The 121,580-nt window shown below is 41.0% G+C and overlaps 9 protein-coding genes and 1 long non-coding RNA gene across 10 annotated transcripts; 6 read left to right on the top strand and 4 right to left on the bottom strand.

Annotated features, from left to right (window-relative positions):
• Positions 1-9,957: 9,957 nt before the first annotated feature.
• Positions 9,958-10,902, bottom strand: LOC115077233 (olfactory receptor 10A7-like). Its single transcript, XM_029579519.1, has one exon. It carries the CDS (start codon positions 10,900-10,902, stop codon positions 9,958-9,960), a length of 945 nt encoding a protein of 314 aa, XP_029435379.1.
• A 12,370-nt stretch (positions 10,903-23,272) lies between these two features.
• Positions 23,273-24,217, bottom strand: LOC115077232 (olfactory receptor 10A7-like). The gene has a single exon (XM_029579518.1). It carries the CDS (start codon positions 24,215-24,217, stop codon positions 23,273-23,275), a length of 945 nt encoding a protein of 314 aa, XP_029435378.1.
• Positions 24,218-34,534: 10,317 nt separating this feature from the next.
• LOC115078376 (olfactory receptor 10A7-like) lies at positions 34,535-35,479 on the bottom strand. The gene has a single exon (XM_029581284.1). It carries the CDS (start codon positions 35,477-35,479, stop codon positions 34,535-34,537), a length of 945 nt encoding a protein of 314 aa, XP_029437144.1.
• A 15,097-nt stretch (positions 35,480-50,576) lies between these two features.
• LOC115077231 (olfactory receptor 6N1-like) lies at positions 50,577-58,981 on the top strand. Its single transcript, XM_029579516.1, has 3 exons — positions 50,577-51,498; positions 53,493-53,528; positions 58,776-58,981. Exons 1-3 carry the CDS (start codon positions 50,577-50,579, stop codon positions 58,979-58,981), a joined length of 1,164 nt encoding a protein of 387 aa, XP_029435376.1.
• Positions 58,982-62,320: 3,339 nt separating this feature from the next.
• On the top strand, positions 62,321-63,280 carry LOC115077230 (olfactory receptor 6B1-like). Its single transcript, XM_029579515.1, has one exon. The coding sequence runs from the start codon at positions 62,321-62,323 to the stop codon at positions 63,278-63,280; it is 960 nt and encodes a 319-aa protein (XP_029435375.1).
• A 9,175-nt stretch (positions 63,281-72,455) lies between these two features.
• On the top strand, positions 72,456-88,918 carry LOC115078777. Its single transcript, XR_003853154.1, has 4 exons — positions 72,456-72,509; positions 76,601-76,670; positions 78,584-78,643; positions 88,745-88,918. It is a non-coding gene; the product is annotated as an uncharacterized LOC115078777 (long non-coding RNA).
• LOC115078776 (olfactory receptor 6B1-like) lies at positions 79,019-80,502 on the top strand. The gene has a single exon (XM_029581790.1). The coding sequence runs from the start codon at positions 79,027-79,029 to the stop codon at positions 79,984-79,986; it is 960 nt and encodes a 319-aa protein (XP_029437650.1). The 5' UTR covers positions 79,019-79,026; the 3' UTR covers positions 79,987-80,502.
• A 4,148-nt stretch (positions 88,919-93,066) lies between the features above and the next one.
• Positions 93,067-94,029, top strand: LOC115077229 (olfactory receptor 6B1-like). Its single transcript, XM_029579514.1, has one exon. The coding sequence runs from the start codon at positions 93,070-93,072 to the stop codon at positions 94,027-94,029; it is 960 nt and encodes a 319-aa protein (XP_029435374.1). The 5' UTR covers positions 93,067-93,069.
• Positions 94,030-105,500: 11,471 nt separating this feature from the next.
• LOC115077227 (olfactory receptor 10A7-like) lies at positions 105,501-106,442 on the bottom strand. Its single transcript, XM_029579513.1, has one exon. The coding sequence runs from the start codon at positions 106,440-106,442 to the stop codon at positions 105,501-105,503; it is 942 nt and encodes a 313-aa protein (XP_029435373.1).
• A 13,369-nt stretch (positions 106,443-119,811) lies between these two features.
• Positions 119,812-120,762, top strand: LOC115077226 (olfactory receptor 10A4-like). Its single transcript, XM_029579512.1, has one exon. It carries the CDS (start codon positions 119,812-119,814, stop codon positions 120,760-120,762), a length of 951 nt encoding a protein of 316 aa, XP_029435372.1.
• The last annotated feature ends 818 nt before the right edge of the window (positions 120,763-121,580 follow it).

Below are 121,580 nucleotides of genomic sequence, written 5' to 3'. Positions count from 1 at the left end.
CAGGAAAATAATGTAGTTTGCTCTCTGCTAAGGCTTTAAAGGTAAAATCAGTCTCAAACCAGATGTTCACTTTTTCCTAAGCATGCTGGGAAAAAATCCTCCATGCCCACTGGCTCAAAGCAACGGAAAGAATTTGCACTGCCAATGTCATTCCTCCACCTTTCTCCCAAGCAATGTCATTCATCAGTAGCTTTTAAAAAATGGAAAGTTAAAGGAGATAGAACCATTGGAGAATATATTTTAAAAATATATTTTGACACTTTATAATAGTTTTATTTTCAAAAAGAAATGGAGATTAAAACTGAGACTAATATAATGTGCCTATACAGATCTATGATGATGCAACCTTGAGGATTGTAATGTATTCTAGTCTGGTCACCCCCATCTCAAAAAAGATAAAGGTCAATAGCAAGTCTAGCTTATCCAGTTAACTTAATGTGATAAATACAAATATCACTACTTATCCAGCTAAGTTATCCAGTTATCTACTTAAACAGATTCATGACTTATCTGGCTAAGAGGCAATCACTGAACATAATTGGATAATCAAAGGCCACCACTTTGTTGGATGTCTTAATTAAATGGCTAAGTAACATTTGAATATAGGGCTTTCTTCTTTTTTTTAATATCAGCCTCAATATTTAGAAAATCTTTTCAGAACTTTACATATCCTTTTGTGTCTATTGCAAGTTTCAGCTGTAGAGCAATCAGTTTTTACATTCACCAGTTTAAATAAATAGCCCAAAACGTTCTCTATAGCTGGTACAATCTTATGCATTTTTCATTGTCTCACTTTGCTTTGACTTTTATTCTGTCTAAACGCATTAATACACCTTTCCATGAGTCACCGCAGTTCATGTGACAAAATAGAATAGCCAGGATATGAAGGTGGAAAAAGAGGCCAATCTCACAACCAATCACTAACAATGGGAAGAGCTAGGAAAACTGAAAGTAGTCAAGGCCATTGGGCCAGATGAGATACATACCAGGATACTATGGGAACTCAAGAGATTTCTTGATGGGTCCATTGAAGGATCTGTTCAATAGATCCCTGGAAATGAGAGTGGTGCCGTGAGATTGGAGAATAGTGGTGGTGGTCCTGCTTCATAAGTGTGGCAGCAGAGAGGAGCCTGGAAACTACAAGCCAGTTATCCTCCCCTCAGTGGTGGGAATAAGACACTGCAGATACTAAACTATCTACAATCCAGTAAGCTGCTGGACCCAAGGCAGCATGGATTCCCACAGAGGAAAGTCCAGTCAGACAAATCTGATTGATGTTTTTGATTGAGTGGCTAGAGAATTGGATCAAGGAAGTGCACTCGATGTGATCTACTTGGATTTCAGAAAAGCTATTGATACGGTCCCACATAGGAGTCATGTGAATAAAATGAGAAGCTTGGGAGTGAGCGCCAAAGTGGTGGCATGGATTACAAATGGGTCAACTAATAGGAGACAGTGTGTAATGGTAAATGGAACCTACTCTGAAAAGAGAACATTATTAAATGACGTGCCACAGGGATTGTTATTGGAACCAGTTCTGTTCAATATTTTTGTGAACGACATTACTGAAGGGATAGAAGAAAAAGTTTGTCTATTTGCAGACGATACTAAGATCTGCAACATAGTGGAGATGCCGGAAGGAGTAGACTGAATGAAAATTGATTTAAGAAAGCTTGAAGAGTAGTCAAAGATTTGGCAGCTGGGATTCAATGACAAGAAGTGCAGAGTTACACATCTGGGATGCAATAATCCAAAACAGCTGAATGTGATGGATGGTGAAAGACTAATGTGCATGCACCAAGAAAGGGATCTTGGGGTGATAGTGTCTTGTGATCTGAAGATGACGAAGCAATGTGACAAACTGATAGCTAAAACTAGAAGAAGCTGAAAGGAGAGAGGAATAACCAGTAAGAAAACGATGGTGATGATGACCTTGTACAGGTCCTTGGTGAGGCCTCACCTCAAGTACTATGTTCAGTTCTGGAGCCCACATCTCAAAAGGGATAGAGACAGGATGAAGGCAGTCCAGAGAAGGGTGACCAAAATGGTTTGGGGTCAGTATCAGAAGACTTACGAGGAGAGGCTGAAGGATATGAATATGTATACCCTAGAGGAGAGGAGGTGCTGGGGAGATAGGATACAGACCTTCAGATACCTGAAAGGTTTTAATGATGTACAAATGTCAAACCTTTTCTGTTGGAAAGAAATCAATAGAACTAGGGGTCATGAAATAAAACTCCAGGGAGGATGACTCAGAATCAATATCAAGAAATATTTCTTCAAGCAGAGGGTGATAGATGCCTGGAATTCTCTTCCAGAGGGTGAAGAAGAAAATAGTGAAAAAATTCAAAAGGGCATAGGATAAATACTGTGGATCCCTAAATGCTAGAGGATGGAAATAAAGAAAAGAGTAAATGGGGGTAACCTGCTGGTGTGGCTGTTACTACCCTTAACCAATAAGTCTCAAAACTTTTCATGCAACTCCAACATTGCTCTATGCTTCAAGCCAAAGGGAAAAGGGGGATTGGATTCAGAAAAGAACAAACAAGGGCCTTGACTTTTATGGTCTGGGTAACTGATAAGCATGGAGGTGACATGCATAGAGCAGCAGTTACTACACTTAACAGCTGGCATGGGATAACTACCATTAACCAATATGCCTTGATACATTTGATGCAACTGCAACATCGCTCTCTACTTCAGCAGAGGGAGTGTGGGGTGGCAGGAACGAGAAATTGGATTCCAAGAAAACCAATATGGGCCCTGACTTTTTTTATAGTGTGGGGTTCTGACCCTGTTTACGGACAAATCCATAAGCAAAGCACGTAAATTTTCAAAAAGGCTGGTCTCCCTTTAAAAATATTGTTAGTAGTAAATTATTTATGGGTTATCATACAGCTTGGGAATAACTATATGGAGCAGCAGTTGCTAGCCTTAAGGGAAACCTGGGGGTAACCTCTACTGGGCAGATGAGATGAACTATTTGGTCCTTTAATGCTGTTAATTTCTGTTCCAATGCTTTATTTTCTTTCTACCTTACGCATTTCTTCTCATTGATTTCCCTTTCTTTTCTACCTGTAACCTCCAAACTGGGGGCATTTGTATTTGATTCTTTGCAATGATTCCATTAATTTGAATCTCAGCCTCGTTTATTATAACTGAGATATTTCCAAGCAATTTAACACATTTTTTATGATGTTTGTTTTCTTTTGGTATCCCCAGTTATAACCTGAAGATGGGGCCCCTGTGGTATTGAAAGCTTGTGTCCTAAATTATCTTTTCTGAAAATCTACACTTTGTTGATGTTGTTCCAAATAAACACATCACATTCTGCAAAGAATCTGATCAAACAGTAAAAACCAAGGGGAAAATGTGTTTTATTACCTGTGATAGAATGGCTTCTAAACATATCCTTTATTGGCTTCTTGTTTACTCTGGCACCTTGCTGAAGAAGAAACCTACTTGGTCTCAGAATTTCATCTACTTCACCATCTTTATCCTTGATGCCATAAAATACCGTATATCATGACCAACCAAGATTCTTCCTCTCAATGACATTGGGTAGCGTAAACATTTTGCTTTTTATCAACAAATAACAGGATATTAGCAACACTGGAATCAATCTTTCCTTCTCTGGAGGGAATTCAAAATGGATGATAATCAACAATCTAATTAACTGTTCATACTTCATTGCCCCTGGAAATTAATTATGTGGAGTTTTTTGTTTTCAATAGTTTTTGTTAAGGAAATTTGCCATAATAGGTTCTGAGTAAATAAAATAAAGACGTGGATTTTCAAAGGGTTTAGGATCCTAAATTTTAGGATTAGGACTCTAAGGCCTGGATTTATCAAAATGCACTAAATATTGCATGCGATAGAGAAAGGGACATGTTTTATGGTAATAGGCATTTTATCGCAATTTGCGCTAATACCTTTGTGTAGGGGTTAGGGGCCACTTTGACATTCAAAGTGAGACGTACGAACAGAACAGTGCTCTCTTGTGAAGATTTGATGACCCTCGGCATGAAGACACTCACCCAAAAATGAGATTTGTTCAATGTTCTCTCAACCTAGCTTGATGGACTCTCTACCTGGTAACATCAAGCTAGATTGAGAGAACATTACACAAATCTCATCTTTGGGTGAGTTTCCTCACGCCGAGGGTCATCAAATCTTCACTAGAGACCACTGTTCTGTTCGTACATCTCACTTTGAATTTCAAATTGGCCCTTAACCCCAACACTAATACCTAAACCTCACCTCGAGTGACTAGGTGGGCCTCCCATAGAGAGATATAAATACCTATCTAGTGTGAGGGCATTATGGTTCTCTCTCTCTCTCTCTCTTTCTCTTCCCTCCCCCCCCCCCCCCCAAGGTCACAAAACATTAAACCCAGCCTGCCCCTAACTCCTCCTCTTTTTTGGATTTGCATTGCACCATAAGATATGGTACTATCACATGCGTTAAGGGCTTATCGCATGCGTTAATGACGCTTTTCGCATGCGATAAGGCCTTAATGCATGCGAAAATGCCTTATAGCATTTTGATAAATGAGGAGGTAAATTGGCTATTTTGAAAACAATTTAGTGCTGACATTCTAAATTTAGGCTGCGAGATTCATTAGGCATCCAAGTTCAGGGGCCTGAAATTCAGTGACTCCTAACAGGACCCTGAATCTAGGATAATGAACAGCAGGCATAAATTTAGCTTCCTATGTTTTAGGGCCTAAATTTATGTGAAATTTTAGTTGATCCCCTAATTTCGGCTGGAAATAGGTTTCTAACTTAGTCATCCAGTTTATGACCGTAAATGTAGGAGCTCGGCTTTTTTTTTTTTTTTTTTTGACTATTGGCTTCAAATTTAAAATATGCATGCCATTACATGGGGTGTTTCACATCCCTCACCTGTCGCCCCCTTTCTATGTCCTCCACCTGCCAGTGCAGTTGAAGTTGTTGATGACTCGGTGGCTTCACTGGACACTTGCAGCAGCAGTGACAGCAGCGACAGTGCCCAAAACTCAAAGTGCTGCTCTAATTCTCTGAAGACAATGGAAAGAGAGGCATCATAGACTCCCACTTCTCCTTCCACTGCCTGCTGGCAGCAGCCTTGAGAACAATAGCATAGTCTCCTGCTGCATGTCCCACTCTGGATCTGGCTGGGAGAAGCTTCCAGCGCTGGAAGCGGGTGGGAACAAGTAAGAAGTCACCTCATTCCTGGCCGGGATTTTTATGTTCCTGGTGGGGATGAGAGCTGGGGGGGTATCATATTAGTGGCTGCAGAGGGGGGTGGGGGGGGGGCTAGCAGGGTGAGGAGGGAGGGCAGCAGGGTGGCCTTACAAAATATAAACAACACGGGCAAGGAGAGGGCATTTAGAGTACAGAAATCAAAAGGAAATGTGATAGAGGGTGAGGGATTGATGTGCACGGACCAGGAGAAAGATCTCAGGATGGCAGTGTCTGATGGCTAGAAGATAGCGAAGCATTGCAGTAAGGTTTTTTTTCTAGGGTCAGAGGGTTGCTAAGCTACATATAAAAAGGCATAACCAGCAGGAAAAAGGAGAAGATAATGCTCCTGTACAGGTCATTGGTGAGGCATCACTTAGAATACAGTGTTAATTTTTAAAGCCATATCTCAGAAAGGATAAAGATATTCTAGCAAAAATACAGGGCTGTAGCTAGCCTATGGCCAATATGCCTGGACCATAGGCAACTCTCCCAAAAGGGCCTCTTATTCCTACAGCCCACAGGGGGAAAATGGCCTGATGGGAGGGATAGAATTATAGTAGAGCAGAGTAGCTCTTCTTTGGTCTATTCTAGTTTCTATGCTTCAAATTCTCCAGCTTCTGTCCTTTTCCCTAAACGACAGGAGGGGAAGGGCATGATAAGGGAGCAGAGTGACTCTTCTCTCTGTTCCAGTCCTTCCCACATCTTGCATGCTGCCTGGTAAGGGAGAGGCTGGGGCAGGAAGAAGAGGGATGAGTTCTGGGGTGAATGCCATGGTAGGCCTTGGAGATAGAGGGGAGAATGCTAGGGGTGTTAAGCTGGTGCATGCATCCTCCCCTAATCCACAGCTGAAAGGTTTCCAGGGACAGCACTTGCAGAATCGTGTCTGGATGGGGAAAGGAGCTGGTGGGAGGGTTTGCTGTTTCATACTCCTGGCGGAGTCATCGGAAGTGCTGATTTCCTTCATAAAAAGAGATTGGCTTAGAAAATTAACCAGCTATGAAAGAGAAAACTATAGTTGACAAGATATATTGGAATCGTGGCAAACAGAAAAATATAGGGCCAGATTTTAAAAGCCCTGCGCACGTAAATCCAGCTGGATTTACGCGTACAGGGGGGTTAAGCACGCCAAGCCTATTTTGCATAGGCCCGGCGACCCATACAAGGCCCGTGACGCACATATGTCCAGGGGCTTGAAAAAAGGGGCGGGGCAGGGGCTTGAAAAAAGGGGTACGGCAGGGGCGATCTGGGGCAGGGGTGGGGCATGGCAGAGGCCTCCGTAGGGCCTCTAGGCTGTCCCGCGCAATCTATGCCTGCCCGAAGGCAAGCGCAACTTCTTTAACAAAGGTGAGGGGAGGGTAGGTAGGGCTGGAGGGTGGATTAGGTAGGGGAAGGGAGGGGAAGGTGGGGGACGGAAGGAAAGTTCCCTCTGAGGCCACTCCGATTTTGAAGCGGCCTCAGAGGGAACAGGGAAAGCCATCGGGGCTCCCCTATGTCTCGGCGTGTGCAATGTGCACAAGTGTGCACCCCCTCAAGCGCACCGATCCTGGATTTTATAACATGTGCGCGGCTGCACGCGCGTTATAAAATCGGGCATAGATTGGTGCAAGCACAAATCTATGCCCGTGCGTAACTCTTAAAATCCGGCCCATAGCGAGAGACTAAATCATGAAAAGTGTTTAGAAAGTGGATGAGTGGGTTGGCCAGATGTGTGGGGAGAGGAGCCTGTTATGCAAAGAGCTTTAGCTAACAGGAGTCACACGCCCTGCAGTAAAATTGATGCTGTGGGAGAACCTTTGTAACAAACCTGCCATACCATAACAGCCCTGGGCTTTAAGAAGGGTTTTCTGGTGCATCACATTGTGCCTGCTTCTGGAGAAAGTTTGCTTTGTTGTTAATGAGGACTAGAACCTAATTAGTTTAACAAAAACAAAAATCATACAAGTCAATAGAAGCAAAAAAAGGTCTTAAATGGCTTAAAGGCACTCACTGGTTCTTCAATCCCAACTGTTAAACAAGGTAGAGATTACTAGGGAATAGGGATGTGCATTCATTTTTCATGAATTAGACAATGTCAACGATATTGTCTAATTCATCATGGTTCAGTAGCGCCAATATGAGAAGTGATTTTTGCCAAAATTTCGGCAAAATTCGTATTTCGTGTTAGTGTGCAGTAATGGAGTTACTGCGCACTGAATATCTTAGTGCCTTGCAAGACTGGAAGATTGGGCATCCAAATGGCAGATGAAATTTAATGTGGACAAGTGCAAGGTGTTACATATAGGGAAAAGTAACCCTTGTTGTAGTTACACGATGTTAGGTTACATATTAGGAGCTACAACCCAAGAAAGAGATCTAGGTGTCATAGTGGATAATACTTTGAAATCATCGGCTCAGTGTGCTGCGGCAGTCAAAACAGCAAACGGAATGTTAGGAATTATTAGAAAGGGAATGGTGAATAAAACGGAAAATGTCATAATGCCTCTGTATTGCTCCATGGTTGAGACCACACCTTGAATACTGTGAAAAATTCTGGTCGCCGCATCTCAAAAAAGATATAGTTGTGATGGAGAAGGTACAGAGAAGGGCAACCAAAATGATAAGGGGAATGGAACAGCTCCCCTATGAGGAAAGGCTGAAGAAGTTGGGGCTTTTTAGCTTGGAGAAGAAATGGCTGAGGGGGGATATGATAGAGGTGTTTAAAATCATGAGAGGTCTTGAATGAGTAGATGTGAATCGGTTATTTACACTTTCAGATAATAGAAAGACCAGGGGGCATTCCATGAAATTAGCATGAAGCACATTTAAGACTAATCGGAGAAAATTCTTTTTCACTCAGCGCACAATTAAGCTCTGGAATTTGTTGCCAGAGGACGTGGTTAGTGCAGTTAGTGTAGCTGGGTTCAAAAAAGGTTTGGATAAGTTCTTGCAGAAGAAGTCCATTAACTGCTATTAATCAAGTTTACTTAGCCAATAGCCACTGCTATTACTTTCATCAGTAGCATGGTATCTTCTTGGTGTTTGGGTACTTGCCAGGTTCTTGTGACCTGGTTTGGCCTCTGTTGGAAACAGGATGCTGGGCTTGATGGACCCTTGGTCTGATCCAGCATGGCAATTTCTTATGTTCTTATGTTCATAATACTAATTAGTGTGCACTGTTTTTCTAACTAACAAACTTCTCTGAATTGATACTTCTTAATTTTTAAGTAGCATTTTTTTTAGTGCGCAAATAGCTCATCATATGCTAAAACTTAGAATAGTGCACACTATTGCAAATACTATGCATATTTGCCATAAAGCAACTTCTGTGATTTTTGTTTCCCATTAGTAAAGCAGGTCAGTAATATTCATGTCTAGCACATCACCTTCTGTTTTGTGTGGGCAGCCAAATGAGGCAAAACAGCACATGAACATTTCAAAATAATATTTAAGAGCTATATTCCTCCACCAAGGTACGCACAGGAATGTTTCTTCATAGTCCTGCTGAAAACACAGGCGATGTAGAAGCCCGTGTGTAGTTGTATCCACTCTGAGAAGGGGACTGTTGTTTTTTTTAAATATTTTTTTACATTTTATTTCTGCCTTTTGTGATTCTTCAAAACAGATTGCATTCAGGTAATATAGGTATTAGTCTGTTCCTTGAGGACATACGATTTAAGGGTTCACTTATTAAACTGCAGTATTTTTCCCAGAGTTGAAAATACCAAGGGGTTTACTACCCTATGATACTCAGCATAGCTGCCCCTACAAATATCGCATGATGGAAGGCCAGATCTGTGGGGCTGCCATGTCTTAAAGGGATCAAGCAGCCTAGAGTGACCACCCCCCCCCCCCCCCCACACACACACACACCCCATTAATCAAGGAGGTAAAAGCTTCCACCCACCTCATTACTCCTGGATGCTTGCTCCCAAGCCCCAATTCCTACCCTTTGACAAACAATCTCCTACATAAGGCCAGTTGGTGGTCCATTGCAGGCTCCGGACTCAAGATGGGACAAAGGCAAGTTATTGGCCAGGCTGGAGCTCCAGGCCTTCACTAAATCACCAGAGCATGTTTGGCAAATCCTGGGGAATCAAACATGTGGACCAAATTGGAGGGGGGCTGCCCTCCAGAGAGGTGATTTTTTTTGACAAAAGAGAGGTTTTTCGGGGGTTGAGAGCGGGGGTCTGCCATTTGCCAGTTTGATCGGTTAATATGGGAAAGTCTCTAGCAAATGATGCCAGATGCCAATCTGATCAATTATAATGGCTACCTCTAGTGCACAATCGCTTTACTTTGCTATAATTTCCTTTTCTATTTTTAAAATAAGACTGATTTTTTGACAAACAAATTCAAGCATGTATGTTAATTCACAGCCTCGGGGGCAGTATGGAGACTCACTTATCATACCATGGTGACACCTACTGGTTGAATTTAGAGTCCATGGTAACTGGGCTCCAGAAGGATCCACAGATTATGGCCCTGCCTCTTAGAACTATTGTAATGATGGCTGGGCTGAATTGAGAGGAAATGTAAAAAAAAGGGAGAAAATTCCTATGGAATTACAAATGAAAGTTAATAGCAGCATAACCCAATAGGAACAGATTACAAAAGCCTTAAAAAAGGAGGAAACCATCAGTAACCACCAGATCAAATGAAAAATAATATTCTGAGGAAGGGACCTGTATGATCTGAGAAGCAAGCAACATGTTTAAATAATTGGTTAATTCTTTGGTTGGCCTAAGAGAAGCTATCACAACCTGAAGAGAGACATTTTCTCCCTCAATTTTCTCCTCAGGGCCCCTTTCACCTCTTTGCTCCTCAAGCTGTAGATCATCGGGTTTAACATAGGATTGACAAAGCAATAAATAAAGGCAACAATTCTCTCATTTGCAGAGCCTGTGTTTTGCTGAAAATATGCAAGCATGGTAGTCCCAAAGAATAAGGTAACAACAGTAAGGTGAGAGCCACAGGTTGAGAAGGCCTTGCTTCTCCCATCTGTGGAATGCATCCTCAGCACGGTGGAGATAATGTAAATGTAAGAGGAGAGAATGACCAGGAACGGTATGAGTAGGAAAAGTACAGAGCCAGCCAACCGGATTATGTCATTAATATAAATATCTGCACAAGATAATCTCAATACCGGTAGTCCATCACAGAAGAAATGATGGATTAGTTTAGACCTGCAGAAAGGTAAACTTATTATGTAGGATACCTGTCCAAATTCCAATAAAACACATATAATCCAGGAACCCACTGCCATCTGAAAACAATTTTTGTTGCTCATGATAACGGAGTAACGCAAGGGGTTACATATTGCGATATAGCGATCGTAGGCCATAATACCAAGAAGCACACATTCCGCACTGCCAAAAAAATAGAAGAAATACATTTGTAAGGAGCATCCAAAGAATGAGATACTTCTGTCCTCAGCCAAGAGGACCACTAGTGTTCTGGGTGCTGTAACTGTTGTAAAACAGATCTCTAAGAAGGAGAAATTTCTGAGGAAGAAGTACATGGGCGTGTGGAGGACCGGATCTACTGTAAGTATAGTAAAGACAAGCAGGTTTCCCATCACAGCGAGGATGTAGATGAGAAGCAACAGCACAAAAAGGAATCGCTGAATCTGCAGAGAGAGATCTGAGAATCCCAAAAGGATAAATCCACTTATTGCACGGGTCTGATTTTCCAATGCCATTTCTTCATGTTTTAATCTGAAGTGGACAGAGAGTACACAGTTTATTAAATGCATTTCTCAACCAGTGCAGGAATCTAGTAAATATATTGCTTCACAAGAATGCAGGAAATTTCATAGCTTTCATTTTATTAGACCAGCATAGGACAGTATAAAACCACTTTTAAATGTGGTTAGATGCTTTAACAGGAGCACACAAAACAATTGCTTACTTGGTTTACTGACTATTTGAATAATCGTTTTCAATTTTTCAAATTTAACCATCAACATACTTGTTTTCAACCATTGAATTCTGGAGTACCGCAAGGGTCCACATTGTCAGCAATGCTTTTCAATCTTTCCCTTGCTCCCATTATGAAAGTATTAACAGCTATTACGGATGGCTTTAAGATATATGCTGATGATATTCAGTTTTTCATTAAAATACAAGCATCATGGCAAGAAACTATGGATCATCTTCAACTTTGTATGACTGCCATCAGGAAATGACTACATCAAAATAAATTATCCCTTAATACTAATAAAACGGAATTTCTGTTAATTCATCGCCCTCATTCTGTTCCTTTAAACAATACACTATCTATCGACAATCTCTCTTTTTGTCTTAATAAGCCTGTAAGGAGTCTTGGAGTTTTGCTGGATGAAACTCTTTCATTCAAGCCTCAAATTAAAGCAATTGTTAAAGCTGGATTCTTTAAACTTCGTCCAATCTCTAGTCTTCGGCATTTATTGTTCTCAAATGATTTTCACTCGGTGATACGTGCGATTTTGTTCTCTCATTTAGACTACAGTAATAGTCTTTTATTAGGTATAGTCCAACTTTATCCGTTTCAGTTACTTCTTAATGCAGCTGCTCATTTTCTGTCAAATACCAAACAGTATGATCATATTTCTCCTGTTCTATCAAGTTTAAATTGGTTACCTGTTTCTGAACGAATTAATTACAAGATAACCATGACTATCTTCAAACTTCTTAGCCCAGATTTTTTTAACCTGGGCTAATGCACTACTCCGCATTTAAAAGCCTATGCGAGGTCTAAGATCCTCTCAACTTTGCTCAAAGTACCTTCTGTTCGGCTAGCACATCTTGCTTTCACCAGAGAGACATCCTTCTTGGTTGCTGCCCAAGCAGTCTGGAATCTTCTCCCTTTTGAACTTCGAACTCTTGATAATTTGAAAAAAATGTAGGCGATCTTTCAAAGAATTTTTGCTCCATCGTGCCTTTGATGTCTCTAAGATAAATCTATGTGTTTTGAATTATATACTTCTTTTCATAAAAGTCAGTGATCACTGTTTAAAAGAGCTAGTTTGATCTTTGTGATACTGAATATGAGTATTAATTTGCCGTTACTGATTAATGTTTTCAATTATTGTTTACATGAAATACTGAATATTTGCAGGTACTGATAAACGTTTTCAATCATTGTCTACATGAAACTCATGTTATGTTTTTATGTGGTAAGTTTTATAATTATTTTGTGTATGTATTCATTGTGAATCACCTTGACCTTTTTGTGAAAGGCGATCAATAAATTTTAATAAAAATGAAAAACTGTAGCTTGCTCTCTGCTAAGGGCTTAAAGGTAACCAGATGCTCACCTTTTAGTAAGTATGTTGAGATTCAAAATCGTCCAAGCCAACTGGCTCAAAGGAAAAGTAAAAAATAGCCCTGCAAAAGTCTTTCCACTGTCATCTCCTCTTTTCAAGTAGTAAGGGATATCATCAGTAGCCTTTAAAAATGGAAAGGAAAAGGAGATAGAACCATTGGAGATGTTTTTTAAAAAAAATACCACAAGTAATATTGCCCGCAAATAAATATATATATATATATGGAGAGAGAGATCCTAAATCATAAACAGACCATTATATTAAGCACCATTGGCTTTTCACCTTCTTGCTTTATATTTAATCATCAATCCAATACCAATACTCGGGCCGATTCAGTAAACCACGCGGGAGAGCCGGCGCTCCGAGGCGAGCACCCATTCTCCCAACGCGTGCCCAGGCCCCTCTCCTGGGCATGCGATTCAGTATGCAAATGAGGGCCTGCGCTAATAAGGAGGCGCTAGGGACACTAGCGCATCCCTAGCGTCTCCTTATTGGCAGAAGTGGCAGCTGTCAGCGGGTTTGACAGCCGAAGCTTAATTTTACAGGCGTCGGTTGTCGAACCCGCTGACAGCCACAGGTTCGGAAAATGGACGCCGGCAAAATTGAACGTCCGTTTTCCAACCCGCAGGCAGATGTTTTAATTTTTTTATTTTTGGGGCCTCTGACTTAATATCGCTATGATATTAAGTCGCAGGGTGTACAGAAAAGCAGGTTTTTCTGTATTGTGCGGGACTAACTAATAGGCTCATCAATATGCATTTGCATGTTGTGGGTACTATTAGTTTCAGGGGGGTTGGACGTGCGTTTTCCATGAGCTATTACCGCTTACTGCATGGTAAGTAAGGGGTAATACACATGGAAGAGTAAAAAATGAGGGTTGAAACGGGGGCTAATGGTGCGCTTCGCCTGAGCGTGTCGTACTGAATCGGCCTGACTAATCTTTTTCATTTTTGTTGTTTTGCAAATAAAAATGTCTCCACAATAATCATTGTTTACTTATCCTTGTGCAAATCCAAAATCCCAAAAAAATCCCAAGACGTGTGTTTCTAAAGTCAATTCTGCATCAGGAGTATGGATCAAGATCTTCTTTCAGACTATAAGAAAATGAAATAAAATTAAGAAGTATTTACACAATCAGCTTATAGCCAGCTCATTGAGCTATAAGTTGATTGCACAATACTTCTTAATTTTATTTTATTTTTTTATAGTCTGAAAGAAGATCTTGACCCATACCCCTGAAGTACAATTGACTTTTGAAACCCACGTGTTGGGCTTCTTTTGGGAATTTGGATTTGCACAGAAATAAGTAAACAATGATTATTGTGGAGACATTTTTATTTGCAAAACTATGAAAATGAAAAAAGATTGGTGTTAGTATTGGACCAATGATTAAATATAAAGCAAAGAAGGTGAAAAGCTGGTGGTGCTTATTATGATGGTCCATTTAAGATTTAGGATCTATACACACACACATTATGGGGCGGATTTTAAGAGCCCTGCTCGCCTAAATCCGCCCAAAACCGGGCGGATTTAGGCGAGCAGGGCCCTGCGCGCCGGGAAGCCTATTTTACATAGGCCTACCGGCGCGCGCAGAGCCCCGGGACTCGCGTAAGTCCCGGGGTTCTCCGAGGGGGGCGTGTCGGGGGCATGTCGGGGGGTGGTCCTGGTCGTCGCGGCGTTTTCGGGGCGTGTCGGCAGCGTTTTGGGGGCGGGTACGGGGGCGTGGCTACGGCCCGGGGCGGTCCGGGGGCGTGGCCGCGCCCTCCGTACCCGCCCCCAGGTCGCGTCCCGGCGCGCAGGAGGCCCGCTGGCGCGCGGGGATTTACGCCTCCCTCCGGGAGGCGTAAATCCCCCAACAAAGGTAAGGGGGGGGTGTAGACAGGGCCGGGCGGGTGGGTTAGGTAGAGGAAGGGAGGGGAAGGTGAGGGGAGGGCGTTAGAGGATTCCCTCCGAGGCCGCTCCGATTTCGGAGCGGCCTTGGAGGGAACGGGGGTAGGCTGCGCGGCTCGGCGCGCGCCGGCTATACAAAATCCATAGCCTTGCGCGCGCCGATCCAGGTTTTTAGCAGATACGCGCGGCTCCGCGCGTATCTACTAAAATCCAGCGTACTTTTGTTTGCGCCTGGAGCGCAAACAAAAGTAGGCTATTCACGCTCCTTTTAAAATCCGCCCCTATATATATATTTTATTTTTTTTTAAATTTACAGACAATATTTCTTGTGGTATGACCTACAATCCTTTGGACACTTTGACAATTGCAGATATAAAAAAACCCCCACTATTATGACATATTATAACAGTTTTGTTTTCAAAAAGAAATGGAAAGTAAAAGTAACATGGTATCTCTGTATGAGTCTAGGGTACAGCCTTAAAAATTGCATTCAATAATTCTGGTCATCCCCCATATCAAAAAAGATAAAGCAGAATAAGAAAGGAGGGATGTGCATGCATGTGAAACAAATTTATAATCTGAAACAAATGTGGTCATTTTCAATTTGATTTGTTTACAATGAACTCATTCCCTACCTTGTGTGATAAATCTGAACATCTGGGGGATTTTCTAATTTGGAAAAATGTGTGCGATATCTGATAACACTGTGTACTATTTGCCAAGAAATGTTTAAAATCATGCCCTTAGTCACGCTCCTTACTCCGTCCATGTCGTCCATCGAGGCTAAAAAGCCCCAGTCACTCATATCCTCTTAGAAATGGTACCAGTTGGCACCATGTTGTTTATGGCAGTGATTTGGTTCTTTGCCTTTGAAATGGTCCTTTGCAGTTCCAGTCTGAGCCATGATCAACTTATTCTGATTTCCGTTTCTCCGATCCTCTTCACACTGGCACTATTTGCATCACAGATCCAAAATGGATTATAATGAAATCTTTAAAAAAAAAAAAAAAACCACACGCACACACACACACAACTGGGGAAATGATGCAAATGAGTCCCATCAGAGCATCCAGATTAGAAAGGACTGAGAAATGCAGACGAAAATAAAAAGTAGAATGGGCTGCGTCTGAAATGAAATACACGTTAGGATGGGGATTTCAGGGTCGGTTGAAACTGTTAAAGGAACAGCAAATTTGGGCTCTCGGGTCCACTCATCCTTGCCCGATAAATTCACTCCTGTAGATCAGGATATCCTTCTTTTATTTTTCTTTCTACCTTCTGCATCCCATTTCATTCTAAATTTCCTGTTCTTTACTTCATACAATCTCTGAACTGGGAAAATGTGTAGTCAGTTCTTTGTAAAATTTCAATTAATTTCAATCTCAGCCTTCTTTATTATAAATGATATGTTTGCAAGCAAATTAATGCCTTTTTTTAATGGTGCTTGCTGGCTTTTCTTATCCCTGATTATAACCTGAAGAATGGACCCATGTGGGACTGAAAGCTCTTGCCCTACATCATCTCTTTTGGAAATTTACAGTATATTCATGTTGTCCCAATTAAACGCATAACACTCTGCAAAGAATCTAATCAAATAGTCAAAAATAAGGGAACAAATTATTTTGTACCTGTGACAGAATGGTTTCTCAGATATCCTTTACTGGTTTCTTGCTTGCTCTGGTGCCTTTGTAGAAAAGAAACCTACTTGATCTCATAATTTCATCTACTTCACCATCTTTATCCATGATGGCATAAAATACTGCATATCGTAACCAACCAAGATTCTTCCTCTTAATGACATTGGGTAGTGTAAACATTTTCCTTTTTATCAACAAATAACTGGATATTTGGGACACTGGAATCAATTGTTCCCTGTGTGGAGGGAATTCATAATGGATAATTACCAACAATGTAATTAACTTTTCATGCTTCATTGCCCCTGGAAATTAATTATTGGGGAGACTTTGTTTGCAACAGTTTTTATTAAGGAAATTTGCCATCACAGGTTCTGAGTAAATAAAATAAAGAGGCGGACTTTGGTTTTAGAATCCTAACTTTTGCAGTTAGATCCCTAAATTGAAAGTGTATTAGGGATGAGCACCTAAATAGAGGCTCCAAGCTACATTAGGCATCTAAGTATAGGAGCCTAAAAGTATTAAAAATTCATAATGGAAATGAAGATGTAGAACTATGTGTCTAGTGATATGAAGTTTCATGAGAATAGCCTCAGGAACAAAGTCAAGAGACAGCTTTGCATGGAAAGCTGGTGGATGCATGGGAATGCCTTCCCCAGAGGAGATGATGAAGACAAAAATCAGTGGCGCAATTCCAAAAATGCATGGGATAAACACAGAAGACCCCTAGTGGCAAGAGGCTGGAAATAAAGAACTGAGGTAACCTGTGAAATTTCTCTGCATGGGGGTAACCTACATAAACATTTCTAAGAAAAATCTTCAGGCGCAACTTTAATCAGACCACCATACTTCAAATTGGTGGAAGTGGAGGGGCTGGTAGATGATGACACCATGTGGCTAATATGCCAACTTATGATACCAGCTCACATAAGACCTCTTAGTGATTATATCGTATTTGCTGATGCTCCTTGTTTAAAATATTTATAGTTGTGCAACGTTGCTTTAGCTTCTCTATGTTAATGCATCTTTTTTTCTATACAGCGCAAGCTTAATGATTTTTAACTCAGGACCTGTCTGTTGAGAGGTAAAGTTGTCCTCAGCATGACGATAAATCGTGTGAGTTATATTGAAGAAACCCCGATGGTGGCACAGCCTTTCAAGATTTTCATTTCTGCATCAGGGGTGTTGATCGGTGTTGTATGGTTTCAGGACTCAGCGTTAACACACCAAAAGGTCGCCAATGAAAAAGCTCCTCCTAGAAATAACTTATTTATACCAGAAGGTGTTCTTATCATTTGTCCTTATAATCAATCCACATTAGATATCTTCCATTATTTTCTTTTTTTGTTGATAGCTTTGTGTCATATCTCCACCATTTGTTACATCCTGCGATATCCATCAGTTGTTGATCTGTCAGTGCTGTTCACTTATAGCATTGTGAAGTTATATACTGCCTCCAAGGATTTAAGGACAGCTTCAAAGCACAGCATAGACACCTAGAACTATACTTGCTTAAACAAATATAGGGGTCATTTATCAAAATGTGTTAGGGCATTACCGTGGGTCTTAGGGCCCTAACACCCGCAATAACACCATTACACACATGCGATAAATACCGCATCACAAAATGCGTATGTAAATCTGAACATTTTATTCAAGTGGGAGGAGCTTGGGTGGAGTAAATGCAGTTGAGGGATGATTAACGTTGCGTGCTATAACATAAAGCACGCTGTCGTGGGATTTAACACCAGAAATAACTACACCTTTTTTCTCAGCATTATACCTCCTGCGACAGCTGTGCATTACAGCTGAAATGGGATTTATCACAAATCCCATTTCGGGAGGGGAGAGGGGAGGTGGGGAGGAGTGAGAGAGAGAGAGAGCGAGAGAGAGAGAAAGCGCCTCTGTGGAGGCCAACATGAAAGTCCACTTTTTATACCACTGTAAGAGGGGGAATTATGAACTCAGGGTGAGGTGGGGGTGGGGGGTGGGCTAGGTTTTGGGGGCAGTTTCACATGCACAGTCAGAGGTACGAACAGCACAGTTATTTATTTTATTTATTTATTTAACATTTTTCTATACCGATCTTCAAGATTGAATACCATATCAGGTCTGTTTACATCGAACAGGGGGTAGATAACTATAATATAAGGAACAACTTTTTATAATCAGAGGAAGCAAAAGTTACATATAACAAGGACCGTAAAACTTGGAAGCTGATTCAGCTGGAAGAAGAAAGGCCCTAAGAGGGTATTAAATTAAATACAGTGAGTCATGGCCGAATCTGGTCTAGAGCCCGTTAAATTATTAGGGGAGATAACTAGCAAATGAAGTGATTAGTGGAGAAGCAAAGTTCCATATTCATGAGCAGATTAATCATCTAATGAGAGTCTGATAGATCAGGGAAGGCTTGGAGGAACAGCCAAGTTTTGAGTTTTTTTTTAAATGTTAGTAGGCAAGGTTCCAGTCTGAGTTCTGTGGGGAGGTTGTTCCAGATGGCTGGTCCTGCTGCAAAAAAGCTCGGTCCCTGGTCGAGATGAGGCGTGTGGCTTTAGTTGGCGGGCTTGTAGTCCTCCTTTGTAGGTTTCTCTCATTGGTCTGTTGGAAGTATGGAGTTTGAATGGGAATTCAAGGTCGAGATGAAGAAGAGTATGAATAGATTTGTGAATTAAAGTTAGAGATTTGTGTAGGACCCTGTGGTTGACTGGTAACCAGTGTAGATTTCGGAGGATGGGCGTGATATGGTCTCTCCGGTTGGTGCTTGTCAAAATTCTAGCCGCGGCATTCTGTATCATCTGTAAGGGCTTGGTGGTTGAGCTGGGTAGGCCTGTGAGGAGAGCGCTGCAGTAATCTATTTTGGCAACTATCAAGGATTGAAGGACAGTCCTAAAGTCATGGAAATATAGGAGAGGTTTTAGTCTTTTTAACACCTGTAGTCTGTGGAAGCAATCTTTGGTTGTGGTGTTGATCATATTCTTTAGGTTAAAGCGGTTGTCGATAATTACTCCAAGGTCTCTTACGTGAGTGTGGGTGAGAAGGTGGCTGTGATGGGTCTGAGACAGGAGGTTATCTTGGTGGGAGGAAATGAAGAGGAGTTCTGTCTTAGCAGTATTGAGGACCAAATTTAGACTGTTGAGGAGACTAGTGATGGCTTGTAGGCTGTTGTTCCAGAGTGAGAGGGATTTGTTAATAGATTCTGTTATGGGAATCAGAATCTGAACATTGTCAGCATAGATGTAGTGAATGAGGTTAAGACTTGTTAACAGTTGGCAAAGGGGGAGGAGGAAGATATTGAAGAGAGTGGGTGATAAGGATGATCCTTGTGGTATGCCAAGAGAGGAATTTGTAGAGGGTGATTCTTTATTATTGATTTTGACCTTAAAACTTCTGTTACTGAGGAAAGACTTGAACCAATTGTGGACTGTTCCAGAAATGCCTATGTCTGAAAGGCAATTCAGGAGGATGGAGTGGTTGACGGTGTCGAAGGCCGCTGAGATGTCTAGGAGGATTAGGAGAAAGGAGTGTCCTTTGTCTAGACCCATAATAATATGGTCTGTTAGTGATATGAGCAGGGTTTCTGTGCTGCGAGATTTGCGGAACCCATATTGGGAAGGGAAAAGTAAATTGTGATCTTCCAAATAATCTGAAAGCTGGATGTTGACCAATTTCTCTGTGAGTTTGGCTAAGAATGGCAGATTCGAGATGGGGTGGAAATTAGCTAGTACGCCAGGGTCTAAATTATGTTTCTTGAGGAGTGGTTTAAGGGATGCATTTTTTAGACTATCTGGGTATAATCTTTGTGTTAAGCAGCAGTTTATGATGTTGGTTAAGGGTCCGGAGATTATGTTTGGGATAAGTAGCAGTAGCTTAGAAGGTATGTTGTCTGATGGGTGGCTGGATGGTTTCTGCCTTTTAAGAATGGATTCGATCTCTTTGGTAGAGGTTAATTCGAATTTGTCGAATTTGACTCCCTTAAGCGTGTGGGTGTTAGTGAATGATGTGATGTGGTCGGTCATTACCATCATTATACCATCATATATATATATTATATATATATATATTATATATATATTATAACATCATACCATCAGTAGAGATTTTATGTGATGTGGAGTGATGAAAGGCATAAAAAGATGAGATTTGTACAATGTACTCTCTTCCTAGCTTGATGCACTTTCTACCTAGCTGCTATCAGCTAGGCCGTAACATACAGCTATCACAGGCATAACACTGAGAAAATAGGTGTAGTCATTTCCGGTGTTAAATCCCCTGATAGCATGTATTACGTTATCGCATGCAACATAAGCCAGCTCTCATCTCCATTTACTCTGCCCAAACTCCTTCAACTTGAATAAAATTTTCAAATTTGCATACGTATTTCGCGAAGCAGTATTTATTGATTGCTGTAAAGCATTTGGATAAAGGCCCCCTATGTGATTTTGCTATGCTGTATAAGCTGTTTGGAAGATTTTTACATTGCAGTAACAGCTATTAATTTGAATAAAACTTTACACATGGAAAACTAGGAATGAAATTATTCCTTTATTGAAGAAAAAATCATTTCAAATAGCCCTTCACATGCTAAAGCACCAAAACGTGCACAGAATTGCAAATACAATGAATTATTTGACATTTTATCACAAAAAATGTAACTTTTGTGGTTTTATTTTCTCCCATTACTAAGGCAGGTTTGTAATACCCCTATCTAACACATCATCTACACAAGTATTTTATTCTTGAAATTAACACATGCACTACAATTGCTTGCATATTATTTTGTGCAAGCAGCATGAATGTTTCAAAATAACATATAAGAGATATTTTGCACCCCAAAGGTAAGCACACCCTGTGGAATGCATTCTCATTATTCTGCTAAAAGTCCCTGCACTGTGGAACCCCTTGTGCACATTCTGGGGAGGGACAGGCACATTAATCCATTGATGGTAGACTTGGATTTGAAGAAACTCTTCTGAGAGAAAGTTCCAGATGCTGGCTCCCGAGAGGGCCTATTGGCCTTTTCATTTCTTGAATATATGATTAAGGAGGTTCTTTGGGACCACTTTAATTTCTTGACATGCATGAGGGGTGTGGACAGACAACTCTCCTGCTAGGTACCATTTGCTTCTCGGGTTAAACTTGCCTTAGCCTACTATTTTATGCGAGCAGCCAAAGAGGAGAAAATAGTGCATGAACATTTCAGAATAATATGCAAGCCCTATATTTCTGTTCTTTAGTTCTACTGTATACCGTTCTTAAGTTCACATGTATAATGTTGTTCAAATGTAAACCGGAGTGAAGGCCAACACTAATACTTCGGTATATAAAAACAAACAAATAAATAAATAAATAAAAATAAATAAACACGACCCCAGGAATGCATCCTCACAATCAGGTAAAGCACGGGCATTGTGGAAGCCCACTCATACTTATATCTACTCTGATAAGGGGATTTTCTTTTCTAATCAATTTTGTTATTTATTTCTGACTTTTCTGACACTTCAGATTGCATTCAGGTACTGTTCCCAGAGAACTTACAATTTAAGGGGGTCCTTGACTTAAGCTCTGGAAATTTTCCCTGAATGTATACCATGGGGCTTACCAAACTGTGGTATTCAGTACTGCAGCTTAATAAAAGCTGCAGTACTGATAGGAAAATGCCACAAGGGAAAATGACACAGCTGCCCCTGCAAATTTTGCATGATAGCAGCTCTGAAATGTGAGGTTGCCATGCCCTAAAGGCAATTGACCTGGAGTAGCCTCACTCCCTAAGTCTTTGGAAACCTACACCTCTAGCCACTCCTGGAGGAAGCCAAAGTTCCTAAAAAAAAATGTTTTTTAACTTTATAACCCCGGGGCACAGTACCCATTCCAACCCCCAAACTCACCCCTTTGTCAAATAATCACCCCCATGAGGCCAGGCACTCACCCCCACTTGACTTCCAATCAGTCTTCCCTGGTGGAATAGTGGGAGCTCAGCCGTGATGGTGGAAAGGCGAGTTATGGCCAGGCTGGGGCTCCAGGACCCCAACTAGCCGAGCAGGGTAAGTTTGGTAAATCCAGGGGTGTTGGGAGAGTGGGCAAGACTGGGGTGGAGCCAGCCTCCAGGGGAGATGAGTTTTTTTGGTAGAGGTCTTGGGAGGTCGATGGCAGGGCCTGTGCTCAGGAGTTCTAAAGTTTATAACTTTTTGGGGAGGAAATCTGGCTGCCCCCAGGAGGTCAGGATGTTTGTGAGTTACATGAGATGAATGGTTTAATATTGCCCAAGTAGATTTCCAATGACCTGAGCGACAAAGTATAATTTTAACTGAAGTAAAAGAGGCAGAACAGGGGCGGCAGTAACTTGGTTCAGGACATGGGTGGGGGGTCTCTTTGCAACATTTACTTCGGTAAATATACTTCGGAGGGAAGATACTTGGGGCCAAGTCACTGCTTTAAGGCACGGCTCTGGGAGCACTTTGATGCCCATTAGTGCCCTGATGCTCCCAGGGGAATTTAGATGCAACACGTGAGTCCCAGCTAACTTTCAATCAAATAACATGGCATACGATTTTTGACACAAGCCGCATTATTTTCATTTGCATGTGTGAGGCAAATAATGAGCTGATTAGCATGAATTAGCATGCTAATCACTTGATTAGCATATCCATGGTACTAGGCCAGAGTAAAGCACAGTATTTTAAATACTGCATGGTTTCACTGCGTTAGGTCATTTACCGTACAGTAACAGCTAAAGCAGCTTAGTTAATAGACCTTAAGTTTATAACTGAGAGAATGAATGGTGTAGCCCAAAGTGTGTGATTTGCCCAAAGTTATACCAAAAGTTGACTACACATAATAGTTCAGACCCAACTTCCAGTTAGAAAACATTAATGAGACCTAAGTAAGATGATCCAAGAAGAGCTGGAATTGAAGACCAAGTGCTACCACTTGAAAGAGTAAACAATTTTAAAGGCTGCTTCTAGTGCAAACTTTCTTTACTATATTTTCCATTTTTTAATTTTAAAATCAGGCTCTGATTTTTTAACAGAAAAATTCAAACGTGCTGATTCTTTCACAGCCTCTCGGGCAGTAGGGAAAAAAATCCTTAGGGAGTTGCAAATGAAGGCTTGAGGCAGCACAGCACATTAAAAAAAGATTTCAGAAGTATGAAAAAAAAAAGCAGTTGGAATTCACCAGTTCAAATGAAAAATAATAATCTGAGGAAGGGAACCTGTGTGGTCTCAAAGGCCAAAGAGAAGCTATCACAACCTGAAGAGAGACAATTTCTCCCACATTTTTCTCCTCAGGGCCCCTTTCACCTCTTTGCTCCTCAGGCTGTAGATCATCGGGTTTAACATAGGATTGACAAAGCAATAAATAAAGGCAACAATTCTCTCATTTGCAGAGTCTGTGCTTTGCTGAAAATATGCAAGCATGGTAGTCCCAAAGAATAAGGTAACCACAGCAAGGTGGGAGGAACAAGTTGAGAAGGCCCTGCTTCTCCCATCTGTGGAATGCATCCTCAGCACGGTGGTGATAATGTAAATATATGAGGAGAGAATGACCAGGAACGGTAAGAGCAGGAAAATTACAGATGCAACCAATCTGATTATGTCATTGACATAAATGTCAGCACAAGACAACCTCAATACGGGTAGACTATCACAGAAGAAGTGCTGGATTACCTTAGACCTGCAGAAAGGCAAACTTAATATGAACGTTATCTGTCCAAACTGCAACACAACACACATAATCCAGGAACCCACTGCTATATGTACACACCTTTTGTTGCTCATGACAATAGAGTAACGCAAGGGGTTACATATTGCGACAAAGCGATCATAGGCCATGATACCAAGAAGTACACATTCCTCACTGCCAAAAAAAAAGAAGAAATACATTTGTAAGGCACAAGCAAAGAAAGAGATGCTTCTGTCCTCAGCCAATAGGACCACTAGTGTTCTGGGGGCTGTAACTGTCGTAAAACAGATCTCCAGGAAGGACAAATTCCTGAGAAAGAAGTACATGGGTGTGTGGAGAGTGGAATCCAATGTGAGAATGGTAAAGACGAGCAGGTTTCCCATCACAGCAAGGGTGTAGATGAGAAGCAACAGCACAAATAGGAATCGCTGAATATGCAAAGAGAAATCCGAGAATCCCAAAAGGATAAATCCACTTATTGCCTGGGTATGATTTTCAAGAGCCATTTCTTCATTTTTTAATCTGAAGTGGACATAGAGTACACAGTTTATTAATGCATTTGTCAACCAGTAGAGGAATCTAATAAATATTAGGGTTGGTATCCCAATAAAATTTTGTTGTGTTTTGTCTCTCTTTTTTTTTTTTTCAATTTCATTATGGAAGTAAAATACAGAACCAGCCCCCAACTCTTCTCCTTTATTAAGCAATTAAAACCTGACCACCCTAGCCCACCCTCCTGAGCCCCCAAAATGTCCGTGATGGTCTAATGGGGACCTGGGAGTGACTTTCCATTCCCTGGCCGGTGGCTTCCATTAGTCAAAATGGTGCTGGCTGCAATTTGCCCCATTATGTGACAGAGGTCACCCAATGGCACCAGGTCACATGATACGGTCACATGCACCAGCACAATTTTGACTAATGGCAGCCACCTGCCTGGGAGTGGGAGGTTGGTCCCATACCCCTGCTAGGTCACCAGAGACAAGTTGTTGAGATTAGTGGGGGGGGCTCAGGGGTTGTGGTTGAATAACTTAATTAGGTGGAAGGGTAGGGAGTGAGTTTTAGATGCATTTGTTTTTATTAAATACAGTGCCCCTTTTAAAAAAAATGGAAGGAAAAAACACACAAAATTTCATGGGTTTTTTTAATTGACCCACAAAATGCAACAACATAGGAAATGTCAGTATTCCTTTTTATTGCTAATGAATTCCCAGCCCCAATCAATGTATTCCTTCAGAGGAAATCAGGAAAATTGCATTTTATTAGACCAGTATAAGAATTAGTACAAAGCCACTTTTAAATAAGGGAATGTCATAGGCTTTAACAGGTGCACACAAAACCACGTGGTTTGCTCTCTGCTAAGGCCTTAAAGGGAACCCCAGTCTCCAAACCTGATTTTCATTTTTTTTAATTTCTTCGTTTAAGATTTTATAACTGCAGTATAACAGAATAAAATTAGCATTTCTTTCAACTTTCTGACGTGCACATAAACTGAAGCCCATCTGCATTATAAAACATATTAGGAATGAAAGCAAAAGGGAGAATTAGCACTGGGAATATCATTCCACCACCATCTCGCTTTCTTCCTCATCAGTAGCTTTTAAAATATCGAAAGAAAAAGGAAAGTAGGCAATTCAGAAGTACATTATATTAAATTATTCTGTCTCTGTTGGAGTCATTTTTTGTAACTTTTGTGAGAAAGTATATAGAGGATAGGCCATATGGATTCAGAGTTTTCACCCACATACAAGCTAGTTTGAAGGCGACAGGCCAAGCTCTGAGTGAACTCCTGTTTACTGTCTTGCCCTGTGAAATGTTTACAAACAGGCAAGAGTCTGTTTATTTGGTTATTCCACTAAGTCTATGATGAGAAAACTAGCAATTAACTTATACTAAAGCCTGAGAGAGAGAATGAAGGCCACACAGCTGTATCTGACATCTAATAAGAACTCAGACGGAGGGAACGCCACTGCTTTCACAAGTGTTTGTAGTGTATAAGGAGAGACAGTGAGAAAGAGAGAGCCCTGGACATGATGGTATGGCTGATCCTTTGGAAATGTAAGCTTTTTATATCTATGTAACAATTGTTATTGCCTACCATTACTTCTTATATACAATCTGATTGTATTTGTTCTATCCTCATATTGCTCATAAGAACATAAGAAATCACCATGCTGGGTCAGTCCAAGGGTCCATCAAGCGCAGCATCCTGTTTCCAACAGAGGCCAAACCAGGCCACAAGAACCTGGCAATTACCCAAACACTAAGAAGATCCCATACTACTGATGCAATTAATAGCAGTGGCTATTCCCTAAGTAAACTTGATTAATAGTCATTAATGGACTTCTCCTCCAAGAACTTATCCAAACCTTTTTTGAACCCAACTACACTAAGTGCACTAACCACATCCTCTGGCAACAAATTCCAGTGCTTTATTGTGCATTCAGTGAAAAAGAATTTTCTCCGATTAGTCTTAAATGTGTTACTTGCTAACTTCATGGAATGCCCCCAGTCCTTCTATTATTCAAAAGTGTAAATAACCGAGTCACATCTACTCGTTCAAGATCTCTCATGATCTTAAAGACCTCTATCATATCCCCCCTCAGCCGTCTCTTCTCCAAGCTGTACAGCCCTAACCTCTTCAGCCTTTCCTCATAGGGAAGCTGTTCCATTTCCTTTATCATTTTGGTTGCCCTTCTCCGTACCTTCTCCATCGCAACTATATCTTTTTTGAGATGCGGCGACCAGAATTGTACACAGTATTCAAGGTGCGGTCTCACTATGGAGCGATATAGAGGCATTATGACATTTTCCGTTTTATTAACCATTCCCTTCCTAATAATTCCTAACATTCTGTTGCTTTTTTGACTGCTGCAGCACACTGAGCAGACGGTTTTAAAGTATTATCTACTATGATGCCTAGATCTTTTTCCTGGGTGGTAGCTCCTAATATGGAACCAGACATCGTGTAACTACAGCAAAGGTTATTTTTCCTTATATGCAACACCTTGCACTTGTCCATATTAAATTTCATCTGCCATTTGGATGCCCAATCTTCCAGTCTTGCAAGGTCCTCCTGTAATGTATCACAATCCGCTTGTGATTTAACTACTCTGAATAATTTTGTATCATCCACAAATTTGATAACCTCACTCGTCGTATTCCTTTCCAGATCATTTATATATAAATTGAAAAGCACTGGTCCAAGTACAGATCCCTGAGGCACTCCACTGTTTACCCTTTTCCATTGAGAAAATTGACCATTTAATTCTACTCTCTATTTCCTGTCTTTTAACCAGTTTGTAATCCACAAAAGGACATCGCCTCCTATCCCATGACTTTTTAGTTTTCGTAGAAGCCTCTCATGAGGGACTTTGTCAAATGCCTTCTGCAAATCCAAATACACTACATCTACCAGTTCACCTTTATCCACATGTTTATGAACCCCTTCAAAAAAATGAAGCAGATTTGTTAGGCAAGACTTCTCTTGGGTAAATCCATGTTGACTGTGTTCCATTAAACCATGTCTTTCTATATGCTCTACGATTTTGATTTTGAGAATAGTTTCCCTATTTTTCCCAGCACTGAAGTCAGGCTCACTGGTCTATAGTTGCCTGGATCACCCCTGGTGCCTTTTTTAAATATTGGGGTTACATTGGCCACCCTCCAGACTTCACTTTCTTACCTGGAACCGTGATGTACTGAATCAAAGTTTGTGTGTGCCTCTTTGTGTAGGGGATAAGCTCCTGGGTTCAAGCCCCCAGGTATAATCCCAGTAATTGTGTGTGGCTATTTGTACAGGGAATAAGCTCCTGTGTTCAAGCCCCCAGGTATAATCCCAGTAATTGCATGTGTTTATATGAGATTAGCCCCCTAGGTCAGAGCCCCTCGGCAGGATGCCAGTGTGCATGGTCTGAACCCATAACAGTCTCTTATTCCCATTTCTGTTGTAGTCTAAAATGCACATCATTGCTGCTTTAGGAGTTAGAATCTTAAATTGACCCTTTTGAAAATGTAATATGGCTGAGTTCCTAAATTTAGGGTCATAGATATTCATATGCAGAGGCATTTAGCCAGATAGCTCACAAGTTATCTGACTAAATACTGACTTTTGGATATTTTGAATACTTTTCTGACTAAACTTTACATGAATAACTCATTATCTTGCTAAAATTTAACCAGAAAATATCGGGGTGTTCTGGAGGCATTTCTGGGAATAGTTAATTAGCTAGCTAAGTTATATAGCTAATTCAAATATAGTACCTGAATGTAATCCACTTTGCTGAATAGTGGAATATATAAACTCTAAATAAATAAATAAATAAATAAATACATACATACATACATACATACATACATACATACATACATACATAAATAAAATAAGAGACTTTGGGCAGGAATCATCATTTATTCTGCCTTAACGCATGCTTTGTAGCGCTTTTCCAACAGTCACTGCAACTCCATGTGCCAAAACTAGAATCCAGCTTACAGGACAAAGAGTTTCTACTCTCGAAGCAATATTCTTTTCACATTGTTTTATTGGTGGTTTTTTATGGTGGTGTAGGGAGGGGTTATAATAAACAATCTTGCTGAAATTTGTCTTTTACTGATAAAATGAAGGATAGTTCTTTGTAGTTCCTAAAGTCACGATCAGCTCTACTCTGATTTCCATTTCTTAACTCCTCTTTGTACTGGCACTATCTGCATCACAGATCTGAAATGAATTATAATGATATCTTAATATTTGAAACAGAATACATTACACGCCAAGGGCCCGATTTTAAAAAACATTTACATGCTTAAAACTGGGTTTTGCAGATGTAAATGCACTTTACTTGCGTAAGAGGGCTTCTGAAAATTGATACAATATCTGCCATTAAATTGTCCATAGGATTTACCCGTATAAGTGCACTTTAGCCAAGTAAAACGGTTCCTGGAAATTGTTACAATAGTATGTTACATTTACGTACATAACTCCTTTGAAAATTACCTCCTGTGAGTGTTGGAGCGCTTGAACATCAAGAGAACGCCTGGGGAAGATGTGTAAGTTTGAGTCCAATGAGAAAGTTCAGATTTCCACTGTCTTCTTGCTGGCTTCGGCAGCTTCTTAATAAAGAAACCTATGGGGGGTCTCACAATTTCATGTTCCTCACCAGCTTTGTTTCTGAGCTGCTAAGACTCCTTCTGTTAATGAGACCGGGTAGCACAAACATTTTCCTTTTTATCTACATATAACTGCATATTTGCAGCACTGCTATCCATCTGTCCCCGCATGCAGGGAATTCATAGCGGATAATTACCGACAATCTAATTAATCCTTCATGCTTCATTGCCCCTGGGCATTAATTAGTGGGGCGATTCTGTTTTCAGTCATTTTTATTGAGAACAATTCACCATCACAGATTCTGAGTAAATAAAATAAAGATGCAAAATTTAGGATTCCTAACTTTTGAAATTAGGATTCTAAATTGGCCCTTTTGAAACTTTATTATGGCTGACTCCCTAAATTTAGCTGCTTAGTTTCACTAGGCACCTAAATTTAGGACCCTAAAAAGTCAGCGCTATGGGAGTGGAGTTAAGGCGGGAAAACAGAGATAGGATCTTTGCACTGATTTTCAGAACTAGGCACCTAATTTACAGCCCTATATCTAGGTAAATAGATTGTAGGATTAAATGTAGGATCCTATGATTTAGGGACATAGATTTATGTGAATTCTAGCTGTCAACTTCAGCTCCTAAGTTTGGCTGAAAATAGAAGCCTAACTTACCCCTGGATTTATCATGCCGCTATAAATATAGTGTAATGATGAGCCTTTTAATAAAAGGGGGCTGGGGCGATAGTGAGCAGGTGGCCACATCGCAGCGGTGTGTTTTGCCCGCCGCGCTTGTGACTGCACTGCACACTATTGCCCCATAGCGCCAATGAAATTTCTGTAGCTATTTCTGGTGCTAATGCAGGCGATAATATGCGATACATTATCACCCGCAGCACTACAGGACCCAAATTCTCCTAAACCCCGCCCAAAATTCCCCCCTTTCCCTAGCTTACATTTTTGATTGGTGAAGCGGCAGTTATCGCGTGTGATAATGCCCTTCTCACACAATAATGGCCCATCACAATTTGAAGAATGACCTCCCTTAGATACCAAACATAATTCCAAATGTAGGAGGTCAGTGTTATGGATCTTGCTAGGGAGCTAGCAATCTGATGTGGCTTGCTCCTCCAGAGGGGAGGAGCCAGCAATCTGACGTACTCCGTAGGTGGAGTTAACAATCTGTTAGAGATCTGCTCCTCCAGAGGGGAGGAGTAGCAATCTTAGAATGGAATCTGCTAGGAGTTGCAATCTGATAGAAAACTGTTATGGGTATCTGTATGGTTCCTGAGGAAGGAGATGTTAGCAAACAGTTAGGTGTAGACTGCAAGGTAGCAGTTAGTTGTACTCAGCTCTTGAAGTGTGAGGAATGAGCATTCTAATGTAAATTGGTGAATCCTTGGGCCGATGGCAGATGACAGTGCCCTCAGGAGGATACTCTGAGAGGAACCACTGACTAGGCTGGAGTATGGAGACAGACACAGATAGTTCGTTATTAGACAGGTAGTAGAACCACCAGAGGTGGCAGTAGTGAACTGATGTGCCCGGCAGGGCTGAAGTCCCTCAGATACTGGAACTGCGATTTCTGGGTTTGCTGAGCTGTAGAGAGAGACTATAGATAGTGAGTAAACAGGGTAGGCTAGATACATAACCAGTAGTAGATGATACACTCACATAGATCATTAAGAAGGCTCAATAACTGGAAAGAGTTAGACCCTCGAGGAGTGAGTACCTGGATCCAGGGACAGCTCTGAGAGAGCAATGATAACTCACAATTGTATATCTGTACTATAATGGCTTCTATGCAATAGAGAGTCTTCAGTATATTCAGGAACAGGAGCCTCTAGGCGAGTACTGGTTCCTATATGCAATCTGAAATAAGAACTCACAATATCTGTGTATACAGTAGCTTCTGAAATAGAACAGAGTCTTTGGAGGGTTTTAGGAACATGGGCCCTCGAGGAGCGAGTACCGGTTCCTATCCGCAATAGTAACTCACAATCTCCGTACCTGCGATAGTGCTTAGACAGAAGAGAATCTTCACTGTTCCAGGAACATGGGCTCTCGAGGAGCGAGTACCAGTACCTATCGGTATTCTGAATAGAAACTCACAATGCTCACTTCTGCGATCGCTTCCAGGCAATAGGGAGTCTTCTGAGCGTTCCGGGTCATAGGCCCTCGAGGAGCGAGTACCGGATCCCGTCTTAGCAATCTGAAATCAAGAAGAGAAAGCGGGGCCCCCGAGGGGCGCGCGTATCTGCTAAAATCCAGGATCGGCGCGCGCAAGGCTGCCGATTTTGGGCAGCCGGCGCGCGCCGAGCTGTGCAGCCTGCCTCCGCTTTCGCCCTCCCCTCACCTTCCCCTCCCTTCCTCTATCTAACCCACCCCCCCCGGCCCTATCTAAACCCCCCCCACCTTTGTCCGGGGATTTACGCCTCCCGGAGGGAGAAGTAAATCCCCGTGCGCCGAGACGCGACCCGGGGGCAGTTTCGGAGGGCGCGGCCACACCCCCGGACCGCCCCTGGCCGAAACCACGCCCCCGGGCCCACCCCCAAAACGCTGCATCCCGCCCCCAAAACACCGTGTCGATCGGCCCCACCCCGACACGCCCCCGTCAAAAAACCCCGGGACTTACGCAAGTCCCGGGGCTCTGCGCGCGCCGGCAGGCCTATGGAAAATAGGCGCACCGGCACGCAAGGCCCTGCTCGTGTAAATCCGGGCGGATTTACGCGAGCAGGGCTCTTAAAATCCACCCCTTAGTTTACTTTAGTTTATTAAATTTGAGCAATTGCCTCTCTTCAGCAAATAAAATCAAAACGGTGTACTATAAAATGTAAAAAAACCAATTAATTCCAGAATTAAAAATTATACATAAACATTAAAATTGACAAAAACTTAAAATATAATACCTGGACTATAAAACATACACATAAGCAATAGACGTTAAAATTAACAACATAAAAGACAGAAAATACAGAAAACTAAAACATGATACCAATGATGTGACTGGGTATGAGTAGTCAATGAGTATGAACTAAAATGGCAACAACTAAAGTGAAAATTGGTACGGTGACAACTAGAAACAATAAAAAAATCATAACAGAATAAATATTAAGTTCAAACCTAAACCTCACCTTGAGTAGCTAGGTGGGCCTCCTATAGAGGTATAAATACCTAACTACTATGAGGGCTTTATGGTTAGGCTCTCTCTCTCTCTCTCACTTGCTCTCTCTCTCTCTCTCTCCCCCCTACCCCCACCCAGTGGTTATAGGTAGGAATTGCAACAATTGTACTTACCGCAAAATGCGAAAAAGTTACCGCAGCCTGCGGTTATACCTATGCGAAGCGCTAAGATAGTGCACTTTGTAATAAACAGCCTATTACCATAAAACACGCCCCTTTTCATATTGCATGCAATATTTAGTGCATTTTAATAAATCCAGGCCATGGATAGCAAAATTATTATAGATCTATATATTTATTTATTTATTTAAATTGATATCTAGCCATATATTCCACTCAAAATAGATAGAAAGAAAGAAACCTAGTTATACACACATCCCCATGCTAGGTTCCATTTGCTTTTCTAATTTGAAAGAAAGTTTGAAATTGTTTACGTCCTCTATAGAGGGGGAAAGTAAAATCTGTATTCACACTCTTAGCAAACAAGGAGGTGCTAATGAGAACAATGCTTTGCAGAAAATTTGCAAAATTTCACATGATATTTATTTAAAATCGTCAGCTCAGTGTGCTGTGGCAGTCAAAAAAAGGAAACAGAATGTTGAGAATTATTAGGAAGGGAATGGTTAATAAAACAGAAAATGTCATAATGCCTCTGTATCACTCCATGGTGAGACCGCACCTTGAATACTGTGTACAATTCTGGTCACTGCATCTCAAAAAAGATATAGTTGCGATGGAGAAGGTACAGAGAAGGGCAACCAAAATGATAAAGGGGATGGAACAGCTCCCCTATGAGGAAAGGCTGAAGCAGTTAGGACTTTTCAGCTTGGAGAAGAGATGGCTGAGGGGGGATATGATAGAGGTCTTTAAGATCATGAGAGGTCTTGAACGAGTAGATGTGACTCGGTTATTTACACTTTCGAATAATAGAAGGACTAGGGGGCATTCCATGAAGTTAGCAAGTAACACATTTAAGACTAATCGGAGAAAATTCTTTTTCACTCAATGCACAATAAAGCTCTGGAATTTGTTGCCAGAGGATGTGGTTAGTGCAGTTAGTGTGGCTGGGTTCAAAAAAGGTTTGGATAACTTCTTGGAGGAGAAGTCCATTAATGGCTATTAATCAATTATACTTAGGGAATAGCCACTGCTATTAATTGCATCAGTAGCCTGGGTTCTTCTTAGTGTTTGGGTAATTGCCAGGTTCTTGTGGCCTGGTTTTTGGCCTCTGTTGGAAACAGGATGCTGGGCTTGATGGCAATTTCTTATGTTCTTATGTTCTAGCGGGACATATGCAAATAAGAGAAGTTTTGCCATTTTTCTAGTGTGACAATTCTCACCTGAAAATCTGAAAAGAATTTGGAAAGTCAGAGAAATTTAAGACATAGAATAGAGTCTGGCCCTTCAGTAGCTAAGAGCTTGATAGTCTAAGGATAATAAAATCCTAATTTAGGCGCCTACATTCGGCCAATTTTTGGTGTCTTAATTTTGGGCTGAAAATAAGTGACTAAATGAAATTATAGGCATTTAAAACATTTTAGGTTTCCTACTGACCTAACTATAGGATCCTAAGGCTTTTATCTCATTCTGTGTCTATGGGGCCCTAAAATAAGCACCCAGTACTGGAAATTGATACTGAGCAGCTAACCTCACTCCCCCGACCTGGTACCTCCCTCTCCCCACCCATTTTTAAACTGCTATGATTTAGGAGCCTTGTGAATTTAGTCATTGAGATAGGACATAAAGTCAATTTTTCAGACCTAGGCATCTTCTAACTTCTATTTAGGCACCTAGACCTTTTCAATATTGGGATGAAAGTTCTTATGTGAAAATGTATCTAAATTTAGGCCTGTAAATTTATTTTCCTAGTTGTAGACACCAACGTTAGGTGCCCAATGTTGAAAACCCTAAACCTTTGTGCAAGTTTTCACATACAGATGTGCCAGATGCATTGTTCAAAGAGAAAGCTGAATAATTTGTGCATTTTTAGTACTAATATAACAATTGTCAAAAGAGGACCAGCACCAACACTTTGCACTGCCATGTTAATGATCTGGATTCAATCTGTGGGTCAAGTCTTCTGCTTCCCATCTCACTCAGGGATTGTGATGAATGAGAGGCAGCATTCACAGCTTTTGGGAGTAAGGGAGTCTCAGTTATCATGCAACGGTGACACCTAGTGGCTGCATTAGGGTTTATGTTAACTGGTTACTGGAAACTTTCACGGTTTGTGACCCCCCATCCCTATAAACTGTCGGTGATAATGATTGGGCTGGGTTGAGGGGAAAGATGTATTTATTTATTTCTTAAAATATATATAGTTTGTCTATCTACAATGCTAAGATATAAAAGAGCGGGAAAAGCAAATGAAGGCTTGTGATACCATGACCCAATATAGTATATTCTGATTGAGTTGGAGGGTCTGAAAGAAACAGGAAGAGACCACCAGATTAAATGAAATATCATTATCTACAGAAGTGACCACTGTGATCTCAAAAACTTATATATAGCAAGATCACCAGATAATTATTATTCTAAGAGAAGATATTACAACCTGAAGAGAGACAAACTTTTCTCCCACATTCTTCTCCTCAGGGCCCCTTTCACCTCTTTGCTCCTCAGGCTGTAGATAAGGGGGTTTAACATTGGATTAATTGAACAATAAAATACAGCAAAGATTCTCTCATCTACATAGCCTTCACTTGGTTGTAAATAGACAAGCATTGTAGTACCATAGAATAAGGTAACGACAGTAAGGTGAGAGGAGCAGGTTGAGAAGGCCTTACTTCTCCCATCTTTGGAATGCATCCTCAGCACGGTGGAGATAATGTAGATGTAAGAGGAGAGAATGACCAGGAATGGTATGAGCAGGAAAAATATGGAGGCTGCCAATCTGACAATGTCATTCAAATAAGTGTCTGTACATGATAACCTTAACACAGGTGGAATGTCACAGAAGAAGTGATGGATTACCTTAGTCTTACAGAAAGGTAAACTTAATATGAAAGTGACCTGTCCAAATTGCAAGAAAATGCATATAAGCCAGGAACCTACTGCCATATGTACACACCTTTTGTTGCTCATGACAATAGAATAACGCAAGGGGTTACATATTGCAATATAGCGATCATAGGCCATGATACCAAGAAGCATACATTCCTCACAGCCAAGAAAAAAGAAGAAATACATTTGCAAGGCGCATCCAAAGAATGAGATGCTTCTATCCTCAGCCAAGAGGTTCACCAATGTTTTGGGGACCGTAACTGTCGTAAAACAGATCTCTAAGAAGGACAAATTTCTGAGGAAGAAGTACATGGGTGTATGGAGGGCGGCCTCCACTGTGAGGATGGTAAAGACGAGCAGATTTCCAACCACAGTGAGGATGTAGAAGAGTAGAAACAGCAGAAAAAGGAACCGCTGCAGCTGAGGAGACAGGTCTGAGAATCCCAGGAGAATAAATCCAGTAACAAGGGTCTGATTTTCTAGTGTCATTTCTTCACTTTATAATCTGAAATGGATATAGAAGTCACAGTTCATTAATACATTTCTCGACCATTGCAAGGATCTGGTAGCTATATTGCTACAGGAGAATGTGGGAAATTTTGTAACATGGGATATACATATTTGTTAGACCAGTATAAGAATTTGCATACACCTGCATTTACATGAGGGAATGTTCCAAGCAAATGAGGATTTAGCAGGTTCACACAACAGTGTGGCATGCTTTTTGAGATGTTTTCGTGGATGTTCACTAAGGCCTAAAATGGTCTCCTCAGACCAGGTGCTATTTTTTTAACATGCAGATTGCAAATTTTTTTTTTAATTTGCACTTTATTATAATTTTCAAAAAGTATACATAATTATACTCTCAAAGGAAAAAAGAACAGAGAAATACATAAAAACATATAAGATAACATAAAAAAAAAACCACCTCTAAACATAGATATTATATATTCTCTTAAGAAACATTGAGAGATAGAACCTGTTAAATCACAGGGGAGATTTAAAGAATAAAAATTTAAAGAAACTGGCTTAATGATTGATGGCTAGTTTATAACTATCGATTACCACCATCTATTGTGGGGTTGTGGCCACTAACCTAGCATTCAGAAAAGATTTCAGCTGTTCAATAATCGTAAATGCAAAACTTTCTCCCTTACCCTTAATTAGACATCTACAGGGATATCTAAGTAGAAAAGTGTAGCCTAAGGCCACAACCTGAGGTCTTAATTTTAGAAATTCCTGTCGCCTTAACTGGGTGGGTCTGGCAAAGTCAGGAAAAATCTTGACCAATTGGCCAAAAAACATTTCAGAAATATTTTGAAAGTATGCTTTCATAACTGTGCTAACATCCTTTTCTATAACAAACGATACAAGTAATGTACCTCTGCCTAATATTTCTAAAGCAGAACTTTCAATATATTCAGTTACATTTGCAAAAATATCCAATTGATCTCTCTCATTTTTCCTATCGATTTTTGTGAGGAAATAGGCCTTGTTTATAATAGGCAGCTTAGATTCTTGGATTTTTAATATTTCCAAAAAATATCTTTTCAAAGTACTTTGAATCTCTTCTCCTAAAGCGGAGGGAAAATTCAAGAATCTTAAGTTCAAGTGTCTGTTATGATTTTCCAGTGCTTCCAACCTCTTGGACTGGTATGCCAAATCTTTTATCATCTTAACATCCACCATTTGAACTTGTAAGATTTTTTCCTCTAAGACTTTCATCCTATTTCCATTATTTCTTAATTGATCCTCCGTTTCAGACTTCAGGTTTTGCATATCAATATCCATTTTCCTATATCTTGCATCAGATTCCTTAACAAAATGTCCAATTCCAGCCATTAACTCCCACAACATATCCATTGTTACCGTGGGTGGTTTGGGAGGGATAATCAACTCACCCCTTCCCTGTTCCCTCGGCTGTATGGAAGTCCCTCCGGTAGAGTTCTCCGACATTCTCCTTGCCTCCTCGCTCAGGTATACTGGAGATACCGATATCTCCCGATCTTCTTGACCTGGTTGTGTTGCTGTGGCCAGCAAACTCGAGGAGAACCTCGGGCTAGGCGTCTCAACTCCCTCTCGGCGTCCTCCCCCCGATGAGGGAGTGATGTCATCACAAGGCGCCTGTTGTCGGGGAACTGCCTGCGACCCAGGCACCGGTGGGGGTCGGTAATCCGGGGGACTCAAGCTGACCTCCCCAGGCAGCGCCGAAGCTCCCTCCTCGGCTTCCGCAGCAGGGACCCTGTCCCCCGTTTTCGCCATCAATGCGGACGTGTATTCGGTGATACGTTTCTGAAGGTCAGGCTGCAGCGGGACGGTAGGAAAAACCCGCATTTTGCCTTTTCTTTTAGCAGGCATCTTTCAAGGAAACAACTTTCCAGGAGCGTTTTCACTGAGCGTCCGCTCCCGCCGCCATCTTCAGATTGCAAATTTGAATCTCCTGTACCAACCAGCTTAACGTGAAAGGGGATACCAGCTCTCTTCCCTGATACAAGCGATAAGGTGGCTGTATGGACACGACAAGATATGCATGCACAAACACAGACAAGCAAGCATCAAAACAGAAGGTCAGTGGCCCCAACATCACACCTGCCAGTTAACCTCCCCACACAAACATCACAATATGGGATCAAAAGCCACTGCAAACATACTTGAACCATTGAAGTAACTAAATGTCCCATAACATGGACTGACCCCTGATCCATGCCTCAACCCTGAACATGAAGGCTCCCCCCATTAATCCTGGCTCCCATGAAGGTCACGGTCCACTTAAGGTAATAATTCCCATAGGCCAGACCCTCTTTATGATCCTACTCCTTCAGTATGTGTTCTTATCATTCCAGTCTTCACCAGCAAGAGGAACACAAGAGCCTTTCTACTGCCACTGCTGCGCAATGATACTAAGAACATAAGAACAATGCATACTGGGTCAGACCAAGGGTCCATCAAGCCCAGCATCCTGTTTCCAACAGTAGCCAATGCAGGCCATAAGAACCTGGCAAGTACCCAAAAACTATGTAAATTCTATGTTACCGTTGCTAGTAATAGCCGTGGTTATTATCTACGTCAACTTAATTAATAGCAGGTAATGGACTTCTCCTCCAAGAACTTATGCAATCCTTTTTTAAACACAGCTATACTAACTGCACTAACCACATCTTCTGGCAACAAATTCCAGAGTTTAATTGTGCGTTGAGTGAAAAAGAACTTTCTCCAATGATTTTAAATGTGCCACGTGCTAACTTCATGGAGTGCCCCCTAGTCTTTCTATTATCCGAAAGAGTAAAAACCCAATTCACATCTTCCCGTGCTAGTCCTCTCATGATTTTAAATACCTCTATCTTATCCACCCCAGCCGTCTTTTAATATTATTTTTTTTTTCATTTAAATTCTGATTGCTAGGCCTTAAAGTGGATTATATTCAAATAAACCAGGTAAAGTACCACTAGGAGGCATCATTCAGAGGGCTGCAGCAGTGCTGTAAAGAGAGTTCTTTGATCCCTTCTAGGGCCCTCTCTAATATTCCAGAAAGGACAGAGAGGATCGGTGGTCCAGACTGTGTAGCAGGATGCCTTGAAGGGGTCCTTCATGGAGGACCTCTTGATATTTGGGATCAGAGCATGGATTGCGGATCGGCTTTTGAGGTGGAGAGTGAAGTAATGGATTGAGGGTGTTATGTTGGGGCTGCCAAGCCCCCATCGTGATTGTCCGTGTAGAGGAGGGGAAGGTAACATAGAACATAGAAACATAGAAATAACGATAGAAGAAGACCAAACGGTCCATCCAGTCTGCCCAGTAAGCTTTCACACTTATTTTTTTCATACTTATCTGTTACTCTTGTCTTTTATAAGTAACGTTTTGGTTCCATTTCCCTTCCACCCCCGCCATCGATGTATATAGGTAGGAGGTGTAATATTGAAGTAACTAAAACCCTTATTACTAGTGTCAGTCATAATGGAGGCATTTGCATTTCACACCATGCACACTAACCTTTTTGTGTTTGTGTGCAAGTTAATTGAATGTGATCACTTGGAAGGCAATGTTTGTGACTGCAAGTTAAAATTTAGCATAGGCTAGAGCACACACCATGGAGGTAATTTTCAAAGGAGTTACAAATGAAAAAGTAGCTTATATTGTAGCAATTTTCAAAATCTCATTGACACACGTAAAGTACATTTATGCACATAAAACCCAGTTTTACGTACACAAATCCTTTCGAAAATCACATCACACATGCAAAAAAAAAGTTTTGCATGAATTTATTTTAGTGCAGAAGACACCAAATCCCATATTTGCACTACTGTCTCCTATTGGCTGATAATACTTATTGCATGATTCATTTTTTCTCTTAGGATTGTCCCTGTGGATATATGTAATTTTCAGAACAATCTAATCAAGTAAATAAGTATTTATCCAGGTAGATTGCTTTGGGTGAAAACTGTCCCCCTCAGCGACATTAAAGAGCAATTTTTATGTGTTTATTTATTTAGTATATTCTACTGCTACTCCATTTGTTTAATAAGATCAAAATGAATTACATTTTCAACTGGTCCTGACCCAGCTCACTACACCCATCATGCTTATACGGTCAGATTGATAACAGAAGCCTTTAAAATAGACAAGCCGCACATATAACATATAAACAAAAACTCTCCATTAAATAAGCCCATAGCTTTAAGCAAGGTAAATAGCCCGGGGGATTGGAAGAGTGAATATCATGCATACATTTGTATTTTCAAATGTACAAGTGCTGTTTATCCCCGCCCCCACCCCATCCTCTCCCCCCACCAGCACACACACACCAACTTCAGAAATAGCAGGTGCAGAAGTTGACACTTTCCACACGTGGCTCATGTGAGGAATTTTCAAAGAGTAACCACTCGGTTCGTTTCCCTTTTAAAATTAGCTACAAGGTATGTGGGCATAAAATCGCCTGCCTCTCTTCCAACAAATGTGGGCTATTCAGACGTGGCCCCTAGGTGGATATTATCTGATTCTAAAATCAAATTCAGCCTCACATTTTGCAGCTTCAGAATCACCCAGTGCAACAATTTTACTGTTTATATGATCCCCGTATTGAAATTTTGAGCATTTGGAGATATAAATGTTTTGTCTTTCCCACTCTATGGTAACTATTCCTACCTACGAAGCTCCTTCTTGGTAGGTGCAAGTATCCTCATTCCCTTATGAGGCTGGATTACTGACATAAATCTAGTTGTAAATTATGCTTTTTTTCTTCTTGATCATGAAGTCTTATTAAGTTAATGATTATTGATTGTGATACTAGACCAGGTGAGTCAAACAAGTAAATCTTCCATCTTGCACTATCACTCTGGTGCAAATTGTCTTATTACCAAGCCTGCTCTTTTCTAATGCTCGCTTCAGATTGAAAATCGTGTCCTTGCTACCTGTCCTGTGTCTTATCAGACTTTAAAACACTAACGTTTACCAACTGGTCTTTTCAGAAAACTGTCACGTCCATTTCAATCCATTGCATGTTGATTGGTGCCACTTTCTGGAAGCTCAGAAGCTATCACTATTTTGATCCCCTCATGCCACATGGGCTACCTTACAAATGCAGATAATTCATTGATCCCGTTTTTGGAAAAGAATGTTTTTTAATAGTCACCTTTTTTCTAGTCACTTGCTGAATTAGGTAAACAAATCATACGTATTCTTACCTTGACCTTCATCCTATCTTAACGTGTTTAATATTTTTCTACCAGTCACTGCAATCCATGTGCCAAAATAGAATTTAATAGAAAATTAGCAAGGCTTAATAGTACAACACTGGAAAAATATAGAGGATACACTTTACATAACCCAGAGTTACTACTCTAGAAGCAAGCATCTTTAGATATTGGGATGTTTTGTAATTTTCTTTTTTGGTAGGGGAGGGAAGAACAAACTGGTGGAGATTTATTCTTTGCCCTCAAATGAAAGCTGGCTCTTTGCAGGTCCAGTTTGAGCCATAGTCAAGTCTATTCTGAACATTCATTTTCTAACTCTTCCTCACACTTGGACATTGGCTGCTTTCCATATGGAAAAAAATCTCCCTGATGAGGCGAGCAAATCTGTGGCTATTTGCATGATTGAATCAGAGATCTGAAATGGATTATAATGAAATCTTAATTCTGGAAGCTGATTACAACTCTGAGCCTGCTTGCTTAAAAAAAGATCATGCCAGGGGAACTATGCAAATGTGAGTCCCATCAGGAAATCCTGGCCAGGATAGAGAAGTCTGAGAAATGCAGAGAAAAATATGAATTAGAATGGATGCACCTGAAGTGAAATCAGGTTGGGATGGGTTGACCCAGTCTTAAATCATAAAACATGTTAGATGGGGATTTCAGGGTCACTTGAAACTGCTCTCAAGTTCACTCATCCTTGCCAATAAATTCATTTCTACTCCTCTTTCATGAGCCTTCAGATCACTATATTATTCCTTTCTTTTCTGTCAAATGCATCTCATTCCATTCCTGATTTCCTGTTCTTTCCTTCCTGCCATATAATCTCTGAACTGGGAAGAAGTTTAATCAAATCTCTTATTAATGCATTTGAATCTCAGCCTTGATTATTATGCTTGAGATAGATGTAATTTAATGATTTATTTTTTTTTTTGCCAATACTAGAACCTATGGGGTAGATTTTAAAAAGCATTTACTCGAGCAAAACTGGTTTTTGCTCGAGTAAATACACTTTACTCAAGTAAGTGGGCTTTTCAAAATTGCTACAATATATGCCATTGAATTGTCCATAGGATTTACTCAAGTAAGTGCACTTTACTCGAGTAAATAGCTTTTGAAAATTGCTACGATAGTATGTCACATTTACATGCGTAACTCCTTTGAAAATGACCCCCTATGTGGACTTTAAAACTTCTAAACCTCATCGTTTGTGAAACTTTATGCTGATGTTTCTTCAGTTAAACACATCAAACTGCATATAATCCATTCAAAACAATGAAATTAAATATAGTGGAACGATGAATTATATTGGGGGAAATGAGTGCTATACCTGTGATTGAACAGATTCTACTCATATCCTTCATCTCCTCCTTGTGTATTCAGACACATTTTTAAAAAGAGGTACCCATATGAACTGAAATGCTCATGATTTCCATCACCTTTTTTGTTGATCCAGTAGACGATGCTGCAACCTGAGAGTCTTCTCTTTGATGAGGCCAGTCAATACAAACATTTTACTTTTTATGTGCAAAACACCGGATATTTGGCATTCTTCTTTCCTTGCATAGGCATAGAGGGAATTCATAATGGATAATTACCAACACTGAAATAGTTTCGTGCTTCATTGTCCCTAGGTATTAATTATTGGGGAGATTTTGTTTTCAACCATTTTTATTGAGGACATTTGCCATCTTAGATTCTGACTAAAATAAAAACATATATAGTCTGATATGAATTGTTTATGGGTTTTACCAATGACACATCCCTCTACTCAAATTTAGACTATAGAAGGCACATTTTTTAAAATAATTATTTGGAATCTATGTGGGGGAAAATAGTGGTTTCCCCCCACATAGATTCTACAGTGTCCGAAAATGTACTCTATATCTTGCTGAAACCAATTATTATTTGTTAATATGCTATTCTGACCTCACTTCATAGACATGGATTGCACGCTATACAAACATGACTTATATCTGTACTGTGCATCACTGATATAATCATAGTTGGGTGTCTTTTATTGTTGAATGCAATAAAAAAAAAGTATCTTTTTTCTGTAGATGTATATAAAACTATGCACACATCTCACAAAACTAATATTCTGTGCTGTTTAACACCATCCCAAACCTGACATTGACCAGTGTTTCAATATCAGCATTAGTTAGTGGAGGCTTAACACTTGAATACGATGTATTACAACAGCAATTACTTCGGACAAGCTGGCTTTATTTAAAGAGGAACAGCATTCTTCTCCACAATGTTCAGAGGCCCTAGACATCTGCCCTAAAAGCAGGGGGGTTGGGGGGTCAGAGCACAGTATGATGTAGAACTTTGGGGGATAAAGAACTAGATTAGATGAGTCAAGAATACCTTTTAAAAAATGTAAAAAGTGAGGATGAGAAGGTTAGAGGAGGAAGAGCACTGACAGAGGGTAGTCATTTGGAAGAGGTTTTCCAGTTCAATGGCCGGGATCTCTGGTTGTTGCCATGTGGCCCTAGAAATGCTCAAAGCTATCCCCTCATTATGGATCAGGTACTCCTGGTGGTTTTTTTGCTTGGGTTTTGAGCATTCTCTGAAGTCTTAAAGCCTCCTTTCTGTCTAGTCTTTCTACACTTGCAGTTATCAAAATTGATCGGCTTTTGTAACATGGCATCAGAATTATCCCAGGTGAATTTCAAAAATGGCCTTCGATAATTATGACATTGGATTGTGGTATATTAGGTTTTAGAATTAATGAGACTGGTGAAAATGAAACAGTCAGAGCATGGCTTGCTGTTGTTAAATGAATCTTCTCCATCTGATTACAAACACATGAATTATGGGTAATTGGTGTGAAATTGAAATGTCTCCTCCCTGTCCAACTTGCCTTTTTTTTTTCAACTTAGCAGTTCTTGACTGAGTACATGCAAGGACTCCAACATGGAAAATGAATGGGGCATAACAACCTGGCGTATCATGTTGCAATACCACAGACCCTGCTTATAGGTGTATTTTAAAAGGCCTACGTGCGCAGAAGCTGGGAGATACGTGCACAAATCCGGCTGGAACGCACTGTGCAGATTTTAAAAACCGTGCGAATAAACGTGTGTCTCCCCGTATACACATAAGAATTTTTTTACAAAAAAAGGGGTGGGGCGTGGGCAGAGTCTGAGCAGGGCATGGGCATTCCGGGTCTGTAACCTGATGTATGCGTGTAACTATTTATGGGGCGGATTTTAAAAGCCCTGCTCGCGTAAATCCGCCTGGATTTACGCGAGCGGGGCCTTGCGCGCCGGCGCGCCTATTTTCCATACGCCTGCTGGCGCGCGCAGAGCCCCGGGACTCGCATAAGTCCCGGGGTTTTTTGTCGGGGGCGTGTCGGGGGCGGGGCCGATCGACGCTGCGTTTTGGGGGCGGGATGCGGTGTTTCGGGGGTGGGCCCGGGGGTGTGGTTTCGGCCCGGGGCGGTCCGGGGGCATGGCCGCGCCCTCCGGAACCGCCCCCGGTTCGCGTCTCGGCGCACCAGCGGCCCGCTGGCGCGCGTGGATTTACGTATCCCTCCGGGAGGCGTAAATCCCTGGACAAAGGTGGGGGGGGGTTTAGATAGGGCCGGGGGGATGGGTTAGGTAGAGGAAGGGAGGGGAAGGTGAGGGGAGGGTGAAAGAGGGTTCCCTCCGAGGCCGCTCCGATTTTGGAGCGGCCTCGGAGGGAACGGAGGCAGGCTGCGCTGCTCGGTGCGCACCGGCTGCCCAAAATCGGCAGCCTTGCGCGCGCCGATCCTGGATTTTAGCGGCTACGCGCGTATCTACTAAAATCCAGCGTACTTTTGTTTGCGCCTGGAGCGCGAACAAAAGTACGTGAACGCGCCGTTTTTAAAAATCTACCCCTTTATGTGCACAAGCGCGTGCCAGGATCCCCTATCCTATAACTTTACTTCTGCAATGGATGGTGTAAAAGTTTTAAAATAAAAAAATAAGGACTAGTCAGTGGGGTTTGAAGGGTTGGGGCTAATAGGATAAAAGGGAGGAAGGTTAATTAGTGGGAATATTTACCTGGGCAAACTGCAAATGGACTAGGGAAACTGGTAATTGCATTGGCGCATGTATCTAATAAAATCCCTCACTTTCGCAGCAGAGCTGACATTTGCATGCAGAAACGCGCATCCATACAAAATTTCACACATATGTATGTGTGTACAGCTGATTTTATATCATGCATATATGTTATAAAATGGCCATGTCCATTTTCACAAGCCACCATACGTGCATAAATGTACACCCATGCATCTGTTTAAAAGTTACAGTGTACTTTCATCCTAGTTTGATGCACTCTCTACCTAGCTGCTATCAAGCTAGGATGAGAGTACAATATACAATTCTTATCTTTGTGTACCTTTCCTCACTCCAAATCACATCAAATCTTCACTCATGTGTACTGTGCTGTTCGTATCTCTGCTTGTGCATGTAAAACTGCCCCTAAACCCTAGACCACCACCAAAACCTCACCTCAAGTTACTAGTTGACCCTCCTACAGTGGTATAAATAGTTGATTAATATGAGAGCCTTATAAAGAGTCTCTATCGCTCTCTCTCTCCCCTCCCCCCATTCAATAAAAACCTGTCCAAGCAGTAATGCAGGGTGAGATGTGAAATGGCGTGCAATAAAATATCTGTGCAATGAGGTAACAGGAAAATTTACCTAACTGTAATCAGTTAGAAGTTTTACTTATAAGTCTGAGAATAAGCAATAAAGCATACACGTTTAGAGATTGCATTAAAGAATATATACATACAAAAATACTTTCCTCACAGTTCACAATGTGATATATTTTTTGAAATCTGGGAATGCAATGCATTGGGAAATCAGCAACAGCTCATTGGTCATTTCATTAACCACTGGTAATGTTCCAAAACTTTTCCTCCAAGCTGATTTCACACAGTTAATTTGAAGTAGGTCTTTTTAAGTTAATTCTTCTGATCTTTGCTATAGTTTCTCCTCTGGGCCACTCCCCATTTGTTCTTTGAGGCTCCAACTGATGTTATCTCATCAGCAAGCTACTAGGTGTGGCCAAGAGGCTACTGCCTGTTTTCCTCAGATATCTGCAGTTAGCCTTCTGAGTAACTGCTCTTTCAGTGCATCTGCTCTCAGGACTTGATTTTTGTTACAAGCATGAAAAAAAAAACAGCATATTCCTTCTCAGAACTTATAGGCATTATAACAAATAATTACACAAATAATATCAGTGATTTCTCTGCTTCATTCCTCTCTATCACGGCACAATATTCTTCTGTAATCTAACTTCTTAAAATAATTTCCCACACTAACCATGCCCCTTTTCATTATCGTGGGCATTAGGCCTGCAAAATTTATAGCAAAATAATGAATCTAGGCCCAAGATTGGTACAGACATTTTTTTCTAATATAAAATGCTTAGCATATTATTTTGGCCCTATTTTCATAGGAAAAGCCTTTCAAACAGAATAAAGCACTCAAAGTTGGGCAGTCTTAAAAGTAGCTCACAATAAACACGAGTCATACATATATATATATATTTATAAGAACATTAACTATTATGTACTATTTTTTATACATTTTTTCAAGCTCAGATAGCAAAAGCATAATAATTTTTCAAGTCAAATATATATCAAGCAACTGAATAAAACTGTGGTTTAATAAACTTTGGTAGTTGATTTTTCTGAGAAGGGTAGTAAACATAATTGCACAATGCTGGGGTAAGTAGGAACTAACAAAGGGTAGCATTGAGTACATTTTCCTAGATGTGAGATTTTGAAAATACAGATGTGCATAGAGAAAGTGGGACTAGTTCTGAATAAATATTAGACTACTGAATAGGACCTATAAGTTCTGAGAAGAAATATGCTGTTTTTATTGTGGAAGAATGTTTGACCCAAGTGTCTTTATGGACCATGAATGCCTTACACATGTCTTTTGTTCTGCTTTACATAATTGCTGTGTTTGCCCAGGAATATAGTAAACCATACGAGGAATATTGCAGCTATTCTCCTTTAATTTATAACGCTACAAAACCTTCCAATCAGCTCATTAGAGCCTTCGGGGATTATGCTGAGTATTTTGGTCCCAACGGGGGCTACAGTATATATATTATACACAGTAATTGCATATGCCTTTCAAGACTATGGCATCAGAGGACATTGCAAGATCGTAGCAAGTGCAACACTGAACCTTCTATTCTGTGAGTCATTCCAAAAATGTAGCATTTCCTGGACAAACTAAGATGGTATTTCATCATGGGAAGGTGACAGAGGCACAGGTCAACCTCGTAATGAAGGATGGATGGGGGAGGGGGTGCCAAAATGCTATCAGAATTCAAGACAAGCTCAGATAGGATACTTAATGGAGGAGGATGGAGGATGAAGCCAAAAGATCAAATAGGGTCCTGAACTATTGCAGCAGGCTGGGGAAATGGTTAGGGGCTGGAAGGACCTAGAGACCTTTATCTGCTATCACACTCAAGGCTTCTAGGTTTCTATCTTGAAAAGCTAAACATGGCACTCTTTAGTTACAGCTGGAAAAAATGTCAGTTGCAACCTCATTTTTCCACTGCATTTTTATTTTATTCCTGAGGTAATATCAGTATTTATAGCTTTTTGAAAGCTCCTCCTGCAAAGACCCACCAAGCATTAGGAATGAAAGCAGATCAGAGAGCACAGCTTGCAGGCATCACACCGATTACAGATAAAGCAGGAATGCAGCACAAACAGCTGCAGAATGCACTTAGGGAAAGGAGCTTTAGGGGATATAAGAAGCACCTCTTTCTTTCAAAAGAAAAATTCACAGTAAAATTATATATATATATATATATATATATATATATATATATATATATATATATATATATATACATTAGGAATAAACAAGAAAGGATGGATAGAAACAGGTACAAGTTGATACAATACAGCCAGAAATCAAATATGATAGTATTCTGAGCAGTTTTGCTGGTGCTTCTGTTTTAATTGTGTCATCGGCATGATTATTATTGCCCATTGGCACCGTAACACTGAGATAAAATCACTTCTTAATGCCAGTGTATGTTGCATAGACGGAAAGGCAAGAGAAAAAGAGAGCGAGAAGGAGAGGTATTGTGGGACAGTGAATAAAGCTTCTGCAGCTCATCAGGGGTCAATGCACAGATTTTTAGCAGTCAATAGAAAGCAATTATTAAACACTGCTTCACTATCTAGTTGCTTTGTGAGTGTGGATGAGCCAGGTACCAGAATATTTCTGCCTATGGCAGCAGTTACAGAATAAAGGTGTACATGGATAAAAAAAAATGTTTCATGTCTGTAAATCTTTTCATTTCAAATTGATATAATTTCTTTTTTTTTTTTTAATTTTTTATTTCTTAAATTTTCCACATACAATACATGAAATACAACATAAATAGGATTGCGGTACAATAATTAAGGAAAACACAGTTAATTCACCTTCCTTTTCTTAGAAAATTATAAACAGAAAAAATATACCTTAATATAGGAAATTTGGGGGCAAGTAAAAACGAAAGGAGCGAATATCTTACAATATATTACTAAGGAAATAGATAGGAGAGTTACCCAATTTTATATAGTCGATTACACTTCTGGAGTAGCATTAGGATGACCCAACAAGATATCCCGCAGTTGTTTAGGATCAAAGAAAACATAATTATTACTTTGATATCGTACACAGCCTTTACAGGGAAACTTTAATACGAATCGGGCCCCCATACTTGTGACCCTTTCTCTTAAGGCAAGAAATTCCTTCCTGCGTAGCTGTGTAGATCTAGTAAGATCAGGATATAGCCAGATGTTTGCCCCATAAAATAGGGCTTGTCTATTTCTCAGAAACATTTTTAATATGTAATTACGTTCAGACAAGAACGCAAAAGATATTAGCATTGATTTCCTTTCCTTTATTTCAGTTTCTATCGAAAGTTCTAAAACTTGGGATATATCCAACGAAGGTAAATTTTCTCTCTCTGCCTGGGGTATCGCCTCTGGGAGGTAGTAAGCTTTTGTACAAACTGGAAGAGCCGCCTCTGGAATCTTAAGTATTTCTTTCATATATATTTTAAATAGTTCAATAGGCGATATCATTCTAACCACCGGGAAATTTAAAACACGCAAATTCAGTAATCTTAAATTGTTCTCAAGTTTCTCTGTTTTCCTTTCCATGGCTATTTCAGATGTTATGAAATTTTTTTGTAAAGTCTCCATTTTCTGGATACGTTCCTCGTGGCTCTGCAGTTTCACTTCAAAACCATTAAAAGTCTCTTTATTTTCTTTAATCTGATTTTTAACTTCGAGAGTAGAGTGTGCAATAGATTTCAATGCAGAATCAATAGCTTTTAAAGCGTACCATACCTTCCCCAGCGTTATATCTTCAGGTTGTCCCAGATTAACATTAACCTCTGTGGCTTCTTGTCTCGGCTCTTCCTGCACTCCAGTAGTTGCCGTTCGATGTTTTCCTGGACTCCCGTTAAGGGTAAGATCTTGCTCTCCAGGTCTTCCTTCCAGTAAACCAGAGGTTCCTACTCCTCTCGGGGCAGTAATTTCAATATCTCCTGTCCCGGAACTCGCCTGTGCCCCCCCCCCCCCCACCCCCGAAATCTCAAGATGTAAACCGCTTCGGGTTGAGTCAGACAAGGAAAGGACACTCTGCGCTGGAGGTATCGGCCGAATCGGCTCACCAGGGCTCAGCATGACATCCAGGGTCAAGGGTGAGTGCACTCACTCCTCCTGCATTCCACCAGCGACCAGCCCATGTGGCGTCGTAGATACTCCCATCAGGAAGCCCTCAATCCGCGGCTGAGAAGGACTTAGCATCGGGGAACTGGTCAGTGCTCCCCGAACCTTTCCTTTTCTTTTAGTATGCGGCATTTTCAATGTATATTTTTCAAAGGAAAAAACGCCGTGGAAGAGCTCGCTTCCTGCACGTCCTATCTGGCGGCCATCTTGCTCCCCAACCCAAATTGATATAATTTCTATTGTTTCGCTTTTCCATGTGTAGCATTTATTTCATTTTTAGCACCCGCTGTCATTTTTACAATGTGCGTGCCCCTTGGCCATAAATTGCTTCCCAAATGGTTTTAATGCACCTATTTAAGAAATTTTACAAATAGCATGCACAGAAATTGTTTAACATAAATCAAAAGACTGTCCTGAAGTCTGCATTAAAAGACTTAAAAGCTATAAATGATATTTCATTAATTGGTTGTGTCATTTTGCATGGGAAATGAGATAAAACAATATATTGCTGATTTTTTTCGTCATTTAAAGTAGGAGAGCAGCACATGGCAATCAGGAGATGCAGCTCAGTGGTAGAGTGCATGTATGAGGTCCAGGTTCAAGCCCCGGCATCTCCATTATGATAGGGTATTTTTCAGAATCTTTTAAGCTGGTAAATGGCCCTTTGCCCTTGAAACATGGCCCTTGAAAATTGTCCTCCTCTGGATGAATATGCAATGCATGCCCTTGCTCCAAATATTAATAGTTCCCAACCTCATCCTGGATGCACATCTAACCAGTCCGGTTTTCCAGACATTCATAATGAATTCACATGAGGCATATCTACATACACTGCAGACATGTACAGATTGTGCCTATCCAGAAAGCCAGAATGGAGGAGTGTGCCTCTAGGAATGGGTTGAGAAACACTGGCTTATTCTATCAGCAGTCCTCAAGCATAAACAATCCCCCTGTCCCCAATGTCTACTCACACAGATGACAAGTTTAGCTGTTTATAGAGTCCACAGATATTCTTACGGAGTATGTATTCTCCAAGAGTGACTTTCTAGGCCATGACTGCCATTCCTAAAGAGATAATATCTCCATCTCTTTTATGAATTAATAATATTGCTTTATGTTCTGTTTTTCCCCCTCTCTCCAGAAGTGCAAGAGAGGGATGGACTTAAGAAACCAAACTAGAGTAACTGAGTTTGTCTTCGTGGGCTTCCCTGCATCCCAAAATCTGCAGCAAGCGTTATTCGTCATATTCTTACTTTTCTATCTTTTGACTGTCATTTCCAATTTTGTCATCATCACAGTGGTATGGACAGATTTCCATCTTCACACGCCCATGTACTTCTTCATTGGTGACTTCTCATTCCTGGAAATATTCTACACAACTACCACAGTGCCCAAGATGCTGGCCATATTCCTGGTGGAAAGAAAGTCCATTTATTTCACCAGCTGCATGATTCAACTCTACATCTTTTTCTCTCTGGGCGCTACAGAATGTTTCCTGCTGGTGGCCATGGCCTATGACCGATACCTGGCAATCTGCCGACCACTGCATTATCCAACACTCATGAACAACAGAGTATGTGTCCAATTAATTGCGGGGTGTTGGCTGAGTGGATTCTTGGCCTCTGTACTGAACATAACATTCATAGTGATTTTGCCCTTCTGTGGTCCCAACACAATTAACCATTTTTTCTGTGATTATGCTCCACTCTTAAAGCTCTCATGCAAAGACACCAGCATTAGTGAGAGTGTATTTTTCACCCTTTCTTGGACTGTGGCATTAACATCTTTCTTTCTCATCATGGCTTCCTATACTCATATCATATTTACCATCTTGACAATCCCTTCTTCTAGTGGCCGGAAGAAGGCATTCTCAACATGTGCCTCCCACCTCACTGTGGTCTGCATGTTTTACAGCACTGTTATCTTCATGTATGTAAGGCCACAGGCCCAACGCACCATTGACTCTGATAAAATTGTCTCTGTCTTCTACACTGTGGTGACTCCTTTGCTAAATCCCATTATTTACAGCCTAAGAAACAAAGAGGTGAAAGAGTCACTGAAGAAGGCCTTAAAGAGAATTAAAATATCTAAAACAAGTGGTAGGAGCAATAAGCTATGAACCAGGAGAGATATAGGAACTTATAAGTTAATATATTTTTCTCTCACTGGTTCTTTGCATATTAGCTTGGACAGGGTACATCATCTATCTGTGCCTCAGTTCTTTTCTGTGTAATTTATTTTCTAATGGATTTAGGACCACTTTGGCAGCACTGGAAATCAAAGTGTTCCAGCTAACCACTGAACATTTTGCCCAGCAGCCCTGCAAGCATACCCTATATTGCTCTGGCAACACGCCTTTATCTTGCTCTGGATGTGACCCCTGCTAGGAATGTGAAAGTAATTCATTCTTCATGCCTGGGCAACTCAAGGTCCCTCTCCTAAGCCTGCCAATTTGGCAACCATTACTGTAGAAATGTAATGGTGGGAGGGTTTTTTGTTATGGACACATAGAAACTGGACAGATCCCACCAACTTATTTCATAAGGATCAGCCAATAGCTTTTAGAGAGTAATGACTTTAGGTTACGACCAGCCGGAGCCAGATTTGAACCAGTGATGTCACGGTGAGAGGGTCTATAGGCCTTGATAAATTCATTTGGCCATCTAGTCCTACCAGTTTTTGTTTCGTTTCTAATCCCACTACTGCCACTACTCTTTATTTTACCTTGAGGATGCCATTCTAAATTTGACTCCATTTACCCAAATTGATAAAATTATTAGTAAAACAGTTGTTCTAAAATCAAAAACCAGATCTTGTTCTTTAGAGATTACAGCATTCTTGTTTCTGTCGTAGATTGCTTTCAGTTTATGTGGATATTTTTTATCCTATGATTATCATTTTGGGGTAGATTTTAAAAGGAGCGTGTGAGTCCATTTGCGTGCGGTTCCTGGTGCGCGCACTGGCATGTACATGTTATAAAATCCGATGGCCATGCGCACATGTGTGGTCGGCAGGTGCAGGGGGGGGGGAGAATTTTCAAAAAATATGCGAGGCAATACAATCGGGCCTCCCCCAGTTCCCTTCCAGTCCGCTCCCTACCCCCTACCTAAACTCCCTCCCTCTTCTCCTCCCCACCCCTAAACCCTTCCTTTCACTTACAGTTTTTTTTGTTTTATTACTTGCTGCTCCTTCTTTATGCAGACTGACAGCAACACCCTGATACATGTACCCCTGATGCAGAGCACCACTAGAAACATAACGTTGCGTCGGGAGATATGCAATGTTTACTGCTGCCACTGCTCTTGGACCGAGAATTCCCCAGAAAAGAGAAGTAACTGCCTTATTTGCACAATAACATTTTTTAAAAAGGACTTATATCAGGACCAATGATTAAATATGACCCGGGTGAGATATGATTAAGTAAATAATCACTTGGCACGCACAGGTGTAATGATGGTCCTTAGAAGCAAACATTGAAGCATTGTCACCATAGTAAAACGCATTGATACGCTTTCTTGAATGTTTTGCTGAATGCTAATTTTTGTATTGTGTACCACATGGTATGCATTCAGATCTTTGACTCCTTGTATTTTGTGATTTACTGTGTATCTATGACAGAGAGAGAGAGAGTGTGTGTGTGTGTGTGTGTAAAAGAATGTGTATATGAGAGAGTTTGGGGGTGAGGAAAAGCTCACCCATACCTCCACCTCCCAATAATCCAAATCAATGTCAGTCCTTGGAAAGGGTAGAAAAAGTAATTCAAGCACATCCCCCCCCCCCCCCCCCCCCCATTCCTCAACTGAATCACTCAAGCCCTTCAAATCTCCATGGAAGATCAATGTTGCACTCAGGCCAAAATGCTTGCCCTTCCCTCAGTATGACTTCCTTTTCCTATGCTGATTTGATTGAGCACTGCCCATGCCTTCCTTGAATTGTTCTAATTCCAAACAATGAAGGTGAGTGGGGGAATTAGAGACAAATCTAAGCCAAATAAGTAACCTCCAACATGGGTTTTATAATCTTCACACTTCAAAGCATGGCTGAATTTCTATGTCAACGAGCAAAAGACATCAGAATGGAGTATGCATGCAATGCAAAGCTGTTGAGAGTAAGCATACACACAGAATATGATCAGCAGTCAAAAACCTCCCATCCTTCCAAACTTTTATTCAAAAATATTTGTATATTTTCACCCAAAATTAAAAACTTGCATTTTCTTTTTCTTATTAGTACATCCATTTTAATTTAAATAAAAAATGCAATTTTTTGGAAAAAAAATTGTCCTTCTGATCATCTAACATTTTTCAAGCTGTGCTCCATAAAGAAACTTTATGGAAGTGATGGCTGCGGGTCTTGACCTGTATTAAGAGAAATAAGTCATTTTTTAAACACTCAACCACCAGATAATCAGATCAAACACCCTCCTCCCAGCCACCAATTTGCTGAAGCCATTACCTCACCACTAAGATCCACTAATTAGCTAATTCACCCTCTTATCCCCTCACTAAATAAAGCCAAAAAAAAAATTTAACAAATTATTTCGTCTTCCCACTAAAGGCCTTTCAGTCAAATCTTTTAATTCCATGGCAAGAACAGCATAACTGGGCCAAAATTCACACCTAACTCACTCTGTAAGGTGGCCTCCTCTTAAGGTTAGCCTGAAATAAATGCAGCAAGAGGGCACAGAATCCAACAGGTCCAGCAGCTGAGGAGCAGTGACTGAGGAGCATTTTGTGATAGTGTCCATCCCCTACAACAGGGGTGGCCAACTCCTTTCCTCAAGAGCCACAAACAGGCCAATCCTTCAAGGTATCCGCAATAAATATGCATGAGATAGGTTTGCATGCAAATCTATCTCATGCATATTCATCGCAGATATCCTGAAAACCTGGCCCGTTTGTGGCTCTGAAGGGCAGGAGTTGCCCACCTCTGCCCTACAGGATGGATCAAATGTTCTAAAGCTTTAAAGATAACTGAGTCAGTAGAACAGGGATTGGCACCTCCTGCCCTACCCCGGCTCCAGACTTAACTAATCCTGGTGGCTGTACGGACTATTAAAAAAACTTGATAATAAGACACGAGGAGGACCTGGGTGATGATTTTAGCATTGGCCTTGGAGAATCATAAATGAAGGCCTGAAAGAGTCTACTTGTGAAGATAGCAGAGGCCAGTAGTAGTTTTATAGATTCTGGGCATGCTTGGGGCTGATATGAAAGGCAATGATAGGAGTAGGGTTGCAAGTTCAAATAAAAGATGGTCTGAAGCTGATGTTTGGTTGAATATGAGAATTTATATGCAGTGTCTACCCCACATGAAAGAATTATAACTGGACAGACTGGATGGGCTAATTTGGTCTTTTTTTTCTGCTATCATTTACTATGTTACTGTGACCCTGTTACCATTGATGGTCCTGTTGACCTCTTGTTTATTGTTTGGTGCTCACTAAACAATTGCACTTTCTACAGTCTTTGTTTCTCTGTTCCTTTTCTTTTAATAAGAGAGAACGTCAGAAAAAAAATCTGTTATCCAGAAATGCCTTGGTCCTAACCATTCCAGGTAAATGCTGCTCTACTTTAACGGCACGGCATACATTTAGTAGAGGCTACAAGAATTATACATATTATCAGCATCACTGCAGGGGGAAGGGAATTTTTATTTTTATTTTTTTGTAAATACATTTGCAGAAGTGAGAATAAAATTGGAAGTTGCAGACATGAAAGTGGACAGGGCAGAGAGGCTTGGTGTGGGATGCATACCAGGATAACAAGAGAATTTAGAGGAAGCTCTATTAATAACCCTGTTTGTACACAAACGGCCAAATTAAAAAAAAAAAACCCACGCGCAGTCAGGCCTTGCAAAGGGGCGGTCGGGGGGGGCAGGGAGGGGCTGGAGGAGGCTGGTACAGAGGCCATTTGCCGGGGTGCCAGCGAGCACAGCTGGCTACTGCTGTTTTGAAGGAACAAAAGGTAAAATTTAAAAAATAGGAGTAGCTAAGATAGGGCTAGGGGGTGGGAAGGAGAGGGGAAGGGGAAGAGAGGTTAGGGTAGGGGGTAGGGAAGTTCCCTCACAGCCCGCTCCTTAATTGGAGCGAACTAGAAGGAAACTGGGGAAGGCCACGATGCATCGCCGTACAAAAATTGCACTATTCACCCCCCCCCCCCCTTGAGCGCGCCGCACCAGGTTTCTATAACATGCGCACACTGGCACGCACGTTATAAAATTGCGTGTCCATGTGCGTGCACCGGGTAAGCATGTGCACATGGACGTGCGCGCATATGTTTAAAAATCTACCCCAAAGAGAATAATTTTAGAAACAATTTCTATAGGTAGAAGAGAGTGCTTTACCCACAGAAAAGTCTGAACGTGGGTAAAAGGGTTTGATTAAGACCCTACATACCTGAACATTTGACCACCTTTGGGTGAGGCATTCCAGGGCTGGGATCTAGGTGGGGTTTCCGTTTTACATTCATACTATTTTTTTATTTCAAGAAATACGCACAGAAATGTTCACGGCAATGCAACCCATACCGAGCAATATGATTGGATGCTGAGAAGAGTTGGATTAAGGGGTACATAAATAGATTTGCATCCTGAAATATTTAAAAAAAAAAAAGGAGGTGACAGCAGAGAGGTGAAAATATCTCTCTATAAATCTTTGATAAGAAATAATTGGAGCCTTGCTTCCAGCCCTGGAGGGACCTGACATATTATATAATCAGTGGCAATTTATAGAAAAGCCACAAAATATATCTATATATATATTTATGTGCTTCTTTGGTAGAAAAAATCATTTTGGATGTCAAATATAAATCCAATGAACAGTGGATCATTCAATCTGGCATCTGCCTTTGAATTTGCAGACAATGTTGCATTTGATACCTGAACAAAGAAAATGGCATAAGTTTTCTCTCTGTTCTCTCTCGGCAAAAGAAATTATTTTACCCCAGTGCCTGTTTTGCAGGCGCTTCTGAAGGCAATCCTCTGGGTGCTCCTAGGAGCTCTGACCCTAGGGTGTGACCTAAGTGACCTAGTGACTGTAAAAATCCCTCTGAGTGCATCAGGGTGCGGCTATTTGTTTTTTTAGAACAACTGAGTAACACAATCTCAAGCCAGTATTAATACACTACTATTCCCTGACTCGTTTTTGCTCCGCAGACACATTTTTCTCTCCCCTCTCGCATCAGACATTTCTGAAGCTTTGTATGACCAGATGCGTGCAGAGTACGGTAAGATTATCCACTCATTCCCGAAAGTATGGAAACGCAGAATACAAACATCAGTCCAGAGGCTCAATCGTTGCACTTCATGTACCCTAGGAGATGAATTTCATCATCTAATATTTCTTAAAGATAGAATTTATCTGGTTTAAATATATCCTAATAATTTGCATTTTAGGAACAAGAAGGATTGCGACAATAATCTGGATAATGTCATTTGGTAACCAGTGTTTTTTATTATTTTGTTTTGTCTGTTTTTAAAAATCAATATTTTCTCTGTGTTGTCTTTTTTCCATTGGGTTTTCTAAAAAAAATAAATAAATAAGAATAAAAACATTTTTCCCTCATATTTTGGATTTTACAGGTCTGGCTACAAATGCACAAGTCTTTTCAAAACAAGCCTGTATATAAATGTATGGGTCTTCTGTAAAATGCGAACATGGGTGGAATAGTTTTACTAGAACTGAATCACTTTGGTTTGAAATCCTAAAGATCTATGGATTTTTTTCTAAGATCCATTGGATTTTGCACTGAACTCTATCACTTTCTTAAAACAAATTTAATGTGAACTGTTTATCCGATTAATATGTGACCCTGTTTCCTCCAGGATCACACAAACTTCATAAAATCCACAAAGCTCAGACACCTCATTATTTCTCTTTAACTGGTGCATTTCTGAAAGGTTGGTTACTCATGTAAGAAGCATGCATAGAACATAAGCAGTATTTGTTTTCCAAAAGCCTGAAGTCGGTATGTACTAACAGTCTCAAATGCTAATGTTAAAATGTGAAAAAAAAAGGGAGGAAGTTTAGAGGCAAACTTCTTACGTAGGATTTCATTATGGCTAATTGAATTGAAGTAGTGAAATCACATTTGTCTTTTTTCTTTCGGTTTCAGGTGGGAGATATGGGTTAAATGGTAGGGAGGTAGTCAGGGTGACCTGGTGGCGATACTAGTGAACTGGGGATTACAAATATTTCCATAAGCGGAGAATGTGCATAAAATACCTGCCGCTGCGCATAATTGAGGGTTATCACATGCACGTTACAATATTTCATGAGGAAAACTTGCATGATACTGTTTCAGCTACAGAGAGCATGAGGCTCCCGGCATTAATAAAAGGTGCACATGCTGAAAGGTAAGTGTGGACTTTCAGGGCAGAGATGCACTATGTTTTATAGACTGTACACCTCCCACCATAGTTTATAAAATATTGCTGTAAATTTAGATGCAGCGACTTATAGCTGCCAACTCTGTTCAGAATTATCCTAAAGAAGCTGCAGATGCTGCAAAATCTGACAGTGTTTGGTAACCTGATAAGCAATGACGTCTTTTGCAAATGAAGAACCTTCCAGAGGCTGTATTTTACTGAGAGGTCTGCAAACAAATTCATTTCTGCTAACAATTAATCAGCACAGCCCTATTCATAGGGTTAGTGGATTATAATGATAAGAGTGTCCCTTACCGGAAAGGTCTTCTTTTACATGGCTAGTCTGTGGGCATAATTAAATACAGAAAAAGTAAATAAATCTTAGGAAAACAGAGGAACAAGAAACACCAAAACACGAATAAAAAAATAATTTCATTAAATGCCTTACAAAAGCAAAGATTTTACCAAACACTCACATGCATATCTTTTGCATGTGAGTAATCCTTAATCTATCTCTGTTTTTTGGAGTGAAGACTGATATAAGAACTAAAAATCCAAGAACATAAAGAATGCCACGCTGGGTCAGACCAAGGTCCATGGAGCCCAGCATTCTGCCTTCCACAGTGGCCAATCCAGGTCACAGGTACCTGGCAGACCTTGTAAAGTAGATCTAATCCCTGTTAATCACTCCCAGAGATCTATTTATGGTTAATTACTCCCCCAATAAAATCCCCAATACTGTAAAATCTATCTCAAAGGGGAGTTTGTTGAAAGAACAATATACAGTAACTGTAAAAAAAAACACTCCATGAAATTATATTCACATTTTGTCATGAAGTGGAGGGCAGCCGCTGCCTGGTATCAGCCCTTCCCTTGAAGATGACATTTTATTACTGAAATGCGTCTGTGTATGATCATTCACTGGCAATGCCCAACGTCCCTTAGATAGATGGAACATCTTCAATGGTACCAGTCCTGTGTTTTGTAGCTGATTCCTTCAATGTAATGAAGAAATTTAGGTCTCTTAACAGCACTAGAGCTGGAGGCACTGACTTACTAGAACTTTTCAAAAGACGTAGTAACAGTCAACAGAAGAAGACCACAAATGGTCCGTCCAGTGTACTCAGCCATTCCATGCAAACCACCTTCAATTCCACTATGCAAGTCATCCCCAAGCCTTATGATGTCTATTAACCTCCGCTCCATGCAGGTTTCCCCAAGCCTTATGTTAAGCTTAGAAATATTTACAATCAAAACCAAGCAACTGTCAGACCCATAACAAAATTACTGCTAGAAACATTTTTATATGGAGGACAGGGGGAGACCTGCCTTCTTGATAATTCAAACAATGCTGCTTGAACATGCTTTGCTTTTAGACTTTGCCATAGAAACAAGCCCTGTCCTACATAATGCTTTTTCCCAAATGTCTGCATATCAGTACCCCAAACCAGAAAAGTCAGGGGGCCAGCATTGGCTGTCACCTGAGTCTAATTCCCTGGCCATCAAAGCAGACAGCAATGCTGCCATTGTGTCAAAAGCATCAATGCTAATAGTGCTGAAAATGCAAAAGTGCCTCATAAATAATTGCTCTTTGTCATATCGTAGTCTTGAGTTTGTGGTCTCAATTGGTCATCCCACCTCTATGCTAGTCACCTCAAACCTCTTGCTGCTCTGTGCAGCCTACCCCTATTTCTTCATTTCCATCTGGTACCCATTAGGATCCACCGTGCTTATCTAACGTCCTTTTGAATTCCATTATTGTTCTTGTCTTCTTTACTTCCTTTTCTGGAGGGGCATTCTAGGCATCTATCACCCTCTCTGTGAAGAAATATTTTCAGATGTTGGTTCTCAGTCAATCCCCATGGAGATTCATATTGTGATGCCTAGTTCTACAGTTTTCTTTCCAATGGAAAATATTTTATGTCTGTGCATTATTAAATCATTTCAGTTATCTGAAGTTCTATATCATATCTCCCCAGCACACCCTCTCCTTCAGAGTATACATATTTAGAACTTTCAACCTCTCCTCAAAGGTCTTCGGATAAAGAATCTGATTTATTTTGGTCATAACACATAAGAACATAAGAAGTTGCCATAAGAAGGGTCCATCAAGCCCAGCATACTTTTTCTTATCAGTGGCCAATCCAGATTACAAGAACCTGGCAAGAACCCAAACATCAAGTAGATCCCATGCAACTAATGGCAGTAATATGATATGATATGATCTGTATCATGAATGTCGGTATAAAAAAGTACTAAATAAATAAATAAAATAAATAATAATAGCAGTGCCTATTCGCTAAATCAACTTGATTAATAGTAGTTAATGGACTTCTCCAAGAAAGTATCCAAACCTTTTTTAAACCCAGCTACACTAACTGCCCTAACCACATCCTCTGGCAACAAATTCCAGAGCTTAATTGTACGTTGAGTGAAAAATAAATGTATCCTATTTGTTTTAAATGTACCACATGCTAACTTCATGGAGTGCCCCCTAGTCCTTCTATTATTGAAAGGATGGATGCGGTTGCCCTTCTATGAATCACCTCTATCCAGCCTCTTTCACTTTTAGAGATACGGTCTCCAGAACTGAACTCAGTCCTCGAGGTGAGGCCTCACCAAGGACCTATAAAAGATCATCACAACCTCCTTTTTCTTACTGGTTATTCCTCTCTCTATGCAGCCCAGCATCCTTCTATGCCCAAATTATGTCCTCCTACCCACATGCAATGTTTTTGGCTCACTCTATTGCTTATTGCATTGGAATCAAAAATGTAATCAGAATTCAAAAAAGCATGGGAGAAGCACAGAGGATCATTAACTGCTATGACCTGAAGATAAAGCAAGAGATCAAGCAGGGTTTATAGTGGTCTAGTTCTCGTGATATTTATCTACCATCATATTCCACGTTTCTTTGATGATCCCTATTAATTAATGTGCACATTTTTCTAGCAGTTTCAGGCATAGAATTTCTGTTCAATCAGCAGTTGAAATGTTTTTAGTTAAGAAAAGTTTACAAAACTTTGCAGGCATTAAATTTGAAAGCTGAACACTATTTTTGCAGGTTGGATATGGCTCACACATCTCTCTAATGAGTAAAGAAGAGTGATACATGTATAACATTTTTTGTCCTCAAATCAATTATTTTTTTCCTCTCACACAGAACAATACATTGGTATTTTGTCTTGAACAGATGGGTTTAGCATGTTGATTTTCCATAGACAATGAAAGATTTGTTAGTGCTTACTGGTCCTGGAGAAATTGGCATTCATCACAGTTTGTGATATATTTTATTCCACCAAAGTAAGAATTTTCTGAAATCTTTTTCCCAAATGTTGTTCAGATGCATGAGCTTTCAAAACCAATAAAATCCCTTCAGATTATTCCTGATTGTCATGTTGTTCTCCAATAATACCTTTGTAATTAGGAAATGTAGATTTTGTTGCTATACACAGGTATGGTGAAATGTTCTCATTCAAAATAAATAGGAAAAGCGAGGCTTTATGCCTTTGTGGAAAAATGCCCAAGAAATATGTACTTCCATAATCACCCTCAAATTTAATAGGAAGTTATGAAAATTAAAGAAGATAAAAATGCAGAAATATTTAGCAACTCTTGCCCCATCCATTCCCCCGTTCTATTGATATATTATACATTTTTTGTAAAAGCTATGAAACTAGAATGCTTTGCCACACATGTGGAAATTCACTCGTGAAATCCCCTGGTAAGAATTTTTAACCGATTTGTAAAACTGCAAGGAATATTCAAGACTATATTTGAGAATTGAAGATTAAGCTTATGCAATACTTTTCTCCGTGCATAATATAGCTCCTTATCCATCACTTATTTTTATTGCATCGTTCATGTTTTCAATACATGCGTTTTACGTGAAGAATATCTTCTTTGTGCCGTTAAAGAGTATGGATTGGAGAAATCGATCATTCTTTAATAATTGTAATCCCTTTTATTGCACCACTACAAGAATTATCAAGAAATGTTGCACGTGACTTTTAAAAACCATAAATGTTCTTTTGGGCATGTTTACGTCTAAGGTCACAACTTAAGAAGGAACTCATTTTATATCTTTGAACAGATCTTGTGCTGGTGCAATAGAAAGTATCATCACCTGCAAAGAATACAAAAAAAAATCATAAGGTAATTATTAAATGTATTGGTTCTAATTAGTAAATCTATATCTGAAGTCTAATTCCTACATTTAACTTCCTGCATCTGAAGAAGGGATCTGTATGGTTTTGAAAACTAATTTAGTAATAAATGTTTTCTTGGTCCATTAAAAAATCATAGCCCACTAGGGCACAAGGACCTTAGATTGACTTCTAAATTTGAATAGTGTCATGCGCTAAAGTGTTGTGGATTTCTATAGTATACCAGTTTTAGGATCTACCTGAGGCTGAACAATCAAAGCCCTCACTCAGTTGTGGTAAATTGGAATTTTTTTAAATGTATTTCACTGCCATTTCTACTGCTCTGATGAGCTCTGTTTAATATTACAGGTGATAAGACAGTGCCCACATGGAACGAGGGAATGAAACAGTGGTAACAGAATTCATTCTCCGAGGGTTCCCAACCTTCATAAATTTACAGGTTGTCCTCTTCCTCGTATTTTTATTAGCCTATATATTTACAATTATAGAAAATATGGTCATTATTTTGATGATCAGGATGAACCAGAAGCTCCACAAACCTATGTATTTCTTTCTCAGCAATTTGTCCTTCTTAGAGATTTGGTATATCACTGTCACTATCCCAAACTTGCTATTCAACATTCTCACAGAAAAGAAAATTATTTCTTTCTCAGGTTGCATGACCCAACTATTCTTCTTCATTTCTCTGATGTGCACTGAATGCGTTCTGCTAGCTGTCATGGCTTTTGACCGTTACGTGGCCATTTGCTATCCACTGAGATATCCTACCATCATGAGCAATCGACTTTGCATCCAGTTGGCTGCTCTCGCTTGGATAAGTGGTTTCGCAATAACAGTGATAAAGATCTCTTTCATCTCCAGGTTAACTTTCTGTGGACCCAATGTTATTAACCATTTCTTCTGTGACATCTCCCCTGTCCTGAACCTTGCATGCACAGATATGTCTCTGGCTGAACTAGTAGACTTCATCCTAGCATTGGTTATACTAATAATCCCACTCACAGCAACTGTTGTGTCTTACATTGCAATAGTGGCTGCTATACTGAAAATCCCAACCACCACGGGACGGAAGAAGGCCTTCTCCACCTGTGCCTCCCACCTCACTGTGGTCACCACATTCTACTCAGCCACTCTATATATCTACGCCCGTCCAAAAAAGATCAATGCTTTCGATATCAACAAACTCATCTCAGTGCTATACGCTGTTATAACCCCAATTCTAAACCCTATCATCTATTGTCTTAGAAACAAAGAGGTAATAGGGGTGTTGAGGAACTCACGCTATTGCCATCTTATTTTTTCTAGAAAAGTAGAAAATGCTAAATAATAGGCATTCAAATGACACTGACAGCTTATTTACAATCCAAAAAAAAGGGAGCTCAAAGGAGACACTAAAAAGTCATCAAGATTATCCGCTTTCATCAAGGCAAGTTTCATTCTACTAAAATATCCCAGACAGATGGTTATATAATCTACACTTATAAGCATTTAGAGCATGTACCATCTCCATGTGTACTTATTTATTTCAGCACTTAATTACTCTTGCAGTTACAAAGTTTATCATAATGTCTATCCTGAATCCTCCTTTGATACAATTCAATTCCTTTTTTCTTGTTATTTAGAATTTACTTGCATATATGTTTAAGTATTGTTTGGCCTTGCTATATTGTGATAAGATTTACGGTTACATCTCTTGGGTTACTTCCTCAGACCCAGAAGCATTGTGCATGAGGTGCATCTATTCCTAGCCTGAATTCTTCTGGGGATTTACAGTGAAATTAATTCATTTAATAAATACAATATATATGTTTCAATAATTCTCCCACTAAGTTTATAATTTATAGTACGTCAATAACAATGTACATTTGAATCCTATGGTGAAAACAAAACAGTGTCTAGTATGAATCAGGCCAAATCAGCAGAATTAACTATAAATAGGTATACCTAGTTCAAAAGGAAAGTAGCAGGTTAACCAATTCAAGCCAGTATAAATATGACATATTATTGATGTTGTTTGCTGCAGATACAATAAATCAGAACAATGTTGATTGGTAGAAGGCTGAGTGATGCAGTACAGTTAATGGAAGAATATTCTGTGATAAAAGGTTGAGAAATAGAAGAAGAAATAAGCCAGATAAAGATGGTACAACTTTCCATAATTAAAGGAGAAAATCTGCTTGAAAAGAAAGTGGAAAGCATAGAAAACTCTATAAGATATAATAATTTAAGGATAATAAATTTTCCTAAATGCAAAATGATTTCCCCTAAAGAGCAGTTAAAGAACTATTTCCAAGATATACTGTTAATGCCAGCTGATGAAATACAGGTGATTCTTAAGGCTTATTTCTTAATGAGAAAAAAAGAACACCTCCAAGAAAATATACCAACAGAGGGAATATCATTGAATGTTACGGATTTAATCGAAACCTCTTACAGTTCTCAAGTTGAAATGCGTGGAACCTTATTGGTAAAATTTAAGTATTCAGAGGACAGAGATAATGTATTAAAATTATTTCTAAGTAAAAGATCTTTGTTATACTTGGGTTAAAAATTGTGGGTTTGCCCTGACGTCTCTCAGGAGACGCAGATAAGACGTAATAAATTTTTAACACTGGCAAACCAGGCAAGAACGTTTGGGATTCATGTGAATATCAGGTTCCCTTGTAAATGTGTAATGAAAATTGATGGTGTTAAATTTATATATTATGAACCTGAACAGTTAGCGAAATATCTTGAGAATCGTAGGAACCAGGAGGCAGAGCCTGAAACAGCATCTTCTTAATAGTTGCAGGAAGAAAGTAGATACTCTGCAGTCTCTCTTTGTTTAAATTTAGAATTTTTTCTTCTTTTTTATGTGTACTTGCTTAAATATGGTACTCCCCCTATTTGTTTGGTAACAGGGAGTTAAAAGAATATATGTTGTGTGACATTGTTATGATTAGAATATATTGTCTTTGGACAATATATGAAAAAGATTATTTTTACTCCTGAATTGTTTTTCTCAGAATTTGAATGTATCAAATTTGAAATTTGCAAAATTAAAAATAAAAATAAAAAAAAAGGTTGAGAAATTTCATGGTTGCTATTATAGAAACCAATATAGTAACATAGGAGATGATGGCAGATGATGGCAGTTAAAGGCCACTTTACCCATTCAGTCAGCCCAATTCAAATTCTACAACTGAAAATGTAAATTCCCATGCTCAACCCAATACTAGTTTCCCCTTCCATCTTCTCTTAGCTACCACTGAGTTCCATATCTATACCAAAATCTATTGAAAGTCCCGGTCTCCACCATCTCTGCTAGTAGGTCATTTCAGATCTAGACCTCTTCAGCTTTGATTCCAACACCCAGGTGCCCTTCCATGCCTTAATGCAAACTCTGCAACAGTTCATCACAGCTACTAAAATTAATGAGGTTGTTGTTCCTAAAATTCTAGCCTCCCCATACTCATTAAGTTTTAATCATGGTTGGTCTGTCCATGCATGTTACCCCAGCCATCTTGGAAACCTGGTACGGCCATACTACTTTACTGTGTGGGGTTGTAATTGATGCTCTATGCAAGTCATCCCAGAACTTCAAATAGAAGAAAATTGAGTAGTTGAGTTTTGCTAATGTACTCACTCATTATAAAATGGTTGTTTGAAATACAAATCGGAGGATAAAAAAAATCAACAGGGTTTCATGCATATTAATTGGAATGTATGCAGATAAGTTATATCTGTTCAGAATTAACTAAAGTTTGTGGAAGTCAATGGACAGCAAGGGAAGTCAATCAACACCAAAGGACTTTGATGTGCTTAAACTTGCCAGTACCATTCTCCTTTTTCTCTATGTCTTCAATAAATTGTTTATATATTCAGCAAATGTTCTTGAATCTTGGCATTGCTTGAAGAGTATACTTACAATGGAGTGCATGCAGTTGGCTTCTTTTAAAGTGTCATATCGTGCTAGAAATTGATAGTCTACTGACCCTTGCTTTATTTAGAAGAGATGTGCTATTGTTGGAAATGAATCAGAATATTTAATTGAAAAAAAATGTATCTCCTTTCATTTGGAAAACAAACTGAAAGATAATTGAACATAATTGTGTTCATTTGCTTTTCATTTCACTTGTATAAATATCCCAGGCCCTCTTACCCTCTCCTGGCCACTCCTCAGTGTCTTTACCCATCCATCTGCTTCAAACGAGGAAGAACCTCCTGCCCCACTGCTGATATTATTCAAAATGTCACTGGCTGTACAGTTCATATAGCCCAAATGGCACCAGCACCATTTTGAAAAAGGGCAGTGGCAGCGTATAATGACCGGGGATTGGTTCCAGTACCATTTGGAACCAATGGATAGTGCAAGAAACTGAAGAGGGGAGATAGAGATGGTGAGTGGGTTTGGGGAGAGGCAGAGAGGAATCCAAACTCCAGACCCAAAACCATTTTTTAATTTCATTTTGGTTCTTTTATTTTAAATAAATGACCTATTGACCTTATTTGACATGGACTTTACCTACACTGGGACTTGCTATGTCTCTGCTGCCAAAGCAGAGCTGTCAAGTTCAACTAAGAATGCAAAGTCATCCACCACATTTTGACTTAGATCTGTTGCATCATTACGTATTCTCTAAGATTTTGTGTTGGAACAATGCTGGAAAAATCAGGGACTTAGTCAAAGTGTCTCTTCTGGCTTAAAGATGGCCATCAGCTTCGCTAATGGCTACAGCTATCCTTTATTTACTTTTTCTCAGCTTTCAATTTCCCAAAAAGTCTTTTCACAACATTCATATTTCAGAAAAAAGAAAATAAAACATTGCACACATTTATGGACACACTGAGAAAATGTTCAAAGGAAACCCGTTATGTGCCTAAGGTACTCATAACATCTAACATCTGCCCCTGCTTCTCTTTCATTGAACTACAGGATTACAGTATGGAACAGCTAGGGTTGCTAAAAGGCTTCATGTAATAAGGCAAAAGTTCTTAGTTGCCTTTGCTGAGCCCGCTCATAGCTGGTCTTGTTGTGGGCTAACTAAAAATGTGCAGAATATTGCAGTCCAAATTAAGGGGGTCATTTATCAAAATGCGATAAGGCGTTTTCGCATGTGTTAAGGGCTTATCACATGCGATAGCACCATATCATATGGTGTGATGCAAATTCCGAAAATAGGAGGAGTTAGGGGCAGAGTTAGCCTGTCTGTGAAGAGCTTTTGCACAGCCATAACACTGATTTTAACAACACCTCTTTGAATTGCGTTAGGCTGTGCCGTAAGGTTTCATCACCCTTTGTGATGTCTCCCGTAAGGCCTAATTGAAGGAAGGGAGGGAGAGAGAGAGAGAGAGAGAGACTGGCCGTAATGTCATTCCCATAGGTAGGTATATGTATCCCTATGGTAGGCCCACCTAGTAACTCGAGGTGGGGTTTAGGTAAGAGTGTAGGGGGTTAGGGGCCACTTTGACATTCTACGTGACACCTACGAACAGAACAGTGGTCTCGTGAAGATTTGATGACCTTTGGAGTGAGGAAACTCACTCCAAGATGAGATTTGGGCAATGTTCTCTCAACCTAGCTTGATGTTACCCAGGTAGAGAGTCCCCCTGAGATGACGTCATCCACTTCAGATATTTAAAGGTCTCTGAATTGCTACCCACTCGAGTTAGCAAGGAATGGCAACGGACTCGCTAGGACTTTCCAAGCTACTCTGCCTCCTCAGACTTACCAGGGGTACCTGCTCTTTGGGGGCCTCGCTCTCTTACTTTGTAGGTTGCAGTCTGGTTAATAAGGTTTACTTTTTGCCTGTTTCTTCTCGCCAGCCTGCCCGCTCTTCACCATTTAATTTGACAAAATTCTTAGAGAACTCTGGAGCTGAAATATTGCAGGAACTCTTTTGGTCTCTTCTGTCTCAGAAGCAGACCTGAATAAGGTGATGTGATTGTATTTCAGGAATATAAATTTTCCTTTCTATGATCAACCCTTGAGAATATTCCCAGATTTATCCAGAGTTACCCAGGAAAGGCGTAAAGGTTTTCTCTCTCTTAGACAAGCAGCATTATCCTTGGGTGCTGCGTTTTTTGCTTAGGAAGCCCTGTAAGTGTGTTATTAGATTTAATAACGACTGTGACTTTTTTTTTTTTTTTGTTGCCTCCGAACAAGTTCAGTCTTTCTTAGATTCCAAAAGATTAATATCTCCTTCAGCTCTTAACTTGAGTCAATGAGGAATTATTTGTTAATTAAGCAGAGAACATGCTAAGTGGCTTCTTTTATTTTTTTTATCCTTATTCTCATTATTTTCTGCTTCTTCCCATTCCTTGTTGTGACCTAGAATTGGAAATATTTCTTTTATTTACTAAGTGTAATTTTATTTTTGTTCATTTTTGGATTTCCATTGCAGAGAGTGTTTATTGCTTTGTACTGATATTGATAAATTCAATAAATAAAATAATTTAAAAAAAAAAAGGCTGGAGTCAGACTGAATTTCTGCCTCATTCCCACCTACAGTGTCATGCATGGGATTTTCCTAAAGCTTTACACATAAAAAAAAAAATCCTCCAAGAAAGTGTTTGTTTGGATTAAAGAAAGAGCTGTGATGAAGGCCTGTGGCTCTGAAGCAAAGTATAGAGCACAGGGGGCTGTGCTGAAAGGGTGTGGCTCAGAAGCTGCACTGAAGAGAAAAAACAAAAGTTTTAAATTTCAGGTAGTGAGGAAACCCTGTGGGTCTAGTTGCAGGGGCAGCCAGGAAGTAGTAAGTTTGTACCGGCTAACAGGAGAAGCCTGGCTGGAGGTAGCCAGGAAATTAAAAGTGACTTAGTTATTGCTGGTTATGCAGGCTTTTTTTTTTTTTTTGCCAAAAGGAAGGAACACTGGTGCAGCAGGGCTGTGAGTGTGGTGAATGGAAGCCGGGCAGGGCCCTCTTCTGGCAAGCAGGCCACTGTGTAGGGAAAGTGTGCAGCCACAGGAAAACCTGGAGTGGAGCAGTCAGGGTACTGCAGGAACTGGTGACGCAAAGGCAGCCAGAGGACTGGAAGAAAAAAAAAAACAGCATGTATTTCTGTGTAGTGGGTGTTCTCCAGTCCCAAGAGCCGAGTCAAAGGGAAGACCAGAGGCTCGAGGTTTGGCAGCTAGAAAGGCTAGCCAGGGTAATGAAGCAAGGGAACCCACTCCCAAGAGTCCAGGCTAAGCTAGAGAGTGAATGCCCAGACAGCTCATGGAGGAACTGGATGAGTGGCTGGCAGAGGGGTCCGGCGTGCTGACTGAGTCATGGCAGTCGTCTGAGATTGACGCTACATGAGGTCCTGAGGAAACCAAACAATACCGGGAATCCAGAGACTACTCCCATGAGAAGCACAGAGAAGGGGGCTGTGAAGAACCCTGAGAAGGGTCACAGAGAGCAACACAGTGTGCCCAGGAGGAGGCAATGTTGAGAAGTTGGCACTACAGGTGGTTCGGATGAAGACCCTCTAGGGTGCCCAAACACTACTGAGAGCCTCAAAACACCTCCTGTGAGAAGCCCAGAGAGAGGAGGGCATGGAAAGGCAAGCAAGAGATGCCATGGAGAGCCCAGAGGGTGGCGCTGCAGAGACCACAGCGAGTGAGGCTAAGGAGGAACCAGTGACCAGCATGGGCATGTGGCCAGAGTGTACAGACAAGGAAACTGCGGAGAGCTGAGAGGGAGGAGCTGCAAAGTATACAGAGGAAAAAACCACGGGGAGCCTAGTGGGAGGTGTAGTTGAGAACCAGGAGGAAGGGTCTATGGAGAATACAGAGGACCCAGCTTTGGTGGTTCCCAAGTTGGTCCATGAAGTTCCATCGGGGTGAAATTTGAACCCAGAGCTAGGAAAGAACTTAGTTAAAAGACTTGGGATGCGCACTGCAAAAATGGCACACTAGGTGGTGGTTATGACGCGGTCAAGGGTAACCCTAAGAGAAGGGGACTGGGAGGTCTTGGACACTCCTGAATGGGATCCAGGAGGGAGTAGGGCCACTTGGCCCAATTAGTCCAAGCTGAGGGGAGGGGTATGTGAGGCAGCGCTCCTAGTGTTCCCCTATTTACCCCTGCAGGACCAGGCTAGATGCCTGATCCACATTAAATGCCTTAAGGAGAGTAAGCTGTATGAGCGGGATCCTGAGGGGCAGATAGGGCTCAGAGGGTGTAACCAGAGACTGTGGGATCAGAGCTGGGATCCAGCTGGGCGTAACCAGACCAGGTCCAGGACTCCTGGAGGAAGGCAGCTCCTGTGTGTAATACTGTCCAAACACTGAGCTGAGATGAAGCAGCACAACTGGGAGTAGAGAGAGTGCACTGTCTGAAGGTCAAGCCAGTCTACTGCTGTCTATATGAATGAAGCTGTGAATAAAGAGTATGATTTAAGGAAGGCTGGAGTCAGACTGAATTTCTGCCTTCAGGCCTGTGGGAATAACCGCTCATTCCCACAGGCTACAAAAATTATACATTGGGTAATTTTAAAAGGAACATGTGTGTGTGTGCCCATAAATGCGCATGTCAGCGCGGAAGTGGAAATACACTGCAATTTTATATCTTGCACATAAGTACGCACATATCATTTAAAATCCCCCTGCCGCACCTAATCGTATGAGACGGCTCACGTAAATGTCCCGCGCATGTTTCCGCTAGGGCTTTAGCGGCTTTTAAGTGTATACGCAGGCAGATTTTAAAACATGCTCGCACGAGGGGGAAAAAAAACAGCTTTCCCAATTAGTCCACCGGTTTGTCCAGTTGATATTGAGGTCTTCAACACCCATGGAGTTCTTCATCCTGTAAGCCCCCAACTTGGTCCTGAACCTTTCACGTTGTGCTGAAAGCACTAAAACTCCAGATCTCTAGACTTGCACCTCATCGGGACCTGCATTAAAGTTACACGGACAACAGGCGGACGCACGCCATGGTCAGCTTCTTGTGTGCGTATGTCTTAGCCCCGCCCTGGAACGCCCATGCCCCGCCCCTTTTCCACCCCTTATACGTGACTAGTGCATGGGTAGGCACGCGCGTACTTCGCGGCCTCCTAAAATTCGCGTCGCGCGTATGTGGCTGTTTTCGCGCAAGCAACGCTTTTAGAATTTGCCTCATTATCATCATCACTACACGTGGGATGTATTTTGTAAATACATCTGCAGAAGTGAGAACAAAAGTGGAAGTAGAAGACATGAAAGCGGACAGGGCATGGAGGATTGGGGATAGATTTTAAAACAATGCGCGCGCATGTTATAAAATGCCAGATCGGCGCGCACGCAAGGGCGCCAAGCCCTAGGGGAGCCCCGATGGCTTTCCCCATTCCCTCCAAGGCCTCTCCGAAATTGGAGCGGCCTTGAATGGAACTTTTCTTCTGCTCCCTCCCCCTCCCCCACCACCTTCCCCTCCCTTCCCCTATCTAACCCACCCCCCAGCCCTACCTAAATCCCCCCCACCTTGTTTTATTTTTTACGCTTGCCTCCGTCAGGCGTATCTTGCACGCGCCGGCCGGCTGCTGTCGCGCCGTGCCCCGGCACAGCTGCTGTGCCGGAGGCCTCGGTCCCGCCCCCTGCCCCACCCCGAGCCGAGCCTAAGCAAAATAGGCTCGGCGCGCGCAAAGGCAGGTTTTTGGAGTTACGTGCCTAACCCTCTGAAAATCTACCCCAAACAGAATAATTTTAGAAAAAATTTCTATGGGTAGAACAGTGCTTTACGCACAGAAAAGTCTGAATGATCTGTGGGTGTAAGGGTGTGCATAAGACCCTTTATAAGTGCACGTTTACTCACATGTGAGTGAGGCATTCCAGGGGGCGGCGGCTTCTTGGCGGGGTTTCCATTTACATGCAAAATTTTATTTTTTTTTTGCAAGAAATGTGCATAGAAATATTTACAAGAATACTGCCCATACCGAACAGTATGATTACATCTGAGAAGAGTTCGGTTAAGGGATTATATAAATAGATTTGCAACCTGAAATAGAGAAAAAAAACAGAGGTGACAGCAGAGAGGTGAAAATATCTCTCTATAAATCTTTGGTAAGAAATAATTGGAGCCTTCCTTCCAGCCCTGGAGGGACCTGACATATTATATAATCAGTGGCAATTTATAGAAAAGCCACAAAATATATATATATATATTTATGTGCTTCTTTGGTAGAAAAAAAATCATTTTGGGTGTTAAATAATATAAATCCAATGAACAGTGGATCATTCAGTCTGGCGTCAGCCTTTGAATTTGCAGACAACGTGGCATTTGACACCTGAATAGAGAAAACGGCATAATTGTTCTCTCTTCCCTCTCAGTGAAAGAAATCATTTCTCCTCAGTGCCTGTTTTGCAGGCGCTCCTCTGGGTGCTTCCAGGAGCTCTGACCCTAGGGTGTGACTGAAGCGACCTAGTGACTGTATGAATCCCTCTGAGTATGCCAGGGTGCGGCTACTTGCTTTCTTCAAAACAACTGGGTAACACAAACAATCTCAAGCCAGTATTAATACACTACTATTCCCTGACTCATTTTTGCTCCGCAGACACATTTTTCTCTCTCCTCTCACATCAGACGTTTCTGAAGCTTTGTATGACCAGATACGTGCAGAGTACGGTAAGATTATCTACTCATTCCCGAAAATACGGAACCGCAGAATACAAACATCAGTCCAGAGGCTCAGTCGTTGCACTTCATGTACCCTAGGAGATTAATTTGATCATCTAATATTTCTTAAAGATAGAATTTATCTGGCTAAAGGATGCCCTAATAATTTGCATTTTTAGGAACAAGTAGGATTGAGTCAATAATCTGGATGATGTCGTTTGGTAACCAGTGTTTTATTATTTTGTTTTGTTTCTTTTTAAAAATCAATATGTTCTCTGCGTTGCCAAAAAGAGTAAAAATAAAAACATTTTTCCCCTCATATTTTGATTTTACTGTTCTGGCTATAGATGCGCAAGTGTTTTCAAAACAAGTCGTTTTTATTTTCCAAAAGCCTGAAGGTCTGTGTGTGCTTACAGTATCAAAAGTTAATGTTAAAATTAAAAAAAAAAAAAAAGGGAGTGGAAGTTTAGAGAGAGGGTTTGAAAGTTCCCATTCAAGTTAGTATTTTGTACGCTGTGCACACGCCGTATATTGCCAAACTTGCTAGGTGCGTGATCAATCCTGCTAATTGAATTGCAAACGTGAAATCACATTCGTCTTTTTTTTCTGCAGGCTTCAAGAGGGAGGTCTGGGTTAAATTGTAGGGAGGTAGTCGGGATGAACTGGCAGAGATAACAGTGAACTGGGGATCACTAGCTTTTCCACAAGTATTTCCACAAGTGGAGAATGTGCATAAAATACCTGCCGCCGCGCATAACTGAGGGTTATCATGTGCACGTTACAATTATTTCATGAGGAAAACCTGCATGTACTGTTACAGCTACAGAGAGCATGGTGGCTCCCGGCATTAATAAAAGGTGCACATGCTGAAAGATAAGTGTGTACTTTCAGGGCAGAGATGCACAATGTTTTATAAACTGTACAGCTCGCACCATAGTTTATAAAATACTGCTGTAAATTTAGATGCAGCGACTTATATGTGCCAACTCATCCACACTGTTGAGAATTATCCTAAAGAAGCTGCAGATGCTGCAAAATCTGGCAGTGTTTGGTAACCTGATAAGCAATCATGTTTTCTGCACACGAAGAACCTTCCAGAGGGTGAATTTTACCGAGTGGACTGCAAACAAATTAATGTTATCAATTTCTGCTAAAAGTTAAATCAGCAGAGCCCTATTCATAGGGTTAGTGGATTACACTGATAAGAATGTCCCTTGCTGGACAGTTCTATTTTTACATGGTTAGTCTGTAGGCATAAATACAGAAATCACTCCCAGGGAGTTATTTACGGTTAATTACTCCACTAATGAAACCCCAAATACTGTAATATCTATCCCAAAGGGGAGTTTGTTGAAAGAACAGTATACAGTAATTGAAAAATAAAACCACTCCATGAAAACAGTATTCACATTTCCTCATGATGGGGGGAGCAGCCACATGCAGGCGTCAGTCCTTCTCTTGAGGTTGACATTTTATTACTGAAATGCCTCTGCGTATGATCATTCATTTGATATGCCAGAACGTCTCTTAGATAGATGGAACATCTACAATGGTACCAGTCCTGTGTTTTGTAGCTGATACCTTTCATGTATATGAAGACATTTAGGTCTCTTAACAGCACTAGAGCTGGAGGCACTGACTTACAAGATCTTTTCAAAGGACGTAGTTACAGTCAGCAGAAGAAGACCGAATGCTCCATCCAGTTTGCAAAGCAAACTTTAAGGGTGGTGACTGCTGTTCCATGCAGACCACCCCCAATTCCTCTCTCAAGGGTATCCATGGCAGGTCATGTTAAGGGTAGTATCATTTACAATCAAAACCAAGCAACTGTCAGACCCATAAAAAAATTACTGTTAGAAACATTTTTATATGGAGGACGGGGGAAGACGGGGGAGACCAGCCTTTGGAGTTGGCCAGAGAAGCAGTCTTGTCCTACATAATGCTTTTTCCAAAATATCTGCATATCTGTATCCAAAACTGTAAAAGTCAGGGAGCCAGCATTGGCTGTCACCTGAGACCAATTCCCTGGCCGTCTAAGCAGACTGCAATGTTGCCATTGTGTCAAAAGCATCGATACTAATTGGCTGCAAATGCAAAAGTGCCTTATAAATTGCTCTATGACGCAACGTAGCCTTGAGTTTGTGGTCTCAGTTGTGCAGCCTGGTCACCCCACCTTTATGCTAGTCAAAACAAACCTTTTACCACTCCGTGCAGGTTACCCTCAATCTGAAATGTTGTGCCTAAAGTTAATGTAGGTTATCCCTATTTCTTCATTTCCATCCGCTATCCTTTATGGATCCACTGTGCTTATCCCATGTCCTTTTGAATTTCATTTATCGTTCTCGTCTTCACCACCTTTTCTGGGAGAGCATTCTAGGCATCCACCATTATCTCTGTGAATTAAATATTTTCTGCTGTTGGTTCTCAGTCGCCCCCCTTGGAGATTCATATTGTGACCTTCAGGTATCAGAAGGTCTGTATCATATATCTCCCCTGCACCTCCTCTCCTCCAGGGTATTCATATTTAGATCTTTCAACCTCTCCTCATAGGTCTTCTGATAATGAACCTACACTATTTTGGTCTCACTTCTGTGGACCACCTCTGTCCTGTCTCTGTCCTTTTTGAGATACGGTCTCCAGAACTGAACACAGTGCTCAAGGTGGTTATTCCTCTCTCAATGCAGCCCAGCATCCTTCTATGCCCAAATTATGTCTTCCTAACCACATGCAATGTTTTTGGCTCACGCTGTTGCGTCTTGCTTTGGATACCAAAAATGGTATCAGAATTTTAAAAAAAAGCATGGGAGAAGCACAGAGGATCATTGCTATGACCTGAAGATAAAGCAAGAGATCAAGCAGGGTTTATAGTTGTCTAGTCCTTGTGATATTTATCTACCATCATATTCCATTTTTTTTTTAAGATCCCTATTAATTGATATGCACATTATTCTATCAGTTAGAGGCATAGAATTTCTGTTCAATCAGCAGCTGAAATGCTTTCAGTTAAAAAAAACATTACAAAATTTTGCAGGCTTTAAATTTGAAAGCTAAATGCTAGTTTTGCAGGTTGGATATGGCTGACACATCTCCCTATCTGGTGGCTAAATAAGAGTGATAAATTGACGTCTTCAAGTCAATTAATTTTGCCTCTCACACAGAACAATACATTGGTATTTTGTCTTGAACAGATGGGTTTAGCATGTTGATTTTCCATAGCCAATGAAAGATTTTTATTATTCCCAATGTTCAGTGCTAGTAATTTTCTGGTCCTGAAGAAAATGGCATTCTTCACAGATTGTGATATATTTTCTGGCACCACAGTAAGAATTTTCTGAAATCTTTTTCCCAAATCTTGTTCAAGTGCATGAGTTTTCAAGATCACTAAAACTCCGATCACGCTTGATTGTCATGTTGCTCTCCTTCATTTGTCCGCAATTAGGAAACGTAGGTTTTGTTGTATATACAGAGAGGTACGGTGAAATATTCACATTCAGAATAAAGAGGGAAAATGAGGCTTTATGCCTTTGTGGAAAAATGTTCAAGAAATGTGGATTTCCATAATCATCCTAAATGATGCAAATATCATTTAAAATCCCCCTGCTGTATGTATGTTTATTGCCGTGTGTATGTTTATTGCTTCAAGCTCTGGAGGGATCTGAAATATTATAATCAGAGGCAATTTATAGAAAAGCTACAAAAATATATATTTATGTGCTTCTTTGGTAGCAAAAATCTTTTCGGATGTAAAATATATATCCAAGGAACAGTGGGATTATTCAGTCTTGCTTCTGCCTTTGTATTTGCAGATAATTTCACATCTGATGCAAGAACAAAGATGGCATAATTGTTCTCTCTTCCCTCTCAGCGAAAGAAATTATTTCACCCCAGTGCCTGTTTTGCAGGCGCTCCTGAAGGCAATCCTCTGGGTGCTTCCAGGAGCTCTGACCCTAGGGTGTGACTGAAGCGACCTAGTGACTGTATAAATCCCTCTGAGTGTATGAGGGTGCGGCTACTTGCTTTTTCAGAACGACCGAGTAACATAAACAATCTCAAGCCAATATTAACATTCTATTAACCCCTGACTTATTTTTGTTCCGCAGACACATTTTTCCCCACCTCTCGCATCAGACGTTTCTGAAACTTTGTATGACGAGATACAGGCAGAGTACGGTAAGATTATCCACTCATTCCCCGAAAATATGGAAACACAGAATACAAACATCAGTACAGAGTCTCAATCGTTGCACTTCATGTACCCTAGGAGATGAATTTGATCATCTAATATTTCTTAAGGATATGATTTATCTGGTTTAAATATATCCTAATATTTTGCATTTTAGGAACAAAGAGGATTGCGTCAATAATCTGGATGATGTCATTTGGTAACCAGTGTTTTATTATTTTATTTTGTTTGGTTTTAAAAATCAATATTTTCTCCGTGTTGCCTTTTTTCCTTTGGGTTTTCTAAAAAAAAAAAAAAAAAAATTACAAAAAAAACATTTTTCCCTCATATTTTGGATTTTACAGGTCTGGCTACAAATGCACAAGTCTTTTCAAAACAAGCCTGTATATAAATGTCTGGGTCTTATGTAAAATGCGAACATGGGTGGAATAGTTTTACTAGAACTGAATCACTTTGGTTTGAAATCCTAAAGATCTATGGATTTTTTCCTAAGATCCATTGGATTTTGCACTAAACTCTACCACTTTCTTAAAACAAATTTAATGTGAACTGTTTATCAGATTAATATGTGACCCTGTTTCCTCCAGGATCAGACAAACTTCATAAAATCCACAAAGCTCAGACACCTCATTATTTCTCTTAATGGGCTTCATTTGTTACTCGTGTAAGTGGCGTGCATAGAACATAAGAAGTATTTATTTTCCAAAAGCTTGAAGTCAGTGTGTACTAATAGTATCAAACGTTAATGTTAAAATTTTAAAAAAATTTAAAAAGGGGACCTTAGAAGCAGGGTTTGAAAGTTCCCACTCAAGTTCGTATTTTGTAAGCTGCGCACACACCTTATATTGCTAAACTTGTTACATACGCTTTCAATCCTGCTAATTAAATTGCAGAAGTGAAATCGTATTCGTCTTTCTTCTGCAGTATTTGGGAAGGAGTCTGGGCTAAATTGTAGGGAGGTAGTCAGGATGAACTGGTGGAGATAACAGGGTTTATACTAAGCGGTCTAGTCCTTGTGATATTTATCTGTCATCATATTCCATGTTTCTTTGATGATCCCTGGAAAGAGCAGCATTCTTCACGGATTGTGATTATATTTTCTTGCACTTGGAATTATCATGTCGTTCTCCAATAACACCGTCATTCGTTTGCAATTAGGAAATGTAGGTTCTGTTGCTATACAGAGAGTTATGGTGAATTATTCACATTCATAATAAAGAGGGGGGAAAAAAATGAGGCTTTATGCCTTTATAGAAAAAGAAATGCCCAAGAAATGTGCATGTCCATAATCACCCTTTAATTTAATAGGAATTTTTGTAAACGAAAGAAGATAAGAATGCAGAAATATTTGGCAACTCTGGCCCCATCCCCTCCCCCATTCTCTTGACATATTATACATTTTTCTAAATGCGGTACAACTAGAATGCTTTACCGTACACATGGAAATTCACTCATGAAAGCCCGTGCTGATAGTTCTTAACCACTTTCCAAAACTGCACTGAATATTCAAGCATGTATTTGGGAAATAAGGATTACGTTTATGCAACACTTTGCTACATGCATAATATAGCACTCCCTAGCCATCATTCATTTTTATATATATTGTATCATTTGCGTTTTCATTCAATACAAGGTTTTATGTGGAGGTCATCTTCTTTGTGCACCTGAAGAATTTGGATTCGATGCATTGGAGAAATTGCTCAGGCAGATTTTTTAGTAGTTTCATTGATTCATGAAGAAAACTGGATCATTCTTTACCAATTGTAATCCCTTTTATTGCACTACTACAAGAATTATCAAAAAATTCTGCACGTGATTTTTGAAAACCTCAATGTTCCTTTGAGCATGTTTACATCTAAATTACAACTTAAGAAGGAACTTGTTTTATATCTTTGAACAGATCCTGTGCTGGTGCACTAGAAAGTATCACAACCTGCAAAAAATACTGAAGAATCATAAGGTAATTATTAAATGTAGTAGGTCTAATTAGTAAATCTAATTCCTACATTTAACTACCTGCATCTGAAGACGTGATCTGCATGGTCTTGAAACCTCATGTACTAATACATCTGATTTCTTGGTCCATTAAAAGGACACAGCTCACTAGGGCTCCAAGACCTTAGATTGACTTCTAAATTTGTAGTGTCATCCGCTAAAGTGTTGTGGCTTTCTAGACTATGACCAGTTTTGGGATCCACCTGCAGGTACTTAAGTCCTGAGGCTGCACAATCAAAGCCCTCACTCAGTTGTGGTAAATTGGAATTTTTTTTAATGTATTTCACTGCCATTTCTACTGCTCTGATGAGCTCTGTTTAATATTACAGGTGATAAGACAGTGCCCACATGGAACGAGGGAATGAAACAGTGGTGACAGAATTCATTCTCCGAGGGTTCCCAACCTTCATACATTTACAAGTTGTCCTCTTCCTCGTATTTTTATTAGCCTATATATTTACAATTATAGAAAATATGGTCATTATTTTGATGATCAGGATGAACCAGAAGCTCCACAAACCCATGTATTTCTTTCTCAGCAATTTGTCCTTCTTAGAGATTTGGTATATCACTGTCACTATCCCAAACTTGCTAGTCAACATTCTCACAGAAAAGAAAAGTATATCTTTCTCAGGTTGCATGACCCAACTATTCTTCTTCATTTCTCTGATGTGCACTGAATGCGTTCTGCTAGCTGTCATGGCTTTTGACTGTTACGTGGCCATTTGCTATCCACTGAGATATCCTACCATCATGAGCAATCAACTTTGCATCCAGTTGGCTGCTCTCGCTTGGATAAGTGGTTTCGCAATAACAGTGATAAAGATCTCTTTCATCTCCAGGTTAACTTTCTGTGGACCCAATGTTATTAACCATTTCTTCTGTGACATCTCCCCTGTTCTGAACCTTGCATGCACAGATATGTCTCTGGCTGAAGAAGTAGACTTCATATTAGCACTGGTTGTACTACTAATCCCACTCACAGCAACTGTTGTGTCTTACATTGCAATAGTGGCTGCTATACTGAAAATCCCATCCAACACGGGACGGAAGAAGGCCTTCTCCACCTGTGCCTCCCACCTCACTGTGGTCACCACATTCTACTCAGCCACTCTCTATATATACGCCCGTCCAAAAAAGATCAATGCTTTCGATATCAACAAACTCATCTCAGTGCTATACGCTGTTATAACCCCAATTGTAAACCCTATCATCTATTGTCTTAGAAACAAAGAGGTAATAGGGGTGTTGAGGAACTCAGGCTATTGCAATCTTATTTTTTCTAGAAAAGTAGAAAATGCTAAATAATAGGCATTCAAATGACACTGACAGCTTATTTACAATCCAAAAAAGATGGCGCTCAAAGGAGACACAAAGAGATCATCAAGTCCATCCCCTTACATCATGACAAGTTTCTGTTACCAAAATATCCCAGACAGATGGTTGTGTAATCTACCCTTATAAGCATTTAGAGCGTGTACCATCTCCTTATGTACTTCTTTATTCCAGCACTTAATTACTCTTGCAGTTACAAAGTTTTTCCTTATGTTTATCCTGAATCCTCCTTTGTTGCAATTCAGTTCCTTTTTATTGTTATTTGGAATTTACTTGCATATATGTTTAAGTATTGTTTGGCCTTGCTATGTTGTGATTAGAATTATGGTTACATCTCTCGGGTTGCTTCCTCAGTCCCGGAAGCATTGTGCATGAGGTGCAGCTTTCGCTAGCCTGAATTCTTCTGGGGAATTTATGGTGAAATGCATTCATTTAATAAATACATCTTTTTCAATAATTTACCTATTATGTTTAGAATTGAAGTCCATAAGGGGGTCATTTTCAAGAGCGATCGCACGCGAAAAGGGAATTTTCGCGTGCGATCACTAAATGGGGCGGAGTCGGCCCCAGCAGAGGAGGAATCAGGGCGGCACTGGGGCCGACGCTGCAGTGACATCGCTGGCGGCGAAAGGTTAGGACCCTTATCGCCGCCAGTTTCATGCCGAATAGCTACACCTTTTATGGTGTAGTTATTCTGTGTGAAAGCTGGCAGCCAGCGCATTGCAGTGGTGCAATGGCTGCTGGCTTTCGCAGGCCTGCCCCCACGTCACTCCCCCCCCCCCCCCCCCCCCCCCCGTTACCGCCGGATAAAATCCATTCCTAAGTTTGGTGGTAACTTGAATCTTATTGTGAAAACAAAACAGTGTCTCTGAGCCAGGCCAAATGAGCAGAAATAGTTATAACTAGGTACACCGAGTTGATAATAAAAGTACCAGATTAGCCAATTCCAAGCCAGTATTGATATGACTGAATTTTTATATTGTTTGTTGCAGATATAATAAATCAAAAGAAAAATGTTGATTGGTAGAAGGCTGATTGTTGTATTTAATGGAATAATATACAGTGAAAAAAGGATGAGAAATTTGATTGTTGCTATTATTTATTTATTTATTCATTTATTTATTTGTTGAGTTTTATATACCGTCATTCGGTGAAGCCATCACAAGTAAACCAATATAGTAACATAGCAGATGATGGCAGATATAGGCAATTTTACCCATTCAATCGGCCCAGTTCAGATTCTACTTTGGGTAGCTAACATGTAAATTCCCATGCTCAACTCAATACTAGTTCCCACTTCCATCTTGTCTTAGCTACCATGCCCAAAAACTATTAAAAGGGCTAGTCTCCACCACTTCTGCTAGTAGGTCATTTCAGGCATTGTGCTTTTCAGCTTTGATTCCATCACCCAGGTGTCATTCCATGTCTTCTTACAAACTCTGCAACAATCAGTCACAGCTACCAAAATTAATGAGGTTGTTCCTAAAATTCCAGCCTCCGCATGCTCATTGAAGTTTAAGTTTTAATCACGGTTGGTCTCTCCATGCATGTTACCCCAGCCATCTTGGAAACCTTCTGCAAATATACCCCTGTGTAGGGTTGTAATTGCTGCTCTGTGCGAGTCAGTCCAGTTCTTCAAATAGAAGAATATTGAGTGGTTGATTATTGCTAATATACTCGCTCATCATAAAATGGTTGTTTGACATACAATTTATTACTGCATTTAGAATAATTTAATAGATGCACATTGAGAAAATATTGATTATTCCAGATAAATAAGACTACAAATATCACAGTGACTATGTTCACTTTATAGGTAAGAGCTAGATGATTGACCATCTGGTAAATAGAAAGTTGTATAATTTATTTTTTTTTTTTAAATCCAAACCCTCTTTTATCTAGGATATTGGATTTGTTTAAAGAAAAAGACAGATAAGACAGATCAGGATAAATGTCAGCCTGTGGAACACCCATTACCAAATGCTCAATCTTCTAAACCTTGCAGCATTAATAATTAAATGTTTGGAGCTTATTGCTGTTAAATGAGAATCAATGCAATTCAGTTTTAAGCTAAATAAACAAATCTGATAATATAAAAATCAACAGGGATTCATGCATATTAGTTGGAATGTATGCAGATAAGTTATGTCTGCTCATTATTAACTAAAGCCAATATATTATTTGAGGCTTGTGGAAGTCAATCAAAAGTTAGAGAAGTCAATTGGCACCAATGGACATCAATGTGCTTGAATTTGCCATTACTCTTCTTCTTTTTAACTATGTCTTCAATAAATTGGTTTATATATTCAGCAAATATTCTTGTATCTTGGCATTGTACCTTTTTCATTGCTTGGAGAGTATACTTACAATGGAGTGGATGCAGTTGGATTTTTTTAAAGTATCATATCGTGCTAGAAATTGATAGTCTACTGGCTCTTGCCATATTTGGTGGGGATGTGCTTTTGTTGGAAATGAATTAGAAAATGTAATTGAAAAATGTCTTTTTTTTTTCTGTCTCCTTTCATTTGGAAAACTAAATGAAAGAAAATTGAACAAAGTTGTGTTCATTTGCTTTTCATTTCACTTTTACAAATATCCAAGGCCCCTGACTCCTCTGACCCCCCTCCTGGCCAGTCATCAGTGTCTTAACCCATCCATCCACTCCAAACGAGGAAGAGCCCTCTGCCCCACTGCTGCTATTATTCAAAACGTCACTGGCTATACGGTTCACAGAGACAAATGGCACCAGCCTTGAGTCGCCAGCACCAATGGCAGGGCATAAAGATTGGTATTAGTTCCAGCCCCATTTGGAGCCAATGGATGGTGTAAGAGACTGGTGAGTGGATTTGGGGAGAGGCAGAGAGGCGGAGAGGAGTTCCGACTCCAGACACAAAAACATTTTTCAATTTAATTTTGTTTCTTTTATTTAAAATAAGAGACCTATTGCCTTTATCTGATGTAGAATTTACTTACACTGAGACTTGCCATGTTTCTACTGACAAAGCAGAGCTGTCAACTAAGAATGCAAAGTCGTCCACCACATTTTGACTTAGATCTTGTTGCGCTCGGGGGTGGACCCTTGTCCTGTGGTAGTACAGGGACTGGCCACAGGGGGGCGGAGCACAGAAGGAGACAGAAGCAGTGTAGAACTTCACCACTGGAAGCCCGAGGCCCTCCCGGGAGGAGCCCGTAGGGACCCGAGCCGCTTGGACTTAGGTGGGCCTCGCAGGGTCTCATGGGAGAGTGTAAGTCCAGTGTGCCCACAGATGCTAGAGGAGCGCTATCGGGTTCGAAGCTGGAAACAGGTTGGAGGAGAGCGAACCAGAATAGAGATGGCGAGGACAAGGCTAGGGACAGCACCAGAATCAAGCAAGGTCAGGCAATGAAGGTCAGAGTCCAGAAGTCAGTCCTAGGAATGGTCAACGAAGCAAGGGTCAAGATCCAGAGGACAGGCAAGGTCGAAGAGCAAGCTGGCAGGTGGCAGGCAGGTCAGGAACAAGCTGAGGTCTTGGGCAGGTGGCAGGCAGGTAGGCAGGTCAGGAACAAGCTAAGGTCTTTACCAGAAGGGCAGTCCAAGGTAAGACCGGGCAGACGAACAACGAACACTGGAACAAGCAGGGCTAGGAAGCAGGAACAAGCAGGAATGGAACTGGAACAGAAGGATCCTGGAATGAGACTAGAAACAAGCAAGCAGGAACTCAAGCAAGGGCAATCTCAGGAACAAACCGACCCGATTGCCAAGGCAAGGAAGTGAGGCCAGGAACTTCCTTCTAACATGAGTTTAATCAGGGTGCGCCGCAGAACTAGGCCCCGCCCTGGAACCTACATCAGGGCGGCTGGTCCACGCGCACATAGGGGTGTGGCTAGCTGCTGCGACGCCGAGGCCCGGCGTGAGACCTGACGTGCAGCCGAAGGCCCTGCGACCACCGCTGCGGGACACTGGGGCCTAGCTGGACTTGCAAGGACCGTGAGGGAGACAGGACCAGGACCCGCTGTGGAACCCCGAAGGTTAGCGGTCCCGTACGCGGGACGACCACGGGTGAGGCGCGTAACAGATCTGTTGTATCATTAAGCATTCTCTAAGATTTTGTGCTGGAACAGAGCTGGAAAATTTCCAGAATGCTAAGAGCATGGAGTTGCAAAATATCAGGGACTGGGTCAAAGTGTCCCTTCTGGCTTAGAGATGGCCAGCAGCTTTGCTAATGGCTAAAGCTATCCTTTATTTATTTTTTCTCAGCTTTCAGTTTGCCAAAAGGTCTCTTCAAAACATTCATATTTCAGAAAAAAAGAAAATAAAGTACTGAACACATTTATGGAAGGAAAACCCTTGTGTGCCTAAGGTCCTGATTCAGAGAAGTCTTTTCTTGGGGACACAATATGGAGGAAACTCCTTAATGAATCAGCCTCAAAGTAGGAATGTGGGACATACATTTTGTGCAAACGAAGGCAGAACAAATGTTCATTCAGGGATACCAAACTTAATAAAAGGAAACTCTACAAACCACCCGGTTGTCAATCCTATTTAACAAACAAATACATTTCAGACAATATGAGCTAACGGGCGGATTTTCAAAGCCCTGCTCGCGTAAATCCGCACGGATTTACGCGAGCAGGGCCTTGCGCACCGGCGGCCTATTTTCCATAGGCCGCCGGCGCGCGCAGAACCCCGGGACGCGCGTAGGTCCCGGGGTTTTCGGAAGGGGGCGTGTCGGGGGCGGGACCCGATGACACGGCATTTCGGGGGAGGGGCGGGGCGTTTCGGGAGCGGGACCGGGGGCATGGTTTCAGCCCGGGGCATTTCTGGGGCGTGGCCGTGCCCTCCGGAACCGCCCCCGGGTCGAGTCTCGGCGTGCCAGCAGCCCGCTGGCGCGCGTGGATTTACGTCTCCCTCCAGGAGGCGTAAATCCATGGATAAAGGTAGGGGGGGTATAGATAGGGCCGGGGGGGTGGGTTAGGTGGGGGAAGGGAGGGGAAGGTGAGGGGAGGGCGAAAGAGAGTTCCCTCCGAGGCCGCTCCGATTTCGGAGCGGCCTCGGAGGGAACGGAGGCAGGCTGCGCGGCTCGGCGCGCACCGGCTGCACAAAATCGGCAGCCTTGCGCACGCCGATCCAGGATTTTAGAAGATATGCGCGCATCTTATAAAATCCAGCGTACTTTTGTTTGCGCCTGCTGTGCAAACAAAAGTACGCGATCGCGCAGTTTTTAAAAATCTGCCATTAATATGATAGGCATCAGCAAGCCTAGCGGCATGCCCTTAAACATTCACGCCGTCCGGACTGCTCCATCATTTGTGTCATGTATAGGAAAAAGAAATTCTTTTTATAGTCATTTTTTCATTGCAAATAAACATTCACCCATTATGCAATTGAATTGTACTAATGATGATCCTGACTCAACAACGGCCGATGTTTCGCGTTAGAGCTTCATCAGGAGCACCACGATCATATTGACAATTCTAATATATTTAATCCCAGTTCTCTTCATGAAACTCATAGAAACATAGAAACATAGAAATGACGGCAGAAGAAGACCAAATGGCCCATCCAGTCTGCCCAGCAAGCTTCACACATTTTTTCTCTCATACTTATCTGTTTCTCTTAGCTCTTGGTTCTATTTCCCTTCCACCCCCACCTTTAATGTAGAGAGCAGTGATGGAGCTGCATCCAAGTGAAATATCAAGCTTGATTCGTTAGGGGTAGTAGCCGCCGCAATAAGCAAGCTACACCCATGCTTATTTGTTTTACCCAGACTATGTTATACAGCCCTTATCAGTTGTTTTTCTTCTCCCCTGCCGTTGAAGCAGGGAGCTATGCTGGATATGCGTGAAGTATCAGTCTTCTCCCATGCCGTTGAAGCAGAGAGCCATGCTGGATGTGCATCGAAAGTGAAGTATTAGGCACATTTGGTTTGGGGTAGTAACCGCCGTAACAAGCCAGCTACTCCCCGCTTTGTGAGTGCGAACTCACAAAGGAACTCACTAACTTCAGGACTGAAAGCATCTCTTCATGCTGTCTTGAAGAAGAAGGAATAGACATCTAAAACTCTATCTAAAATTATAATAGATGGTTAAATGAGATTTGTAGATGTTTAAATATCTGGTATAGAAAGGGTCTGATACATTGATATTAGCTGATGTGCAAAAATTCCCACATGTGCAAAAATTCCTAACACTAGAAAGAGGACCTTTCCTGTTGTCATCCCCATCTTATGGAAAATCTTACTGCAGTAATTACGACTTGCTAAATGCACTAAAGGGGCAGATTTTAAAAGGTACGCACCCGGCGTACACAAATGTTCGCCTGATTTTATAACACACCAGTGCACCTTGCGCGCGCCGAGTCCTGGGGGAGACCAGCTGGCTTTCCCTGTTCCCTCCGAGGCCGCTCCGAAATCGGAGCGGCCTCGGAGGGAACTTTCTTTCCCCCCCCACCTTCCCCTCCCTTACCCTACCTGTCCCGCCCCCCAGCCCAAAAAACAAACAAAACCCGTACCTTTATCTTGCGATCCACCGGCACAACGGCCATTCGGAGGCCTCTGGCCATGCCCACGCCCCGCCCATTTTTGCAAGCCCCGGGACTTACCCGCGTCCCGGGGCTTTACGTGCGTCGCCGGGCCGTTTGAAAATATGTCCAGCGTGTGTAAGCCTTTTAAAATCTGCCCCTAAATCCTTCAAGGCCTTGGCTAAGATATTTTTTTATGGCAATCTTTTCTTTCAACATAATGGCTGCTGACTTCTGTTCTCATCCCGCTTTGAGTTACGCTTTTCTCTACGCGGGCGTAGATTTGTTCGCGCAACCCGGCACGAACAAATCTACGCCCAATTTTATAACATGCGCACGCTGCCGCGCGCATGTTATAAAATCCAAGGTTGGCGCGCACAGGGAGGTTCACAATTGTGCAACCTGTGCGCGCCTAACCGATTTCGGAGCGGCCTCGGAGGGAACTTTTTTCTGGCCCCCCCCCCCCCCACCTTCCCCCTCCCTTCCCCTACCTAACCCACCCCCAGCCCTAACTAAATCCCCCCCTACCTTTGTTCAGAAAGTTACGCCTGCCGGCGCACCATTCCCCGGCCCGGGGGCTGGTTTGGAGGCCTTGGTCATGCCCCCAGAACGCCCCCGGGCCGGCACCACGCCCCCGGCCCCTTCCTGGAACGCCCCTGAATGCCGCGCTGCCCCCGACACGCCTCTCCAAGCAAAGCCCCGGCACTTATGCACGTACCGGGGCTTTGCGCGCGCCGGCAGCCTATGCAACATAGGCGCACTATGCACAGGGCTTTTAAAATCTGCCCCAATGGGAGGTAAGATGTTCTTGAACAGCATTAGCAATGTTAAATTTAAGAAATGCAATTTGTGCAATGTGCCTAATGTGAATGGCCTTGTTAAATTCTGAGTCATTTGAATGTATATAAATGAGGCAATGCAAAGAAAGAAGTGTGGACAAGCGTATTTTGTTTCTTGCCCTTACTCTGAGCTACCATCACAGTTGGAGCACGTTCAGAACACTTCTTTCCCCCACTTTCAGATGGAAGAGACATAAGGAGAGGGAAAGTGCCTGAAGGCCTTGAAAACTGAAACGGACAGGTCAACAAAAAGGCAAATAGAGTAGCCACTACCTAGCCAACCCTGGCATGAGCTACTGCTTTAAGCTAGCTGCCATACTTCACAGAAATATCTCCAGAGGGATAGCCGAAAATGACAGGTGGTTATAAACTCACCAAGTTATTGAAGAATGAGCTTTTGAGGACGGTGTCCACTTCATCAGATGCAACTGAATTTGCTCTATGGAGGGATTAGAGACGTTTTTCACAGTTGTAGCTAGCTTGGCAATTCATAATTAAATAGTGAATAAAAGTGCAGAATCATGTACCTTTGGTATTGAAATGCAAAACAGTAGTGGGCAGGGAAGGAAGAAAGGAACTGAATACCAAGAAACCGAAGAGGGTACAAGACATGTTCATATCTGATCCCTTGAAAGTTGACAGCTCTTGATTCTGTGATCGAGCAACAGGTACCGCCAGGTGACCTGTCTCGGCTGCCTCCAAACACAGAAGGGCTCAATGCCACTCTGGTCTAACCTGTTATGGTTCTGCATATGTTCTGCATGCTCTGATGTTCTTAACAGTATAAAATGCTAGAAAGAACTGATGGCATGCTAGAGGTATACACGCAAATGTGTGTCCAGCAGAAATAAAAACAGAGGTGAAAATACTTCTATACAAATCCTTGGTGAGGCCTCATTTGAGCAGTGTTATAAGTTCTGGAGGATGCATCTCCTGCCATATATAAGCAGAGGCAACCTGTAGAAGCCCTCCTGAAAAGTAAATGTTTGTTCTCCTTTCATACAAAAAATTGATTCTGAGTGTTAAATATAACTACTATGGGCAGTCGATCATTTAGTGTGGCCTACGTAAGGCAACTGTCTTAGAATATGCAGACAACTTAACAACAATTTGCAATTTTAGACTACATTTGCAATTTTAGCTCAGTGTGCTTTACAACATTTTTTCCAGACACAATAAGTCTTTTCCCCAAAGAGCTTTATGATCTTAGTGGGTTACCTGGGGCAACAGAATCTAAAGTGCCTTGCCCAAAGTCACAAGGAATGCCAGTGGGAGAGGTAGGGTTTGAACCCTGGTGTGCAGTCCATTGCTTATCCACTAGACTGCTTTTTCCTCTAACTTTACATATAGATGCAGGCACACAATCACATATTTGTTCTCTTTTTCCTTTCAGTAAAAGAAATTATTTTGCCCTGGTGCTAGTTGTGCAGGCACTTCTGAAGGGATCCTTCTGGGAGCTGAGTGTCCAGGGTATGACTGAAGCCGCAGCATAGTAACTATAAATCCCTCTGAGCATCTGAAGAAGCCGTTGTTTGCTCTGCAGAGTGACTGGGGAAGCATGCAATTGTAAAAGAGACAATATTAAATCAGTGTAAATATTCCACTAACGTCTGATTTATTTTGTATTTTTCGTCTGCCGACACATTTCTTCTCCCTCATACATCTAGCATTTCTGAAGGATTTTATAATGAAATTCATGCCGTGTACGGTAAGCCTATCAGCTAAAATATGGACATGGAGAATATGTAAAGTAATCCAGGGTGTCATTTATTATCATTCAGATATACTAGTAGATTACATTTTTATTGATCTAATTTATCTGGTAAGAGTGTATCCTAAATTAGCATTTTAGGAACTAGGGTGGCTGATTCAATGAATCCTGATGATCAAGTTTATGAATGAATGTTTTATTTGTTTTTTTAAAGTCTATTAATATTGTCTGTCTTCTATTTTTTTTTTTTTGTTGGGATTCCTAAAAAAAATATTTATTTTTCCTCTTATTTTGGTTTTGATTGCTCTGTTAGACATGTATGAACCTTGTCAAAACAGATCCGAGCATAAATCTATGGCTCTTCCGTACAAACTGAGTAGATTAGTTTCAACTGGAATCAAATCAGGTAGATTTCAACTTGGATCATTTTTGCAGATCTCTACGGATTTTTCTAAGATGCAAATCCATGCAATGTTATGATATTCTCCACAGTTTTCTTAAAAAACTAATCTGATGTGAACTGATTAATTTGTGAACCTATTTTTCCCATGGTCACACAACTCCAGTAAAATCCACTAACCTCAGTGTTCTATGTTGTCTTTGAAATATCACAGGTGTGGCAAAATCCCCCAAAGTTTACCTGAACAGCAGTGGGATTTCCTGGATTTTAAGAGGGCAAATTTTATTGAATAGACAGCAGAGAAATTCATCTAGTTCACTTTCCATGGAGAATTCATCAGCATGTCCTTGCTTGTAGATTGGTGGATGAAAATAAAATGTTTTAATATACAGTGTAGATTGCTAACAAAAAATATAGATTTATAATAAAAACAGAAAAAGTATGTAAACTATTTAAAAAGCAGAGAAAAGAGAAACACCAAACCATGAATCAAAAATAATTGAATCAAATGCTATACAAAAATCACATAATTTACAAAAAAATAGAACACTCATCATACATTTCTAACACCTGTTGGATAATTATTACCAAGTAATCGCCAACCTCTCTGTAGAGTAAAAATATGGGAAAAAATGAAGTAAAGACAGTGAATAAACCCCCTGAAACTGTTGTGTTTTCACAATAAAATACTATCTGACCCAGCTGGGGTTGCCAACTGCTCCAGAATTTCAGGACAGGTAAATCCAGTGCTGGTTTTACCCCCATTACATCCTAGGACTTATTCTGATTTCCCTATTGCATTCCCTAACAAAAGCAAGACTATAAGTACCTGCATGCAGGTGAGTAAAAATCAGGACTGGATCAACCTGTCCTGAAAATCTGAAGCAGTTGGCAAGCCTAGACCTAGCAGGATCCCTAAGAGTAGATCAGTCTTGCGATGCTCACTCTCTGGGATAAGTGCTGGATCTCCCCAAGTCTACCAGGCTAATAATGGTTTATGGACTTTTCTTCCAGGAACTTGTCAAAAACCCATTTCAAACTCGTTTGCTAGATGCCTTGACCACATTTCCCTACCACAAATTCCACCGTTTGATTGTGCGTTAAGGGAAAAATTAATTTCTCCAATTTGTTTTAAATCTGCTACCTGAAAGTTTCATGGAGCGTCCCCTATTCTTAGTACTGTTTTAAAGGGGAAATAATTGTTTCCTATTTACCTGTTCCACCCCAACTCATGATTTTATAGATCCCTCTCGTATTTCATCTCTACTCCAAGCTGAAGATAACTAACCTGGTTAGCTTTTCTTTCTAGAGTAGCTGTTACATAGCCTCTCTCTTTTCTGTTGCTTTTTATAGTTCTGCTATCTCTTTTATGACCTGAAGTAACCACATCAGAATGAAATACTCAAGATGCAATTGAACTATGGATTGAAACAAAGGCATTATGATATTTTCAGTTTTATTCTCGTGCCCCTCCAAATAATTCCTGTCTGCTTTCTTGGCCACTATCGCACCCTGAGCTGAGGATTTCAATGTATTGTCCACAAGGTTACTTCAAGGTCCTTTTCCAAGGTAGTGATTTCTAACATAGAATCCAACATCCCATACCTGTAGTTTGGATTATTTTTCCCTATGTGCATGATTTTGCACTTGTTTGACATTATATTTAATTTGACAATAAAATGTTCGGTTCTCCCTATCTCACAAGCCCTCTCTGCAACTCTGCGATCCGCTCATGATACTTAGAAGGACTTTTCAAAAGTCAAAAGTTCTATTGCCAAATTATTTCTGCCTGCCCACATTCTAATAACAAAGATGTTTTCGACTTCCCTCCCCCCTATTCAGTTTTGCTCAGCAGACAAAAAAAGGTATCAGAAACCAAGAAAGCCTTGGCGAAGGCACAGAGAATCATCAGTTGCTTTCAAATGAAAGTACAGACAGTGATCAAGCAGGGTTTACAGCAGACTGCAATGGTCTTGTGATCTTTCCCTACTCTCATGTTCTACGTTTCTTTATTTCTATATAAAATTGTTTAAACATGGGTTTAGTTCAGAGTCCTACCAGGATTCTCCAGAGGCTGTAACTCCTTCTAATGGGCCAATGTAAGATGTATCCAAAGGCAGTGATGTCTAAAAGAATCAGAGACCACTTTGGTTGCACCAGAAGAAGGGACTTTGGAAAGAGCGCATTGTTTAATCGGTTTTCAAATAATGCATTTTTAGACGGGGAATAGAAACAAAATCTTATGTTTCACCTAGTCAAGACTTAGAATGTCTAGGATCAGTCTTTTGCAGACTTAATTCATAATCTAATGAATGTTCCGGTATGCTCTGCATTTTGAATTCTCATGCCTGCTACGTCAAAGTTGTTCTTTCCATAATGTAGGAGGAGGAAGATTATGTAAAGAGAAAACTGGCAATGAATTAACATAGAAAGAGATTATACCTGCAGATAAGGACTGTAAGATCCATCTAAGTTCCCTAATTTAGTTCCTGCTTCAATACCATAGACTCCAGTTGATCTATGGCTTTCTCTTCACATCTTCACAACTAATGCCACCATACTGCTCATGTTAGGGGTATGACCATGGCCACCCCATGCCAGATATCCCAGTCTTCTTGGAATTTTAAGAAAGTCATACCACTGATACTTACAGGATAATGTTAAAGGCAAATATATATATAAAAAAAGTATAATAGCATTTTTCAAAAGCCCATTTACCCACGTTAAGTGCACTTAAAACTGGTAAATGGCCTTTTGAAAACTGCTATGATAGAATGTTACATTTATATTTTTCTTTGAAAATTACCTCCATACAGGTGGATTTTCAAAGCAGTTACACATATAAATGTAAAATACATAAGAACATAAGAAAATGCCATACTGGGTCAGACCAAGGGTCCATCAAGCCCAGCATCCTGTTTCCAACAGTGGCCAATCCAGGCCATAAGAACCTGGCAATTACCCAAAAACTAAGTCTATCCCATGTTACCGTTGCTAATGGCAGTGGCTATTCTCTAAGTCAACTTAATTAATAGCAGGTAATGGACTAACTACTATAAAGTTATAATCATGAAAAATTTGTATCATCCACAAAGTAGAGTGCTAGTAACAAACTTATTAGACCTTGAGAAAATTGAGATGAGTATATGAATTATCTGATGTTGAAGTGCATGAGATTTCAAGACTGCGAAGTTCCTTTCTTCAGATTAATCCCTTGTGTCTTGTTTTCTACCAATAATAGTTTTATCTCTAATGAAGTGGTAGGGATTGTAGAGCTAAGCAATTGCATAGATGGACAGAAAAGACAGGCGTATGGTCTTTTTCTGCCATCATGTTTCCAATGTTTCTATTTACTGTATTACTACAATACTAAGTAACTGTACTTGGCTAGATCTCTCAATTTGCAAAGTGTCATGTGCTAAAGTGCAGCAGCTCCTAGTTTGACCATCACTAATTTTGGAATCCACATGAAAGTACCTGTCTGAGGCTGTCCAATGAAAACCCTAAGGTGACCGTGGGAAATTAAAATGTTTTCATGCATTTCACTGCCATTTCTTCTCTACTCATGAGCTCTGTTTATTATTACAGGTAAAGAAATAGTATCCACATGGAAAAGGGGAATGAAACAGTGGTCACAGAATTCATTCTCCGAGGGTTCCCAACCTCCCTGCATACACAGGTTGCCCTCTTCTTAATATTTTTATTTGCCTACATATTTACAGTGATAGAAAACATGGTCATTATTTTGATGATTGTGATGAACAGGAAGCTCCACAAACCCATGTACTTCTTTCTCTGCAATTTGTCCTTCATGGAGATGTGGTACATCACGGTCACTGTCCCAAACTTGCTGGTCAACCTTGTCACAGAAAAGAAAATTATTTCCTTCTCCGGGTGTATGGCACAACTATTCTTCTTCATTTCCCTGATGAGTGCAGAGTGTGTCATCCTAGCAGTCATGGCTTTTGACCGCTATGTGGCCATTTGCTATCCACTGAGATATTCTATCATCATGAGCAACAGGCTCTGTATCCAGCTGGCTGCTGTCGCTTGGATAAGTGGCTTCACCATAACAGTGATAAAGATCTCTTTCATCTCCAGGTTATCTTTCTGCGGAGCCAATGTCATTAACCATTTCTTCTGTGATATCTCCCCTGTACTTAATCTTGCTTGCATGGACATGTCTCTGGCTGAACAAGTAGACTTCATATTAGCACTGGTTATATTACTGACACCACTCACAGCAACGGTTGTGTCTTACATCGCAATAGTGGCTGCTATACTGAAAATCCCATCCAACACGGGACGGAAGAAGGCCTTCTCCACCTGTGCCTCCCACCTCACTGTGGTCACCATATTCTACTCAGCCACTCTCTATATATACGCCCGTCCAAAAAAGATCAGTGCTTTCGATATCAACAAACTCATCTCAGTGCTGTACGCCGTTATAACCCCAGTTATAAATCCTATCATCTACTGTCTTAGAAACAAAGAGGTAAAAGAGGTCTTAAGGAATTCCCGCTATTGCAATATTTTATTTCCTAGAAAAGCAGGTGATTCTAACTGATGGGCATTGACATTATATTGACAGTTTACTTACAATCCATGAAAAAATGGGGCTCAAAGGAGACACCAATAGGTCATCAGGTTCATTCCCTTACAACAAGGCAGAATCCATTCTACCTAAACTGTCACAGACAGATACTTGACTAGAATATGCTCATAAACAATCAGTGTTGATCGATCTCATTATGTAAATTATTTCAACACTTAACTATCCTTACAAACTTCTCCAAAAGCTATCCTGATTCCCCACCTTCCCCTCCTTGACACAATTTAAGACCCATTTACCTACGTTAAGAGCTTATGAAAATTGCTACAATATTTGCTGCTGAATTGTCAATAGATTTTACCCGCATTAGTGCACTTATCGTGGCTAAATGGGACTTTTGAAAATTGCTAAGATATACATTACAATTATATTTTCATTTGAAAATAATCCTTAAGGAGGATAACATTCAAACAACTATGTGTGGTGGCATATATGCACTTATATGGCCACGAATAGTTTTATTATATCATTTTATAACCAACGTACACCATATATGTGCATAATATAAAAGATGCGTATTTTTACCCCGCAACATACGTGCAAAAGTAAGCTTATGCGTAAATACATGCAATGCATCAAAACTATGCATTGAAAGTGCATAGTTTTCCTACTATTTAAAAAATGTATGCATGTGTTAGGAATTATTAGGAAGGGAATGGCATATAAAACAATGGCTGTCATAATGCTTCTCTATCGCTCCATGGTGAGACTGCACCTTGAATACTGTGTGTAATTCTGGTCGCCACATCTCAAAAAAGATAGTTGCATTGGAGAAAGTGCAGAGAAGAGTGACCAAAATGATAAGGGGCATGGAAGAGCTGCCCTATGAGGAAAGGCTAAGGAAGTTAGGGCTGTTCAGTTTGGAGAAGAGACGAATGAGGGGATAGAAGTCTACAAAATGATTTACTCTCTCAGATAAAGATTAGGGGGCACTCCACAAAGTTAGCAAGTAGTTAATTTAAAACAAATTGAAGAAAATTCTTTTTCACTCAGCGCATAGATAAGCTCTGGAATACATTGCCAGAGGATGTGGTAACAGCAGTTAGTGTAACTGGGTTTAAAAAAGGTTTGGATAAGTTCCTAGAAGAAACATCCATAAGCTGCTATTAATTAATTAAGCTTTAGTAGCTTGATATTAATTTAATGTTTGGCTACTTCCCAGGTACATGTGACTTGGATTGGCCACTGTTGGAGACAGGATACTGGACTTGATGGACCCTTGGTCTGACCCAGTATGGCATATATTCTTATCACAAGTTTGCCCAGACCTTCTCCATGTCATTGAGACCTTACTGGCACTTCAGCCTAAACTCCTCTCAGTCCACCAAGACCTCCTAGTCAGTCAGTACTATACAATAATCACATTTAATATCACATACTATATAATTAGCAGGTTTAAAAATATGCGAGTTAGTTTTCAAATGTACCCTTGTGTTTTAAAATAACTTATGCATGTAACTCCAGATTGCCCCTAGAATGATCCATTTTTTTATGCCTATATATATATGCACATAAAATTGAAAATACCTGCATATTTGTAACTTTTAAAAAGTACGGAATACACAACTAGAGGCTATTTACTCACCTATATGCTAATTTTTACACGCATCAACTTTTGAAAGCTCATCTATAAGTTTGTAAGTTACCACGCATGAGTTACACCCTGCTTGGAGCAGGAGTAACTTTGTGTGAGAATAATTTTGTATGCACTTGGGCCAATTAGGGAAGACTTTTCCAAGCAAAATTTGCTTGGAGATAGCCAGTAATTTTGCTACAGGTTATTTCCACAGTTTCCTGTGGCAGCTCTAGGCTAACTTCTGTGCAAAGTTAGAAAATTCTGCTCCAGAGTTTCGAAAATTCTGTGATAACTGGGTGGCATATTTATATGCATTTAAATCATTTTGCATAACGGATGTTTATTTATTTTACAAAATAAAAATAAAGTGGTTTTTTCCAGTCTTGCTTTTTGTCTAAATTATTCATTTTGTTCTTTTAGGTATGTGTATTATGAGTCGTTTTCAGCAATTAGCACAAAACAATGCATCACAGCTTTTCAAATGCAATAACTTATAATCAAATAAATATCAGTACATCAAAAACAAATATTTATTTATTTATAGGTTTTTATATACCGGCAACCGTTTGCACATCGTGTCGGTTTACAGATAACTTAAAACTTTTTGGCAGTGTCATTACATAGAACTTTTTGGCAGTGCCATTACATAGAACAGTAAACGATGCATACAAGAGAAAAACATGAACATATGGAAACTGGGTAACTATTTACAGGGAACGACGGTTCCTCAACTGGGGGCGGAAGAGGGAAAAGTCGACTTTTTTATTAATACCAAATATTCAAAAGCTGTGTTCATCCCATCAAGCTCATATATCTCCTTAAAGAGGTAAATTGAATAACACAATAACTTTGTTTTATTATTGTTACTCATAAATTATAACAATAACATTAATCTTGGAATATTATATATTTTTAATATAAACGAAAGGTTTTCACAAGATATGTTGTGTCGTGAAACATTTTATTATGTATATATTTAAGGAAACATACATAAATTGTCGAAATACATTTCGTTCATTTAACCTTTAACCTCCGGTTTGCTTGTAGACTAATTACTGTGTCCCAAAATTATGTTTGTCTAAAAAGTGTGTCACCAACATGAAAAGTTTGGAAAGCAAGGCTTCTACAACCATTTTAAAGTCCTCCCTGCAAAGTACATATTTAAGGAATCTTAGCATCCTTAATTTAAAAAAAAAAAAAGAGTGAATTACTTCAAACATTTTTTGTTTTAGAGTTGGACCTTGATCAAAAATAAAACCACAGTCCCGTACAGATTTAACAAATGATAGCAAGCTGCCACCAATCACTAAGACAGACAAATCTATAGGCCGATCCCCCTTGCCAACCCAGAGCCCTACTGATTTGGCCACACTTAGATATAAATTGCTCTGGCCATGCCAACTCTTTACAGAGCTCAGACATTTGGAGATCTGATAAATGGTATCAGTCATAGATCTAACCACTGGAAATACCAATTGAATGTCATCAGTATAAATCTTGGAATCAACCTTATAAGAAGAAATACGTGCACACGATGGAATTAAATACATTTTAAACAGCATTGAAGAGAGTGCTGACCCCTGGGGCACTCCCATTAAACAAGGCTTCCATGAAGACTGTTCCAGATTTTACAAACTGCATACAGTATATTTGACAGAAAAGACTGAAACCAATTGAATGCTTTATTTTGTATCCCTAAATAAGATAGCCTGGGTAGTAAAGTCAAATAATCCACCATGTCAAAGGCCAGAGGACATGTCCAGGGTAATCAGAATAACTGAGTGACCCTGATCCAGTTGTAACAACATGAAATCATGTAGCTCTAATAACAGTGTCTCAGTATTATAATGCCTGCAAAATCCACACTGTTGGGTACTTAACAGATGGTTGACCTCCAAATAATCTGTAAGGTGCTCCAATATAGCCTTCTCTATATTCTTCACTAAAGTTAATAAATTTGAGATTGTCCTAAAACTGGCCATTTCATTCTTAGCAAGAGTAACACCCTTCTCAATAGGCGTAACTACGGCCTTTTTTCAATAGATCTGGTAGACAGCCTTCCTCCAATGAGTGGTTTACAATATTAGTGATGGTTTCTAAAAACAAACAGGACCTAGCTTTGAGAACCCAAAATGGACAAGGATCCAATGAACAATGATAAGACCACAAGATGGATTTAATTTCTCATATCTTGGTAGTAGATACATGTTCAAATTTTCCCAGTATGACACAACCTCTCCTATTTGCACAATAGGGGAAGTATTTACCCCTACATTAACCATTTTCTTTAGGAGGCTAACTTTGTCCGTCAGATGGAAAGCAAAATGTTCACCGCTAAATGATGGTTTAGCACAACTGTCACCTGCTGGATCAATCAGTTGATTTGCTATTACCAAATAATTCTTTTAAGGTGCATTTTAAAAGCCATACATGAGCCAAAGCTGAGCAATATGCGCTCAAGTTAGTCCGGTGGGCGCCAAGCAGATTTTATAAGCCACCCATGTATCTCCCACTATGCGCACAAGCCAAACGTTTTGAAAAGGGGGTAGGGGGTGTGGTCTGGGTGGGGTGTGGGCATGTCAGGGGAAGACCAAGAGATGTGCAAATGAATATTTACATTTACAGGCGCGTACCAGGGTCCTCTGCTGCATAACTTTACTAATCCTATAGATGGCGTATAAGCAGGGCCGGCGCCATCCCTTAGGCGAACTTAAGTGGTCGTCTATGGTGCCAGCGGCAAAGAGAAGTACAGATTCATTGGGCCGCGAGCAGCGCATGCTGCTCGCGGTCCTGAGAAGCATACAGTGGGCAGCGTGAACGAGGTAGGAGGAGTCAGGCCCGAGATTGGCAGCAGCAGTGTGACCGGGGGGGGGGGGGGGGGGGGGGATGGGCACAAGGCAGAAGTCGCCTAGGGCACCCACTACCCCTTGCACTGGCCCTGCGTGTAAGTAATAAAATGTAAAAAATCTGAGCTAATCAGTGGGATTTTAAGGATCAGGGCTAACAGAGGGAAAGGGAGACTATTAAATTAAGGGGGCTGGGAAGTCCCATCCCGTAAATGGGCAAACTGAATACGAACTGGGAAACTGGTAATTGTGTCGGCACTTAAAATGCACGCACATGTGCACACATTCAGCCTATTTTATAGCATGTGTTCATATACATGCGGATGTTATAAAATGGATGCGTCTCCGTACGTGAGCCATCAAACACGCATACATATGTGCCCACGTGGCTGTTTCAAAGTTACCATCTTTGGGCGGTTCAGCTAAGTCTGCAATTGCAAGCTAATATCTAAAGATGACTTATAATCCTTTCTTGCAGACTGATACTGCATGTTAAGCACCGCAGATGGACATTTCCTCCATTTGCGTTCAGCATGACGAATCACACGCTTCAAATATCTTAAACAGGAGGAGATCCATGCCGCTGACTGCAGACCCTGGGTAACTTTCCTTTCTTGCACAGGCACACAAACCTGATTTGTAGATGTTAGAGTGGTAAAAAAGAATTCTACCAATGCAGAAACTGAGGTGTCATAGATCGTTTACAATAGATACCCATTCAGATTCAAAGTCATCCAAATTAATTGGACCACAAAAAGCTTTTTTCGTAGTAGACTCCTTGGCCCTAGCCACAGAACTTTCTGGCACCCTTAGAAAAAAATATCATCAAAAAGTGGTAGACCAGGGAACAGGTCTAAAGGGAAAATCGTCCTTAATCCTGGTCTCTATCATCTATTGTTCCGGTACTATCGACCAATCTAAAATACTTCCAGCCTTGAAGGTAGGAACATCAATAAGGTGAGAAAGCCTCAATGCAGACAAAAAATCAATAAACTCTTCATAACTTTTTTAAAAGAGATGTTTTTTTTAATTTCCTTAAAACATAATCTTATCATACTTTATTACTAATGAGGTTGTAAACTCTTCAAACATGATAAGTAGGTGGATGCTCTTGCAGTTGTGGTAGGTGGCCTCATCTCCCCCTGGGTCAGATTTTTTGTTCTCCCTGCTGGCCAGGGCTGAGAATGCTTGGGAGGTTGTATTCATAGTTCATGGGGTAGTAGGTAATCTCGTTCATCATTCAATGGTGACACTTAGTAACTGAATTAAGGGTCCATGTTTTCTGGGTTCTAGAAGGATCCATAGTTCATGGACCCTACCTCTAAGGTCTGTTGTGATTGTGACGGGGCTGCCTTGAAGGGAAATGGGGGGTGGGGGAATCCCCAGGGCTTGCGTTGAAGGTTCATAGTGCCAAAAAGAGGCAGATCCAAACTGAGCTGGAAGTCTAAAAGAAACGGGAAAAAAATCACAAGGCCAAATGAAAAATCATTGCCTGAAAAAACAACCTGTGTGATCTCAGAAGCTTATATAAAGCAAAAACTTTGGATAATTCTTATGTTGGCTTAAACAAACAACTGTAATAATTGAACATAAGAACATAAGATATGCCATACTGGGTCAGACCAAGGGTCCATCAAGCCCAGTATCTTGTGTCCAACAGCGGCCAATCCCAGTCACAAGTATCTTGAAGTAGTCAAACATTAGATAGATCACAGGCTACTATTGCTTATTAATTGGGCAACAAATTTTCACAAAAGTCATGTTACAGAAATGAAATTAGTCAATTCTTATAAATTTCCATGTACTAAACACGAATGTGACTGTGAAAATGCAAAATTGGCTCTAGTTTTTTTGTAATATGCAATAATATAATTACATCTTGAACTGTATGCCAATAGCAGGAGACATACGGTTAATACCGTTTGAAAAATGAAGTAATAGACTACGTCTTAGATTTCTTTGCTTGTCTCTTGTACACCTGTTCGGGAGCATCTCTGCGGAGTGTCCAGCAGTAGTCAGCCAGCATGAATATTTCAAATGCTCACCCTTTCTGACTGGGCTTCATATAGTACACTGCTGATGTCAGCTTACTCAGCAGCAGCACGGCAGTAGAACTGCATTGCATCAGAAAATGATGTCATAAACTCTGGATGATGTGTGCATGATGGTACGATGCAATATGATGCAATATTACATCGTTCTATGCTTATTTACAGTCCTACTGGATAAATTTACATGACTAAACAAAGAAAGTGAGCTATATTAAATATCTTCAAAACAAGAGCCAATAAAAACTTTTCATGGTCATATTCGTGTTCAGCACATCAAGATACTACAGAGTAGGACCTTTTTAGGTCAGTAACACTTTCATTGTTGCCCAGTGTTACCATCATAGCAGTTTATCCAAACCTTTTTTAAACCCAGTTGCACTAACTTCTGTATTCACATCCTCTGGCAATGAATTCCAGAGCTTAACTATGCGCTGAGTGAAAAAGAATTTTCTTTGATTTGTTTTAAATGTGCTACTTGCTAACTTCATGGAGTGCCCCCTAGTCCTTCTATTATCTGAGAGAGTAAATAACTGATTTACACTAACTTGTTCAAGTCCTTTCATAATTTTGTAGACCTCTGTCATATCTCCCCTCAATCGTCTCTTTTCCAAACTGAACAGCCCTAATGTCTTTAGCCTTTCCTCATAGGACAGCCATTCCATGCCCCTTATTTTGGTCGCCCTTCTCTGCACTTTCTCCAGTGCAACTGTATCTTTTTTTAGATGTAGTGACCAGAATTGCACACAGTATTCAAGGTGCAGTTTCACCATGGAGAAATAGAGAGGCATTATGACATCCATTGTATTATTTGCCATTCTCTTCCTAATTATTCCTAAAATTCTGTTTGCTTTTTTGATCGCCACAGCACAGTGGGCCAACAATTTCAATGTATTATCCACTATGACGTCTAGATCTCTTTCCTGGGTGGTAACTCCTAAGATAGAACCTAACATTATGTAACTATAGCATGGGTTATTTTTCTCTATATCCATCATTTTTCACTTGTCCACGTTAAATGTTATCTGCCATTTGGAAGCCCAATCTTCCAGTCTTACAGGATCCTCCTGCAATTCATCACAATCCACTTGAGATATAACTACTCTGCATAATTTTGTGTCATCCACAAATTTGATCACTCACTCATTGTACCCCTTTCCAGATCATTTATAATTATATTAAAAAGCACCGGTACAAGTACAGATCCCTGAGGCACTCCATTGTTTAACTTTTTCCACTGTGAAAACTGACTATTTAATCTTACTCTCTGTTTCCTGTCTTTTAACCAACTTGCAATCCACAAAAGGATATCGCCTCCTATCCCATGACTTTTTAGTTTTCTTAGAAGCCTCTCATGTGGGAGTTTGTTGAATGCCTTCTGGAAATCCAAATATACCACATCTACTAGTTCACCTGTGTCCACATGTTTAATCACCCCTTCAAAAAAATGTAGATTTATGAGGTAAGACTTCCCTTGGGTAAATCCATGCTGGCTGTGTCCCATCAAACTATGTCTAAATGTTTTGCGATTTTATTCTTTATAACAGCTTCCACGATTTTTCCTGGCACTGAAGACAGGTTCACGTTTCCTGGATCCCTTTTTAAATATTGGGGTTACATTAGCTATCTTCCAATCTTCAGGTACATCAGATGATTTTAATGATAGGTTGCAAATTTTTACTAATAGGTCTGAAATTTCATTTTTTAGTTCTTTCAGAACCCTGGGATGTATGCCATCCAGTCCAGGAGATTTACTACTCTTCAGTTTGTCAATCAGGGCTACCACATCTTCCAGGTTCACCGTGATTTGGTTCAGTTCATTTGAATCATTACCCATGAAAACCTTCTCTGGAATGGGTGTCTCTCCAATATCCTCTTCAGTAAACACTGAAGCAAAGAAATCATTTAATCTTTCCGCGATGGCCTTATCTTCTCTGGTTGCCCCTTTAACCCCTTGATCATCCAATGGTCCAACTGACTCCCTTGCAGGCATTCTGCTTAGGATATATTTTAACAAGTTTTTATTGTGAGTTTTTGCCTCTATGGTGAACTTCTTTTCAAATTCTCTCTTAGCCTGTCTTATCAATGTCTTACATTTAACTTGCCAATGTTTATGCTTTATCCTATTTTCTTCTGTTGTATCCTTCTTCCAATTTTTGAATGAAGATCTTTTGGCTAAAATAGCCTCTTTCACTTCACCTCTTAACCATGTTGGTACTCATTTGCCTTACTTCCACCTTTCTTAATGCATGGAATGCATCTGTTCTGTGTTTCTAGGATGGTATATTTTAACAATGACCACGCCTCTTGCACACTATTTACCTTTGTAGCTGCACCATTCAGTTTTTTTCTAACTATTTTTCTCATTTTAAAGTTTCCCTTTTGAAAGTTTAGCACGAGAGCCGTGGATTTGCTACTGTCCCCCTTCCAGTCATTAATTCAAATTTGATCATATTGTGATCACTATTGCCAAGCAGCCCCACCAAATCCTGTGCTCCACTGAGAATTAGATCTAAAATTGCTCCCTCTCTCATCAGCTCCTGAACCAATTGCTCCATAAAACTGTCTTTTATTGCATCCAGGAACTTTATCTCTCTAGCATGCCCTGATGTTTCACTTACCCAGTCAATATTGGGGTAATTGAAATCTCAAACAACCACGTTGTATCGAAAGGATTTTTAACTTTCAGTGTGTCAATTTCTTAATATGTAGGACCATCATAACACCCATGGTTTGCAAGTATGTAAACTTGTGTTTTCAACCGCTACGGGCCTTTTTTAATCATCGGTCCATAACCCCAATGTCCTTTTTATTTGCAACAATAATTGTTTTCTTTCTTTGTTTTTTTCTTAACAAATGTGGAAAGGTACTTCCCTTTGGTGGCGCTACCGCGCTTTGGAGATCCAGAGTTTATAAACGCAAGTCCAGTCCGACGTGTCCACATTTCGCGGGCTGCTGCTTCAGGGACTGTACTGGATGGTGTTCTCCAGGCAATATTTATCAGAAGAAGTATATTTCTTAAATCCACATTACTTTTTCGAATTTTTGGTCCAAGTTAGTTTCTCTCAAACCTTGCCGCATTTTCCTCTTGTCGGCATCTGAACCTGAACCGATTTGATTGTGCATTTAGTCTCATGCAGGATCTTTATCCTGTTGGACCCTGTGCCATCCTGGACATAAAGTGCCACTCGCCTCCCAGATGCTCCTCTCTGTCATTGCAATATGATTTGTACCCTGGTATAGCGCTATCCCATTGGTCATCATTCACTGCTACATACTCTAATACTCCCCTCTTACTTCTTAGTCTTCTTGTATTAGCATACAAACATTTCAAAGTGAGTTTTTTGTTTGTATTTATATTCTGCTTTTCAACTGACAGGGATAAATTGGAATCTTTTAGCTCAGGTGAGCTTTTAATTATAGGCACTTGGACTACTTTTCTTATTATTGGAACCTCTCTGTTGGGATGCCCTAACTCTAATGCTTCATTAGTATCCTCCAAACCATGCACTGCTGAGCGACTGTCGGCTTTCTCCTTTGTTCTAGTTTAAAAGCTGCTCTATCTCCTTTTTAAAGGTTAGTGCCAGCAGCCTGGTTCCACCCTGGTTAAGGTGGAGCTTATCACTTCAGAAAAGACTCCCCCTTCCCCAAAACATTCCCCAGTTCCTTACATAACTGAATCCCTCTTCTCTGCACCATTGTTTCATTCACACAGTGAGACTCCGGAGCTCTGCCTGCCTCTGGTGACCTGCACTTGGAACAGGGAGCATTTCATAGAATGCTATTCTGGAGGTTCTGGATTTAATCTTTCTACTTAAGAGCCTAAATTTGGCTTCCAGAACCTCCTTCCCACATTTTCCTATGTTGCTGGTGCCCACATGTACCACGACAGCCAGCTCCTCCCCAGCACAGTCAAAAATCATATCTAGGTGATGCATGAGGTCTGCCACCTTCGTACCAGGTAGGCATGTTACCAGGTGATCCTCATGCCCACCGCCACCCAGTTGTCTACTTTCCTAATAATTGAATCACCAACTATGATGGCCAATCTAACCTTTCCCTCTTTGGCAGAAGCCCTGGGAGATAATCCTCAGTGCGAGAGGACAATGCACCACCTGGAGAGCAGGTCCTTGCTACAGGATAATTTCCTGCTGTACCAGATTGATGCTCTCCGATCATGAGACCTTCCTCCTCCAACGCAGCACCAGGGATGTCAGACTGGAGTTGGGACTCATTATATGAGAGACAGGAGCTCTTTGCAATGAATGCACACATAGAACTTCTCACCAGCGGGTAAAAAATCAGACATGTGACACTCAATGCAAAAGACTGGGAGGCCCCCCTCTTGCTGTTGGACTGCTGCCTTCATCTTAAATTTCTTCAGTTCCTAGTTACGTTTTAGGTTGCTATGGGTATAGGATTGTATAAGATTAGGGTCCTTTAAATGTATTAGTGTATTCACTATATATCTGGTAGTTTCCTACAAGGGAATGATCAAACTCTTGATAAACTCAGAAATTCCCCACACTTTAAGTTAAAAGGCTGATTTTTTTTTTTTAAGTTTTTAAGTGTGAAAGTGACACCTGCCTATAAATTAAAGGATGAGGTAGGGGTGGGAGGGAAAGTTGGAAAATATAAACACACAAACTTTTGTTTGCTGCCTGACTTTCTGATTACCTATTTAAAACAAAACACATGAACACACCAAATAATATACCCCAATAGTTTACTTCTCCCCAATAATTTTAATTTTTAAAATTTTCTCCAAGCGGTACTTACTGATTTTTCCAGCCACCAGCAAGGTGATCCTCTCCTTTCAATGCTCTTGTTTTAGCTTGATGTCGATCGTATTGCTGTATACTTTTATTAGCTACTGCGGATGTTTCCTTGTAACTCAGAATAGTGGAAGGGCATGTGATAAATATTTCATAATGAATGAATAAATAAAGGTTAGTATCACATTCTGAAGAGAGACCTTTTCTCCCATATTCTTCTCCTCAAGGCCCCTTTCACCTCTTTGCTCCTCAGACTGTAGATCAAGGGATTTAACATAGGATTGATAAAGCAATAACATATGGCAAAAAATCTTTCATCTGCAGAGCCCGTATCTGGTTGCAAATATGCAAGCATGGTAGTCCCAAAGAATAAAGTAACCACAGCAAGGTGGGAGGAACAGGTTGAGAAGGCCTTGCTTCTCCTATCTTTGGAAGGCATCCTCAGCACGGTAGAGATAATGTAAATGTAAGAGGAGAGAATGACCAGGAATGGTATGAGTAGGAAAAGTACAGCTGTTAGGAGCCTGACTATATCATTGAAATAAGTGTCCGTACAAGACAACCTCAATACAGGTGGAACATCACAGAAGAAGTGATGGATTACTTTAGACCTGCAGTAAGGTAAACTTAATATGAAAGTGACCTGTCCAAACTGCAACACAACACACATAATCCAGGAACCCACAGCCATATGAACACATCTTTTATTGCTCATAACAGTGGAGTAACGCAAGGGGTTACATATTGCAACATAGCGATCATAGGCCATGATACCAAGAAGCACGCATTCCTCACTGCCAAAAAAAAAGAAGAAATACATTTGCAAGGCGCATCCAAAGAATGAGATGCTTCTGTCCTCAGTCAAGAGGATCACTAGTGTTCTGGGGGCTGTAACTGTCGTAAAACAGATCTCTAAGACGGACAAATTCCTAAGAAAGAAGTACATGGGTGTGTGGAGGCTGGGGTCCACTGTGAGGATGGTAAAGACGAGCAGGTTTCCCATCACAGCGAGGGTGTAGATGAGAAGCAACAGCACAAAAATTATTTGCTGCACCTGCAGAGAAAAATCTGAGAATCCTAAAAGGATAAATCCGCTTGCAAGGGTCTGATTTTCCAGTGCCATGTCTTCACGTTTTAATCTGAAGTGGATATAGAGGACACAGTTTATAAATGCATTTGTCGACCAGTGCAGGAATCTGTTAATCATATTACTTAAAGTGGGGAATTTTAAAATTTGGGATTCTTTTTATTAGACGAGCACAAAAATCAGTACATACCGATATTTAAATGAAATAAGCATTAATAGCTGTACTCAAAATATTGTGCTATGCTGTTTGCTTAGATCTAAAAGATAACACCTGTCTCAAACTAGCTATTCAATATTTAGCAAGCATGCTGGGAATCAAAATCCTTCTTGCCATCCAGCTCAAAGTGAAATGAGAGTTAGCCTCCCACTTCAGCGACCCCAATGTCACAATCACCACTCATCCACTCTCACACAAACATCACAACAAGGGCTTGATGAACCCAACATAATATTCTCGATCATTTGCAACTCTGAATTGTTTAATAAAATTGAGATATTTCCAAGCAATATAATGCCATTTTTTAAGGGTGCTTGCAATATTTTATTCTTTTGATAATTACCTGAAGAAGGTACTCAAGTGGTCTCAAAAGCTCATGCCCTACATATGCTTTGGTGAAATCTTATGTTGATGTTGGTCCAACAAAACACATAGCACTGAGCACAGAAAGCAGTCAAAATAATAATACAGTAAAAATAAGAGGAGAATGAATGTTATGATGAAACAGATTCTACAAATATTTTTAGCCTTCTTGTTTTTTTTTCTGTTCAAATAAAAAAATATGGTACTATGATGAAAAAGAATCCTACGTAGTATCAGATTTTCATGTTGTGCATCATTTTTTTCTCGAGTCTATAAAATACTGCACGACTTGCAAAGATTCTTCTTGTTAATGAGACCGTGTAATATAAACCGTCTTCCTTTTTATCTCCAAATATTTGGATATTTGTGGCATTGGTGTCCATCTTCCCTGTGTGGAGGGAATTCATAATGGATAATTACCCGTATTATAATGAACTCTTCGTGCGCCATGGTCCCTAGATATCAATAAACAGATTTTGTTTTCAACTATTTTAATTGAGAACATTTGTCTGAGTAAAACAAACAGATTAAAACACACACGGTGCAGGCATTGAGCAGTGGCGCACTTTACCTCACCTGCCTGCCAAAATTAAGAGATGTGTCCACCCAATTTTAAAAACCGCCAACATGTGCGCACATTTCCCGCCGCACGCACATCTCTCTTTGGACAAAAAAAAAGAGCAGAGCATGGGCGGGATGAAAAGATGTGCATATATGTAGATAAGCACTCAAGTCTAGTGCAAGTTTAAAAGGTCTGGGGTAACTAGGGGGTTTGCAGGGTAAAGAACCAGGGGGTTTGGAGGACCTAGCTGCAGACTGGGCAAACTGTGACTGAACTGGTTAAACTGGTCATAGAGTGGACACGCGCCTGTTATAAAATTCCCCCATTTGCGTGGCTCAAACCCAATTTTTACACAACTCTGTGCGCTCAAGCTTAAAACTGGACGCACACATCCACGAGCCCGCACTATTTTATAACATAAATGCCTATGTGCACACATGTTATGAAATTTCCACATATTAGGGCGCTCACCACCAACGCTTTTAATTCAAAAGCAATCTCAAAGAGGTCAGTTTTAAGTAGGACTTGAATACGGCCAGAAAAGGAACACGATGCATCAATACAGGGAAGGCTATTGCAGGCACAGGATGCCACAAGGCAAAAAGTGCAGCACTTGGCATTAGCAATGGAGGACAAAGACATCGATAAGAGCAACCTGACTGATAAACAGAGGCCACAAGAAGGGACACAAAAGAACATAAGAGAGAAGATATAGCTTGAAGTTGCAGAGTGAATGCAGTGGCAGATGAGAAGAAGAAGTTTGAACTGAATGTGGAAAGGATAGTGAGCCATGATGAGAAGAGAAGTAACATGGTTATAATGACAGTAGAGGTAGATAAGTCATACAACTGAATTTGTATATACTGTAGCAGAGAAAGATGATTCACTGGGAGACCTGACAGAAAGAAGATGCTGGAGTCCAACTAGGAGGTGATGAGTGAGTGGGTAAGGATGTTGGTAGCATATTATAAAGTTATTAAAATCATGGAGAAGGTGGTTAACATGCAACTCACTGATTTCCTAGAAGAAAACAATATCTTACATCCCGCTCAATATGGCTTTCGCCAAGACCGAAGCAGCGAAAAACTCCTGCTTGCAATAACTGACACCGTCCTCAAAGGCATGGACCACGGTCAATCATATATACTTGCCCTCCTTGATATCTCTGCCGCTTTCGATACCGTGAACCATCAAATCCTATTATCACGGTTAGCGGAGATAGGCATCTCAAATACAGCCCTATCCTGGTTCTCCTCATACCTTGACCACAGAAAGTACCTAGTCAAACTTGATAATTTTGAATCCGCTCACATTCCCCTCACACAAGGCGTACCACAAGGCTCCTCTTTATCGTCCACCCTCTTCAATATATATATCTACTCCCACTCTGCCACTTACTCTCTAAACTAGGACTAAAATTTTTCTTATATGCAGATGACGTACAAATACTCATTCCCATTCGGAAATCCCTCACTGAAACCCTGCAATATTGGGAAACTTGCCTGATATCCATCAACTCTCTCCTCTCCAATATCCACCTTGCACTCAATGCCTCTAAAACAGAAATCCTCTTCCTAACAAATCAATCTATCGACTCGATCCACCAAATGAATCAAAACGCCTCACAAGCTCACACACTACCGCCCAGTGTCAGAGATTTAGGAGTTTCCCTAGACAATCAGCTAAGCTTCAAATCTCACATTAAATCACTACTAAAAGGGGGCTTCTTTAAACTTCAAACCCTCAAAAAACTGAAGCCCCTCCTCCACGCCCACGACTTCCGCACTGTTATGCAAACCACCATACTATCTAAAATCGACTATTGCAACTCCCTTCTCATAGGTCTCCCTGCCTCCACTATTAAACCCCTCCAAATCCTCCAAAATGCTATGGCTAGAATCTTAACAAACACCAGGAAAACTGACCACATCACTCCCATACTACAGGATCTCCACTGGCTCCCCATTTCCTACCGTTCCCAATACAAAACACTTACTATCCTCCATAACACATTATACAAAAACAACTCCCCCTGGCTTGAGGATATGCCACATTTCCGTCAAACTAATCGCCCCACCAGAAACACCCTCGCTGGCACCCTTCAAACCCCTTCACTCAAAATTGGGCACCTTACCACCACCCGGGACAGAGCCTTCTCCATTGCGGGTCCTACCCTCTGGAACTCCCTTCCTGCTAAACTCCGCCTAGAACCGTCCCTGAGCCACTTCAAAAAAGGAATCAAGACATGGCTCTTTAAACAGGCATACCCCAACTCCTCCCAATCCTAGTCATTGTCATGTCTCGAAATTACTCAGCTCCCGCTCAGCCTACACACCCCCTCCTCAACCTCCCCTTCGCCATCCCAACTCCCCCTGCTCCCCTACCTTCCCAGCTCCCCCTTCTCCCTTACCATTTTAGCTCCCTCACCCTCCCAGCTCCCTCCCTGCTCCCTTCCCCAGCACCCTTCTGCCTCTCTTCTGCTCCCTTCCCCAGCACCCTTCTGCTCCCTTCCCCAGCACCCTTCTGCCTCTCCCCTACCCCCCCCCCTCCCTTCCTACGAACAGCCTTTCCTTGAAAGTGCCATTGCCTTAACGATCTCCTATACCCCTACCCCTACCCCCTCCTCTCCTTTCCCCTCCTCGCTCCCCCTCTCCCTGCCCCTGCATTTAACATTAATATTGTAAATAAGTTCATATGTTAAGTTCTTAAGTGTACATGCATCCTTAACATCCTGATGCATATCTACTCTTAACATGGATAATCTTCATCCATTTCTTTTACAAAGTTGTACCCTGCTCGTTGACTCTCTCTATCCTTGTTCCTAGTTCATTGTAATATCGTTAACTCTCTCTATCCTCGTTCATTGTAATTTCCTTTCTCAGTTAATTGTGAACCGACATGATGTGTCCTACGAATGCCGGTATATAAAAATTGTTAAATAAATAAATAAATAAATAAAGAAACAATACTTTTTAGCAATGTTTTATATGTGTGCAAAGACGGAGTCAAAGCCAATTCCAAGGTTATGGATGCCAATGTTATCTCCTGGAACAGAAAAATGTAGAAGGGGAAATTAATTTGGGAGGATAGATAAGAATTTCAGTCTTGGCCATGTTAAGTTTAAGGTGGGAGTAGGATATCCAGGCATCTATGTCAGATAAATAAGCTAAGATTTGAGATTAGACTTTAAGTTAAAGATCCAGAGAGATCTGGAAGTCATTGGCATTAGGGATGTGAATCGTTTTTGAACGATTAAAATTATCGTCAGATAATTTGATCTCCCTGTGACACAGTGAGATCAAAGGCGATCGGCGCCATTTTGAAACTCCAGCACCGGCACCGAGGGTATGATTGAAGGGATGGCTCCCGGACCCCCCGCTAGACCACCAGATACATGTAAAAGGTTTTGGGGGGGGTCGGGAGGGTGGGAGAAGCAAAGGGGTAATTTGTAAAGGGTCATGGTGGGGGTTTTTTTATTGGGCCATCGGCGCCATTTTTATCAGTGGTAGCCAAAATGGCGCCGATAGCCCGAGAGTGGGAGATCACGCCGGGACCCCCCCCCCCCACTGGACCACCAGGTAATTTAACATTTTGGGGGGGGGTTCGGGAGGGTGGGAGAGCAAAGGGGTCATTTGTAAAGGGTCGGGGTGGGGGTTTTTTTATCTGTCAGGCCTCACTAAAAAATTAACAATGTGAATTGGAATCGGAACCGATTCCAATTCACATCTCTAACGATACGATTTTTTTCTCCCACCATCCGAACCTGATCGTTAAAACGATCGGGCACACGATTCATATCTCTAATTGGCATGCAGATGGAATCGAAAGTCATGGGACATCAGCCAGTTGTCCCTCCCATCACTAGGCACCTGACCCCAAGCCTCTGGGTTAGCCTGTGGAAGGGGATAGGTGACATCTTATTGGTAGAGGAGCTCTACATCCTGAGCCTGGCTGTTGTGCTTGCCCTCCATTCCTCCTGGCAGAACCACTATTTTATGTACCTGATATTTGCCACAATATAAGATCTAATTTTCTGCAGCAGAGTTGGATAGGTAAACAGGGGAGCAAATGGGGCTCTGATGTTTGTATTACTGTGCCCTACTGTTACCTGAGGTTTTTTTCATGTTATCCACAGCAGCAGGGGCACCGCTTATCTTTTTGGCCAGTGACACAGCCACCTCTGAGGTGAAAAGAGGGCATGTGCTAGCCACAGTGGCTGCCTCAGCTGTAGCAGTATTGGATGACAGTGCCAGGGCAGGAGGATTGTGCCCAGCACCAGCAGAGATGTTATTATTTGCTGCTGCTTGCCTGCATTTTCAGGAGGTGTTTGGAGGAGGGGAAGATACAGCTGGTATTGTTGCTGCAGCTTTTGGGGTGTCAGGCAGAAAGCTTTCTTGAGGCTCCTTCTTCCCCATTGTCCAGGTAATGAGGTTTTTGGCAATGGGGACTGGGACTGCAGCAGCCTCTGCTGAAATTAAAAGGGAGGTGAAGGATCCCTTAAAGAGAGACCTTTTTTTGTAAATTTTCTTTTTTTAATTAAATGTGTAAAAATAAGTGAAATGACTGTAAACTTTTAAATGAACAAGTGAACCTGTGCTCCAAAATTAAAGAGAGACTGCACAGGGGAGCGAGAAGTACAAAAAACTAGAAATGAAACTTGCTTAGAAAAGCAGGCTCCTTGGCTGCTCCGGGAAGGCCTGCAGCAGGTGTCAGATTAGAGCTCAGCAGGGCTTCAGAGCTTGTGGCCCAGCTGAGCAGCTGAGCCCTCCCCCCTCCCAGGGCTCCAGGAGCCTCAGTGATTAAACAAAGAAAATAAAAAGGTAAGAGCTTGCTGCTCTTCTAAATTATAAAACTAAAATAAAATCAGAAAAGGCAATTATGGGGGAAGGGTTGAAATTAAATAACTAAATCAAACAAAACAGCTGAAATAAAACTCTCCCTTCAGCTCTAGTGGGAGGCTGAAGCAAAGAGCACGACAGAAGGTAAAACTGTAAAGCAAGTAATAAAGGAAATGTGCCTTGAAATTAACCCTGCCTAAAACAAAACTCACCCTAAAAACCTGTCCCTGCCTCACTAAACCTTTCCCCTGAAACTAAGAAAAGTTTGTGTGAGAAGGGGAGAGGCTGCAGTCAGTGTACAGGGGAAGGCAGAGGAGCTGCCTGCCCCTCAAACAAACATCAAATAAGAGACTAAAGACATGAAATAAACTCTAACTAAAAGTGAGGACTGATGCCTCCACACAAACTGAACTAAAATAGGTCAAAATTAGTAGGCTAAGGAAATGAAAATAACAGGAAATAAAGGTTTTTAGTCACTGCCTCAGGAGCACGATCTACACACAGCTTCCTAGGAGCTAAAACAAGGGCTATTATAGGTCAGCCTCGCACTGATGCCACCTGGTGGTGATATCAGTCCATTACATCCAACGTGGGGACCCAGTGAAAGGCAAGAGTGGGGCTTGTGGTTTCCAGGGATTTTAATGTGGCAATAAACGGAGCCCAAGAGCAGCTGCAGGCAGCACCGACTTTTCAACCGCTGACTTTCGTAGCTACAGCCTTGGTCATGGCTGTGTTGCCACCAGTACTGGCAGCTGCAAGAACTCAGCATCCCCTGCAGCTCGCAGGGTCCCCCCTGGCTCCAGTAAATTCACCAAAAACCAGAAACTCTGGTTACGGGGGCACCGTGACTGGGGCAATCCTGCGCCAAAAACGTTTTGCAAATTTCATCTTGGAATTAGAACTTTTTTTTTCTGTTTTGAAGTTTATTACTGCTCATGCACAGTGACAATAATGCATTGTTCTGGTAAATTTAGTACACCAGACTTTGCAGAACTGTGAACCATTCTGCTCAGAGCTTTTAAACATTCTGCCCAGAATTGCCGGCGCAGTACAGGGCAGCTCTCCGTTATTCTCTTCAGGGGTTGCATTTACGCTCTTTCGGGAAGAGACCCTTAAAATGATCTGGTCCCTACCAAGCCCATACAGGCTTCTTCCAACCTGTGCATTTTCTTCCCGCACCCTTCTTATTTATTTATTTATTTATTTAGCAGTTTTCTATACCGACCTTCATAGTAGATAACCATATCGGATCGGTTTACATTTTAACAAAGGGTAAAACTGAGGTAACAATTCTGGTAAATAATAGATAACAAAGGAAAAGGAATAAGTCAAAGTTACAATCAACAAGGTATGGAAAACTTGGAGGCTTAAAGACAAGCTGGAAGGAAGATAGAGGCAGGTAGAATAAATATAACATGATACGAATAATTTAACGGGTTAGAGCATATGCTTTAACCAGGAAATGCCAGTGTCCATTGTTCAGGAGGAAGTGTGTCAAGGTCCTTGTAAGAAGTGAGGCTCAAACTAGTGATTATCCGGTGGATCTGGGAAGGCTTGGTGAAAGAGCCACGTCTTTAGTCTTTTTCTGAAGGTTAAGAGGCAGGGTTCCAATCTGAGATTTGCTGGGATATTGTTCCAGATAGCTGGGCCTGCAATTGAAAAAGCTCTGTCTTTGGTCGTAGAGAGGCGAGTGGCTTTAGTAGGGGGAAATTTCAGAGTGCCTTTGTGGATATCTCTCGTTGGTCTGTTAGAGGAGTGGAGTTTGAAAGGGATATCCAGGTCGAGTTGGAGTTGCTGATGGATGGTTTTGTGTATTAGGGTAATAGATTTGTACAGGATTCTGAAATTTACTGGTAACCAATTTAGGTTTCTGAGGACGGGGGAGATGTGTTCACCGCGGCTGGTGTTGGTCAGCAGTCTCGCTGCCGCATTTTGTAACATCTGCAGTGGTTTGGTGGTAGATTTAGGGAGGCCTAGAAAGAGGGCACTGCAGTAATCTATTTTGGCGAACAGAAGAGCCTGGAGGACTGTCCTGAAGTCTTGGAAAAATAAGAGTGGTCTCAGTCGTTTCAAAACCTGTAGTCTGAAGAAACTGTCTTTGGTAGTTGTGTTGACCATTTTTTTAAGGTTTAGACGATTGTCTATTATTACCCCAAGGTCTCTAACGTGCGTACAGGTGATGTGAGCATTGTGCGGTGAAGGTGGAGGAAGATTGTTTTCATTTGAAGAGATGAAGAGAAGTTCCGTCTTTGAGGCGTTGAGGACCAAGTTTAAGCTGTTGAGTAGATTAGTAATGGATAGAAGACAGTTATTCCAGTAGGTGAGAGCTTTTGAGATGGATTCTGATATTGGGATTAGAATCTGTACATCATCTGCGTACAGATAGTGAATTAGGTTGAGGTCTGTCAGTAGTTGGCAGAGGGGGAGGAGGTATATATTAAAGAGGGTTGGAGATAAGGAGGATCCTTGTGGTACGCCAAGGGAAGATTTTGTTAGAGGTGACTCCTTGTTATTGATTTTGACTTTAAAAGTCCTATTGCTGAGAAAGGACCTGAACCAGTTGTGGGCTGATCCGGAGATGCCGATATCCTCAAGGCGATCCAGGAGGATGGTGTGGTTGACTGTGTCAAATGCCGCCGAAATGTCTAACAGAACTAATAAGAAGGAATGTCCTTTGTCTAATCCCATTATAATATGGTCTGTAAGCGAAATGAGGAGGGTCTCCGTGTTGCGTGATTTCCGGAAGCCATATTGCGAGGGGTATAGGATCTTATGGTCCTCTAGATATTCTGAAAGCTGGGTGTTTACCAGTTTCTCTGTAAGTTTGGCAACGAATGGTAGATTGGAGATGGGTCTAAAGTTGGCTAGTACATTAGGGTCTAGATTGTGTTTCTTGAGGAGGGGCTTAAGAGAAGCAGTTTTTAGGCTGTCTGGGTAGCTTCCTTGAATTAGAAGGCTGTTAATAATATTTGTTAGAGGTCCTGAGATCGTGTCTGGAATAAGCAGCAGGAGTCTTGATGGGATATTATCAGCCGGATGACTAGATGGTTTCTGTCTTTTTAGAATGGATTCAATCTCTTTGGTGGAGATTAATTCGAAGCTGTCCAACCTAGGTTTAGCGAACAAATTGAAATTCTCATCTGATTTGAGAGGTGTTGTATTAGGAGGAAGGAGGGCGAGAGTATTTAGGATCTTCAGTTGAAAAAATGAGGCGAGTTCATTAGCCTTGGATAGAGCTTGTTCGTCTGGAATAGGTGGCGGGGTTGATTTAGTTATTTGTGTTACGTAAGCAAATAGGGCCTGGGCGTCATACTGGTAGTGGTGTATTTTGTTGGCGTAATATTCCTTTTTTTTTGTAGTATGCAGGTCCTATAGCGATGTAAGAAACCCTTGTATGCTGAAAGGGTAGTTGAGTTGGGGGTTTTTCGCCATCTATTTTCTTTATGGCGTAAGTCCTGTTTCATCTGTTTTAGTTCGGTGCTGAACCAAGGTTGATTCCCCCTTTTTTTTGGATTGATTGTTTTGGAGGTTATTGGGCACCATTTGTTTGCGACTGCTTCAGTAATTGTTTGCCAGGAAGATAGGGCTGAGTCGGGATTAGACAGGTCCAGGTTGGAGAGTTCCTTGGAGAGCTGCTCGCTGAGTATATCAGATGGACATGATTTCCTGAATTGAATGGTGGAAAGGTGCGGAGAGGTGCGAGTCTGTTTGTATGTGGAGAAGGATGATTCTATCAAGAAATGATCTGACCAAGGGATTGGGGTACATGTGGGATCAACCGTGCATGTGAATTTAGAGTTAATGAATATTAAATCCAGGATGTGACCAGCTTTGTGTGTGGGGCTGTTGATAGTCTGAGAGAATCCCATAGCAGTGAGGGTGGTGAGGAAGGCTTTGCAGTTCGCAGATCGCGGTATAGCGTCTGTATGGAGGTTGAAATCACCCATAATCATAGTTGGTAGGTCTAAGTTAATATGTTTTGCTATGGATTCTATGAGGGGTGAAGGGTCGGTTTCTAAAACTCCAGGAGGAGCGTAGACTAACAAAATTTGTAGAAGTTTTGACTTGACTAATCCTAGTTCCAATTTGGATTCAGTCTTGATGGTGTGAGCGGTCAGTCTGAGTTCTTTCTTGGAGGCTAGAAGAAGTCCGCCTCCTCTTTTTTTGTGTCTATGGAAGGTGAAGATGTCATATAACTGGATAGGTAGTTGGTTGGTTAAGGCAATGTCCGAGTTTTTTAACCAGGTTTCTGTGATGGCACAGATGTCTGGGTTGGAGTCCAGGAGGTAATCATTGAGGATGTGTGTCTTTTTAGTTAAAGATTGTGCATTGAGGAGTGTTACTGAGAGTAGCGTGAGGCCTAGAAGTTGGTTCAAAGGAGACGTCATGATTGGAATAATTCTTTTTTGTAAGACGTTTGTGGAGTTAGGTAAGGAGATTCTCCTCTGGTTGTAGATGATTGGGATGTTGTGTGTGAACATGATGAATGAGGTTCCGGAAGAGGTTTAGTCTGAGCAATATTTGATTGTGACTGGATACAACTGGTGAGAAGTCTGTATGAAGAAGAGATGTCTGTGGACGGATGAAAGAAGGTGTTTGTCTGAATGTCTAACAATCCCCACCCGACACCCAGGAGACCCCCACCCCCTTACAGGCTGCCTTCAGAACGGAGCTAAAGAACCCTTTATTCACTCTGGCCAGTTCCTCAGTTTCCTCCAGAGTCCTCTCCATTAAGCATCGCACCCTATCCCATTATTTTATCTGTTCGGTTATATTTTGGACTACACAAATGCTGGTAAATGCACAAAACCATGAAGAGATTATTTGTTTAATAAGATGTTACTTGCTCTTGGCAAAGCGTCTATAAACCTACAAACTTGCTTTGACTATAGCTTTTCACACTTCCGGAAAGCATTTTCCTCTAGAAGAGCTTCGACGTCAGGGAGGAGCTGCTTCAGTAACAGAATTTGCGGGTAATGGGATAATGGGATCTGTAGTAGGAACAGCGAGCCGGTGAGGCCCCTGGGATCTGCTCCCAAAGGGAGTATGGGACTCTATAAGTCTTGCCCGTGCGATCTGAGCATTCACTCTCTGCAGTCGGGAATAGGCAGCTGCAGCCAAATAAGTGAGACATTACTGGATTTTAATTGGGACTTGTTTAATCCTAGAAGGTGAAGTGGTGCCCTCGAGGTCTCATGGTAAGTTGGTGGAATCGGGGGGGAAAGGGTCTTTGGGTTCTAAGCTTTGCCCTGCCGGTAGAAGGTCCCTTACCCGTGACACACGCTGTGCAGTGTTTCTGCTTTAGGTGACGCGAATCGTCCAAGATTGCTTTACTGCAGAGTTTAACGGTTGGGGCTCAAGCGACGTACGAGTGTCCGGTTCTGTTCCGTATCACTGGGGAGTTTGGTACAACTATTTATTTATTTATTTGGTTTTAAATATCTGTTACCCGCCCTTCTTATATTCAGGTAACAATATTTACCTGGGATATCAGTGGCTCGTGAGACTTTGAAGCAGAAAACGTATTCTAACTTTAACCCCCAAAGCCATCCAGCCCTAGGAAAGGCGGTGAGGGCGTAGGGCAGTTTAAAAAGCGAGGACAGAGCCAGCTGCTGCCTATAGCCTCGGTCTTCGGGTTTTTCTCCTTGGGAGAAAAGCACAAAGTGTCCACCACCCTCGCAGTGAAAAAGTATTTTATTTTTTCCTTTTTTAGCCTCCCTCTCGTCAGAGTCATACGATGATCCCCTTGTCCTTGTGTCATATATTCTATGGAAAACGCTTCCTTCTGGTACTTTATAGGGGTGTGCATGGGGATTTTTTTTTCCTTTTCCTTTGGGTTTTTTGTAGTGGTGGAAGGTTTTCATTGTTTTTTCTTGAATTTGTTTCATTTTGTCTTTTAAAAAAAATTAGACAGCAACAGGACACTTCCCGCCCCGCCAAAACTTCTGGTTCTAAAAGATAAATGAAGTCCCACTAAATCTGCAGTCTAATCACCAATACTGCGATCCTGAATGAAACAAAAGACAGGAACGTAGCTGTGCCACATGCCAATCCTGTTTAATGATTTGTTTGATATCTTCCACTTGAAAACCACCCCTCTTTCAGAGCACGTTTGACACAAGAAAAAGGATAACCTCGATCTAAACAGTGATAAGTCACCCGTCGAGCTTAAGAAACATAGGGACATAAGAAATGCCATACTAGGTCAGAGCAAAGCTCCATTATTTTGCCATACTAGGTCAGACCTCTGTCGCATTATTTTATGGAGCAACCATTTCAGCATCCCGTCTCTGACAGTGGCCAGTCCAAGCCTGAAGTACCCTGTACGGTCCCAAAGAAGAGGTCCAGTGCTTCCTGCTCGTATGCAGGAAGAAGCAATGGCTTTCTCTACCTGGCTAATAGAGGTTTCTGGATTTTTTTTCTTCAGAAACTTGGCCAAGCTGTTTTTAAACCTCAGCTATGCCGATTGCCTTTCCACACATCCTCTGGCAACACTTTAAATTTATGCTGAAAACAAAAAAAATATATGTTCTCTGATTTTGTTGCTACCTATTAGCTAGATAGACTGGAAAAGGTAAATAAACATTTTCAATTTAGCTCTTACAGGCCTCTCATGATTTTATAGACCTCTGTCATATCCCCCCTCAGCCGTCTCTTCTCCAGGCTGAAGAGTCCTAACCTCTTTAGCCTTTCCACACAGAGGAGCTGTTCCGTTCCCCTTGATTATTTTGGATGCACTACTTACTCTGTTCCTTCTGGGGTTTGGCTTTTACTTTAAATTCTTCTTTAGGAGAACACAAATTATTCAAATGAAAAAGATGGTCTAACAGGTACGTTTCCTTTTGAAATTCTGAGATGGCAGCCATTAGCCTTTGCCACCAGGAATGCGTATGTAAATGTTCACGTGTGCCTTTCACCTGGGCAGGCGGTTTCCTCCTTCCTCATTGTCAGAGCAATGCTTGAATCCAAGTCAGAGGGAGATAAGACTGAGGACCCCCTGCGCAGGTAATGGGCAATGATGGGACACAATGCTGTAAACGATGGGACAAATGGGTTTTTTTTAGATCAGAGGAGGGAATAGGGTTCGGGAGAGGAGGTCATCAGTCAGGACACTTGGCTGCTTTTTAAGTGGCAGCTAAGAACCCTTCTACGGGCAGCGCTTTTGGAGTTCTTGGCAGTTCCTATTACTCTGAAATCTAGGAAGTGATAAAAGTGACAGAGCTGCACACAGGTGAGAACAGGTGCATTCCTTTTTTTTTTTCCAGCAATAGGAATTCTCCTTTGGCTGATTTGTAGAGATGCTCCCTACAGTGCATAAGATCTTTTGTCAAAGGCTCAGATACTTTTTCACACATTGTGCTGCCATATTCTTCATTCCTGTGCTAATGACTGTACAATTTCTCTCGGTAGGTGAAGCTTGGCATCATGACCTGGAGCAACCACACCTCAGTCACGGAATTCGTCCTCTTGGGATTCTCCGGGCTTTCCCGGGAACTGCAGCTGGTGCTCTTCGGTGCAGTTTTGGTGATCTACATGATCACCTTGGCTGGAAATATTATGGCCATTGTGATCATCTCGGCGGACCCCCTCCTTCAAAAGCCCATGTACCTGTTTCTCAAGAATCTGTCCGTTATAGAGATCTCTTTCCCCACTTCCGTTGTCCCCAAAATGCTGAGAGATATTTTGTCCAAGGATAAAACCATTTCTTTCCTGGGGTGTGCAGCACAGATGGCTTTATTTTTCATTCCAGGACAGAATGAATGCCTCCTACTTGCAGTGATGGCGTATGATCGATATGTGGCCATTTGCGACCCCCTGCACTATTCCACAGTTATGAACTGGAGAAGCTGTATTTATCTTATCCTCAGCACATGGTTGGTCAGTTTCCTGATATCCTTGGCACAAACCATTTTTATCTTCAGCTTATCATACTGTGGGCCAAATCAAATTAATCATTTTTTCTGTGATTTCTCGCCGGTGGTAGATCTGGCATGCGGGGACACCTTAATGAACAAGGTTTCCATTTTTGCAGATGCCGTAATAGTCCTGTTGACGCCCTTTACACTGATTATTTTCTCTTATATCAATATCCTCTCCACCATCCTGAGGATACGCTCTGTGGAAGGGAAGCGAAGGGCCTTCTCTACCTGCAGCTCCCACCTCACCTCTGTCGCATTATTTTATGGAGCAACCATTTCAGTATATATGTTTAGCTTTGCCCAAACACGTGATACTGACAAATTCTCCTCACTTTTATATTGCATTGTGACTCCAATGTTAAACCCAATGATCTACTGCCTCAGGAATAAGGAAGTTAAGCATGCTTTCCAGAACTTTATAGGCAGAAAACTATTCAGAGACCATGAGCATATGTAGCAACCATTACAAAATAATACGACTATGCATATAAATACGGTGGCATAATTGTACAATATGTGGTCTTGTGTTCATGTGGAGGCATCTTCTGGTTTTATGCTCCAGACAAAGGTTCACTTTTCCTACATTTCTTTTTTATCTCTTGTACCTTTGAGTTTATCCAATTTTCTTGTCAAAAATGTGATGCCTACATAGCATGAAAAAATGTACATTTATGAATCTTATTTCTTTAACATTAAAATATCTTCTGGAAAAAAATTAAAATCCATTGGCTTCTTCATTTCTAACTTTCCCTATGGCATTTATTCTCTGCATGGATTAAGAAAAGTCACTTTCTTTTCTTTTTTCTTAGTGCTAAATCAGGCTGTACCATGGAGTCTTACTTCTTTATAGCATATGCTTTCAGGATGAGCTGATGCTATCTGTTGCGTTTGGAGGTTTCACATCTAGAGCAGACCCATGGGATCTTCCATTCTGTCTTTATGATGTTTATCCACCAGCTATACAGCATGACGGGAAGATGGGAAGAATAATACATTTTGATTGATTAGCTGTATAGTGAATTCACAGATTGGTTTGGTCAAAAGAAAATCTGTTGAGAGTAGAGTTGGAAGAATCTCTGCTCTTAGTTTCCTCCAGACAATGTAGATGAGAGACAATAGAATGTTGCATTGATACTCTGCTCATTTACCCCCTCCCCCCCCCCAAAAAAAAAAAAAAGATATTGAAGGTGATTGAAATATCTTTTATGGGACTAACAAAATAATTGTACACAGAGGGGTTGTTATTCAAAAGATTTAACCAACTAAAACCGAGTT

The sequence above is a fragment of the Rhinatrema bivittatum genome, chromosome 16 (genome assembly GCF_901001135.1).
Source record: "Rhinatrema bivittatum chromosome 16, aRhiBiv1.1, whole genome shotgun sequence".
Lineage (NCBI taxonomy): Eukaryota > Metazoa > Chordata > Amphibia > Gymnophiona > Rhinatrematidae > Rhinatrema > Rhinatrema bivittatum.
Note: the sequence above shows the minus strand (reverse complement) of the source record. Positions and strands in the feature narration are given on the sequence as shown.

What these genes read in the sequence shown, in the direction of transcription:
- LOC115078776 (XM_029581790.1), top strand. Translation starts at nt 79,027, where the DNA reads ATGGAACGAGGGAATGAAACAGTGGTGACAGAATTCATTCTCCGAGGG.
- LOC115078376 (XM_029581284.1), bottom strand. Translation starts at nt 35,479, where the DNA reads ATGACACTAGAAAATCAGACCCTTGTTACTGGATTTATTCTCCTGGGA.
- LOC115077230 (XM_029579515.1), top strand. Translation starts at nt 62,321, where the DNA reads ATGGAACGAGGGAATGAAACAGTGGTAACAGAATTCATTCTCCGAGGG.
- LOC115077227 (XM_029579513.1), bottom strand. Translation starts at nt 106,442, where the DNA reads ATGGCACTGGAAAATCAGACCCTTGCAAGCGGATTTATCCTTTTAGGA.
- LOC115077232 (XM_029579518.1), bottom strand. Translation starts at nt 24,217, where the DNA reads ATGGCTCTTGAAAATCATACCCAGGCAATAAGTGGATTTATCCTTTTG.
- LOC115077226 (XM_029579512.1), top strand. Translation starts at nt 119,812, where the DNA reads ATGACCTGGAGCAACCACACCTCAGTCACGGAATTCGTCCTCTTGGGA.
- LOC115077229 (XM_029579514.1), top strand. Translation starts at nt 93,070, where the DNA reads ATGGAAAAGGGGAATGAAACAGTGGTCACAGAATTCATTCTCCGAGGG.
- LOC115077231 (XM_029579516.1), top strand. Translation starts at nt 50,577, where the DNA reads ATGGACTTAAGAAACCAAACTAGAGTAACTGAGTTTGTCTTCGTGGGC. An exon ending in GAAGAAGGCCTTAAAGAGAA is followed by an intron (nt 51,499 to 53,492) that starts TTAAAATATCTA and finishes GCAAAAGACATC; the next exon opens with AGAATGGAGTATGCATGCAA. An exon ending in GCAATGCAAAGCTGTTGAGA is followed by an intron (nt 53,529 to 58,775) that starts GTAAGCATACAC and finishes TGTGTTTTGTAG; the next exon opens with CTGATTCCTTCAATGTAATG.
- LOC115077233 (XM_029579519.1), bottom strand. Translation starts at nt 10,902, where the DNA reads ATGGCATTGGAAAATCAGACCCGTGCAATAAGTGGATTTATCCTTTTG.